General features: G+C 49.0%; 4 protein-coding genes across 9 annotated transcripts; 2 read left to right on the top strand and 2 right to left on the bottom strand.

Annotated features, from left to right (window-relative positions):
* The first annotated feature begins 8,323 nt into the window (after positions 1–8,323).
* LOC140402421 (synapse differentiation-inducing gene protein 1-like) lies at positions 8,324–27,567 on the top strand. The gene is made up of 4 exons (XM_072490193.1): positions 8,324–8,494; positions 11,525–12,057; positions 25,124–25,276; positions 26,458–27,567. Exons 2-4 carry the CDS (start codon positions 11,608–11,610, stop codon positions 26,614–26,616), a joined length of 762 nt encoding a protein of 253 aa, XP_072346294.1. The 5' UTR covers positions 8,324–8,494; positions 11,525–11,607; the 3' UTR covers positions 26,617–27,567.
* Positions 27,568–29,250: 1,683 nt separating this feature from the next.
* On the bottom strand, positions 29,251–65,474 carry LOC140402420 (exosome complex component RRP46-like). Of its 6 annotated transcripts, none has more exons than XM_072490187.1 (8): positions 65,304–65,474; positions 63,548–63,661; positions 53,646–53,767; positions 48,865–49,005; positions 39,087–39,180; positions 38,268–38,398; positions 38,057–38,146; positions 29,251–29,661 (listed from the first exon to the last, which is right to left on the bottom strand). In XM_072490187.1, the coding sequence occupies exons 1-8, from the start codon at positions 65,401–65,403 to the stop codon at positions 29,563–29,565; spliced, it is 891 nt and encodes a 296-aa protein (XP_072346288.1). In that variant the 5' UTR covers positions 65,404–65,474; the 3' UTR covers positions 29,251–29,562. The 6 variants fall into 6 exon arrangements, with proteins under 6 accessions (XP_072346288.1, XP_072346289.1, XP_072346290.1 ...); XM_072490188.1 differs by having other exon boundaries at positions 38,268–38,362; XM_072490189.1 differs by lacking the exon at positions 65,304–65,474 and adding an exon at positions 63,848–64,307.
* Positions 65,475–65,585: 111 nt separating this feature from the next.
* Positions 65,586–135,477, top strand: LOC140402418 (2-oxoisovalerate dehydrogenase subunit alpha, mitochondrial-like). Its single transcript, XM_072490185.1, has 9 exons — positions 65,586–65,883; positions 72,989–73,165; positions 77,824–77,910; positions 80,317–80,425; positions 87,048–87,209; positions 88,322–88,528; positions 89,156–89,297; positions 122,909–123,080; positions 129,493–135,477. Exons 1-9 carry the CDS (start codon positions 65,779–65,781, stop codon positions 129,661–129,663), a joined length of 1,332 nt encoding a protein of 443 aa, XP_072346286.1. The 5' UTR covers positions 65,586–65,778; the 3' UTR covers positions 129,664–135,477.
* A 1,974-nt stretch (positions 135,478–137,451) lies between these two features.
* LOC140402419 (N-acetyllactosaminide beta-1,3-N-acetylglucosaminyltransferase 2-like) lies at positions 137,452–139,968 on the bottom strand. The gene has a single exon (XM_072490186.1). The coding sequence runs from the start codon at positions 139,914–139,916 to the stop codon at positions 138,693–138,695; it is 1,224 nt and encodes a 407-aa protein (XP_072346287.1). The 5' UTR covers positions 139,917–139,968; the 3' UTR covers positions 137,452–138,692.
* Between the last annotated feature and the right edge of the window lie 3,050 nt (positions 139,969–143,018).

The raw sequence follows: 143,018 nt of genomic DNA, 5'->3' as shown, positions 1-143,018 counted from the left end.
GGAGGATCTTGCTCATGTGGAAGGACGTGAAGCCCCCCCCCCAGTGTGGAAGCCTGGATAAATGACATGGCAGGGTTCAATAAGCTGGAGAGGATAAAGTTTGCCTTGCGAGGGTCTGTGCAGGGGTTCCTCAGGCGGTGGCAACCGTTCCTAGACTATCTCGCATAAGCGTTAGGAGGAGGTCGGTCAGCAGCAACAGCAACCCAGGGATGGGGGGGGGGGGGGGGGGGGAGGGGGGGTCTCCTTCGGGGGGGGGGGGGGGTATTTGGGTGGGCGGGGGAGGGAGTTTTCCTCGGGGTACTTGTAAAAAAAAAAGCATATGGGAGGGTTAATACGTGCGGAAGAAACCCATTGTATAAGTTCTGTATTATGTTTGATTGATATGTTTATGTTCTGTTCTGTTCTTTTCTCTTTTTCTTTTCTGTTACGGCGGGGGGGGGGGGGGGTGGGGGGGGGTTTAATTGGTTGAAAATTTTTGTTGGAAAAACTTTGAATAAACATATTTTTTTTAAAAAAAGGAATGGGCAATTAGTGCTGATCCTGCCAGCGACGCACACATCTGATAAATGAATTTTTTTTTAAATGTTGAATCGTACTTGAAGCATGCATGTTGTATTTTCGTTTTGTTAGATGTTGGCATCAGCCCAGGCCTCACTCTGCAGGAGGCCGAACGATGACAGCTCACTCTGCTACAGACAAGAGGACATTATTTATGACACAAAGCACAGTGGCTACATGGAAAGTCTAAATATCTCCTTCAGGGGGAAATTGAAGTGTTGGACCGTTCCTGGCGGAGGTCCCATTCTTTCGAATGCAGCGACGAGTGTGTGAGAGAGACACTGATTGCCTCCAATTGGGGCTACTTTAAAGCGCTTGCCTCCCAAGTGCCAGTGAATCAAGCTGGAGCCCCATAGCCTTTGAAGAACCGTGCTTTACAGAAAATTACAAACCGCAGTGGAATTCAAATTATCCCTGTGGGTGGGAGGGAAAAACATTTTGGATAATGTGCTCAGTAATTTAGCGGCCAGGGCGACATCAGAATCAAAATGCAGTCAGATTCAATCGAGAGAGTTAAGGTTATACAAGGATGTGCTTGGACCGGAACATGGTGACAGGAGGAGGCCATTCAGCCCCCTCAAGCCTGTTCTGCCATTCAACAAGATCATGGTTGTTTGGTACCTTAACTCCATCTAACCACCTTGGTTCAGTCACCCTTAAAACCCCCGTCTTTCAAAAAAATCAATCAATCTCACTTTTGACAATTCCGGCCTCCACGGATTTTTGGTTTCCACTACCCTTCGACCGAAGGGTAAGGGTGACACGGTGGCACAGTGGTTAGCACTGCTGCCTCACAGCGTCAGGGACCCGGGTTCGATTCCGGCCTCAGGTGACCGCCTGTGTGGAGTTTGCACGTTCTCCCCGTGTGTGCGTGGGTTTCCTCCGGGTGCTCCGGTTTCCACCCACAGTCCAAAGATGGGCAGGTCAGGTGGATTGGTCATGCTAAATTTCCCCATAGTGTCCAAGGATGTGTAGGTTAGGTGGGGTTATGGGGAAATGGGAACCTGAGGAAATGGGTTCTCTTTATCTCCCTTGCCTTTAATCACCTAAAACGTCCCAATCTGATCTTTAATTTTTGATACTCAAGGAAAACGTGTCTGATCCGTGCAACTTGGGTCCTTTGGAGGCACTTTATAAATTCAAGTTGTTGTTGATGAGGTCAATTGTGAACAGCCGCTCTCTGGAGAGCCGTTACTGAAGCGTGTTACCAGAGAGTAGAAGCCATGTTCGTGTTAAACTGACATTGTGAAGCGAGTGTTCAGCTCCTTAGATTATAGGGAGGCTTGGCTACGATTTGGGAATTACAAACAAGTTAATGTTCGCGTAAGAAAACATACTACATGTGGTAATACCAGGTATTGCAGTACCTGAGAGGTGAATGACCATGGGCTAGACCTAGGGGTCTACCATTGGCTAATGTACATAGCCCCGTCCTGAGAGGCGGGGTATAAGAACCAATGCCATCCCAGCAGCCTTCACTTTCTGTATCGTAGCTGCTGGGTACAGTTCTAGCTGATTAAAGCCGATTAGATATGACTCCCCTTTGTCGCGAGAGTTATTGATTGTGCATCACTACACTAATTACGGAGAGACCACTGTTGAGATTTAGTAAGGCTGAGGGAATGATCCTCAACCTGGGCCTTGTGCCATTCATCTCACTACAATGCAATTCAGTGCTGTTAATTGCTCCCATTCTGATTCACACACATTATACCCTGCAGAACGCAGCTCGCACCACAACACACGTCTGATTATAGGCAGATGCAGTGCAAACAGGGGTTCAGCAAAAAGGGAGGAACAGCGGAGGGTGAAAAGGAAATGGGAAGAAAAGGGAAGAGGAGAGGAATGAGGGATGGAGGGAGGGAGAGATCGAGTGAGGTGTGCACGCAGTCAGAGGAAGGGTGGAGGGCAGGGCAGAGAGGGATGGTGAGAGAAGGAAAATGAAGGGGCAAGGTAGAAAAAAAAAAGAAGGTAGCAGGAAGTGATAGGGAGATAGAGAGAGGCAGGGAAACGAGAGGAATGGAGAGGGAAAGGGGGGAGGTGAGGAGCCAAGGGGAAGGAGGAAGGGAGAGTGAGAGAGGGATGGCATAAAAAATTCCATGTCAGAGATAGCATCCCTGGAATTCGGATGGCCTCCTACATCCAGAGGCAGGCTGATGCACGATCAATGACCACTAAAGCGAGGTTGTAGTCCAACTGAAGGCTTTAATAAACTAGATGTTTCCCCCAGCAGCTCAGGTACAGAATGAGGGCTGCTGGGACGGCACGGGTTCTTATACCCCGCCTATCAGGGCGGAGCTATTATACTCTCGAGCCAATAGCAAGCATACAGGTTTTACCTATGGTACTTTAGCCTCTCAGGTACCGTAATACCTATAATACCACATTCACCCCCTGTTAAAAAAAAGTCCGGCGGGGGTGGTGGCCTGATACTACAAAACATAACAACATGGTATAATTAGTTATGGAGGTACCGTAATACCTCCGTACAGTGTTTAGTAACTATTTACAAGTCTGATAGCTATGTACATTTGGTGTTTTATATTTACAGATTACAGTTAAAATGAAGCAATCAGTCGATCGAGGGCCCTGGTCGTCCTCTGTGATCGTCGGAGCCTCGGTGGTGACTCCGGTGGAGGCTCGGGCGTCTGTGTCACCGGGAGCGTGGCTTCGATCTCCATGGCAGCTTCGTCACCCCTAGACGGCGCTAGTGGGGAAAACGGCTGACCTGGGAAGGGAGCGCCTGCGGGGGGCGTCGGTGGCTGGGGGGGGGGCCTAGACAGGGGCGGCGGAAGGACCAATCCTCCTGTAAGGTGTTGCGGTGGAGGGGAGGGTGGGACTGGTGGCTGGAATGTGCGTGGGGTTCCAGCGGGCGCCAAGTCCTGTAGGGAGACCGTATCTTGTCGGCCGTCAGGGTACGCCACGTAGGCGTACTGGAGGTTAGCATGGAGCAGATGGACCCTCTCGACCAACGGGTCCGACTTGTGCGCCCACACCTGTTTTCGGAGCAGGATGGGTCCGGGTGCTGCCAGCCAGGTCGGGAGCGAGGTCCCAGAGGAGGACTTCCTAGGGAAGACAAGGAGTCGTTCGTGAGGTGTCTGATTGGTGGTTGTACAAAGTAGTGACCGGATGGAGTGGAGGGCATCCGGGAGGACCTCTTGCCAGCGGGAGACCGGGAGATTCCTGGACCGTAGGGCCAGTAGGACGGTCTTCCAGACCGTTCCGTTCTCCCTCTCTACCTGTCCGTTACCCCAGGGGTTGTAACTGGTCGTCCTGCTCGAGGCGATGCCCTTGCTGAGCAGGAATTGACGCAGTTCGTCGCTCATAAAGGAGGACCCCCTATCACTATGTATGTAAGCGGGGAACCCGAACAGTGCAAAGATGCTATGGAGGGCCTTGATGACGGTGGATGCGGTCATGTCGGGGCAGGGGATGGCGAATGGGAACCGGGAGTACTCGTCAATCACATTCAGGAAGTACATGTTGCGGTCGGAGGAGGGGAGGGGCCCTTTGAAGTCCATGCTGAGGCGTTCAAAGGGACGGGAAGCCTTTATCAGGTGCGCTCTCTCTGGCCGGTAGAAGTGCGCTTTGCACTCCGCGCAGATTTGGCAGTCCCTGGTAGCTGGCCTGACCTCCTCGATGGAGTAGGGCAGGTTGCGGGTCTTGACAAAATGGAAAAAGCGAGTGACCCCTGGATGGCAGAGGTCCTCGTGGAGGGCTCGGAGGCGGTCCACTTGTGCGGTGGCACATGTGCCGCGGGACAGGGCGTCAGGATGCTCATTTAGCTTCCCGGGACAATACAAGATCTCGTAGTTGTAGGTGGAGAGTTCGATCCTCCACCGCAAGATCTTGTCGTTTTTTATCTTTCCCCGCTGTGCATTATCGAACATGAAGGCAACCGACCGTTGGTCCGTGAGGAGAGTGAATCTCCTGCCGGCCAGGTAATGCCTCCAATGTCGCACAGCTTCTACTATGGCCTGGGCCTCCTTTTCGAGTGAGGAGTGGTGGATTTCGGAAGCATGGAGGGTACGGGAGAAGAAGGCCCCGGGTCTGCCCACTTGGTCGATGGTTGCCGCCAGAGCTACGTCGGACGCATCGCTCTTGACCTGGAAGGGGAGGGACTCGTCGATGGCGTGCATCGTGGCCTTTGCCATGTCTGCTTTGATGCGGCTGAAGGCCTGGCGGGCCTCTATCGACAGAGGAAAAACTGTGGATTGGATCAGGGGACGGGCCTTGTCCGCATAGTTGGGGACCCACTGGGCATAGTAGCTAAAAAAACCCTAGGCAGCGTTTTAGGGCCTTGGAGCAGTGAGGGAGGGGGAACTCCATAAGGTGGCGCATGCGTTCAGGGTCGGGGCCTATAACTCCATTTCGCACTACGTAGCCGAGAATGGCTAGACGGTCGGTGCTAAACACACATTTATCCTTATTGTATGTTAGGTTAAGGATTTTAGCGGTCTGGAGAAGTTTTCGGAGGTTGGTGTCGTGGTACTGCTGGTCGTAGCCGCAGATGGTGATATTATCGAGATACGGGAATATTGCCCGTAAACCGTACTGGTCAACCATTCGGTCCATCTCGCGCTGGAAGACCGATACCCCGTTAGTGACACCAAAGGGAACCCTTAAGAAGTGATAGAGCCGCCCGTCTGGTTCGAAGGCAGTGTATTTGCGGTCAGTAGTGCGGATGGGGAGCTGGTGGTAGGCAGACTTGAGATCCACCGTGGAAAAGACCTTATAATGCGTGATCCTGTTTACCAGGTCAGATATCAGGGGGAGAGGATACGCGTCCACCTGCGTAAACTGTAGTCGATGACCATCCTATGCTTCTCCCCGGTCTTTACCACCACTACTTGAGCTCTCCAGGGGCTGTTACTGGCTTCAATGACCCCTTCCCTCAGTAGCCTTTGGACCTCTGACCTAATAAAGATCCGGTCCTGGGCACTGTAGCGTCTGCTCCTGGTGGCGACGTGTTTGCAATCCGGGGTGAGGTTCGCAAACAGGGAAGGCGGGTCGACCTTAAGGGTCGCGAGGCCGCAGACAGTGAGGGGGGTTATAGGGCCGCCGAATTGGAAGGTCAGACTTTGAAGGTTACACTGGAAGTCTAAACCCAGGAGTGTAGCCGCGCAGAGGTGGGGAAGGACGTAGAGACGGAAATTTTTGAACTCCCTTCCTTGGACTGTGAGGTTTGCTACACAAAACCCCTTTATCTCCACTGAGTGGGAACCGGAGGCCAGTGAGATTTTTTGATTAACAGGGTGGATGAGGAGGAAACACCGCGTCGGGGTGTATGAAGCTATCCGTGCTCCCAGAGTCAATTAAGCAGGACGTCTTGTGCCCGTTGATGAAAACGGTCGTCGTAGTGGTTGAGAGTGTTCGAGGTCGAGACTGATCCAGAGTCACCGTGGCCAATCGCAGTCGTTGGGAATTCTGTTCAGGCAGTGTGTGGCTGGCCGAGCTGGGGTCCTGGGGGTTCATCCAAGATGGCGTCTCCCATTGGTCGCACATGGCCGGGGGTGCACAAAATGGCGGCGCTCATCCCTCAAGCGTGGCGTCCGTGGAACAAGATGGCGGCGCCCGGGGTCCGCACGTGGCCCTGGGATATAGGGGTGGCGGCGACTGCTGGCCACACGGGGCCCGTGGAGAAGTTTGTGGTGGCGGTCCGGATTCGCCGCTGGAGACCGCGGCCACCGTTTGGGCCTGACATACCCCCACAAAATGGCCCTTTTTGCCGCATCCCCTGCGGGTGGATGCGCGGGCTGGGCAGCGCTGGCGGGAGTGCTTGGTCTGCCCGCAAAAGTAGCAGCGGTGCCCCTTGGAGTTGCCAGGCTGCCTTGCAGCGCAGGCCTGCGGGGGAACGGGGGAAGTCTCTGGGTCGGCTGCTGCGGGGTTCCACGCTTCCAGGGGGCTACCACGCGGTCGGGAACGTAGGCGCGGGCGTTCCTGGAGGCCACGTCCAGGGAGCCTGCAAGGGCCCGTGCCTCCCTAAGACCTAGGGTGTCTTTCTCGAACAGGCACTGGCGGATTTGTGATGAAAGCATACCTGCCACGAAAGCGTCCCGGACTAAGAGTTCTGTGTGTTCGCTCGCCGAAACTTGCGGGCAGCCGCAGCTTCTGCCCAGCACCAGGGGTGCGCGGTAGAATTCCTCCAACGATTCCCCAGGGTTTTTCCGTCTTGTTGCAAGCAAATGCCGGGCGTAGACCTGGTTTACCAGGCGAATATAGTGTCCTTTTTGCAGCTCGATTGCTGCATCGAAGTCTTCCGCTTCCTCGATGAGGGTGTAGATCTCTGGGCTCACCCTTGAGTGCAGGACGTGCAGTTTCTGCTCTCCCGTGAGTGCGTTTTCTGCCATCTCGAGATACCCTTTAAAACACGCCAGCCAGTGCTTAAAGATTGCCGCTGAGTTCGCCGCGTGGGGCTAAGTTGCAGACACTCCGGCTTGATTCGGAGCTCCATCCTTTCTTCTTAAAAATCTAGCTTATTAAATTGATGCACGATCAATGACCACTAAAACGAGGTTGTAGTCCAACTGAAGGCTTTAATAAGCTAGATGTTTCCCCCAGCAGCTCAGGTTCAGAATGAGGGCTGTTGGGACGGCACGGGTTCTTATACCCCGCCTATCAGGGCGGAGCTATTATACTCTCGAGCCAATAGCAAGCATACAGGTTCTACCAATGGTACTTTAGCCTCTCGGGTACCGTAATACCTATAATACCACACAGGCAAAGCACATGTTTGTTTTCTGTAGCCTGTTTCCCCTGGAACAGGGCTTAAAGCGACAGCTTGAGGGCAGCATTTAACACTAGGTGTCGATGACCAGGTGCCTCACCTGATCTTGCCACCCAGTTGACCTGTTTGGCTGCATTATGGATGCACCATCCTTGGCCATCAAGTGCTTGAGCGGGACTCGAACCCGGAGCCCCAAGCTCAGAAGCAGGGTAGAGACCCATTGTGCCACAAGACCTGCCTTCGCTCCTGGAGCTGCAACGCCCCCCCCCCCCCCCCCCCCCACCCCCCCCCCCCGGACAGGCAGCACCTTCCAGGGATGGGGGAAGGCAATTAAGCTCTGGTCCAATTGCAGATAGGGTAGCATAGTGGTTATCAATGACTTCACAGCTACAGGGTCCCGGGTTCGATCCCCACTTGGGTCACTGTCTGTGCGGAGTCTGCACGTTCTCCCCGTGTCTGCGTGGGTTTCCTCCGGGTGCTCCGGTTTCCTCCCACAAGTCCCGAAAGACGTGCTGTTAGGTGAATTGGCCATTCTGAATTCTCCCTCCGTGTACCCGAACAGGCGCCAGAATGTGGTGACTCGGGGATTTTCACAGTAACTTCATTGCAGTGTTGATGTAAGCCTACTTGTGTCACTAATAAAGATTATTATTAGGTTAACCTACGGTTCGCCTCTCGATCGTCCTCAGGGGCAGGAAGCGAAGATATCCAGCTGTCCAAGGAGCATGTTCCAGCTCTTAACTCCACCTAGCACCTGCCCTGCGTTGAGCTGCTTACTCAGCAGAGGGCAGCTAACCTTGGCTGGGTACCAGCTCCAGGGCAGACACCTAACGCAATCCACGACGCCAGGTTGGAGTGCGAGGGAGGGGGAAACCAGGCAAAGGCATCTGCAGGCAACGGATTGAACCCCACCGGCTCTGCACTGCCCTTGCAGCAGCAGGCTGGGCACTAGGACCGAGGAGGAGCCCTGCAGTCAGTGCCAATGATAGGACTGATTTGAGAGTTGGCTTGGAGATACAACGTTTGGTGAATGCCTGAATGAAGAGGTTTGTGTTTCAGAAAACTTTAACCGGGAAGTCTTATTACAGGGCTGGGCTGCTTCTCATGTGTGTGCAAGGCAGATCATTTCTGATGGGGGTTTTATACGACTGGAGGCGCTGATACCTTCTCATATTAAACTCGCTGCTTCATCCCTCACGGTTTCTCCTGGTAAGTTGCTTGCTCTGTGTTGCTGAACCGTCTCTTCCTCCATCCTCTCCATTCCTAATTGGTCAACCTGCCAATCCGGCGGCGTGTAAAGGTGAACACCTTGACATCTAAGTCAATTCCGAGAATTCACCAGCTCAGTGTAGTGTATGTACATGAACCCTTTGTGTGCTTACAGTGATGTATATCACCACAGGCTGCAGGATCGAAAATGAGAGGAGAGAATTCTGCAGTTACACCGTGGGTTTGTTTGTGCCTGTGTGAGAGAGACAACTGAGAGAGGTAGAGAGAGAGAAAAGAGAGAGAGAGAGAGAGAATGTAAAAAGCCTCTCGCAATTCCATCACTAGATTCGTCTCATCCAATTCAGATTGCATAACTCCCCGTAACGGCAGCTCAGCCCACTGGTTATTCTCTTGTTAATCCCCTCTTTCGATTCCACTCGCACTTTAATCTCTTTTCCAATTCTCGTTTGTTACTCTCTCTCTCTCTCTCTTTACTCCATCCCTCTGTTCCATCTCTTCATTCTCTCTTTGAACTTGCATTTATTTTGCACCTTCAATGTGAGAAAGCATCACGAGTGGTTCATAGGAGCTTTATGAAACAAAACATGCCATTGAACCCCAAAAGAGACATTAAGTCAGATGATCAAAGGATTGGTCAACGAAGTGGGGTTTAAAGAGTGTCTGAAAAAGAAGAAAAGGAGGTGGAGAGAGATGGTCAGGTTTAGGCAGAGGGCTCTACATTTGTGTTTTGGTATATGTAAGTCTGTGCCTGTATTTTTTATGTGTCTCTCTGTGTGTGGCGAGGTTGCATATCTGTCTCGCTGTGTGTGGGTGGGAGTAATTTATTTGCCGAACTATTTCAACGCTATCTCTGCCTGTCAACCGCTGCAGTCCTGTAAGGGATCTCATTATTCACTACAGCACTCGCTCCAGCTTTGTTGAACTATTCACCCTCAGGGCAGCACGGTGGTGCAGTGGGTTAGCCCTGCAGCCTCACGGCGCCGAGGTCCCGGGTTCGATCCCGGTTCTGGGTCACTGTCCGTGTGGAGTTTGCACGTTCTCCCCGTGTCTGCGTGGGTTTCGCCCCCACAATCTAAAGATGTGCAGGGTAGGTGGATTGGCCACGCTAAATTGCCCCTTAATTGGAAAAAATTGAATTGGGGACTCTGAATTTAAAAAGAAAACAATTCACTCTCTTTCCACTTTCTGCACTTTTTAGCTGAATTAGTCACTGGTGAGAGGCAGCATGGTAGCACAGTGGTTAGCACAATTGCTTCACAGCTCCAGGGTCCCAGGTTCGATTCCGGCTTGGGTCACTGTCTGTGCGGAGTCTGCACATCCTCCCCGTGTGTGCGTGGGTTTCCTCCGGGTGCTCCGGTTTCCATCCACAGTCCGAAGATGTGCAGGTTAGGTGGATTGGCCAATGATAAATTGCCCTTAGTGTCCAAAATTGCCCTTAGTGTTGGGTGGGGTTACTGGGTTATGGGGATAGGGTGGAGGTGTGGACCTTGGGTAGGGTGCTCTTTCCAAGAGCCGGTGCAGACTCGATGGGCCGAATGGCCTCCTTCTGCACTGTAAATTCTATGATAATCTATGATGTTGACAGGGGGGGGGTTTGTTTATTCTTTGATGGGGTGTGGGTATCGGGCCTTGCTGGCACGGCCGGCATCTGCTGACCATCCACAATTCCCTATGAATTGAGTGGTTTACTCGGCCATTTCGGAGTCAACCCTATCGCTGTGGGGCCTGGAGTCATATGTAGGCCAGACTGGGTAAGAGTGGCAGATTTCCTTCCCGAAAGGGGCATTGGAGAACCAGATGAGTTTTTGCGACAATCAATGAGTTTTATGGTCATCGTTACTGAGACTAGCTTTTGATTCCAACGTCCAATCCGCTGTGCCAATTGAATTTAAACCCATGTACTTCGGACATTAGCCTCGTGCTTTCTCACTCCACATTATCACTACATCACCGTCACCCCAAGATTCCAGTAACTGGTGGCTGAGCTTTTATCTTACTTACATCCAACTGTCTCCCAGGGGCAAGTGGTTAGCACTGCTGCCTCACAGCGTCAGGGACCCCCGAGTTCAATTCCGGCCTCGGGTCACTGTCTGTGTGGAGTCTGCACGTTCCCCCCGCGCCTGCGTGGGTTTCCTCCGGGTGCTCCGGTTTCCTCCCGCAGTCCAAAGGTGCGCAGGTTAGGTGGATTGGCCGTGTTAAATTGCCCCTTAGTGTCCAACGGTGTGCAGGTCAGGTGGGGTTATGGGAGATGGGGCGGGGGAGAGGTGCAGGGGGCTAGGTAGGATGCTCTTTCAGAGGGTAGTGCAAACTCGATGGGCCAAATGGCCTCCTTCTGCAGTGTAAGGATTCGATGAGTCTCCCATTTGAAAGGGGGGGGGAAGAAAATGTTTTTCTCAGAGGGGCGTGTCTGTGGTATTCTCTCGCCCTGAGAGTAGTGGAGGCTGGGCCATTGGATCATTTTAAGACTGAGTTAGACAGGTTAGTTGACAAGGGAGTCAAAGGGATCGGGTGGCAGAGTGTGGCCACAGGGGAGGGGGGGAGGTAAGGAAGGAGAATGGAGTTGGGGTTACAATCAGATCAGCCATGATCTTATCAAATTGCAGAGCAGGCTCGAGGGGCCTACTCCTAATTCATATGTTGACAACCTCTTGGATTTCCATTTAAATAAGATTCAGAGATACTGCCTTATATACCATATTGGTCACCTCCTCAAAATAAATTGTTGAGGTTTTTTAGCCATGGCCTACTCTTTACAAATTCATCCTGGTGTTCTTTGCAGAGGAAGAGAGTTCTTCCCGGTGTCCTGCGGTATCTACCCCTAAATCAACTTCACTAAAATGGGCAAACTGGTTATCAGACTGCTATTTTTGGGAGCTTCCTGTGGGCAAATTGGATGCCGTGTTTCCTACGTTACGCTTCCAAAAAGTAATTCTGTGACTCGAAAGTTGGGGAAAGGTTTGAGAAAACTTGAAGATTTTAATCACCGCCATTCATCCTTTTGTTTGACAGGTATCATAGATTATCATCGAATTTACAGTGCAGGTATGAAGCAGAGCATCTATTAACGTTGGGAAGAAGAGTCCTGGGAAGGGATGGAAAATCTGTGTGAGCTTCAGAGACCCCTGTTGGGAAAGGAGAGGTGCAGTAAAGCATTTAGTCATCTATCGCTGGGCCGCTGTTCGGCCCAGGAGGAACCGACTTCTCCCCATGACGGAGCCGACCTCACGCCCATCTGCAGCTACCTATTCCAGGGCGGTGCTCCCACCAGCGCGGCCTGTCAGCTGGCCCCGCAGCTCCTGGACACCTGCTCGCTGCAGGACACTGTGGAATCTCTGTACAGCCCAAGCCTGACACTGTGTGCAGACCCGCAGGGCTGGACGAGCCGGAAAGACTGCAAAGAGACCACGTTCACCGAGGACGGTACAGGGGACCAGGAGATCGTAAACCCCAAAGAGCCCAACGCCCTGAGATCAGAAATCAGCCAGGCGAAGGTTCCAACTGTCTCGATCGATGTGGAGGAACTTCCGTTTCTGGAGACACAGGTAAATTGGTTACCATGGACATAAAAATGGATGTCAGGCAGTATAAACAATCAGAATTTGCCTGTTACATTAGGGTCTCTTAAAGATTTCTTAGGGAAATACAGTGTTGCGACTGTGCAAATAGGCTATTTGAGTTAGAACCAAGAAACCCCCCTTTTGATTGGCAACCTCCCCCATCTACTCCGTGGGCAACGTGGTAGCACTGTGGTTAGCACTGTTGCTTCACAGCGCCAGGGTCCCAGGTTCGATTCCCGGCTTCAGTCACTGTCTGTGCGGAGTCTGCATGTTCTCCCCGTGTCTGCGTGGGTTTCCTCCGGGTGCTCCGGTTTCCTCCCACAAGTCCCGAAAGACGTGCTGTTCGGTGAATTGGACATTCTGAATTCTCCCTCCGTGTACCGAACAGGTGCCAGAGTGTGGTGACTAGGGGCTTTTCACAGTAACTTCACTGCAGTGTTAATGTAAGCCTACTTGTGACACTAATAAAGATTTTTAAAAAATGATTACTCTTTCACATATTCCCCGTGAGTATACCGAGTCACCTTTTCAACCCACTGATGTTCCTGGCCAACATTCCTCCCTTGCCCCAAAATACCGCAAACAGCCCATGTTTCCTTTCATTGCTATTTGTGGAATCTTTCTACGGGCAAAGTGGCTGATGTACTGGCTGCCATGACAACAGTGACTATACTATAAAGCAATTCATTGGACGTGAAACAGATTGAGGCATTTTCCAGGGATTGTGACGAGCTTTATACAAACACTGCCTTTTTGCCCAACAATGTATTCAGAATCTCTGTGATTAGCTAAATATAGCATGTGTTTTTTTAAACCTTTGTTAGTCTCAAAGCTTTGCTAGCGTTATCTGATCTATATCCGCTTCATAAGTTTTCACGGATCCAGGGGGATTTGTCTGACCCAAGGGACGAGTTGGCAATGGCCCAACCAGAGGTCAAACACGTGACTCATCTGTGGCTCCCAACTGGGCGGCGTCGATGAAGGATGTGGAAGCAGGGAAGGCAACGTATGATGAGGGGAACCAACTAAAGAAAGAGGCTTGAACGCAAGAATCCAATACTGAGGGAGTTGGTGATGCTGCCTTTCAGATCAGGCTTACACCAAGGCCTCCATCTGATCTCTGAGCTGGACATAAACGATCAAATAACTCTACTTGTGGAAGAGCGGGGAAGTCCGCTCTCAATCAACACCATAAACAGATGTAAGGTTGCCATAGACCCAGATGGCCATAGGCTTTGAGGGGGAGAGCGGACGGGTGGTGATTTAACCCGAGGGTCACCACACATCAGGCGAGGGGCGAGGTTGAGAAGGCGGGGCCTTCATGAATAACCTCAGCCGCTACGGGGAATTGAACTGTTGGCCTCGCTCTGCATCATAAAGCAGCTGTCCAACCAACTGAGCTAAAACCCCCCCCCCCGATTCATTGTCTTATTGCTGTGCAGCAGGGCCTCCAGCAGCAGGTAGCGACGGTGGGGGAGAGCACCAAACAGGGGAACTGGTCAACCCCAGTGGGCTGCACCCTGCAAGAAGCAGTGTCATTGGCAAGCTGAGGGAGCGTAGGGGGGGGGTGCAGAGTCAGGGGCTACAAGGCGAGGGAGAAAGCAGCAGGGGCAAGACTCGGAGTCATGAGTCATCAACCGGTGATGAGCCACGGCCATGATTGGGCAAAACTGGAGGCCGAGTCAGGGCAGCACGGCAGCATAGTGGTTAGCACAGTTGCTTCACAGCTCCAGGGTCCCAGGTTCGATTCCGGCTTGGGTCACTGTGCGGAGTCTGCACATCCTTCCCGTGTGTGCGTGGGTTTCCTCCGGGTGCTCCGGTTTCCTCCCACAGTCCAATGATGTGCAGGTTAGGTGGACTGGCCGTGCTGAATTGCCCTTAGTGTCCAAAAAAAAGGTTAGGTTGGGTTGGTGGTTTACTGGGTTACGGGGATAGGGTGGAGGTGTGGGCTTGAGTGGGGTGCTCTTTCCAAGGGCCAGTGCAGACACGATGGGCCGAATGGCCTCCTTCTGCACTGTAAATTGTATGATTCTATGAATGACTGGAGTCTGAGAAGCGTTGTGGAGAGGCAGGGAGAGAGGGAGCAGGGCAAATAGCAAGGGTCTGGCGCATCGGCCGTGAATATTTACTCTAAATAGTTTGTTCCTTGAAGTTAAACTTTCCCTTGAGAGTTTGTACAGCTTTGATGCCGGTGGAATAAAGGAACCCAGTTTTTTAACCTCCATGCAATCTGTGTGCTTAAATCACATTTTGGTGGCAGGCCAAAGATTCCACAACACAAACAGCGAATAATGGCAGAGGAAATGGAAGGGCGAGATGGAGCGGACAGTGAGAGAACCAAAACTAGCCTCGTCAACAAGGGAGGCTGCCGGCCCAACTCAAACAGAGGTACAGGCTTCACAGGATTAAGCTGTGGGTCAAAGTAAAATGGCCAAGAAGCTTCTTCCAGTGTTCCCTCTTCTAACATTGCAGGAAAGGGCAGAATATCCCATCACGGGTATCCCTACCTGTCGGCGGGCAGGACGCTGAACAGATTTGGGATAAGACCACAGACGTCCAACAAGCTGGTGGCTGAGGACTGAACCAAGGACATGACATCCAGGGGCCTCAACAAGAGGGAGCAGGCAACGTTCCTGATGGAATATCTGTGCGGAAACGCTCGCTGGGAAATACTGGGGAGTACTGGTCAAAGAGGTTCATGGTGGATCTTTGAGGTCCTGCCTTGGGTTCCTGGTGACGGTTGTGGCCTGCAACGGGAATTTTATGAGTACAACAAGGCAAAGGAGAGGACTTGGTCTCCGTATCCCTGGCGCTAGTGACGTTGGTCGACCGCGTTGTCCTCCTGGATCCCTCCTTCAAATCAACCAGAGGCGCAGAGCTGAAAGATAGCCTAGCTGAGGGGTGAGGGATCAGAACATCCGGAGAGAGTTGAGGAGACCTAACAGAGTTAAAACCCGACTGTCCTTCTTTGACAAACGAGATGATATCATCCAGGACATGGGGGAAGACTCGTAAGAGCAGGAGAGAAAGCTATCATCAGGCAGGTGACTGTTGGCAAGGATGGGGGTTTAGGCCTCAGGCTGAAGAGGCAAATGGATTGTGTCCTACCTCTACAGTAAGTCTTGGGACCAGGCAGGCCCAAGAGATACTCCGAAGAGGTAGCAGGGTTGGGCACTTCCAACAAAACTGCTCGTCAACAACCACAAACACCACAGATGTCGAGTTGGTCACCTGGCGAGCGCAACTCCATTCCTCGTCCCTCATCAGAGGCCCGGCAAAGGGAATGGGGAGGCTGAGACCCTCAGACGAAAGGCTGGACATGGAAGCCCACTTTTGCCAGTTAAGAGAGGTTTATGGCTCATGCTGTGTTCATGCCTCAAGCAAATGGCAACATTCACACTACAATCCCCTGTGGAATCTAGGCAGGGAGCCATCGGTGATTCAAACCCACGCCAGAGGGGTAGAGCCAAGTACAGTTTCATCTTTGCCATCCATCTCGAAAGAGGACCTCGGGCAGCTTCAACTGGTTGAAGAAGATATTGGTGGATTTCACTTCTGCTGGAAGATGAAATGTCCACTGACCCATCGCTGTCTACTGGAGGAGTCCAAACAGACATGTAATCGGCTGAGATGCTGGAAGAGGATGAGGGAGGAGCTCTCTGCCAGATGGCTCATGGGACAGGGGTGAAGCCCGGCAGGCTCAAGCATCTAGTGTTGATCGCGGTTCACGATCAGCTGGGACACCGAACCTCCGAGAAGACAGTAGCACTGACAAGAATATGGAGAGGATGTTTCCACAGGTAGGGGAAACTAGATCCCGAGGGCACAGCCTCAGACTGAAGGGATGATCCTTTAAAACAGAGACAAGGAGGAATTTCTTCAGCCAGAGGGTGAGGAATCTGTGGAACGTTTTGCCGCTGAAGGCTGTGGAGGCCAAATCACTGAGTCTCTTTAAGACAGAGATAGATAGGTTCTTGATTAATAAGATCAGGGGATATGGGGAGAAGGCAGGAGATCGGGGATGAGAAAATATCAGCCATGATTGAATGGCGGAGCAGACTCGATGGGCCGAGTGGCCTAATCCCGCTCCTATGGCCTAATCCTGCACCTAGGTACCGCATGGTAGGTTGTTGCAGAAGGTTAAAGCTCACGGGATCCAGGGTGAGGTTGCCAATTGGATTCAAAATTGGCTGGACGACAGAAGGCGGAGGGTGGTTGTAGAGGGTTGTTTTTCAAACTGGAGGCCTGTGACCAGTGGTGTGCCTCAGGGATCGGTGCTGGGTCCACTGTTATTTGTGATTTATATTAATGATTTGGATGAGAATTTAGGAGGCATGGTTAGTAAGTTTGCAGATGACACCAAGATTGGTGGCACAGTGGATAGTGAAGAAGGTTATCTAGGATTGCAACGGGACCTTGATCAATTAGGCCAGTGGGCCGACGAATGGCAGATGGAGTTTAATTTAGATAAATGTGAGGTGATGCATTTTGGCAGATCGAATCAGGCCAGGACCTACTCAGTTAATGGTATGGCGTTGGGGAGAGTTATAGAACAAAGAGATCTAGGAGTACAGGTTCATAGCTCCTTGAAGGTGGAGTCGCAGGTGGACAGGGTGGTGAAGAAGGCATTCGGCATGCTTGGTTTCATTGGTCAGAACATTGAATACAGGAGTTGGGACGTCTTGTTGAAGTTGTACAAGACACTGGTACGGCCACACTTGGAATACTGTGTGCAGTTCTGGTCACCCTATTATAGGAAGGATATTATTAAACTGGAAAGAGTGCAGAAAAGATTTACTAGGATGTTGCCGGGGCTTGATGGTTTGAGTTATAAGGAGAGGCTGGATAGACTGGGACTTTTTTCCTTGGAGCGTAGGAGGCTTAGGGGTGATCTTATAGAGGTCTATAAAATAATGAGGGGCATAGATAAGGTAGTCAACATCTTTTCCCAAAGGTAGGGGAGTCTAAAACTAGAGGGCATAGGTTTAAGGTGAGAGGGGAGAGATTCAGAAGGGCCCAGAGGGGCAATTTCTTCACTCAGAGGGTAGTGAGTGTCTGGAATGGGCTGCCAGAGGTAGTAGTAGAGGCGGGTACAATTGTGTCTTTTAAAAAATTTAGATAGTTACATGGGTAAGATGGGTATAGAGGGTTATGGGCCAAGTGCGGGCAACTGGGACTAGCTTAATGGTAAAAACTGGGCGGCATGGACTGGTTGGGCCGAAGGGCCTGTTTCCATGCTGTAAACTTCTATGATTCTATGTCTCATGGTCCTACTGGCTGCCGATATGGCTGGTTACTGCCGGAATTGTGAGGACCGTACTTTGGCCAAAGCAGTGAGGCGGCTCGACATGACCTGAGGCCGCTGGGTAACCTCAGACCTGCCTCTGAGGGGAGTTACCTGATGCCTGGGGTCTGGTGGATGATGTGGGGGTCAGGCCACCCATGTAACAGGGTAGCTGAACCTGAAGCGGCGGCCAGAGTGAAGAGGAGTGGGGTTGTGACTGGAAATCCTGTATTGTGTGTGTCAGTCATTCCGTTGCTGCATCCAATGTGAGGAGGCCATGTGCGGTGCGGGAAGGCGATATCAATATGTCAAGCAGGGAGGCTGCAACTGATGCAACCAATGCTGCTGATCATATAGTCCCTGGAAACAAGGTTGACCCAACACAGAGCCTGGTGCTATTGGAAGTGCCAATTTGGAAGAGGGGCTGAGGTCATTTTGAGAAAATGCTGAATATCTTCCTTGCAACATTTGCCCAGTTCTTTTTTAACTTAGAGTACCCAATTAAGGAGCAATTTAGCATGGCCAATTCACCCTCCAGGCACATCTTTGGGTTGTGGAGGTGAGACCCACGCAGAATCCTAGAATTTACAGTGAAGGAGGCCATTCAGCCCATCGGGTCTGCACCAGCCCTTGGAAAGAGCACCCTACTTAAGCCCACGCCTCCACACCATCCCAGTAACCCCACCTAACCTTTTGGACACTAAGGGGCAATTTAGCACGGCCAATCCACCTAACCTTACCATAGAATTTACAGTGCAGAAGGAGGCCATTCGGCCTATCGAGTCTGCACTGGCTCTTGGAAAGAGCACCCTACTTAATCCCACGCCTCCACCCTGTAACCCCAGCTAATCTTTTTTTGGACACTAAGGAGCAATTTATCATGGCCAATCTACCTAACCTGCACATCTTCGGTTGTGGGAGGAAACCGGAGCAAACCCACATAGACATAGGGGAGAATGTGAAAACTCCACACGGTGGAGAAGGCGCAAACTCCACACGGACAGTGACCCAGGGTCAGGATCAAATCCCCAGGGCCATGAGGCAGCAGTGCTAACCACTGCAGCACCCAAATATTTTTATTTTTGCATGTCTTTGTTGGGGCATTTAAGAATCAACATAAGCCATACATTGCTGTGGTGCTGTGTCACATGGCGGCCAGACCAGGATTGTAAGGATGGCAAATTTTACAACAATCAACAATGATTTCATGGCATTAGATGACTTTTAGTTCCAGATATTTATTCCATTCAACTTTTGCTATCTACCGTGGTGGGATTCGAACCTAGGTCCCCCAGAGCATTACTCTGGGTCTCTGGATTACTAGCCCAGTGACAATACCACTACACCACTGCCTCGGTGATGCACAAAGGCAATACTGCCACCAATGTGGATTTGAATATGCTAGCTGACGTTAACTCAATTGGACACGCTGCTCACAAGTTTGGTCAGTAAGTAGCCACCCGGGATGGCAACTCTCAAGCAGGAAAGTGTGTAGCAGGTCAGCAGGTGGCGATGGTGGGGGAGGTCACTGAGCAGGGGAACTGGTTGGTAGCCAGGACATGTCCAGATCTTGAGAGTTATGGGCCGGTGATGAGCAGAGGCCATGAATAGCGCAAAATTGGAGATTGAGTCAGGCACCAAACAGCGAGAGAAGGGCAGCAGCAAGGATCTGGTGCATCAGTTGCGAATATTCAAATAAATAGTTGGTTCCTTGAAGTTAAGCTTTCCCTTCGGAGTTTATACAGCTTTGATTCCAATGGAATAAAATTTTAACCTGGTTTTGTACCTTCGGGCAGTCATTGTGCTTAAATCACACGTTACTGATGTTTGTGGGAGCTTATTTTGTGCAAAGCGTTTGCTGCATTTCCCACATCACAGCAGTGACTACGTTTCAAAAGTACTTCACTGACTGGCAAGTGTTCTGGGACATCCTGGGTGCTGGAGAAATGTCTTCCTTCATGATTCTGTAATGAGGCAGAAAATGGTGGGAAAGTGATAAAAGTGGCCCATTGTTTCGCAAAGCGATGCACACATCTACCAATTCACCAACTCTGTAAACCTACCATACTCCAATAAACTAGGGGTTATCCACTTGACCCAATGACTAGTAAATTGTCTGCAACATTAACCGACGATTGGTTGATGATTAACAGTAAATTACACAGAGGGTGGTGCAGTGGTTAGCACTGCTGCTTCACGGCGCTGAGGACCTGGGTTCGATCCCGGCCCCGGGCCACTGTCCATGTGGAGTTTGCACATTCTCCCCGTGTCCGTGTGGGTCTCACCCCCACAACCCAAAAGATGTGCAGGGTAGATGGATTGGCCACGCTAAAATGCCCTTAATTGGAAACATTGAAAAAAGGGAAAAAGTGTACCCGAACAGTCGCCGGAGTTTCGCAACTAGGGGATTTTCACAACAACTTCATTGCAGTGTTAATGCAAGCCTACTTGTGACAATAAAGATTAGTATTATATCTCTCTGCATCTCCCCCCCCCCCCACACACACACACACACCGGGGCTTTCCATTTATCTCTGCCCTGGCCTGTTTCTCTTTATCTCTGCTCCTGCTCAATCTCTTTGCATCCCCCACTCTCCCATCTCCATTTGTCTCTTCCTCCCTCTGCTCGAAAGTGCTTAAAAGATTGTAATGGGTTTTGATGCTGTAAATTTCTGTCTAATGTTCTCCTCAGGGAACTAATTAAAATAAATCTCGGTTGTTTCAATTGTGTGAATTATTAATTTATTTCACAGAAGTGAATAATGAGGAAATGATTGGAAAAATCAACAGCATTGGAGAGATAAATTAATCAAAGTGAATTAAATGCTGAGTGAGTGCATTTTAATTCTCAAATCGTTTTAAGTTTCCAACGTGCCGTGAGTTACTTTGAAAGAAGATGGAGATCATGGCAGATGGAGTTTAACGCGGATAGGTGTGAGGTCATCCATTTTGGTCAGTAAAATGGGAAGGCAACTAATTATCTAAATGGGGAGAGACTTCTGGGAGCTCCGAGACCGAGGGATCTGTGCGTCCTTGTGCATGAGTTACAGAAAACGAGCCTGCAGGTGCAGCAGATAATAAGGAAAGCAAATGGAATGTTGGCATTCATAGCAAAAGGAATTGAGTATAAGGGTAAGGAAGTGTTGTTACAACTGTACAAGGCATTGGTGAGATCGCACCTGGAGTATTGTGCAGTTCTGGTCCCCTTATTTGAGGAAAGATGTAGTGGCATTGGAGGCAGTTCAGAGGAGGTTCACTGGGTTGATTCCAGAGATGAGGGGTTTGTCGTATGCGGAGAGATTGAGCAGTTTAGGCCGAGACTCTCGAGAGTTTAGAAGAATGAGGGATCAAATTGAGATATACAAGATGATAAAAGGTATGGACGAAGTAGATGTGGAGCGGATACTTCCTCTTGGGGGGTATTCTAGAACGAGAGGTCATAGTCTTAGGATAAGGGATAGAAAATTTTAAACAGAGTTGAGGAGAAACTACTTCACCCAAAGGGTGAATCTGTGGAATTCGCTACCCCAGAGTGCAGTGGATGCTGGGGCAGTGAGTAAATTTGAGGAGTTAGACAGATTTTTAGTTAGTAACGGGTTGAAGGGTTCCGGAGTACAGGCAGGATGGTGGAGTTGAGGCTGTGATGAGATTAGCCATGATTGTATTGAGCAGTGGAGCGGGCTCGAGAGGCTAAATTGTCTACTCCTGCTCCTAGTTCTTATGTTCTAAGGAAGAACTATTCTGTCTAATTCAACCTTCCAGCCCTGTAGGTAACACCTCAAGCACATATCTGGTGTTCTTTACTAATAAGGGGATTTCTTGATTAATAAGGGGATCAGGGGTTATGGGGAGAAGGCAGACGAATGGGATGAGGAACATATCAGCCATGATCGAATGGCGGAGCAGACTCGATGGGCCGAATGGCCTAATTCTGCTCCTATATCTGATATCAGGTGGACACAAGTGGTTCTTCCCTGGGTTTCAATGCAGCAAGTCAACTTCCGGAGACTCCTGGGCAACCCTGGAGGGTTTGCAACTCTACATCTTCGTCGGGTGGAATGTTAAACTTGTTGATTTAAGAGGTCCTGCAGCACGGAGAGTTGAAAGTTCTCCCTGTGGCCAACACTGTGCTCTCACCACACATCACTGGAAACAGCATCGCTGCTCATGAATCTCATTTGTTCAAACCACCCTCCTTGAATCAATGGAGGTTGAGGGGAAATCTGATGGCGGCGTCCAGGATCATGACGGGTTTACATTTGGTAGACAGAGGAAAGCTGTTCCCATCAGCTTGTGGTACGAGGGCTGGGGAAGAGAGATTTAAGGGCTTTAGCAAGAAATGCTGGGGAGGGGGTGAGGAAGAACGTTTTTTTTACGCATCAAGTGCCACTGGTTCTGTAACCCGCTGCCAACAAGGGTGGTCGACACGGAGACAATCGATGATTTCATCAGGGAACAGAACGTGATGGGCATTTGAGGGAAATAAAATTGCAGAAGCATGTAGCAATATGGGGGAAAGGGGGTTGACTGGTTTGCTCTAGGGAGCTAGGATTGACTCAATCGGACAAATGGCCTCCTTCTATGCTTTAATGACTCCATCACTTTATTTGCCCGTTGTGGGACCTTGCTGTGTACAAATTGCCTGTTGTCTTTGCCAACACAAGTACCTGCACGCTGATAAGAATTCAGTTGCTGCGGAGTGCTTTGAGGCTTGTTGAAGAGGCGCTGAGTTGCTGTGCAAATACCATACTTCCTTACAACTAACACTTTGAAACCAGTCCTCAAAATCATGCTGAGGTCATGCACTTCTCGGCTGCAAACAAGTTACATTCGTTCCACCCAAGTGCCAGGCAATGACCATCTCTTACAAGAGAGGATCTAACCACTGCCCCTTCACATTCAATGGCATTACCATCGCGGAATCCCCCCCCATAAAACCTGCACCATCTACAAGGCACATGTCAGGAGTGTAATGGAATACTCTCCACTTGCCTGGATGAGTGCAGCTCCAACAACATTCAAGAAGCTCGACACCATCCAGGACAAAGCAGCCCCGCTTGATTGCTGCCCCTTCCACAAACATTCACTCCCTCCACCACCGACGCACAGTGGCTGTTTAGGAGCTGTTTAGCACAGGGCTAAATCGCTGGCTTTGAAAGCAGACCAAGGCAGGCCAGCAGCACGGTTCAATTCCCGTAAGAGCCTCCCTGAACAGGCGCCGGAATGTGGCGACTAGGGGCTTTTCACAGTAACTTCATTTGAAGCCTATTTGTGACAATAAGCAATTTTCATTTTCATTTCATTTCACAGTGGCAGCCGTGTGTACCATCTACAAGATGCCCTGCAGCAACTCACCAAGGTTCCTTCCAAACCCACGACCACTACCATCTCGAAGGACAAGAGCAGCAGATACCCGGGAACACCACCACCTGGAGGTTCCCCTCCAAGTCACTCAGCACCCCGACTTGGAAATATATCTGCCGTTCTTTCACTGTCGCTGGGGCAAAATCCTGGAACTCCCTCCCTAACAGCACTGTGGGTGTATCTACACATCCGGGATTGCAGCGGTTCAAGAAGGCAACACACCACCACCTTCTGAAGGGCAACAAGGGATGGGCAATAAATGCTGGGCCTAACCAGCGACACCCACATTCCATAAATGAATAATAAAAAATAATAAAAATTCTTTCCCGCAACTTTGTCAACACTTATGATGGAGATTTTACAATCATGTAAATGCCGTCCCAGTCCCACAGGCTGTTCTCCCCTTTTGGAGCTGACTGCTGGTGATTTAACCCGAGGGTCACCACATCTCAGGCGAGGGCAAGGTTGAGAAGGCGGGACCTTCATGAATCACCTCAGCCGGTACGGGAATCGAACCCGCGCTACTGGCCTCGCTCCACATCACGAACCAGTATTCCAGCCCACTGAGCAAGATTGTTGAATCAAATCACTAAGTTTAGTCCGATGGAATGTTTCCTCTGATGCCGCACCATTGCCAACTCTGCAATATCCTCTTTAACCTTTCCACACCCACCCCTGTCTTTTCTTAAGATTATCCTTAAAACCCACCTCTTTGGTTAGCCCTTCCTATATCTCCTTCTTTAACCTGACAGCCGTCCTGGTTTGAATAAGCTCCGGCGAGAAACCTAGCGACACTTTCCTTAAATAAAGATGTTCAGCTGACCACACAAATGTGCAATGTGTTGTATGAACTTTGGTGCTGGTGCGATGAAAGGTACATAGGCTGTATAGTCCGCCGACTCCAGGATTGTATCACATAGCACTCCCCTTTGGCTGTTCAGCAGGCAAGAGCACTGATTGTTTTCAACCAACCCGTCCTGGCAAAACTCAGGACGAAGCGTCCCACATTAGATTTGATTCCACAATTAGGCAGCACTTGCTGACCAATCCCGAGTGCGCCACGAATTACACTAATTTGAGATTATCAGTTGGGCTCACAATATGGTTTAAGCTTGCTAGAAACTACATATAGTCATACATAGGGCCTGTTGTTTAAGCAGAAAGAACATGGCGAGGCATTTTTTGAATTAGACAAAGGCTTTCCAATTCTCTTCCCGCATCTAGTGGTGCACAGATGCACTTTGTTTTGTCTCCATAGCTAGTAAGTCCAGGTTGCTAGTCTGTGGCCAGGGGTTTATGGTTTGAGGGGTGCCACTCCACTCTCCTGCTCTTACCAGCAGCACATTTGGAAGGATTTGCAGGTCGACACTCAACCTATTTAACCGCATTATGAACGCACCTTCCTTGGCCCTCAAGCCAGAGGGTGGTACTGGAGCCCAGAGCTTCTGGCTCAGAGGCAGGGACGCTACCTACTGCGTCATAAGATCTCTAGACAAAAGCATGGAGAACCAATAGTTCACTGACCCATTCTCCATGGCAATGACCATAAGACGTAGAAGTAGGCCATTCAGCCCATCGAGTCTGCTCCACCATTCAATGAGATCATGATACGATAATTCTCGACTCCACTTTCCCCCCTTATCCCCACAACCCTCAGTTCCCCCTTACTGATTAAACATTTGTCTTTCTTAGCCTTGAACGACCCAGCCTCTGCGGTAAAGAATTCCACAGATTCACCACCCTCTGAGAGGAGAAATTCCTCCTCGTCCCTGTTTTAAATGGACCACCCCTTACTCTGTGATTACGCCCTGTGGCCCAGGACTCTCCCACAATGAGAAACAAGGGAATCTCTCGAGCAATCGAGAGTCGACTTGTCCAACAATTAGCATCCCTTTCTTGTGCTGCATGAATCGTTGCTCCCTTTGAATTGTGGCATTTTCACATCTGTCTCCATCTTCCCTTACTCTCAAGGTTGTAGCTAACTAGAAAAGTCAATTTCTATCAGTGCAGATCGGAAAACTTCAACAGAACGTCTCTATTTTCAGGAATACGCTTTTCGACGTTAATGGCACTGTAGACCCGAGATGACTACTTCTCGCAGGGGGGGGGGGGGGGTGAATTTGTGGAACTCGCTGCCCCATTGTGCGTGGAATCTGAGCCATTAAATAGTTTCAAGAAGGAGATACATACATTTCTAATAAAGAAAACCGGTTAAAGGGACATGGGCAACAAGTGGATTTGAGACCAGGAAATCAGCCATGATCTGATTGAATGGTGGAGCAGGCTCGAAGGGCTGAATTGCCAACTTCTGCTCCTAATTCGCACGTTCCTATATAAATCCAGGTTACTGTTTCAGTTTCTGCTAGATTAGAGGTGAAAGTGTTGATGTTGCTCTTTTCACAGGCTAATTATTACTACAGCGATGGTGACAGTAATAGTGACAGTGACAGCTCCATCTCCCTCAACATCCCTCAGGACTATCTGGGGCTTGCTGTCTTCTCTATGCTCTGCTGCTTCTGGCCAATGGGAATCGCTGCGTTTTACCTATCACAGAAGGTAAGATGTCATCTTCTGCACATTGCTGCGAGAATATTTTAGGATTCAATTGTGACAGCAGGTCCCTCTCAAACTTAGGTTTTGCTTCCTGGATTGAGGGTGATCTAACTGAGCTATTTAATATGATTAAGGGACTCAGTGGGGGAGATGCAGCGAAACTATTGCAGAACAAAGGACACAAGATTAAAATCAGAACTAAATGACGGCACGGTGGTTAGCACTGCTGCCTCGCGGTGCTGAGGACCCGGGTTCGATTCCAATCCTGGATCACTGACCTTGTGGGAGTTTGCACGCTCTCCCCGTGTTTGCGTGTGTCTCACTCCCACAACCCAAAAAGATGTGCAGGGTAGGTGAACTGGCCAAACTAAATTGCCCCTTAATTGGAAAAGAAATGAATTGGGTACTTTAAGTTTCTATTAAAAAATCAGAACTAAATGACTCCCGACTGAAATCAGGCAACATTTTACATGCACAAAATCCAATGGAAATCCCCAACTATCTCCCACAAATGTCTGTGGCGCTTTCCGATGATGATAAAACTGCTTCAAGGGGCTGAATGGCCTACTCCAATTTCTGTCTTCCCAGCTACCTGCTTCATCAAGGGGGCGAGAGCATTTGACGAGCCACTGGTTCAATAGTCTGTGGACAGTGGCAGTCACAGCCATTAAACGTCACCCCGCGTCTGCGTGGGTTTCCTCCGGGTACTCCGGTTTCCTCCTACAGTCCAAAGATGTGCAGGTTAGGTGGATTGGCCACGCTAAATTGCCCTTAGTGTCCACAAAATGTTAAGTGGGGGTTACTGGGATAGGGTAGATACGTGGGCTTCAGTAGGGTGCTCTTTGTAAGGGCCGGTGCAGACTCGATGGGCCGAATGGCCTCCTTCTGCACTGTACGTTTTATGACCTCCTCCAGCCATACAACACACGCCCCTCCAACCGTGCCATCACGTATCCCCAATTCTAATCTCTCCGCCACTGGCGGCTGAGCTATCAAGGCTTAAAAGCTCTGGAATTCCCTTCCTTAACCTCTCCACTTCTCTCCCTGACTTTGGGATGCGCCTCAAGGTGACCAAGTGTCTTAACCTCATCGTACGTTGTTCGGTATCAGGTTCTCTCTCCTGTGAAGCACCTCGGAATGTTTTAGTGTTAAAGCCATTAACCGTCTCATCTTGTGCCCTCTAGACCAGCAAAGCCACAGCCAAGGGGAATTATCGGCAGGCTAGCGCAGCCTCCAGGCAAACTCTGTGCACAGCCATCTGCTCAATTGCCCTTGGGGTCTGTACGTACGTCGGCGGCATGGTGGCTCTGGCTGTACACATGTCAAAGAATGGCCACTCATAGCAGCAGTCCCGAGCAGGTGCCAGCCTCCGCGGGCGTTGAGACGTTTGCCGGACTCCCTCTGGGTTGAGACAAAGGACCCCTCCAAAGGAAAACAGAGCAGCCATCTTGACTAAAGGTGACCAACACACTTGCCCGTCAGGCGGCTTCATCTGGGGTCAGACCGCTGTTTGCGGAATGATCTGTCGCTCGTCGTGTCACAGCCCAGTTCGCCGTTCTGACAATTACAATAAACGGAAGGGGCACCCGGACTCAAACAGGGACCAGAACTGCCACTCGCTCTGTAATCCTCAACGTAATTCGTCGTCTGCAACCGAGTTCCACGTCAGAGATTTGAGCACACACGCCACTCCCAGTGCAGCGCCCGAGGGAGTGCTGCATAGTCGGAGCTGCCTTCTTTCGGATCAGACGTGAAACCAAGACGTGAAACATCGTCCCTATCAGATGGACACAAATGTTACTATTGCATTATTTGAACAACAGGAGCGTTCACCCCGGGTGTCCTGGCTAACATTTATGCCTCAAGCACCATTGCAAAAAACAGATTATCCAGTCATTACGACATTGCTCTTTGCGGAAGCTTGCTGTGCAGAAATAGGCTGCCACAGTCATTACAGTGGCAAAGTGTTTTGCAATGCCCTCGTGAGATCATGAAAGGTGCCAAATAAATGTAAGTTTGTTTCAAGGAATAGGACGGCAGCACAGTTGCTTCACAGCGCCAGGGTCCCAGGTTCGATTCCCGGCTTGGGTCACTGTCTGTGCGGAGTCTGCACGTTCTCCCCGTGTGTGCGTGGGTTTCCTCCCACAAGTTCCCAAAGACGTGCTTGTTTGGTGAATTGGACATTCTGAATTCTCTCTCTGTGTACCCGAACAGGTGCCGGAATGTGGCGACTAGGGGATTCTCACAGTAACCCCATTGCAGTGTTAATGTAAGCCTACTTGTGACAATAAAGATTATTATTACGACTATTAGGAGCCATTGTAGATAGGAGAGGGAGGGGCCATGCCGATGAGGGCAAGGTTGGGGAGATGGAATTGGGAGGGACAGAGCAAGAGTGTTAAAAACACTCCAACCTTCCAAAAAAAACAACCTTTGCAGCCAAAGTAAACCATCACCGGTTGCCGAAGAATGCTGAATGCTGGTCCCACGGAGAGCTTGTGTCAAAACACTGCAGCACATAGAGAGCTGAAGCACTTTCTTCCCCTCAAGTGCCAGAAACCAGGCTCGTTAACTGCAGTGCAGATTAGAACACTTACTGGCCGTTGCTAATCACTTCACCAACCAAGATAAGTACGAGAGCTAAAAGCTCTGAACAGCAGGAAAGGGAATAAAGAACCAGGCAATTTCCAGCTGAATAAAAAACACCAAATGTTTTTCGCAAACTTGAGACAAGTGACAGCTAACACTCGCCAGCTTAACATTGCACACGTTTGTTTCTCCCAATTAGGGATGTTAAAGCATCTCGGGAATCGGCTACTTTAGAATGTGACCTTTCTCCTCCATCTTAGCCTTTTTAATATCCCAAACGTGTTTTGCTCCTATTCAAAAACACGCCCTCTCCCTCCCACATCGGGCCATCTTGTCACTTCTTCTTAGCTTTTGCGACATCGTTTTTTGCAATCTCTCCCAGCTCCCACTAATCACCTCCTCTTGTACAATATATAATCCAACACATTTTTACCTCTGTTCAGTTCTGAAGGGTCATGCGGACTCAAAAAAAATTAACTGTTTTCTCTCCCTCTGGGTGTGTTTTTCTTGCTTTATCGGTCTATGGTTTTTTTTAAAATTCATTCTCGGGGTGTGGGTGTCATCGGCAAGGCCAGCATTCATTGCCCACTCCTTGAGATGATGATGATGATGGTAGGCTTCCTTCCTGAACTGTCGCAGTCCGTTGTGGAGGCACAGCCCCGCAATGATGTTAAGTATGGATTTTGACCCGGCGACGAGGATGGTACGCAATGAAACCTGTCTAAGTCTTGGTGGTGAATGACTTGGAGGGGAATTTGAAGGCGGTGGTGATTCCACACACTTACTGACCTTGTCCTTCCAGGTGGTGGAGAATAAAGATTTGGAAGGTGAGAGCCGACACCTGGGGACAGCCTGCGCTATCTGTAGGGGAAGAAAATCATCACGGCTGCAATTTTATTGATGAAATACAGAAGCAGGAATAACTATGTTATAAAACAATGAGTTCCAACGAGTCAGATTTGACTCAAAGCGTTAACTCTGTTTCTCTCACTGCTACCTCACGCCGCTGAGGACCTGGGTTCGATCCCGTGTCACTGACCATGCGGAGTTTGCGCACTCTCCCAGTGTTTGCGTGGGTCTCACCCCCACAACCCAAAGATGTGCAGGGTAGGTGGATTGGCCATGCTAAATTGGCCCTTAATTGGGGGAAAAAAAATTGGGTACCCTAAATTTATAACAGGGAAGAAAAAAAAACTATGTTTCTCTCTCCACAGATATAGCAGATCTGCTGAGCTTTTCCAGGACTTCCCTGTTTTTATTTGATCCCGGGGCAGGCAATGGAACCGGAGTTACCAGTGATAGCAGAAGATAAATCAACCCGGATTTTTACAACCTGCCAGATTTGAAGGGATATTGCTGGAAAATGAGAAATTAGCACAAAACCAAACTGGAACGCGTGAGCGTTAAATTTTATTTAAAAAAAAGTTCCTTCTTCCCGACTCCCAGATATTCAGGTGTTTGGCACATTTCACGAGGTAAGTCAGAGTGCTGGGACAGGTGAGAACGTCCACTTCTCTCTCAGGCACTCACCAGCTCAGAATAACCACACATCTACAGGATCGGCCAACAGTTACCGTGGAGGGCTTAGGAACAAAGCGCGATCGCTGCTCCCCACCAGAGACTTTGTCCATTGGCCTCGTTCTGAATGCGAGGGGGGTTTGACTTTGCTGAAGGTCCTTTGGCACACTGTTGCCCCATCTCTATTCGCTCTGTTTCGAGTATGTCCTGCTCACCGAGTCCCTGTAGAATTGGAAGATTTTCTCTGCAGCTTTCTGGCACATTGCAACACACTGCTGAAGCTACGTGAGGAGACAAGAGCATTAGCAATAGCATGAAGAATGCCTGATCTCCGCGCCAGAACTTTAGAACATAGAACAATACAGCGCAGTACAGGCCCTTCGGCCCACGATGTTGCACCGAAACAAAAGCCATCTAACCTACACTATGCCATTATCATCCATATGTTTATCCAATAAACTTTTAAATGCCCTCAATGTTGGCGAGTTCACTACTGTAGCAGGTAGGGCATTCCACGGCCTCACTACTCTTTGCGTAAAGAACCTACCTCTGACCTCTGTCCTATATCTATTACCCCTCAGTTTAAAGTTATGTCCCCTCGTGCCAGCCATATCCATCCGCGGGAGAAGGCTCTCACTGTCCACCCTATCCAACCCCCTGATCATTTTGTATGCCTCTATTAAGTCTCCTCTTAACCTTCTTCTCTCCAACGAAAACAACCTCAAGTCCATCAGCCTTTCCTCATAAGATTTTCCCTCCATACCAGGCAACATCCTGGTAAATCTCCTCTGCACCCGCTCCAAAGCCTCCACGTCCTTCCTATAATGCGGTGACCAGAACTGTACGCAATACTCCAAATGCGGCCGTACCAGAGTTCTGTACAGCTGCAACATGACCTCCCGACACCGGAACTCAATCCCTCTACCAATAAAGGCCAACACTCCATAGGCCTTCTTCACAACCCTATCAACCTGGGTGGCAACTTTCAGGGATCTATGTACATGGACACCTAGATCCCTCTGCTCATCCACACTTTCAAGAACTTTACCATTAGCCAAATATTCCGCATTCCTGTTATTCCTTCCAAAGTGAATCACCTCACACTTCTCTACATTAAACTCCATTTGCCACCTCTCAGCCCAGCTCTGCAGCTTATCTATATCCCTCTGTAACCTGCTACATCCTTCCACACTATCGACAACACCACCGACTTTAGTATCGTCTGCAAATTTACTCACCCACCCTTCTGCGCCTTCCTCTAGGTCATTGATAAAAATGACAAACAGCAACGGCCCCAGAACAGATCCTTGTGGTACTCCACTTGTGACTGTACTCCATTCTGAACATTTCCCATCAACCACCACCCTCTGTCTTCTTTCAGCTAGCCAATTTCTGATCCACATCACTAAATCACCCTCAATCCCCAGCCTCCGTATTTTTTGCAATAGCCTACCGTGGGGAACCTTATCAAACGCTTTGCTGAAATCCATATACACCACATCAACTGCTCTACCCTCGTCTACCTGTTCAGTCACCTTCTCAAAGAACTCAATAAGGTTTGTAAGGCATGATCTACCCTTCACAAAGCCATGCTGACTATCCCTGATCATATTATTCCTATCTAGATGATTATAAATCTTGTCTCTTATAATCCCCTCCAAGACTTTACCCACTACAGACGTGAGGCTCACCGGTCTATAGTTGCCGGGGTTGTCTCTGCTCCCCTTTTTGAACAAAGGGACCACATTTGCTGTCCTCCAGTCCTCTGGCACTATTCCTGTAGCCAATAATGACATAAAAATCAAAGCCAAAGGTCCAGCAATCTCTTCCCTGGCCTCCCATAGAATCCTAGGATAAATCCCATCAGGTCCCGGGGACTTATCTATTTTCAGCCTGTCCAGAATTGCCAACACCTCTTCCCTACGTACCTCAATGCCATCTATTCTATTAGCCTGGGGCTCAGCATTCTCCTCCACAACATTATCTTTTTCCTGAGTGAATACTGACGAAAAATATTCATTTAGTATCTCGCCTATCTCTTCAGACTCCACACACAATTTCCCATCCCTGTCCTTGACTGGTCCTACTCTTTCCCTAGTCATTCGCTTATTCCTGACATACCTATAGAAAGCTTTTGGGTTTTCCTTGATCCTTCCTGCCAAATACTTCTCATGTCCCCTCCTTGCTCGTCTTAGCTCTCTCTTTAGATCCTTCCTCGCTACCTTGTAACTATCCATCGCCCCAACCGAAACTTCACACTTCATCTTCACATAGGCCTCCTTCTTCCTCTTAACAAGAGATTCCACTTCCTTGGTAAACCACGGTTCCCTCGCTCGACACCTTCCTCCCTGTCTGACCGGTACATACTTATCAAGAACACGCAGTAGCTGATCCTTGAACAAGCCCCACTTATCCAGTGTGCCCAACACTTGCAGCCTACTTCTCCACCTTATCCCCCCCAAGTCATGTCTAATGGCATCATAATTGCCCTTCCCCCAGCTATAACTCTTGCCCTGCGGTGTATACTTATCCCTTTCCATCATTAACGTAAACGTCACCGAATTGTGGTCACTGACCCCAAAGTGCTCTCCTACCTCCAAATCCAACACCTGGCCTGGTTCATTACCCAAAACCAAATCCAACGTGGCCTCGCCTCTTGTTGGCCTGTCAACATATTGTTTCAGGAAACCCTCCTGCACACACTGTACAAAAAACGACCCATCTATTGTACTCGAACTATATCTTTTCCAGTCAATATTTGGAAAGTTAAAGTCTCCCATAATAACTACCCTGTTACTTTCGCTCATATCCAGAATCATCTTCGCCATCCTTTCCTCTACATCCCTAGAACTATTAGGAGGCCTATAAAAAACTCCCAACAGGGTGACCTCTCCTTTCCTGTTTCTAACTTCAGCCAATACTACCTCGGAAGAAGAGTCCCCATCTAGCATCCTCTCCGCCACCGTAATACTGCTCTTGACTAGCAGCGCCACACCTCCCCCTCTTTTGCCTCCTTCTCTGAGCTTACTAAAACACCTAAACCCCGGAACCTGCAACATCCATTCCTGTCCCTGCTCTATCCATGTCTCCGAAATGGCCACAACATCGAAGTCCCAGGTACCAACCCACGCTGCCAGTTCCCCTACCTTGTTTCGTATACTCCTGGCATTGAAGTAGACACACTTCAAACCACCTACCTGAACGCTGGCCCCCTCCTGCGACGTCAAATCTGTGCTCCTGACCTCTATACTCTCATTCTCCCTTACCCTAAAACTACAATCCAGGTTCCCATGCCCCTGCTGCATTAGTTAAACCCCCACAAAGAGCACTAACAAATCTCCCCCCCAGGATATTTGTGCCCCTCAGGTTCAGATGTAGACCATCCTGTCTGTAGAGGTCCCACCTTCCCCAGAAAGAGCCCCAGTTATCCAAAAATCTGAATCCCTCCCGCCTGCACCATCCCTGTAGCCACGTGTTTAAATGCTCTCTCTCCCTATTCCTCATCTCACTATCACGTGGCACGGGCAACAACCCAGAGATAACAACTCTGTTTGTTCTAGTTCTGAGCTTCCATCCTAGCTCCCTGAAAGCCTGCCTGACATCCTTGTCCCCTTTCCTACCTATGTCGTTGGTGCCAAAGTGGACCACGACTTGGGGCTGCTCCCCCTCCCCCCTAAGGACCCGGAAAACACGATCCGAGACATCACGTACCCTTGCACCTGGGAGGCAACATACCAAACGTGAGTCTCTCACGCTCCCACAAAATCTCCTATCTGTGCCCCTGACTATAGAGTCCCCAATTACTAATGCTCTGCTCCTCTCCCCCCTTCCCTTCTGAGCAACAGGGACAGACTCCGTGCCAGAGGCCCGTACCCCATGGCTTACCCCTGGTAAGTCGTCCCCCCCACAAGTATCCAAAGCGGTATACTTGTTTCTCAGGGGAACGACCGCAGGGGATCCCTGCACTGACTGTTTTTTCCCAGTCCCTCTTACAGTTACCCACCTATCTCCAATCTTTGGTGTAACTAATTCCCTGAAGCTGCTATCTATGACCCCTTCTGCCTCCCGAATGATCCGAAGTTCTTCCAACTCCAGCTCCAGTTCCCTAACTCGGTCTTGGAGGAGCTGGAGACGGCAGCACTTCCTGCAGGTAAAATCAGCAGGGACACTAACTGCATCCCTCACCTCAAACATCCTGCAGGAGGAACATTGCACTCCCTTCCCTGCCATTCCTCTAACTTTCTACCAAGATCTGGCTAACAACTAAATTAAATTTTTATAAAAAATAATAATAATATAATAAAATATGGTACTTACCTCAGACCAGAGAGGAGGGGCCCCGAGCTTTTAAATACTGAATGTTGAGGAAGGAAATTTTACCAATATATATCATCAGCATTATATACAGCTTCTAAGATTAGGAGAAAGGTGAACCTCGAGAGGAGGTGGGAAAGCATGGACTAACTACCCCAAGCCATTACACAAATTCTAAGTGCAGAAATGGCCATTCATCAGCACAGGTCCATTCCTGCCCAGCCTTCATCTCTGAAGCCTTCTCTATCCCTTTGGCTAATGTTCCTCGGAACAGGCCAAGTGCCTTTAAGTTACTGCACCTGCAGCTGCAGAAAAAGCTTTAAAAGAGCTCATGCGCTTCAATGAGGAAGTAGTGCAAAATAAAAATAAAGTAGCAGGAATGTTGCCACCTGAAATCTCTGCTCCTTCAATTTTGACCTCTTCTACTTTCCCGATTTTAGACTCTGTACCGTTGGAAGCTATGCCTCGAGCTGCCTAGGCCCCAAGCTCTGGAATCCCCCCCCCCCCCTCCCCCCGACTAAAGCTCTGACTCCCTTTCCTACTTTACGACTCTCTTTAAAGCCTACCTCTTTGACCAAGCTTTTGGTCACCTCCCAACGATGTGAAGGTTGGGTGGACGATCAATGCGCGGGGTTACGGGGATGGGGCCAGGGAACGGGCCTGGGTTGGGCCGCTCTCCACGTATCTGCGTGGGTTTCCTCCGGGTGCTCCGGTTTCCTCCCACAGTCCAAAGACGTGCAGGTTATGTGGATTGGCCAATGATAAATTGCCCGTAATGACCAAAAAGGTTAGGAGGGGCTATTGGGTTACGGTGGCAGTGAGGGCTTAAGTGGGTCGGTGCAGACTCGATGGGCCGAATGGCCTGCTTCTGCCCTGTATGTTCTATGTTTCCGAGGGTCGGTGCAGGCTCGATGGGCCGAATGGCCTCCTTCTGCACTGTCAGGATTCTACATGGCTCAGTGTCAAATGTTTGGGAATGTTCCTGTCGGAGTTTGAGTACATTCAAGGCACTTTAGAAATGCAGGCCAGCATTATTGTTGAAGTGTATGCTCCACACTACGCCCAGCTTGTCATCATCCAACACCAACAACATATCATTCTATTCCCTTTTCACTCATGTGTTTACCTAGCTTAACTTTGCAGGCCTCACTCCAAGAGACAAAAGTTCCACATTCCAACCATTCTCTGGCTAAAGAGGTTTGGTCCCGAATTCTTTATTGAAATTATTAGTGACCGTCTTATATTTGTGGCCTCTAAGCTTTAGACTCTCTACAAGTGGGAACAGCTTCTCTACAGCTACCCCATCAAACTAGTCAGAATTATCGAGGTCGCTATTCAGTCCCCCCTCCACTTGCTCTTTCCGGGAGAATAGAGCCAGAGCCGGTTCAATCTTTCCTGACGGTTATAACTCCCGAGTTCACGTAGCCGCCTTGTAAATTTATTTTTACACATTCGCCATGAATCAACCGGAACAATGACATGCTCACATCTGCCATGCACAGCGAGTAACGAGTTCACCACCTGTGGCCGAGCTAGTTACTGACCATTTCAATTCACACCCCGAGACCATCTATTCTGGAAAAAGCTCCTACACAGTTCAATGGGGCCAGGCAGCAACAAGCCTGCACACTTGCTAACGAAGCACTAGGCCACACTGCAGCAGAGCTTGCTGGCAGCAAGAGATGGAACTGCACACTGTGCCCAATCTCAGGGAGCAGGTGTCAGAATCCTACCCTGCAGCACTCCCCGAATGATCCAGATTGTGAAGCAGCCCACGTAGGTGTAGGTTATTAAAGAGTAATTAGAACTGACAAGATACTGGCTGGGAGAGAGAGACTCACTGCAACGATAGGGAGTCAAGCAAAGGTCACGAAAGAAATGGATTTGAAGCCGTTTGGAATAGATTTGCCCCCTGTGGGTAAAGGCGTTGCAGCAATGAGTCACACGGGCGTTCGGTGCCGTCACTGGCCTGTACCAGCTGGTCAATCTCAGCTAGAGTAACAGCTTCACTACAAAGAAATGTTGTAATCTTGTAATAATCAGCCTCAGCTAATTTGAGTTTCAGCCATGGCTCAGTAGTTCGCGCTCTCAATTCAGAGTCAAATCCGACTCAAGGCTGGTGGTAGTTTAAAATTTACTGAGGGTGTGCGGCAGTGTTCGGAGGCGCCATCTTAATGGGAATGAGGGCCCGCCTGCCTCCTCGGGTGGATGCAAAAAATATTGAGGGGGAGGGGACATGGAAAGAGGGTCATATATATATATATATATATATATATAAACACAGATTCTCGAGCAGGTTGCTAACTAGGTTTTTAGCACTTAGTAAAAGTACTCACTTAGCTTTTCAATTCTTGTTGGACCTTTGATCAGGAAATGTAGAATGATCTGCAAGAACTCGGCGAATATTGCAATGGTCAGGAGAAGGGTAGTGGGGGAGGGGTCGGTATGGGAGCGGATGGAGGAGGCCTCATGTAGGGGCACGGGTTTGGGGGCACTGTTAACGGCGCCTCTGCGTTACCGCCGGCCAGGTACTCCACAAGCCCGGTAGTGGTGGCGGCCCTGCGGATGTGGGGATAGTGGCAGCAGCACCTGGGGTTGGAGGGGGCATCAATTTGGACACCGTTATGTGGCAACCACCGGTTTTGCTCCGGGGGGGGGGTTCAGGGGTGGCAGTGTGCAGGGGATAAGCAGTTTGGGGATCTGTTTATAGACGGGGGCTGGAAGTTTGGAAGAGCTGGAGGAGGGTTTGAGCTGCCCGGTGGTAATGGGTTCCGGTACCTGCAGGTGAGCGACTTTGTGCGGAGGCAGGTATCGACCTCCCCGCACCTGCTGCCCCAGAGGCTGCATGGTGTAGTGTCGAAAACGGGAGTGGGGGAGGGGAAGATATCGGAAATCTATAAAGAGCTTATGGATTGGGAGGGAGCCCCAATTAGGGAGGTGAAGCGGAAGTGTTGGGTTGGGTGGTGGAGGCTGGGTTGTGGGAGGACGCCCTGTGGCGAGTCAATGCATCTTCATTGTGTGCCAGGCTTAGCATGATACAATTTAAGGTGGTCCACAGGGAGCACGTGACTGAGGCCCGGATGAGCAGATTCTTCGAAGGGGTGGAGGATAGGTGTGGACAGTTTGTGGGTGGGCCTGTGAATTATGTCCGTATGTTTTGTGCATGTCCGAGGCTTAGGGGATTCTGGCAGGGGTTTGCAGACGTCATGTCGGAGGTACTGAAGGCAAGGGTGGCTCCGCATCCAGAGGCGGCGATTTTTGGTGTGTCAGAAGACCCGAGAGTCCAGGGGGAGCGAGAGGCTGATGTCTTGGCCTTTGCCTCCCTGATAGCCCATAGATGGATTTTGTTGACATGGAGGGACTTGGAGCCCCTGAAGTCAGGGGTGCGGGTCAGTGACATGGCTGGGTTTCTCAGATTCGAGAAGATTAGGTTCGCCCTGAGGGGATCGATGCTGGGGTTCGCCCAGAGGTGGCAACCGTTTAGCAACTGCTTTGGGGAAAATTAAGCTGTTAGTGGTTTGGGGGTGGGGGGGTTAAAAAGGGGAGGCATGGGGAGTTGGGTACGGTGGGGAAGGTTGGTGGGGAATTGTTTTTGGGGTGTTGTTTATGTAAACCATGTTGGCTGGGTTTTGTCATTTTTGATGTGTTGTTCCTTATTCTGTTAAAATTTATAATGTAAATGCCTCAATAAAATATATATTTTTTTAATAATCTGCAAGAACTCACCGACTGTGCCCTGTCCCCCTAACACATCCAGCGGTTTTCTCGGACAATCAATCTCCTCAGTCCTGCAGTTGATTAAATGCAGTGGCAATCTGGTACTCGGCCAAGGCAGACTGGGGCGGGAGATACCAGGTTGTTTAAGACGCCGATCAAGCAGAACCCCCGCTTTTGCCCGGAATGCTGTCGAGCTTCTCGAGTGTTGCTGAAGCTGCACTCATCAACGCACTTGCGTCCTAAGTGCTGGGGGCGCTCTGGGGAAGAGTTACGCGGGCACCCCAATCACTGCCACGTGACACAGACTCGGATGGCACTGGTGAGGTTGTCAGTTCCCCTTAACGTGTCTGCTTTATCGCGGTGACAGAGACTTGTGCTGTGACCCAGGCATTGCCGTCAGTGTCTAGGTACAATCTGAAGTGCTATTGATAAACAAACAACCATAATCTATGTGGGTCATTGCTCATTAAACGAACGTAGCTCTGTCCTTTTATTACACATGCCTGTACCCTGTGTGTCGCTAACCCTCTTGTATGGAGCCTATGGCCATCCAGCTGAGGTGGGAAGAGGATGCGGCCGGCACCAGGTTATGTCAGAACCTCCTGGAATGAAATGAAACGGCTGCGCGGGTTTCGTATAACATACCTCTTCAACAGAATAAGCCCCTTTTGTGGACGACATCAGCAGTTGCTTCTCAACACTGTCGATGGAGAACGTGAGAACAGCAGCCGCCTCCTGAAACAAAGGTACCCGGGGTGAGACAGCGGTTTTCACTGCCAGGGAAGCCAGTAGCATTCAGGATTAGCCACTTCCAATGGTGCGGATTAAACCGACTGCGCTACAGGGAAACTCTTACTTCGGTGGGACAGAAGAGCCTGCTTGGTTCAGTTGGCAGCAACGTCGCCCGAGCCAGAGGTTGTGGGTTTGGGTGGCACCAACGTTCCCTCGAAGCTGCAAGGATACAGTCGCACAGCAATCCAGAACATACTGCACAGTGCAACAAACATGTCACATGCAGCCAGCTGGGCCGAGATAGCGGGAGTATTTGCTGGAGTGGTTGGGGAGGGTTTAAACTAAAATGGCAGGGGAAGGGGAAACCTATGCAAGGAGCTAGAGGCGGGGCAATCACGGACAAGAAAAGACAGAAAGGGGAATAAGGAAAGTGATAGGCAGAGAAACCAAGGGCTAGATGCAAACAGGGCCATAGTGAAATATAATGGGACCAGAGCAAGCAATGTTAAAAAGACAAGCTTAAGGCTTTGTGCCTGAACGCACAAAGCATTCACAATAAAGTGGATGAGTCAGTCGCACAAATAGATGCAAATGGATATGGTATCGGCGGGAGTTCGGAGAGATGGCTGCAGGGTGACCAAGGTTGGGAACTGAACATCCAGGGGTATTCAGTATTTAGGAATAGGAAAAGGCAGTGGAGTTGCATTGCTGGTTAAAGAGGAAATTAACTCAATAGTGAGGAAAAATATGTATGGGTAGAGCGGAGAAACACTATGGGGCAAGGAATATTAGTGGATGTCGTATATAGACCCCCAAACTGTAGCGGTGATGATGGGAATGGCAATAAACAGGATATTAAAGATGCATGAGATAAAGGAACATCTGTAATTATGGATGACTTTAATCTGCATATAGATTGGGAAAATCAAATTCAGCACAATACCATAGAGGAGGAATTTCTGGAGTGCATATACGATGGTTTTCTGGATGAATATGTTGAGGAACCAACAAGAGAACAGGCCATCCTCGACTGGGTACTGTGCAAAGAGAAAGGAATAATTGGCAATCTAGTCATGTGAGGGCCCTCGGGGATGAGTGACCATAATATGATAGAATTCTTCATAAAAGGTGGAGAGTGACATGGTTGATTCTGAGACTGGGTCCTGAATCTTAATACAGGAACGATGATGGTATGAGGCACAAGTTGGCTATGACAGATTGGGAAATATTACTTGAAGAGATACTGGTAGATAGGCAATGGCAAAGATGCAAATAGTTTGTGGGTGAACTTCAATAATTGTTTATTCCTGTCTGGCACAAAAATTAAAATGGGAAAGGTGGCCTACCCTTTGCTTACAAGGGAAATTAGAGACGGTATTAGCTCCAAAGAGGCATGCAAATTGGCCAAGGAAAACAACAGACCTGAGGATTGGGAGCAATTTAGAATTCAGCAAAGGAGGACCAAGGGATGTTTAAGGCGGTGAAAATAGAGTACGAGAGTAAGTTTGCGGGGAACATAAAAACTGACTGTAAAAGTTTCTATAGATACGTGAAGAGAAAAAGATTGGTACGTACAGTCAGAAACAGGGGAATTTATAATGGGGAACAAAGAAATGGCTGACCAACTAAATACATAATTTGGTTCGGTCTTCACAAAGAACATACCAGAAATGTTGGTGAACACGGGACTTAGTGAGAGGGAAGAAATCAATATTAGTAGGGAGATGGTGTTGGGGAAATTAATGGGATTGAAGGCCAATAAATCCATTGGGTCTGAATCTACATCCCAGAGTACTTAAGTGGCCTGAGAAATAGTGGATGCATTGGTGGTCATCTTCACAGATTCTATAGACTCTGGGACAGTTCCTAAAGATTGGGAGGGTAGCCAATGTAACCCCACTATTTAAAAAGGGAGGTACAGAGAAAACAGGGAATCATAGACCAGTCAGCCTGATGTTGGTAGTGAGGAGAATTCTAGAGTCCATTGTAAAAGACTTAATAGCTGAGCACTTGGAAAACAGTGGCAGGATCGGACAGAATCAGCATGGATTTACGAAAGGGAAATCATGCTTGACAAATTTACTGCAATTCTTCGAGGATGCAACTAATAGAGTTGGTGAGCAGGAGCCAGTTCATGTGGTTTATTTGGACTAGGCCTTTACTAAGGTCCCACTTAAGAGATTAGCGTGTAAATTTAATGCGCATGGGATTGGGGGTAGCGTATTGAGATGGATAGAAAACTGGTTGGCAGACAGGAAATAGAGAGTAGGAATAAAACTGGTCTTTTTCCGAATGGCAGACAGTGACTAGTGGGGTATCGTAGGAATCGGTGCTGGGACTCCAGCTATTTACAATATATATATTAATGATTTAGATGAGGGAGCTAAGGGACGGCACGGTGGCCCAGTGGTTAGCACTGCTACCTACAGCGCTGAGGACCCAGGTTCGATCCCGGCCCCGGGTCACTGGCCGTGTGGAGTTTTCACATTCTCCCAGTGTCTGCGTGGGTTCCACCCCCACAACCCAAAGATGTGCAGGTTAGGGGGATGGCCACACAAAATTGCCCCTTAATTGGAAAAAAAAAAATTGGGTACTCCAAATTATTTTTAAAAAAAGATGAGGGAGCTAAATGTAATATCTCCAAATATTGCAGGTGGCACAAAGCTGGGAGGGAGGGTGAGCTGTGAGAAGGATGTAGAGATGCTTCAATGTGATTTGGACAAGCTGAGTGAGTGGGCAAATGAATAGTGGATGCAGTATAATGTGGATAAATGTGAAGTTATCCAGTTCGTCTGAAAAAACAGACAAGTTAAAGGCACATTATCTGAATGGCTATAAATTGAGAGAGAGGGGGATAGGAAGGATGTTCTTGAGAGGTAGGTGTTCTTGCTATCGAGGAGGTGCAGCGAAGGTTTACCAAACTGATTCCTGGGATGGCAGGACTGACAGATGAGGAGAGATTGAGTCAGTTACGATTATATTTGCTGGAGTTTAGAAAAATGATTAGGGATCTCGTAGAAACCTGCAAAGTTCTAACAGCATTAGACAGGGTAGGTGAATCATAAAATCATAGAATTTACAGTTCAGAAGGAGGCCATTCGGCCCATCGAGTCTGCACCGGCTCTTGGAAAGAGCACCCCACCCAAGCCCACACCTCCACCCTATCCCCATAACCCAGTAACCCCACCCAACACTAAGGGAAATTTTGGAACCCAAGGGCAATTTAGCCTGGCCAATCCACCTAACCTGCACATCTTTGGACTGTGGGAGGAGACCGGAGCACCCAGAGGAAACCCACGCACACACGGGGAGGATGTGTAGACTCCGCACAGACAGTGACCCAAGCCGGGAATCGAACCTGGGACCCTGGAGCTGTGAAGCAATTGTGCTAACCACTATGCTACCGTGCTGCCCACTGTGCTACCGTGCTGAAAGAAGGATGTTTCTGATGGTGGGGAATCTAGAACCAGGGGTCACAGTCTGAGGATACCGGGTAGACCATTTTGGACCGAGATGAGGAGAGATTTATTCACCCAGAGAGTGGTGAGCCTGTGGAATTCGCAACCACAGAAAGTAGCTAAAGCCAAAACATTGTATATTTTCAAGAGGGAGTTAGGATTTGGTCTTGGGGTGGGAAAAGGATCAAAGGATTTTTAAAAATAAATTTAGAGTATCCAATTATTTTTTTTCCAATTAAGGGGCAATTTAGCGTGGCCAATTTACCGACCCTGCCCATCTTTGGGTTGTGGGGGTGAAACCCACGCAGACACGAGGAGAAATCCACACAGACAGTGACCTGGGGCCGGAACAAACCCGGATCCTCAGTGCCGTTGGCAGCAGTGCTAACCACTGCACCACCGTGCTGCCCGAAAAGGATCAAAAGGATATCGGGAGAAAGTGGGACGAGCCTATTGAGTTGGATGATCAGCCATGGTCATAATGAATGGCGGAGCGGGACTTCCGGGTGCGGCGATGACCAGCTGAGTCGCACGTTTCGGCAGCTCCCTGTGAAACGGACTTTTGGGCTCTTGATAGGAGCCCCAACGGCAATTTTGACGGCTAAAAACACTGTGCGGTAAACCAGAAGGGAATCCCCCCTGGATACGGATGGAAAAAGGAGGAGAGAGTGGCCAGATTGCAGTGGATCCTTTTGAACAGCGGCAAGGAAGGCAAGCAAAAACCAAGATGGCGTCGGAAGGTGGCAGTTTAACATGGGGCCCTGAACAACAAGAGTTCTTGAAATGCTGTGTGGAAGAGATCAAAAAGGAAATGAAGAAAGAGCTGTTGGCCCCGATACTACAGGCGATCGAAGGGCTAAAGGAGGAACAAAAGACCCAGGAGCGGGAGCTTCGGGTCGTGAAGGCAAAGGCAGCCGAGAATGAGGACGATATACAGGGCCTGGTGGTGAAGACGGAGACGCAGGAGGCACATCAGAAACGATGTGTGGAAAGGTTGGAGGCACTGGAAAACAACGCAAGGAGGAACAACCTGAGGATTCTTGGTCTTCCTGAAGGTGTGGAGGGAGCGGACGTCGGGGCATATGTGAGCACGATGCTGCACTCGTTAATGGGAGCGGAGGCCCCGGCGGGTCCGTTGGAGGTGGAGGGAGCATACCGAGTGATGGCGCGAGGACCGAGAGCAGGAGAAATTCCCAGAGCCATAGTGGTGAGATTCCTCCGTTTTAAGGATAGAGAAATGGTCCTTAGATGGGCGAAGAAAACTCGGAGCAGTAAATGGGAGAACGCGGTAATCCGCGTTTACCAAGACTGGAGTGCGGAGGTGGCGAGAAGGAGGGCGAGCTTTAATCGGGCCAAGGCGGTGCTTCATAAAAAGAAGATAAAATTTGGAATGCTGCAACCGGCAAGACTGTGGGTCGCATATCGAGGGAGGCACCATTACTTTGAGACGGCGGATGAAGCGTGGACTTTTATTGTGGAAGAAAAACTGGAATGAGCGGGTTATTAAAAAGAACGTTCGAACAAAGTGGTGGGGCGAATGTGGGGGGCAAAGAGGGGTTTTATGTACTAATCCTGCGATGTGGTAACTTTTCTCTCTCCCACAGGTGGTGATGGGGGGGAGGAGGGGAGGTGGAGGAGATGGGGCGTTGGCCATTGGGGGCGGGGCCAAGGGAGAAGCGCGGGCTTGGTTCCCGCGCTATGATAATCATGGCGGGAATAGAGAAGCAGGAAGGAGGGGGCGTCGCACGGTGCGTGCCGAGGTCACGGGGGGAAGCCGAGGTCAGCCAGAGTTTGCTGACTTCTGGGAGCAACATGGGGGGAGTAATTACATGGGGCAGCACGGTAGCATGGTGGTTAGCACAAATGCTTCACAGCTCCAGGGTCCCAGGTTCGATTCCGGCTTGGGTCACTGTCTGTGCGGAGTCTGCACATCCTCCCCGTGTGTGCGTGGGTTTCCTCCGGGTGCTCCGGTTTCCTCCCACAGTCCAAAGATGTGCGGGTTAGGTGGATTGGCCATGCTAAATTGCCCATAGTGTCCAAAATTGCCCTTAGTGTCCAAAATTGCCCTTAGTGTTGGGAGGGGTTACTGGGTTATGGGAATAGGTGGAGGTGTTGACCTTGGGTAGGGTGCTCTTTCCAAGAGCCGGTGCAGACTCGATGGGCCGAATGGCCTCCTTCTGCACTGTAAATTCTATGATAATCTATGATAATTACGCTAGCGGGGGATCTAGCGGGGGGGTGGGAGGGGGGAATTACTGGGTTGCTGCTGCTGGGGAGAGGGGGGAGCTGGTATGAGAGAGGATGGGCGGGGGGGCACCGCCTGGGGGAGATACAGCTGCGTGGGAACCGGGTGAGGAGCTGGAAAAAGGTGATGGCTAATCGACAGGGGGGGGGGGGGGGGGGGGTAGGAAGCCCCCCAACTCGGCTGATCACGTGGAACGTGAGAGGGCTGAACGGGCCGCTAAAGAGGGCACGGGTACTCGCACACCTTAAGAAACTTAAGGCAGATGTGGTTATGTTACAGGAAACGCACCTGAAACTGATAGACCAGGTTAGGCTACGCAAAGGATGGGTGGGGCAAGTGTTCCATTCGGGGCTAGATGCGAAAAACAGGGGGGTGGCTATATTAGTGGGGAAGCGGGTAATGTTCGAGGCAAAGACTATAGTGGCGGATAACGGGGGCAGATACGTGATGGTGAGTGGCAAACTACAGGGGGAGACGGTGGTTTTGGTAAACGTATATGCCCCGAACTGGGATGATGCCAATTTTATGAGGCGGATGCTAGGACGCATTCCGGACCTAGAGATGGGAAAGCTGATAATGGGGGGAGATTTTAATACGGTGTTGGAACCAGGGCTGGATAGGTCGAAGTCCAGGACTGGAAGGAGGCCGGCAGCAGCCAAGGTACTTTAAGATTTTATGGAGCAGATGGGAGGTGTAGACCCGTGGAGATTTAGCAGACCTAGGAGTAAGGAGTTCTCGTTTTTCTCCTATGTCCATAAAGTCTACTCGCGAATAGACTTTTTTGTGCTGGGTAGGGCATTGATCCCGAAGGTGAGGGGAACGGAGTATACGGCTATAGCCATTTCGGATCACGCTCCACACTGGGTGGACTTGGAGATAGGGGAGGAAACAGGAGGGCGCCCACCCTGGAGAATGGACATGGGACTAATGGCAGATGAGGGGGTGTGCCTAAGGGTGAGGGGGTGCATTGAAAAGTACTTGGAACTCAATGATAATGGGGAGGTCCAGGTGGGAGTGGTCTGGGAGGCGTTGAAGGCGGTGGTTAGAGGGGAGCTGATATCAATAAGGGCACATAAAGGGAAGCAGGAGAGTAAGGAACGGGAGCGGTTGCTGCAAGAACTTTTGAGGGTGGACAGACAATATGCGGAAGCACCGGAGGAGGGACTGTACAGGGAAAGGCAAAGGCTACATGTAGAATTTGACTTGCTGACTACAGGCACTGCAGAGGCACAATGGAGGAAGGCACAGGGTGTACAGTACGAATATGGGGAGAAGGCGAGCAGGTTGCTGGCACACCAATTGAGGAAAAGGGGAGCAGCGAGGGAAATAGGGGGAGTGAGGGATGAGGAAGGAGAGATGGAGCGGGGAGCGGAGAGAGTGAATGGAGTGTTCAAGACATTTTATAAAAAATTATATGAAGCTCAACCCCCGGATGGGAGGGAGAGAATGATGGGCTTCTTGGATCGGCTGGAATTTCCCAAGGTGGAAGAGCAGGAAAGGGTGGGACTGGGAGCACAGATCGAGGTAGAAGAAGTGGTGAAAGGAATTAGGAGCATGCAGGCGGGAAAGGCCCTGGGACCGGATGGATTCCCAGTCGAATTCTATAGAAAATATGTGGACTTGCTCGCCCCGGTACTGACGAGGACCTTTAATGAGGCAAAGGAAAGGGGACAACTGCCCCCGACTATGTCTGAAGCAACGATATCGCTTCTCTTAAAGAAGGAAAAGGACCCGCTACAATGCGGGTCCTATAGACCCATTTCCCTCCTAAATGTAGATGCCAAGGTCCTGGCCAAGGTAATGGCAATGAGAATAGAGGAATGTGTCCCGGGGGTGGTCCACGAGGACCAAACTGGGTTTGTGAAGGGGAGACAGCTGAACACGAATATACGGAGGTTGTTAGGGGTAATGATGATGGCCCCACCAGAGGGAGAAACGGAGATAGTAGTGGCGATGGATGCCGAGAAAGCATTTGATAGAGTGGAGTGGGATTATTTGTGGGAGGTGTTGAGGAGATTTGGTTTTGGAGAGGGGTATGTTAGATGGGTGCAGCTGTTGTATAGGGCCCCAGTGGCGTGGTCACGAATGGACGGGGATCTGCATATTTCCGGCTCCATAGAGGGACAAGGCAGGGATGCCCTCTGTCCCCATTATTGTTTGCACTGGCGATTGAGCCCTTGGCGATAGCGTTGAGGGGTTCCAAGAAGTGGAGGGGAGTACTTAGGGGAGGAGAAGAGCACCGGGTATCTTTGTATGCAGACGATTTGCTACTATACGTGGCGGACCCGGCGGAGGGGATGCCAGAAATAATGCGGATACTTGGGGAGTTTGGGGATTTTTCAGGGTATAAATTGAACATGGGGAAAAGTGAGTTGTTTGTGGTGCATCCAGGGGAGCAGAGTAGAGAAATAGAGGACCTACCGTTGAGGAAGGTAACAAGGGACTTTCGTTACCTGGGGATCCAGATAGCTAAGAATTGGGGCACATTGCATAGGTTAAATTTAACGCGGTTGGTGGAACAGATGGAGGAGGATTTCAAGAGATGGGATATGGTATCCCTGTCACTGGCAGGGAGAGTGCAGGCGGTTAAGATGGTGGTCCTCCCGAGATTCCTCTTTGTGTTTCATTGCCTCCCGGTGGTGATCACGAAGGCTTTTTTTTAAAAAGGATTGAAAAGAGCATCATGGGTTTTGTGTGGGCCGGGAAGACCCCGAGAGTGAGGAAGAGATTCTTACAGCGTAGCAGGGATAGGGGGGGGCTGGCACTACCGAGCCTAAGTGAGTATTATTGGGCCGCTAATATTTCAATGGTGAGTAAGTGGATGGGAGAGGAGGAGGGAGCGGCGTGGAAGAGATTAGAGAGGGCGTCCTGTAGGGGGACTAGCCTACAGGCTATGGTGACAGCCCCATTGCCGTTCTCACCGAGGAACTACACCACAAGCCCGGTGGTGGTGGCTACACTGAAGATTTGGGGACAGTGGAGACGGCATAGGGGAAAGACTGGAGCCTTGGGGGGGTCCCCGATAAGAAACAACCATAGGTTTGCCCCAGGGGGAATGGATGGGGGATATGGAATGTGGCAAAGAGCAGGAATAACGCAACTGAAAGATCTGTTTGTGGATGGGAAGTTCGCGAGTCTGGGAGCGCTGACCGAGAAATATGGGTTGCCCCAAGGGAATGCATTCAGGTATATGCAACTGAGGGCTTTTGCGAGGCAACAGGTGAGGGAATTCCCGCAGCTCCCGACACAAGAGGTGCAGGACAGAGTGATCTCAAAGACATGGGTGGGGGATGGTAAGGTGTCAGATATATATAGGGAAATGAGGGACGAAGGGGAGACTATGGTAGATGAACTAAAAGGGAAATGGGAAGAAGAGCTGGGGGAGGAGATCGAGGAGGGGCTGTGGGCAGATGCCCTAAGCAGGGTAAACTCGTCGTTCTCGTGTGCCAGGCTAAGCCTGATTCAGTTTAAGGTATTACACAGGGCACATATGACTGGAGCACGGCTCAGTAAATTTTTTGGGGTGGAGGATAGGTGTGCGAGGTGCTCGAGAAGCCCAGCGAATCATACCCATATGTTTTGGTCATGCCTGGCACTACAGGGGTTTTGGATGGGGGTGACAAAGGTGCTTTCAAAAGTAGTAGGAGTCCGGGTCGAACCAAGCTGGGGGTTGGCTATATTTGGGGTTGCACAAGAGCCGGGAGTGCAGGAGGCGAGAGAGGCCGATGTTTTGGCCTTTGCGTCCCTAGTAGCCCGGCGCAGGATATTGCTAATGTGGAAAGAAGCCAAGCCCCCGGGGGTGGAAACCTGGATAAATGACATGGCGGGGTTTATAAAGCTAGAGCGGATTAAGTTCGTCCTAAGGGGGTCGGCTCAAGGGTTCACCAGGCGGTGGCAACCGTTCGTCGAATACCTCGCAGAAAGATAGACGGAATGGGAAAAAGAAGGCAGCAGCAGCAGCCCAGGATCGGGGGGGGGGGGGGGGGGGGGGGGGAGAGGAGAGGAGGAACCAGAAGCACTCTCAGGGTTGTTAATATATACTGTATAGTATGTATAGGTCGTTGCTATAGATAATTATATATTGGACTGTTAAATTATATTTTTGGAGAGTGTTACTTGTGACAAGGCAGTTGCCAATTAGGGCTAGTTTTCATTTTTGTTATTTATTATTTATTCATTTTTTGTTTATAAAATAGGTCATTGTTATTTGTGTTGTTATAATATTGTGTAAAGGATGCACAATGTACTGTGTTGGTTGACCAAAAATTTTCAATAAAATATTTAATTAAAAAAAAATGAATGGCGGAGCGGGCTCGAAGGGCCGAATGGCCACCTCCTGCTCCTATTTTTTTCCCATTTCCCTTTAAGGTGCACACGTGTGCAACCTTAAAAGACCACCCAATGTAGCAAACCGGCCACACACAAGGACGAATTGGTGGTACCTAATGTTTCCTCTAAACTGTACATGTGCACAGTCTGCACAGGAAAGGCATGCAGTGAGCAGGCAAGTTGTCCCCTTTAGGATGTGGCTACGCTCGACCATACAAATTTGCACATTGAGATGAACAGCCCACGCACTCCAAAAATGACATGTAGAGGGGCCATTGGGTATCACGACTGATTTAAGCCAGTGATTTAGGCTGCCACTTAAATGCAGTACCGAGGAAGTGCTGCAATGTCAAGAGGTACCATTTTACAGATTAAAGCCAGGTTCTGTTAAAGATTCTATGGCAGGGAATGTTCTGGCCAGCATTTCCTCCTCGATCAATACCTTGTAAACAGATGGCCTGGCTACTCAGCCAGTTGCAGGTGGCTGGGCCTTGCTCTGCACAAATTGTGTTTGCCACATTACAAAAGGAATTAATTAACAGTAAAGCGCTCTGAAATGCCCCGAGGGCACGATATAAATGAAAATTCCTAAATGTAACGTGGACGCATTATTTTCCAGCGCTTCAAGCAGATTTTAAATCAGATGTTGCCTGCTGAGATTTTAATGCCCTGCGTTTCACTTCACTAACCTTCTCGATCTTGGTTGTTGGGTCTAAAAGGATTTCTCCGTTAGAGTCAATCACACACGTGACTCCGCAGAAAACGCTTCTCATGGGCAGCCCGGCATCCATCAATGCCATGCAGGCTGCATTCAGGCAGCATGACAGCAGCTAGTCCAGTCAGTTAAGGATCTCCCGGGTGATGGAAACTTCAACACAAACTCGCGCAACATAATTCGTCACGTAGGGGCAACAAAAAAGACAGCAAATGCACGGACGGAATTGTTAAACACCGTAGACCGGCTTTGCTCTCGCGTAGTTGCCTTTCACGGAATCATAGAATCTCGGCAGTGCAAGAGGCAGCCATTCATCCCATCGACGCCGCACCGACCCTCCTCACCCTGCACCTCACAAACTGGGTCAGAGAGACAATTTGTCACATTTTTGTCCAGACGTCGAATGAGACAAGCTGCAGAAGTAAAGCTGTGCAGATATGTCAGCTGTTCCTCAGTTGGCAGCAGGCTAGCCTGCATCACAAAGCTGTGGGTTTAAGTCACAAGCTGGAGACTCGAGCACAAAACCTAACTGATAGTGAGCGAGCTTGGCCCGGTCTTTAGGATAGGACATTAAAGCAAGGTCTTCCAATTGGACATTCTGAATTCTCCCTCAGTGTACCCGAACAGGCGCCGGAGTGTGGCGACTAGGGGCTTTTCACAGTAACTTCATTGCAGTGTTAATATAATCCTACTTGTGACACTAATAAAGATGATATTATTGTAAAAGATCCCACTGCACGATTTCAAAGATGCTCTCCCTGGTGTCCTGGCCACCATTTATCTCTCAGTGGGGCCACAATAAAACAGATCACCTGGTTATCACATCGCTGATGGAGGGACAACAGGAACAACATTTCAAAGAGGACTGTGAGCATTGCTGAAAAAGAGAGAAGTTTTTTGTCTTGTACTCATCAGGGCACTTTGCAAGAGTACCAGTAGAAGGGGAAAACAACAATTTATACTATACAAGAATTGGTTGGCAAGTGGACTCTGTTTGATAGAGGGTTGCCATGGAGAATGCGCCAGTCGTGGTGACTGACAAATAATTGTCAAGCACTGTTTGAAATTTAAAACAGGCTGCTTGACCCTGATTGATCAAGACATTAACGGGGGGAATTAATCAGGAATGGCTGCACTTATTTGTTTAGCTGAAACAGGTGCAATGTATGTACATGTTCTATCTGCAAGGATAACTCCCCTGACCTTCTTAAAAATAGTGCCATTTAAATTTTTTTTTTTTAAATTTAGAGTACCCAAATCATTTTTTCCAATTAAGGGGCAATTTAGCATGGTCAATCCACCTAGCCTGCACATTTTTTGTTGTTGTTGTGGGGGCAAAACCCACGCAAACACGGGGAGAATGTGCAAACTCCACACGGACAGTGACCCAGAGCCGGCATCAAACCTGGGACCTCGGCGCTGTGAGGCTGCAGGGCTAACCCACTGCGCCACCGTGCTGCCCTAAAATAGTGCCCTTTTACATCCACCTGAGAGGGCAGACATGGCATCGAATTAACATCCTTTTTAAAGATGACACCCCTGACAGTGCATTTGATACTGGAGTACCAGGCCTGATTTTTGTGCTCTTATCCTGGAGTGAGACTTGAAACCACAGGGTTATCAGCACTGGCTGATAAACTGTACCATCGCTTTAGGACAAGATGTCCACATTCAGAGGTTCACAAATAGCGATCCCGCTTTGTGACTCTCCTTGGCTGCCATCAAGGCTCACACACAGCATGCACGTACACCTCCTGCTCGGCAGGCTGCACCGGGAGGGGGAGGCCGCACGGTAGGACAGAGGTCAGCACTGCTGCCTCACAACTCCGGGGTCCCGGGTTCAGTTCCACTGTCGGGTGACTGTGTGAAGTATGCACCTTCTCCCCGTGTCGGCGTGGGTTTCCTCCCAAAGTCCAAAGATGTGCAGGTTAGGTGGATTGGCCATGCTTAATTGCCCTCAGTGTCCAAAAAAAGGTTAGGTGGGGTTACTGGGATAGGGTGGAAGCCTGCGCTTAAGTAGGGTGCTCCTTCCAAGGGCCGGTGCAGACTTGATAGTCCGAATGGCCTCCTTCTGCACTGTAAATTATATGATGTCTAACCGCACATTGCAGTCAGTCTGTTGCAGCTCTTCGCATCTCCTAAGCTCCACTGTCACGGGACACAGCAAGTAACGCTGTACCACATCAGCATCAAATATTGGCAGAGGCAATGTGGGCGAAGAGACATTTGGTTGTGAGTCTGTCGCCTCGCCAGACAAGAACATCCACACCATATAAACCTCAGCTCATTTGAAATCTGCTCTTTGTATCTTGTTCATCCAACACCTGGGTTTAGTGACCTACATTGGATGTAAAATTCTCATCTTGGTGTTCAAATCCTTGCCCCTCCCCATCGGTCCACTCTTCTCTGAGATCTCTGCGTGCCTCTAGTTCTGGCCTATTGTTCAGCCGATTTCCTTTGTCCATGGGGAATTGCACTTTCGGCTGCCTACGCCCTAAATGCTGGAATTCCCCCTTCCCCGCTCTCCACCTTTGCCATGACCCAATCCTGTCCGAACATCTCCTTACCTGCCGTCAGATTTTGTCTGATCGCACCCCTGTCAAGCGCCTTGTAACATTAAAGGCACTACATAATGAAATGAAATGAAAATCGCTTATTGTCACAAGTAGGCTTCAATGAAGTTACTGTGAAAAGCCCCTAGTCGCCACATTCCGGCGCCTGTTCGGGGAGGCTGGTACGGGAATTGAACCGTGCTACTGGCCTGCTTGAAAAGCCAGCTATTTAGCCCAGTGTGCTAAACCAGCCCCTAAATTCAAGTTGCTGCTGTCTATATTGGTGCTTGCAACACGAGGCTGGGTTCAGTAAACAAGCAGCAAAGCCCTTTTCAAGTAGTTTGTTTGCTACGCTTCTACCAAAAATACCACAATCCTGAATCATTTTGTTGAGGACCGTTTCAATCTAAATGGGATTATTTAAAGCAGATAATGGGGCCAGGAATAAAAAGCACTTACGCCTCCTTCTTTCATGAGTCACACGCTACCAAAGTAGTACAGCAGGTGAATCAATAGGAAACGAAAAGCAGATATATATGCAATCATGCACAAGACTTTGCAGTTGATACAAACGTCAGGAGAAGCAACGTCCACACTATTTAGAACATAAGAACAAGGAGCAGTTTAGCCACTCAATACGATCACAGCTGATCTCCTCTCAGCCTCAATCTACTTTCCTGCCCGTTCTCCATAACCCTTCACCCCAAATCTGTCCATCTTCCCCTTAAATTTACTCAATGTCCCGGCACCCACTGCACTCTGGGTAGCGAGCTCCATAGATTCGTCACCCGTTTGAGAGAAGTAACTTCTCATCTCGGTTATAAATCTGCTACTCCTTCTCCTAAAACTATGACCTCTAGTTCTAGAAGGCCCGAGGAAACATCTGCTCTACGTCTACTTTGTCAATACCTTTTATCGTCTTTATATACCTCACCCAGTTCTTCTCTCATTCTTCTAAACCCGAGAGAACATGCCTAAACTGCTCAATCTCTCTTCATAAGACAAACCCTTCACATCTGGAATCAATCTGGTGAACCTCCTCTGAACTGACTCCAATGCAACTACATCCCTCCTCAAGTCAGGGGACCAAAACTGTACACAGTACGCCAGGTGTGGTCTCACCAATGCCTTGTACAGTTGCAGCAACTCCAGGGAGCTCCTTCAGAAGAGACCTGCCATTTGACGCCTAATTATCAAGACTTCAGGGAGAACTTCCCTGCTCCTCATCGAAAGAATGGGCACGGGATCTTTTGCATCTGCCCGATGCAACATCCCGAAACCAACGTCACTAAAATAGGACGTTTGTGGGACCTGCTGCACGCTGGATCTTACTATGAGCTTTTGGCAGCCACTGTTTAGCACAGGGCTAAATCGCTGGCTTTGAAAGCAGACGAAGGCAGGCCAGCAGCACGGTTCAATTCCCGTACCAGCCTCCCCGAACGGGCGCTGGAATGTGGCTTTTCACAGTAACTTCATTTACAGCCTACTTGTGACAATAAGTGATTTCCATTCATTTCATTTCACTGTCTACATTACAACACGTAGCACAGTTGCTTCACAGCGCCAGGATCCCGGGTTCGATTCCCAGCTTGGGTCACCTGTCTGTGCGGAGTCTGCATGTTCGCCCCATGTCTGCGTGGGTTTCCTCCCACAAGTCCCAAAAGACGTGCTGTTAGGTGGATTGGACATTCTGAATTCTCCCTCTCTGTACCCGAACAGGCGCCGGAGTGTGGCGATGAGGGGCTTGTCACAGAAACTTCATTGCAGTGTTAATGTAAGCCTACTTGTGACAATAAAGATTATTATTTTTAGTTTCCACATGTCAAGAAGTACTTCGCTACCGACAAAGCGCTTCAGGGTGCCATGAGGTTGGACACGTGTGTTTTTTAAAAAATAAATTTAAAGTACCCAATTCTTTTTTTCCCAATTAAGGTGCAATTTAGCGCGGCCAATTCACCTACCCTGCTCATCTTTTTGGGTTGCGGGGCTGAGACCCACGCAGACACGGGGAGAATGTGCCAACTCCACACGGACAGTGACCCGGGGCCGGGATCGAACCCGGGTCCTCGGCGCTGTGTGGCAACAGTGCTAACCACTGCGCCGCGCCCCCATGACGTTGGACACTGTTTAAAGGTAATGGGGAACATTTCAAAGTTGGAGATTGCCAGGCCAGCAGACCTGTCACTACTGCTGAAAAGGATACAGATCCAGAGTCATGGATGACTTGCAACACGATGGTGATGGATGAGCGGGGGTGGAGCGCAGTCAGGATGGTGGCTTCGCACGTGTTTCGAATCATCTGCTCCTTGCTCTTCTCGGCGACACCTTTCAGCAAACAAAGAAAATAGTCCGAGCGAATAGTGTGGTTGCAAAAGACATCAAAAACAATCGGTAAAATCAAACAACCATGCCTCACAAACAAGCTCACAGCTTAAGGACAGCATCAGGAAGGTGAATACCAACAAGATTGAATTCATTGCCAGGGCAGAGGTTGACATGCCAAAACTTGATTCATCTTTCTGGGCCGAGCAGGAAAACATCAGCCCTCTTATTAGTCAGTTATAGTAACCCCACTTCACGAAACAAAAAACTGTATTGCTGAAAAAATATTGCGGAAAATTGCAAAAATACCAACATCGGGGGTAAAAACCCTATACTGTATGAGAATAGAGTGTTGTTTGGGAGGCAGATAGACTCTGATTGGTAGAGATGTTGCCACGGAGAATGCACCATTTAATGGTGACTGCCAAGGGTTGCTCGAAAATTTAAATCAGGCAGCTTGATTCTGATTGGTCAAGGCATTACCCAGAGGCATGAACCAGTGAATGGCTATCACTTATTTTGTTTAGCTGAAACAGAAGCAACATGTTCTATCTGTCTGCAAAGAACGGGGCCCTATGTATTAATAGATGTAGATTCCACACAAATGCGCCACACTGCGAGCCCGACTGATTAATCAAACAAAATGGTCGACCTCAAATCCCTGTGCTGAGTTTCAAACCCGATGTTTCACCCAGTACTAAAGCATTTCGCCTGCATCTGTAACTTTGCCAGCGCCACCTACCTCCCACGTCACCAGAGTGCTGTTGATATCCTTAATGTCAAATGTCGAATCCTCAAGGCGATTTACAAATAATTTCACACATTCCTTGAAGACTCCATGAGAGGGAAAGGGAATTTAGGTCTGGGGAACATTTGGCCGAAGCCCTCACTGCATTATAAGCAAAGTTTGTAACACAGAGGCAAAAGCTGAAAAGGTTATAAGCTGCAGCCGCAGTTAAACATGCAAACCACGCATGACAAAGCACAGGCCACCGTGGTATTATAGCAGAAGAATGGAGCCAGGTCCTCTTTGTTTTTACAATTAAGGGGCAATTTAGCATAGCCAATCTACCTACCCTGCACATCTTTTGGGTTGTGGGGGGTGTGACCCACGCAGACACAGGGAGAATGTGCAAACCCCACACGGACAGTGGCCCGGGGCCGGGATCGAACCCGGGCCCTCGGCGCCGTGCGGCAGCAGTCCTATACCAGGTTCTCTCTTAACCTTGGGATCAGTCGACGGCCAGAAGCACTGAGCAATGTGGACGGCCTGAAGGCCGGGAGTTGGTCACTGCAGGATTTGTGCTATTCTCCGAAATCAGGGAGTGATCCTTACATACATGTGGCATCTTTCCCCAATTCTGTAGCCTCTTCTTCCTGACTGTCTTCCGACTTCCAATCTCTCATGCCTCTCTTCCAGCTGTTCAGCAATCTCAAGTCTCGCTGTCTGGAACTTCCTCCCTAATCTCTTTTTCCTCATTCTCCCCCCACCCCACCCCCCCAAAAAACTTGCCCAACACAATTTCATTTTGAAAGCATTGCCTGCCGGCTCCCCCAGCTGTTCAGCGTCCCCCCGACCTATCGCGCACCCCTTTAAAAGCCAGTATGCTTCACACGTTCCACTCTTAACCAGGACCGAGATGCTGCCAGTGAACCTCAGGTCTCTGCTGCCACCATGTGTTGTTCTTTATGCACTGCAGCAAAATGACCTGCAGGAGGCGGGTTAACAGCAGAGAACGATTCCCAATTCAGAAATGGTCTAATAAAGGAGCTTGACTTTAATTTCAGTACTAAAAAAATCAACATGCCGTAGATTGCTCATGGAAAGTGCCCCCCCCCACACCATTAGGAGAAAATTACTCCTCACTACACCACCATCACCCCCGCCAACACTATTGTAACTCACCCAGTCCTCACGTCACAATCTCCAACACCCTTCCTTATAACAACCCCAGACGTCAACAATCCTCTCCATCCTCTCAACCCCAATGGTCTCCAACTCCCTGGAATGAATTGGAGGTGATCTCATTGAAACATAAAAGAATCCGAGCAGGCTTGACAGGGTAGGTACTGAGAGGCTGCTTTTCCCTGTGAGGTACCATCAATTCACTACAAGACGATGAGAGCGAGTGAACATAGGCTTTATTATTCAAGAACTTGCCTGCCTGTGACTGCTGTAACAATGAGCGCCACCCACAGGCGGCAGGTCTATATACTGCCCCGGGGGACGGAGCCAGAGGCAGAGCGCACCAGGGTTCTAGTACAATACATGGAAGGAGATCATATTACCATTCCCTGGCCATAGTAATATACAGACAACTTATATTATGGTGAATACATTCACCACATTCACCCCCTGTTAAAAATGAAGTCCATCGGCAGGGGTGAAGTGGGGTCATCATACGTTCAGTCTGTCTGGAGGCCAGATTGTTCTTTTGGACCTCCTCAACTCTGGCGGGTACGAACGTTGTAGTTGCTGACTCTGAGCGTATTGTCTGGAGCTTCGGTCCGGCATGTCAGCGACGATTGAGGGGTGGGGGTAGGCAGGGGGGTGATGGATGGCTGCAGTGTAGGTGCGGGACAGTACAGGAGCATCAGGGGGAGCGTTAGGGATTTGGGGGTGGCGGTAGGCGGTGGGTAAGGGGGCGCGTTGACATGGGAACCAGCGGGCGCCAGGTCCCGGAGGGAGACCATATCTTGCCGTCCGTCTTGGTGCGCGACGTTGGCCTGTTGGTGGTTGGCGTGCAGCAGCTGGACTCTCTCGACCAGGGGGTCGGTCTTATGGCTCCTCGTTTGCTTCCGGAGAAGGAAAGGTTCCGGGGTTGTCAGCCAGGATGGAAGCGAGACCCCGGAGATGGACTCCTGCCAATGGGGAATCTGGAGACGTCTAGACCGAAGGGCAAGACGAATGGCCTTCCATACCGTCGCGTTCTCCCTTTCCACCTGCCCGTTTCCCTGTGGTTGTAGCTCGTAGTCCTGCTCGAGGCGATGCCCTTACTGAGCAGGTACTGACGCAGCTCATCGCTCATGAAAGAGGTGCCCCGGTCACTGTGGACGTATGCAGGGAAACCGAACAGGGTGAAAATGCTGTGCAGTGCCTTTATAACAGTGGCCGAGGTCATGTCGGGACATGGGATAGCGAAGGGAAAGTGGGAGTACTCGTCAATGACGGTCAGGAAGTATATATTGCGGTTGGTGGAAGGGATGGGCCCTTTGAAGTCGATACTGAGGTGCTCAAAGGGCCAGGAGGCCTTTACCAGGTGGGCCTTGTCTGGCCGGTAGAAGTGCGGTTTGCACTCTGCGCAAACCTGGCAATCCCTGGTCATGGCCCTGACCTCCTCGGTGGAGTAGGGCAAATTGCGGGCCTTAATAAAGTGGATAAGCCGAGTGACCCCCGGGTGACAGAGATCATTGTGGACAGCCCGAAGTCAGTCATCTTGCGCGCTGGCGTATGTGCCATTGGACAGGGCATCTTGAGGGCTCGTTGAGCTCCCCAGGACGATACTTGACACCGTAAGTATAGGTGGAGAGTTCGATCCTCCACCTCAAGATTTTGTCGTTTTTAATTTTGCCCCGTTGTGCGTTGTCAAACATAAAGGTTACTGACCGTTGGTCGGTGACGAGGGTGAACCTCCTACCAGCTAGGTGGTGCCTCCAATGCCGCACAGCTTCCACAATGGCTTGCGCTTCCGTCTCGACAGAGGAGAGTTGAATCTCGGAGGCGTGGAGGGTTCTAGAAAAGGTTACTGGCCTGCCCGCCTGGTTGAGGGTGGCGGCCAGGGCAACGTCTGATGCATTGTTCTCTACCTGGAAGGGGACGGACTCGTCCACAGCGTGCATCGTGGCCATAGTGATATTGGCCTTGATGCGGCTGAAGGCCGAGCGGGCCTCAGCCGTCAGGGGGAATATAGTGGATTTGATAAGTGGGCGGGCTTTGTCCGCATAGTTGGAGAATAGCCCCAGGCAGCGTTTGAGGGCCTTGAGGCTGTGGGGAAGGGGAAGTACCATGAGGGGGTGCATGCGGTCGGGGTCGGCCCTCGGACCCCGTTTTCCACGACATAGCCGAGGATGGCTAGCCGGGTTGTGCGGAAACCGCACTTCTCCTTGTTATATGTGAGGTTGAGGGATTGGGCGGTCTGGAGGAACCTCTGAAGGTTGGCGTTGTGGTCCTGCTGATCATGGCCGCAGATGGCAACATTGTCCAAGTACGGGTATGTAGCCTGCAGCCTGTACTGGTCCACCATTCGGTCCATCGCTCTCTGGAAGACCGAGACCCCATTAGTGACGCCGAAAGGGACCCTGAGGAAGTGGAAGAGTCGGCCGGCTGCTTCAAAAGCAGTGTAGGGGCGATCTTACGGGCGGATTGGGAGCTGGTGGTCGGCAGACATCAGATCTACCGTGGAGAACACCCGGTACTGTGCGATCTGATTGACCATCTCCGCTATGCGGCGGAGGGGGTACGCATCAAGTTGCATGAACCGGTTTATAGTCTGGCTGTAGTTCACAACCACCCGATTCTTTTCCCCGGTCCTGACAACCACCACTTGTGCTCTCCAGGGGCTGTTGCTGGCCTCGATGACCCCCTCCCTCAAGAGTCGCTGGACCTCCGACTTGATAAAAATCATGTCTTGTGCACTGTACCGCCTGCTCCTGGTGGCGACGGGCTTACAGTCAGGGTGAGGTTCGCAAAGAGCGAGGGGGGGGGGGGGGATCTTAAGGGTCGCGAGGGGGGGGGGGGGGGGGAGGGGAAGGGAAAGTCAGGGAATCAAGAGGTGAAGTAATCAGTGGGAAACGTAGCTGCTTAGGAATACAAAAAAGCACGAAAAGACAGAACTCAGGAGAGGTTACAATAGTCCCCATCCCACAAAATATGGCAGTGTGTATGGAAAGGCTCAGTAAACCAAGGTCCACCACACTAAGAAAACAAAAAGGGACGGTCAATAGAGAATTAAAGGTGCTATATTTAAATGCGCGCAGGGAACGGAACAAGGTAGATGAGCTTGTGGCCCAGATTGTGACTGGCAGGTATGATGTGTTAGGCATCACAGAGACATGGTTGCAGGGGGTTCAGGACTGGCATTTAAACATCCAGGGATTCACAACCTATCGAAAAGACAGAGAGGTGGGCAGAGGGGGCGGGGTTGCCTTGTTAATTAGGAATGAAATTAAATCAATAGCACTAAACGACATGGGGTCGGATGATGTGGAGTCTGTGTGGGTAGAGTTGAGGAACCACAAAGGCAAAAAAACCATAATGGGAGTTATGTACCGGCCTCCTAACAGTGGTCAGGACCAGGGACACAAGATGCACCACGAAATAGAAAGTGCATGTCAGAAAGGCAAGGTCACAGCGATCATGGGGGACTTTAATATGCAGGTGGACTGGGTAAATAATACTGCCAGTGGACCCAAGGAAAGGGAATTCATTGAATGTTTACAGGAGGGCTTTTTGGAACAGCTTGTGATGGAGCCCATGAGGGAACAGGCCATTCTGGACTTAGTGTTATGTAATGAGCCAGACTTGATTAAAGATCTTAAAGTAAGGGAGCACTTAGGAGGCAGTGATCATAATATAGTCGAATTCAATCTCCAATTTGAAAGAAAGAAGGTAGAATCAGATGTAAAGGTGTTACAGTTAAATAAAGGTAACTACAGGGGCATGAGGGAGGAGCTGACGAAAATCGACTGGGAGCAGACCCTAGGAAAGACAGTAGAACAGCAATGGCAGGAGTTTCTGGGAGTAATTGAGGACACAGTACAGAGGTTCATCCCAAAGAAAAGAAAGGTTATCAGAGGGGGGATTAGGCAGCCATGGCTGACAAAGGAAGTTAGGGAATGCATCAAAGCAAAAGAGAAAGCCTATAATGTGGCAAAGAGTAGTGGGAAGTCAGAAGATTGGGATAACAGAGGATAACAAAGAGAGAGATAAGGAAAGAGAGGATCAAATTTGAAGGTAGGCTAGCCAGTAACATTAGGAATGATAGTAAAAGTTTCTTTAAATACATTAAAAACAAACGGGAGGCAAAAGTTGACATTGGGCCGCTCCAAAATGACACTGGTAATTTTGTGATGGGAGACAAGGAAATAGCCGAGGAACTGAATAAGTACTTTGCGTCAGTCTTCACAGTAGAAGACGAGTAATATCCCAACAATTCCGGAGAGTCAGGGGTCAGAGTTGAATATGGTAGCCATCATAAAGGAGAAAGTGCTAGAGAAACTAAGAGGTCTAAAAATTGACAAATCTCCGGGCCCAGATGGGCTACATCCTAGAGTTCTAAAGGAGATAGCTGAAGAAATAGTGGAGGCGTTGGTGATGATGTTTCAATAGTCACTGGAGTCAGGGAAAGTACCAGAGGATTGGAAAATCGCTGTTGTAACCCCCCTGTTCAAGAAGGGAACAAGGAAAAAGATGGAAAATTATAGGCCAATTAGCCTAACCTCGGTTGTTGGCAAGATTCTAGAATCCATTGTTAAGGATGAGATTTCTAAATTCTTGGAAGTGCAGGGTCGGATTAGGACAAGTCAGCATGGATTTAGTAAGGGGAGGTCGTGCCTGACAAACCTGTTAGAGTTCTTTGAAGAGATAACAAATAGGTTAGACCAAGGAGAGCCAATGGATGTTATATATCTTGACTTCCAAAAGGCCTTTGATAAGGTGCCTCACGGGAGACTGCTGACTAAAATAAGGGCCCATGGTATTCGAGGCAAGGTACTAACATGGATTGACGATTGGCTGTCAGGCAGAAGGCAGAGAGTTGGGATAAAAGGTTCTTTTTCGGAATGGCAACCGGTGACGAGTGGTGTCCCGCAGGGTTCAGTGTTGGGGCCACAGCTGTTCTCTTTATATATTAACGATCTAGATGACGGGACTGAGGGCATTCTGGCTAAGTTTGCCGATGATACGAAGATAGGTGGAGGGGCAGGTAGTATGGAGGAGGTGGGGAGGCTTCAGAAAGATTTAGACAGTTTAGGAGAGTGGTCCAAGAAATGGCTGATGAAATTCAACGTGGGCAAGTGCGAGGTCTTGCACTTTGGAAAAAAGAATAGAGGCGTGGACTATTTTCTAAACGGTGACAAAATTCATAATGCTGAAGTGCAAAGGGACTTGGGAGTCCTAGTCCAGGATTCTCTAAAGGTAAACTTGCAGGTTGAGTCCGTAATTAAGAAAGCAAATGCAATGTTGTCATTCATCTCAAGAGGCTTGGAATATAAAAGCAGGGATGTACTTCTGAAGCTTTATAAAGCATTAGTTAGGCCCCATTTAGAATACTGTCAGCAATTTTGGGCCCCACACCTCAGGAAGGACATACTGGCACTGGAGCGGGTCCAGCGGAGGTTCACACGGATGATCCCAGGAATGGTAGGCCTAACATACGATGAACGTCTGAGGATCCTGGGATTATATTCATTGGAGTTTAGGAGGTTGAGGGGAGATCTAATAGAAACTTACAAGATAATGAATAGCTTAGATAGGGTGGATGTAGGGAAGTTGTTTCCATTAACAGGGGAGACTAGGACCCGGGGGCACAGAGATGAGGAGAAATTTCTTCAGCCAGAGAGTGGTGGGTCTGTGGAATTCATTGCCACAGAGGGCGGTGGAGGCCGGGACGTTGAGTGTCTTTAAGAGCGGGTAAATGTAGTTGAAATCAGCCATGATTGAATGGTGGAGTGGACTCGATGGGCCGAATGGCCTTACTTCCACTCCTATGTCTTATGGTCTTATGGAGGCTACGTATAGTGACAGGGGGTCGGGATCCGCCGACCTTTAGGGTCAGGCTTCGGTGACTGCATTGAAGTTGAGTCCAAGCAGTAGGGGGGCGCAGAGGTGAGGGAGGACATACAGTTTAAAATAGGCGTAATCAGCGTCCTGTATCGAGAGGTTCGCGACACAGTACCCCCGGATCTATACCGAATGAGATCCCGAGACAAGGGAGATTGTCCGGGATGCGGGGTAGGTGTGGAGGGAGCAGCGCTTTACCGTGCCGGGATGGACGAAGCTCTCTGTGCTCCCGGAGTCGAAAAGACAGGGTGGCTCGCGCCCACTGACCCGGACGGCCATCATCGAATTCTTCGGATGTTTTGGCCGCGACTGGTCGAGGGTGACTGCGCCGAGTTGCGGGTAGTCTGCGTGGTCGGAGGTATTGGGGTCACAAGATGGCAGCCCCCACGAATCGCACGTGTCGGGCTGAGTTGAAGATGGCGACCAAGATGGCAGCCCCCACGAATCGCACGTGTCGGGCTGAGTTGAAGATGGCGACCAAGATGGCCGCCCCCATGGGTCGCACGTGTCGGGCTGAGTTAAAGGTGGCGCCCCCCACGAGCTGCACGAGGCAGATGATGCGTCCGAAGGGGGCGGTACCGGCAGGCACGCAAGCACATTGTGGGGTCTGTGGGCCTGTGAGTCCGTGGATCGGGCCTGGTAAGCTTTTGACATCGGGGCTTTGGATTGGGCCAGACACTCTTTCAAAATGTCCCTTTTTGCCGCTGTTGCTGCACGTCGCGGTGCGGGTTGGGCAACGCTGCCGGGGGTGTTGGCCCTGACCGCAGAAGTAGCAAGACGGTCCCCCGGGCTGAACGGGCAGCCGCGCGGCACAGGCCTGGAACGTAGCCAGGTCTGGTGAAGGCCGCGTCTGTGGTGCCCACGAGGGTTTCGCTGGGTCTGCCGGGAACACGCTGAGGCTCTGGTAGGCCACCTCTAACAAGGTGGCTAGTTTTACCGAGTCCTGTAGATCAGTGGCCCCGTTTTCCAGCAGTCGCTGCCGGACGTAGTTAGACCAGACCCAGCCACGTAGGTGTCCCGGATCATCAGCTTCATGTGCTCATCGGCCTTCACATCCCTGTAGTTGCAGGCGAGTAGTGTCAGGTTCTCTAGATGCTCGTCCAGCGATTCCCTGGCGCGCATTGACGACGGGTAGTGAGGAGGTGCTGCGCGAACACTTCGTTCACGGGCTTCACGAACTGTCTTTAGAATCACGACCGCCGCTTTGTGCGTGACTGCGTCCTCAATCAGACCCGAGATTCGGTGACTCACCCGGGCGTGGAGGAGGCACAGCTTGAGGGCATCGGAGGGAGGCGTTTCAGAGGAGTCAAGGTAGGCCTCAAAACAGTGGAGCCAGTGGGAGAAGATTTCCTGAGCTTCTGCTGCTCCTGCGTCGAGTTCCAGTTTATCAGGCTTTAGAGCGGCTTCCATCGTGATGTCTTTGGATAATAAATTGAGGTTCCATCAATTCACTACAAGACGATGAGAACGAGTGAACAAAGGCTTTATTATCCAAGAACTTGCCTGCCTGTGACTGCTGTAACAATGAGCGCCGCCCACAGGCGACAGTTCTATATACCGGGGGGGGGGGGGGGGGGGGAAGCCCACCAGGGTTCCAGTACAATACATGGAAGGAGATCATATTACCATTCGCTGGCCATAGGCCACAGTACTATACGGACAACTTATATTATGGTGAATACATTCACCGCAAGATCAAAGATCAGCCATCTTATTAAATGGCAGAGCAGGCCGGAGAGGTGAGATGGCCTCGTCCTGTTTATAATGTTCTTAACCGGTGATATGCTCCTTGCATCCTTCCTATTTTAAAAAATTAATTTAAGGGACGTGACATCTCTAATCATGCATAATCCTCACATAACCTTCCTGCAAGCTGCCCATACTTCATCAACGCTCCTTTATCTCCCTGCAACTCCACCAAGCCTTCACCCAATTACCTTACTGCAACTCTTCCCCCCCCCCCCCCCCCCAACAACACAGTCACCCTGAAACGCATCACTTACTTGGTAACCCAACCTTGGGCTTCAGGAGGACATCCAGCGTGGCCTTATCGAAGATCTCTTTGCTGACTTTCACCTCCGCCGGCCCGTACACAGCAGCCAGGACTGTTGTATCCCCTGAGGTTTGGAAAGAAAAATGCCAAAGAGGTTGCTTCGTGGGAAGCATCGTGACAGGGACAACACTTTTTTTTATAAACTGCTTCACCAAATCGTCAGAACGTCAGAATTTTGATGAACAAAATGAGTTCAGCTTTTTAATTAAGCCACTGAGAAAAATTCTGGAGATAAAACATGTAAATCCACCTTTCATGACCAGACAGAGCTTTCCCAAAAGCATTTTACAGTCATTTTCGAAGAGCTGCCACTGTTATAATGTTGAAGGCACGGCAGTCACAAATTGTGCATAGCAGGCTGGCACAGAGAAGGAATAAACAGGCTGGCAGACTGTGACGAAGGGAGCATGGTTTGGGTCAGTGCTGGGGCCCTGGCTGTTCACAATCTCTATCAATGATTTGGATGTGGGTACCAAATGCAATATTTCCCAAGTTTGCTGATGGCACTAAACTAGGTGGGAATGCAAGCTGTGAGGAGGATGCAAAGAGGCTTCAAGGGGATTCAGACAAGCCATTTGATTAGGCCAGGACATGGCATATGGAACATAGAATCCCTACAGTGCAGGAGGAAACCATTCGGCCCATTGAGTCTGCACCAGCCCCCTGGAAGAGCACCCTACCAGGCTCAATTCCCCACCCTATCTCCGTAACCCCACCGAGGGGCAATTTAGCATAGCCAATCCACTTAACCTGCACATCTTTGGACTGTGGGAGCAAACTGAAGCAGCCAGAGGAAACCCACGCCGTCACTGGGAGAACTGGCAAACTCCACAGTCCCCCAAGGCCAGAATCGAACCCAGCTCCCTGGTGCTGTGAGGAAACAGTGCTTACCCGTGCCACCACGCAACATAATGTGAAAAAATGTGACGTTATCCACTTTGGTAGGGGAAAACAGAAAGGCAGAATATTTCTTCAATACTGAGAGATTGGGAAGCAATTTGGATAGCAAATCATAGAATCCCTACAGTGCAGAAGGCCATTTGGCCCATCGAGTCTGCATCAACCCTCATGAAAGAGCTAGCTAGGCCCAAGTCCCCACCTTATCCCCGCAACCCCACATAACCTTTTTGACCCTCACACACCAGGCCATCTGTCGCTTGTTCGTACGGTTACAATCTCTCCCAGCTACAGTTAAAACCCAACACGTGATCCCCCTCTTTATTTATTTCTGATGAGTCAAACGGATGCGAAGCATTAACTCTGTCTCCTCTCCTTATAGATGCTGCCAGCCAGACCTACGGAGTCTCTATCCTCATTGTCAAGAAAAATATTAAAAACGGTACGGTTGAGTAGTTAGCGCTGCTGCCTCACAGCCCCGGGGACCCGGGTTCGATTCCCGGCTTGGGTCACTGTCTCTGCGGAGTCTGCACGTTCTCCTCATGTCTGCGTGTTTTCTCCGGGTGCTCCGGTTTCCTCCCACAATACAAAGATGTGCAGGTTAGGTGGATTGGCCATGATAAATTGCCCCTTAGTGTCCATCAGTTAGGTGGGGTGTTGGGTTACAGGGATGGGTGTAATGGGCCTGGGTTAGGGGCTCAGTGCAGACTGGACGGGCTGAATGGCCTCCTCCTGCACTGGGACTGGCTCTGAGGTGAACGGGAGCCACCAGTCGGCTCCTTGGCCCAAAGGGGGAGGCTCGCACCCACCTTGCGTGAAGCAGGCCGAGCCATCGGGCCTAGAGAGGAGGCTGTGCTCGCAACAGAACGGCCTCAGTTGCTGCGGAGCCTCGGCGCCGGCCTGGTCCATCCCTCCGCAAGTGGGCAGCTGCGGGGCAGCCGGGGAGGCCAGGCCAAGGACCTCCCGCTGACTGACAGGCAACCTCCACCAATCCGGTGCAGGCCCGTCGCCACCTCCGCCAATCAGCATCGAGTGGAAGGGAGAGGTCGGGTCACCATCGCGTCTCTCCTCTGCCCCTCACGAAGGACCCCTTTCCAAAGACGCCTTACTCGGCGCCTTTGCTCAATAATAGCAACGGAAGCGTGACCCGTTTGAGCGTGGCATTTTTTGTTTTGTTGCTTTACCGCCGTCCGCTCTGAGAAGCGGCGAAGCGGAGGTTCGCGTCGGGCTCCGAATCCGAGGGCGGCAAGGCGGGGCAGGCGGCGGGCTGGACACACAGCAAAGATGGCGGCGGTTATCAGGCGGCTGGGCGGGAAATGGAGTGGCTGCGTCGTTCGGGCCCAGCTCCGGCTGCCCCTGGCCGCGGCTCGGCGGGCCCTCGCCACCGGCGTGAGTACCTTCCCGGGGACAGAGCGGCCGGGGAGGGCAATGTTCCTATCCCGGGGGTGGGTGGTGCAGAAACCGCGGCAACTGATTTGTCAGGAGAGAGGGGCCCGGCTCATTCTGATTACTACATCAGAATTCACTCCATCACAAATCATAGCTTTGCACCGTTCACTGCTTCATAACCTCACTGAACTTGCAAATCACAACTTTACTGATTGCTTCATAACTTTAAATGTACAATTTTACTCCTTACTGCTCCACAACACCATGTGTCAGAACTTTATTATGCCTTTTGGTGACTTCATCGCTATCAAAATTCTTTTTTGTTCCCAATTAAGGGGCATTTTAATCATCCTTATTAGTGTCACAAGTCGGCTTGCATTAACGCTCCGAAGACGTTACTGTGAAAATCTCCTCGTCGCCACACTCTGGCGCCTGTTCGGGTACACGGAGGGAAAATTCAGAATGTCCAAATCACCCAACAAGCACGTCTTTTAGGGCAGCACGGTTGCCTCACGGCGCCGAGGTCCCGGGTTCAATCCCGTCCCCTCCATGTGGAGTTTGAATATTCTCCCCGTGTCTGCGTGGGTTTCACCCCCACAAGCCAAAGATGTGCAGGTTAGGTGGATTGGTCATGCTAAATTGCCCCTTAATTGGAAAAAATTAATTGGGTACTCTAAATTTATAAAATACAGTAATGATAATTGGGGGGGGGGGGGGGGAGGTGGGATCGGGGTATTGACCTTGTTGATCAGCCATGATCATTCGGCCCTTCGAGCCTGCTCCGCCATTCATTATGATCATGGCAGATCATCCAACCTGATCCTGCCTTCCCCCATAACCTTTGATCCCCTTCGCCCCAAGTGCTATATCGAACTGCTTCTTGAAAGCATTTTGCCCTCAATTACTTTCTGTGGTAGTGAATTCCATAGGCTCACCACTCTGTGGGTGAAGAAATTTCTCCTCATCTCAGTCCTAAATGGTCCACCCTGAATACTCAGACTGTGACCCCTGATTCTGGACACCTCCACCATCGGGAAAATCCTTCTTGCATCTACCCTACCTAGTACTGTTAGAAATTCATAGGTTACTTTGGGACCCCCCCTGCCCCATTCTTCTGAATTACAGCCAAGACAATCCTAACCAACTCAATTCTTCCTCATAGAGAGAGAGAGAGTGGTTAATAACGCATATAGGATCCTGGGCTTTATAAATAGGGGCATGGAGCACAAAGACACGCCAGTTACGATAAACCTGCAAAAATTACTGGTTCAGCCTCAACTGGAATATTGCATTGAGTTCTGGGCACCACACTTTAAGAAGGCATTAGAGAGGGTGTAAAAAGGATTCACAAGAAAAGCTCCCGGGATGAGGAACTTCAGTTATTATTGAAAGATTGAAGAAGCTGGGGCTGTTCTACTTGGAGAAGAAGAGGAAGTTGAGAGGAGATTTGATTGAGGTAGTCAAATTCATGAGTGATGTAAGCATAGTAGACGGGGAGAGACTGTTCCCATTGCTGGGAGGATGGCGAACCAGAGGACAGAGATTTACGGTGATTGGCTAAAAGAACAATGGTGATAGGCGGAAATGTTTTTTCATCGAACAAGCCCAAAGATGTGCAGGTTAGGTGGATTGGCCATTCTAAAATAGCCCCTTAGTGTCCAGAAATGTGACGGTTGGGTGGGGGTACGGGGATAGGGCCTGGGTAGGGTGCTCTTTCAGAGGGTCAGTGCTGACTCGATGGGCTGAATGGCCTTCTGCACTGTAGGAATTCTATGGAGTGGTTGGGATCTGGAACACACTGCCTGAGAGTGTGGTGGAGGCAGATTCAGCGGTGGCATTTAAAAGGGAATTGGATCATTATGTGAAGAGATAGTTACAGGTCTATACGGGAAAGGCAGGTGAGTGGCACTCGATGAATTACTCTTGTAGGTGGCTGGCATGGACATAATGGGCCGAATGGCTTCTTGTGTTGTAACCATTCTATGATTCTTGTAGAATGAGATGTAACTGCGCTTTCAAGAATGTTCATAATTACAACGGACAATCTCACTAGCCAAATGTCAAATTTCTCCATTGGAATAAAAACATTCCAGATTTTAAAAATAATTTTTTGAAACAAATTGGTTATTATTTCCACATCTATCTTAGTCCCGTGTAAATGTCCCAATCTTTATTTCGCTGTCTGTAAAATAGACAGAAGTGAAGGATAATCACTTTTAACTTCCTGACTTCTTGTCGGTGAGAATACGTCAATGTGATTGGCCGCTTACCCTTCTTGATGACATAGCTGTTGGTAGATGCCCAGTGATCGCCTTAACTTGACGCTACATTCAAATGGGCATCAGGAATGGGGACATCCACGGTAGCCCGATTGCCCGGGCTTTGTGGCAGCTTTATTTGGGGTCAGCCAGCGGATGCCATCATTTCGCTGCTGACTAGAAAATCTGGGCCATTATCTGGTATTGTATCTACCTCGCTGCTGTTTATGGGGCCTATAAATGCGCAAATGTTGCCCTATTATGTATTTTCTTTTATTCCCTTTTCTTCTCACGTACTTAATGATCTGTTGAGCTGCTCGCAGAAAAATACTTTTCACTGTACCTCGGTACACGTGACAATAAACAAATCCAATCCAATCCAAATTGGCTGCTGTGCTGTCCTTGACTCTAAATCAACATATAAAACAAAATTAATTCAAATTTTACTGTATTACTTCAGTGGCTGGAAACACCCTTTGGGGAGTCCTGAAGATGTGAGTGGGGCTGTATAAATGTATTGTTTGTTTCTTGATTTGCTTCACATATATTAATTTTCTCTGTTTATCACATCGGAGAAGTATTCAGGATGATGTTAAAATCAGGATTATCCACAAATCTATTTAACACTTGGAGCTCTGGTTATCTGTTCCAGTTTTGTACATTGATCATTCATTCCTTTTTGAGTGACTTTTACCTGCTATGATTTAAGAGTTGTTATGAGCCTAGATCAAATCACTAAGCTGTTGGCAAGAGGGCAGCATGGTGGAGCAGTGGATTAGCCCTGCTGCCTCACGGGGCCGAGGTCCCAGGTTCGATCCCGGCCCTGGGTCACTGTCCGTGTGGAGTTTGCATATTCTCCCTGTGTCTGCGTGGGTTTCACCCCCACAACTCAAAGATGTGCAGGCTAGGTGGATTGGCCACGCTAAATTGCCCCTGAATTGGGAAAAATGAATTGGGCGCTCTAAATTTATTTTTTAAAAGTTGTTGGAAAGATCCTGTTAGGGACCAATAACATTTTGTTTAAAATAGACAAAGGTTGAGATAATAGCTCAGTGAATGAAGCAACAAGATTCCAAGGGCTTTCAACAATTTGCAATGTCTAACTCATACTCCCTACATTCAGGTTAATAAGGGACATGTGAATTAACAAGCCAACTGCAGTCAAAAACACCACAATACACAAATGCAGATGCAACCAAGGCAGAATCCATGGATTTCTCAAAGACCCACCCAGACGCCACTAACATTGTGAGTCAACCAATTTCACTGGATCTTTGACTCTCTCACAAGGAATTCCAGTCTTCACCTTCGAAGATCTAATCTTGGAATTCTCTCCAAATATCACTGCAACTCGGCTGACATTACAATGGCCCACTTCACAGAGCTTAAATCACGTCCCCTGAGATTCCGTTCCCTGGATTCCTGAGCTTGCACTCACTCACAAGGACAGTTTCAAATCTTCAGCCATGCCGAGCAGAACACGAGTGCTACAAATGGGCAACCTTGACCGAATGGCCCAAACCTGTCTTCTTGGATCTTCAGGAGTTATTCTGAGCCCCCTTCGCATACCAGGGCTTCCTTTGAGACCCCTTCACTTAAATGTCTGCTGCCCACAGCTCTTCTCCCATTTGGAGCCCGTTTATCTGCTCCTCTCTTTTTAACTGAACTGGGATCTCATCCCGTCCCTGCCCCCTCTCCGGGACTCTTCGTTTGGGATCTCTTCCTGTGCCCTCACCCGTTTGCAGCTTCCCCTCTCCCTGGGCCTTCCGTGGTGGTCCGCTCTCGGTCACCTGATCTGGGTTTCCGCGCCTTTTAAGTTTCCCATTTTGCGCAGACACACTGTGCCTGTTCTGGACCTAAAGAATTTGCGCTGCAGAAATATGTGTGCAGCCTGTTCCCGGCCTGCGCACGTGGGAACAGGTCAGAGGTCCGTGCAAAGTTGCTTTTCCTGACCTCTGGTCTCAACGTTGAGATAAGTTTGGCTTTCATAACAGAGTGTGACCCTATTTGTTGTGTCTGACAAGTCACTATGTTTAAATGAGTTTGCTCTTTCAATCTATTCTGGAAGAAAGAATTTGCCACTATATAGCACTTTTTGATCTCGGGATGTTCTGAAACACTTACAGACCATGAAGTATTATTGAAGTGTAGTCACTTGTAATCCTGGAACCTTGGCAGCCAAATTGCAATGTGGTAATGACCAGATAATAATCTTTATTATTGTCACAAGTAGGCTTACATTAACACTCAATGAAGTTACTGTGAAAATCCCTGAGTTGCCACATTCCGGCGCCTGTTCGGGTACACAGAGGGAGAATTCAGAATGCCCAATTCACCTAACAAGCACGTCTTTCGGGACTTGTGGGAGGAAACCGGAGCACCCGGGGGAAACCCACGCAGACTTGGGAAGAAAATGCAGACTCCGCACAGACAGTGGCCCAAGCCGGGAATTGGACCTGGGACCCTGGCGTTGTGAAGCACAGTGCTAACCACTGTGCTACCGTGCCACCCCAGACAGATAGATCATCTGTCTTTTATCATGTTGGTTGTGGGATAAATATAAGCCACGAGATGGGGAGAATTCTCCTGCCCCTCTTCAGAATAGTGCAGCAGAATCTTTTGTATCCACCTGAAGGGGCAGATAGTGCCTCAGTTCAGTATTTCATCTGAAAAGCAACATTCCTGACCGTGCAGCACTCCCTCAGTACAGTACCGGGGTGTCAGCCTGGTTTTTCATTTTGCACTGGGGCTGACTCCATAGTTTGTTGACTTGAATGTTGCAGCGTTACTGGCTGATCCAAGGTGACATTCAGAAAAGGGGCTGGAGGGACCAGGAATAATCCTAACCTTGAGCAAGGGCAGAGTAGTTAGTGCGACCTCCGATTACCAGGTACAAATCCATCTCTGATCAGTTGGCACAGATTGAAATCCTGTTGCCTTGAATAGTTTTGCCAGTTTTTGATTCACGTGAAGTGACGGTGTCAGCAGCTCTGATGCAAACTGCTGGTATTATTGAGTTTATATGCACGGATTCATCGGAATTCAAATGTCACTATCTGCAGTGGTGGGATTCAAACCCGGGACCCCAGAGCATTACGCTGCGTCTCTGGATTACGAGTCCAGTGACAATACCACACTACATCACCGCCTCCCCTCCATCAAGCCTGCTCCAGCTTCCGAAAGAGCAACCTACCCTGTTCCACGGTCCCCTGGAGTAGTGCATCGAGTTCTGGGTGCCGCAGTTTAGGAGAAAAGGTGATGGTATGAAGAGAATGCAGAAAAGATTGAGAATGGTTCCAGGGAACTTCAGTTAAGATAGTTTGGAGAAGTTGGAACTTTTTCCTTGTGGAAGAGAAGCTTGAGAGGAGGTTGGGTAGAGGTGTTCAAAATCATGAGGGGGTCTGGAGAGAATAAGCGGGGAGAAACTGTTCCCATTGGTGGAAGGATCGAGGACCAGAGGACACAGGTTGAAGCAATAGAAACCTGAGGAGAAACGTTTCATAGAATCGTAGAATCCCTGCAGTGCAGAAGAAGGCCATTCAGCCCATTGATTCTGCATGGACCCTCTGAAAGAGCACTCTATCCAGCCCCACTCCCCCATCCTATCCCTGTAACCTCACCTCACCTAACCTTCACATCTTTGGACACTTTGGGGCAGTTTAGCACGGCCAATCCACCCATCCTGCACAGAGGAAACCCGGGGGAAATCCACGCAGACACACGGAGAAAGCGCAAACTCCGCACAGACAGTTGCCCGAGTCGTAATCTAATCCTGGTCCCTGACGCTGAGAGGCAGCAGTGCTAACCACTGTGCGACCATGCCGCCCACAGAATTAAGTGTTTCGGATCTGAACTTCATGGCCTTAAGTGTTATGGAGGCAAATTCAATCGAGGCATCCAAGTGGGAATTGGATCATTATCTGATAAGGAACAATGTTATGATGAGGGGAAGGTGGGAGCTGTTAGCACAGTGTTGTCACTGGACTAATAGTGCAGAGATGCAGGGTGATGCTCTGTGGACCCGGGTTCGAATCCCACCACGGCAGATGGTGAAATTTGAATTCAATTAAAATCTGTTTTTTAAACAAGTCTAACGATGACCATGAAACCATTGCCGATTGTGGCCAAAACCCACCTGGTTCACTAATGTCCTTTAGGGAAGGAAATCTGCTGTCCTTACCCTGTCTGGCCTACATGTGATTCCAGACTCTCAGCAATGTGATTGACTCTTAAAATGCCCCCTGAAATGGTCGAGCGAGCTACTCAATTCAAGGATAAGTAGGGATGGGTCACAAATTCTGGCCTTGCCAGTGACCCCCAAGTCTCATGAAATAATATTTTTAAATTCCTGTCCATTCGGTGATAAATCTTACTACTTGCTTCGAGACTCACCAGCTTCTCTTCTGTTGTCACTTATGTGCAGGCAGGTTAATTGAAAAGCTTTTCAAACACCTTAAAAGCACTCCTCCCAGTCTGCCTCACAGTGATCCTGAACCTGCTTCACGCTCCTCCCGGTTATTCCACGTGTGGAGGTTTACTCTGCGTCTCTAAACATACCGGCCGGGATTCTCCACTGCCATTCCGCCCAGCTACCGCTGCTGGTGAGGACAGGTCATTTGGCGCTCGGCCAAACTGCAGCAGGACCGGAGGATCCTGCTGCTCTAACCTGATGGAGAATCCCACCCACTGTCCCACTTCCTCTGACTACTAAATGTTACACGTTTTTGAATGTAATCTTTCGTATGTAAACGTATTTATTTGCAATCATTTATTTTGCCCCAGTAAGTCTGCTATGGTTATCCATCAGTGCGTATGACAGTCTTCTCCTCCCCCCTCTCTGTCTCCAGCATGCAGTTCACCAGCAGCAGTTCACGTCCCTGGATGAGAAGCCCCAGTTCCCAGGCGCCTCCGCAGAGTTCGTGGACAGGCTGGAGTTCATTCAGCCCAACGTCATATCTGGTATCCCCATCTATCGGGTAATGGACCGACAAGGGCAGATCATGAACCCAGACGAAGACCCTAAGGTATGCTGTCGCAGTGCACGCTGTGTGGGATCAAAGCTTAATGGCTGCTATTTGGTGCTCTTCAGGGGCAAAAGGGTTTCTCGGTGTATGTTTACTTGGAACTGACCCGTGGGTAGCTGCACCACCTGGCGTTGGCACTGAACTGCCATGGGTGGGCAGCATCCATCAGGATTGTTGTGACTTGAGCTGTGAACTGATCTCAGGATGAAGTAAGTTATAATGTCTGTCGGCTTCGGCATTCCTGGGCTGAGGACGGGTCCCTGCCCCAGTAACACCTATTGGAAGAATGTGCACGTGCGAAGAGAAGCAGTTTGAGTTGCACCACTATGCCCGCTGTGGTTAAATAGCAGCTTAGTGCAAACTCGCTGCAGGCTCTCGCATGGAAAATGGCCACTTTGGTGAGGTATCAGAGGGTTGGACGCACAGAGGAACCATAAAGGAAAGAGGAAAGACAGTCGCGTGGAGATTATTAAGTCACCTCATTCTAGTTCCAATGGTCAGGGTTTGGTGCCCTGGCTGGATTCTAATGCCACTGCTTGAATTTTTTCATTCAGATAGTGCAGCTTGCCAGTCTTGCTCGGATATTACTCTGCACACTTGAAGCCCCAATTAATGCTTTGAAATGAATGATTTATTGCACTGGGAAGTGGCATCTGGCCACTAGATGGCACAAGTGTCTTGGCCTATGGTCTGATGTACCCCACGGCCAAAATGTCATGGCCACCCTCCCCAAACATTGGATTTGAAAATATTGAATAAAGTGATCCCCCATTTTCCCAGTCGATTTGATGCAGTTATCCATAAATACGTATTGGCCTAGATCTCCTGGCTAGCATAGTTTGGTTCAAGGGGTAGTTGGGTTGGGCAGTGGGTGGTTGGGTGAGGAGATGGTTGGGGTCGGATCAGGGCCAATCCACCTGACCCGCACATCTTTGGACTGTGGGAGGAAACCGGACCACCCGGAGGAAACCCACGCGCACACGGGGAGAACGTGCAGACTCCGCACAGACACTGACCCAAGCCAAGACTCAAACCTGGGACCCTGGAGCTGTGAAGCAACAGTGCTAACCACTGTGTTGTTTGTGGTGTTCAGTTGCGCTGGTTAATCACTAAATTACATCAAGAGTTTAAACCTTGTAACAATTCCAAGTAAGGCCCAAGTGTCTGACTCTGTGGTCAGTGCCGCAGAATTTAACGGAGTGTTCCAGGCCAAGCATCGGAAGTTAAAATTTCCTGGGCAATTGAAGCATCCGGGCGCACAACACAGAATTTTTTTTTTTTAATTCTTTTTTTTTTGAGTGTGGGATTTACTCACTCTCTGACACCGCGTGTGAGTGTGGGATTTACTCACTCTCTGATACAGTGTGAGAGTGTCGGATTTACTCACTCTCTGATACAGTGTGTGAGTGTGGGATTTACTCACTCTCTGATACAGTGTGTGAGTGTGGGATTTACTCACTCTCTGATACAGTGTGTGAGTGTGGGATTTACTCACTCTCTGATACAGTGTGTGAGTGTGGGATTTACTCACTCTCTGATACAGTGTGAGAGTGTCGGATTTACTCACTCTCTGATACAGTGTGTGAGTGTGGGATTTACTCACTCTCTGATACAGTGTGTGAGTGTGGGATTTACTCACTCTCTGATACAGTGTGTGAGTGTGGGATTTACTCACTCTCTGATACAGTTTGTGAGTGTGGGATTTACTCTCTCTGATACAGTGTGTGAGTGTGGGATTTACTCACTCTCTGATACAGTGTGTGAGTGGGATTTACTCACTCTCTGATACAGTGTGTGAGTGTGGGATTTACTCACTCTCTGATACAGTGTGTGAGTGTGGGATTTACTCACTCTCTGATACAGTTTGTGAGTGTGGGATTTACTCACTCTCTGATACAGTGTGTGAGTGTGGGATTTACTCACTCTCTGATACAGTGTGAGAGTGTCGGATTTACTCACTCTCTGATACAGTTTGTGAGTGTGGGATTTACTCACGCTCTGATACAGTGTGTGAGTGTGTGATTTATTCACTCTCTGATACAGTGTGTGAGTGTGGGATTCACTCACTCTCTGATACAGTGTGTGAGTGTGATTTATTCACTCTCTGATACAGTGTGTGAGTGTGGGATTTATTCACTCTCTGATACAGTGTGTGTGTGGTATTTACTCACTCTCAGTTCCAGTGTGTGAGTGTGGGATTCACTCACTCTCTGATACAGTGTGTGAGTGTGATTTATTCACCCTCTGATACAGTGTGTGAGTGTGGGATTTATTCACTCTCTGATACAGTGTGTGTGTGGTATTTACTCACTCTCAGTTCCAGTGTGTGAGTGTGTGATTTATTCACTCTCTGATACAGTGTGTGAGTGTGGGATTTACTCACTCTCTGATACAGTGTGGGATTTACTCACTCTGATATAGTGTGTGAGTGTGGGATTCACTCACTCTGTGATACAGTGTGTGAGTGTGGGATTTACTCACTCTGATATAGTGTGTGAGTATGGGATTTACTCACTCTCTGATACAGTGTGTGAGCGTGGGATTTACTCACTCTGATACAGTGTGAGAGTGTGGGATTTACTCACTCTCTGATACAGTTTGTGAGTGTGGGATTCACTCACTCTCTGATACAGTGTGTGAGTGTGGGATTTACTCACTCTCTGATACAGTGTGTGAGTGTGGGATTTACTCACTCTCTGATACAGTGTACAAGTTCACAACACAGAATTAAGACAAGATTTCATTGCCAGGACCCTATCACCACCTGTTGCCCGGCAGAGCACGGCCTTTTGGCCAATTCGTTGGCCATCAGCCAACCAGTCGATCCGAGTCCCTCCAATCTCTCAGGTGCCATAAAGTCTGAGTTCTGCTGTTTGAAAGCTACCACATTTTTATAAACGTTTGAGTTGCTCACTTTGCTGCTCGACTTAATGGAATGTGTCCATTGACCATCCATGGGTCAAAACTGATAATGGCAAAATAAAAGAAATGGGAAATAAGGGAATCGCCAGGAAGGACCGTACAATATTGATGTGAGGTGTTGTGCCACAGACCAGACGATCCCTGATCCCTACACCCAGCCCCAAAGGAAATTTCCAATCTCGGCCTGAGAGAAGTCATTTGTAGAATCAGAGTTTTACAGCACAGGAGACCATTCGGCCCATCGTGTCTACACCTAGCCAATCCGATTCCCCAACCCTGTCTCCGGAGTCCTCTAAATTCATCGCTTTTTAAAAATAAATTTAAAGTGCCCAATTCTTTTTTTTTTCCAATTAAGGGGCAATTTAGCGTGGGGCCAATCCACCTACCCTGCACATCTTTAGGTCGTGGGGGTGAAACCCGCGCAGACAGGGGAGAAAGTACAAATTCCACACGGACAGTGATCCAGGGCCAGGATCGAACCTCGGCGCTGTGAGGCAGCAGTGCTAACCACTGCGCCAGCGTGCTGCCCCTAAAGTCACCATTTTTAATATATATGCAGCTCTCTTTTGAAACCTATGGAATTCGCCTCCACCACTTTCTCAGGCAGCACATTCCAAATTCCGACAACTCTCTGAGTAAAGAAGTTTCTCCTCATATCACTCCCAGCTCTCCTGTTGACCATCTTGAAATTGTGACCCGTAGTCACTGACTTACCAACTAGTGGAAAAAGAATATCCTTCTTTACCTTGTCAAAATTGTTCAAAATTTTGAACACTTCAACAATTCACCGCTTAATCTTCTCTGCTCTGAAGAGAACAGGCCCAATTTCTCTAAGCTTTCTTTGTATATAAAATTCCTTATTCCTTGTATCATTCTAGTAAATCTCCTCTGCACTCTCTCTCGGACTTTAACATCCTTCCTTAAATAATTTCTCCTCGTCTCTGGTTTAAATCTGCTGCACCTTATCCTAAAACTATGACCTCTTGTTCCAGATTGCCCCACAAGAGGAAACATCCGCTCTACATCTACTTTGTCAATACCTTTTATCATCTTGTATAGATCAATTAGATCTCTCATTCTTCTAAACTCAAAAGAGTATACTAAACTGCTCAATCTCTCTTCATAAGGCAAACCCCATATCTCTGGAATCAATCTAGTGAACCTCCTCTGAACTGACTCTAATGCAATTACATCTTTCCTCAAATAAGGGGCCCAAAACTGTACACCGTGCTCCATGTGTGAGTAGGAGGAGGCCATTGTGTTCATCCAGTCTTTGTCCTTAGCCCCATTTTGTGTTCATTCAGGCCAGGATTCTCCACTGCGAGTGTGCCCCGCTACCGCTGCTAGCGAGGACGGAGAATTTGGCACTGAGCCAGATCGCCCAATCACGGTAGTGGGACCGGATAATCCCGCTGCCGTGAACAGATTAAGTGTGTTCCCCCGCCCCCTTCTCCTGCTCTTTCCCTGCAGCCCTGTATAAAATGTATGTGTTTTTTTTTCAATGACTTTGCATCGACACAGTGCGTCTTGAAAACATTTTAGTCCCTTAGGCCTAGTTTAGTTGTGTCCGTTTCTTGTGTGGCAACCCCCTTTTCCCCCTGGAGGGGTCTGTGAACTCGCAACACTCTAATGTTATACCAGAGCTTGAATTGCTGTTCTTACTGTTGACCGTTCTGTTCACCAGCCTGTTTTCACTTGTCCCACTTGTTGTTTTTTCTCTCTTGTTCTTCCTGTAGTTGCCTAAGGAAATGGTACTGAAGTTCTATCAGAAAATGACGCTGCTGAATACAATGGACCGTATTTTATATGAGTCTCAGCGACAGGTAAAACATTGTGCGATCGTGAGAGGGGCCGGATGTTTACTCTGCCTTTGTCACTGAGGCACTAATTATGTTTACCTTGAGTAGAATAATCTAGGCTGACTCTGGTGCACTACTGAGGGAAGGCTGCACTGTTGGAGGTCTCATCTTTAGGATGAGCAGTTAAACCAAAGCTCTGTCTACCCTCTCCGGGGGGGGGGGGGGGGGGGGGGGGGGGGGGGGGGGGTATAACTGACCCCATAATACGATCAGTCATTTTCAGCCTAACATGGGATATATCTACTTCCCATACTAGTTCTGGACAAAAGAGCACACAACTTAGCTTGCAGCTACTGGTCTTCATTCTCTGGCTTCTCGCTCTCCCCCTCTCTCTTTCTCTCTCTCTCTCTCTCTCTCTCTCTCTCTCTCTCTCTCTCACACACTCACACACTCAACATCACTCACACTCTGGTCCTCGGCCTCGAGTTTCTTTCTCTCTCCATCGCGTTTTCTCAATCGTACACTTTCTCCCTCACAATCTCCCTTTCCCGCACGCACGCCCGCACACACACTCACTCTTTCTTTCATTTTCTCCCTCACACCAGGACTTCCCCCCTCTGCCTCTCCCTACTCCCACGCACATCCTCCTTTTCTAACTCCCAGGCACACCCTCTTCCTCCTTTTCTAACTCTCACGCACATTCGATTTCTACTTCTCTAACTCACACGCACACTGTTTTTCTCTGCCACACACTTTCTCGCACGCTTTCTCTAACTCTCGCTCTCACTCTCTCTCTCTCTCTCTCTCTCTCTCTCTCTCATTCTCTCACAGACACACATTCTCACTTTCTTTCACTCGCCCTCGCTCTCACCTGTGCTCTCCCTCTTGCTCTCTCCATCTCGCCCTATCGCGCTCTCGCCATTTCCCACCCTCTGTCGCCCTCTCCCATCCTCTCTCGCTCTCACTCTTTTTTAATATAAACTTAGAGTACCCAATTCAGTTTTTCCAATTACGGGACAATTTAGCGTGGCCAATCCACCTACCCGGCACATCTTTGGGTTGTGGGGTTGAAACCCACACAAACACGGGGAGAATGTGCAAACTCCACACGGACAGTGATCCAGAGACGGGATCGAACCTGGGACCTCGGCGTCGTGAGGCAGCAGTGCTAACCCATTGCGCTACCGTGCCGCTTACACTCTCACTCTTATTACTGTATTGAGCTCTAGATATTTTTCCTCCACATTGTCTTGGGAATACGGATCAGGTTAATTTTATCCTGGCCCTTATCCAATTCACCCCCATCATATCTAATCATACTCACTAGTGGCCATGATGCCATGAGGATACTTTTCTTAACCAACTACGTGTAATTCCTGCAAACACACTAGCTCTATGTAATGTTTTCCTGCACTCACCATCGTCTTACTTGCCCCTCCATCTCAAAACCTGATGTGACTGTTTGCACAGGCTTCAACATTCCTGCTCTTCTGGTCTACGCAAACTGCCTTCAAGATATCAGCTTCTAGTTGCTGCAAGAGTTTGTAAAACAGAAGATATTTTTTACCATAACCTTTCTGCTTTGGTATCAATTTATATTGTTCCCCAGTTCAACATTTCCTATCTCGCGATACAGCAAATGGCAAATTAATTGGGTTCCTTGTTAATAATCTTACATCCTCGGCCAGCATTTGTCTCTCAACCAAAGCCTAAAAATTGAATGTCGTGTCATTATCTCATTGTTGTTTGTGGGAGGTTGACGTGCGCAAAATGGTGGCCCTATATTCAATGTTATTTTTTAAAATATAAATTTAGAATACCCAATTTTTTTTTCTCATGAAGGGCAACTTGGCAGTGGGGTGGCGCAGTGGGTTAGCACTGCTGCCTCGCGGCGCCGAGGTCCCGGGTTCGATCCCAGCTCTGGGTCACTGTCCGTGTGGAGTTTGCACATTCTCCCCGTGTTTGTGTGGGTCTCACCCCCACAACCCAAAGATGTGCAGGGTAGGTGGCTTGGTCACGCTAAATTGCCCCTTAATTTAAAAAACGAAGGGGCAACTTAGCGTGGCCAATCCACCTACCCTGCACATCTTTTGGGTTGTGGGGGTGAGACCCACACAGACACGGGGAGAATGTGCAAACTCCACACAGACAGTGACCCGGGATCGAACCCAGATCCTCGGTGCAGTGAGCCAGCAGTGCTAACCACTGCGCAGCCGTGCCACCCAATACTATAATTCAATATTATAACAGTGATTACACGTCAAAGACTAGCACCTTGAACCTTCCTGAGGTTTGTTCGGGCCTCTGTATAAATTCAAGACTTTTATTTGGCCATTCAGTGTGACTTGTTCTTGATAAGACCTGTCCTGCTACTGGCGATGTACTCTTCATTGACCCGTGCCACATTTAGACACCTTCCATGTATTGCAGGGCCGAATATCCTTTTATATGACCAACTATGGCGAAGAGGGCACGCATATTGGCAGTGCTGCTGCGCTGGAACCCAATGACTTGGTGTTTGGGCAGTACAGAGAAGCGGGTAAGTGAAATGCAGCATTTGTAATCTGGGTAACATAGAACGGCAGAACTGATGTGACGTGCTGGCTCCTCGCTCAGCGGGTTCCCACTTGCCATTGGCTCCGGAGGAAGGAACAACATTTGAGGAGCTTGCCAGCATCTCAGCTCAGTCCTTTAATAAAACACTGGGGAGGCATTGGCTGCCATGTTGCGTTGCATTCTAGGCACCGCACTTTAGTAAGGATGGGGAGGCCTTGAAGAGTTACGAGCCTGGTAACAGGGGCCCCCATTCACGAGGGGAAGCTGGGGTTGCCTCTTTCTTCAAGCAGGGACAGTCAAGGGGAGATTTAATAGAGCCGTTCTAGACCACAAAGGATTTGGATAGAATAACTAAAGAGAAAATGTTTTCTCCTGGCAGGAGGATTGATAAGCTGAGGACATGGATTGAAATTAATTCACAAAATAGCCAGGGGAGAGATGGGAATCATTTTTTTTTTTTTACATCGAGTTGTATTGACCTGGAATGTGTGGATGAGAGAAGGAACTTCAGTACTAACTTTCAAAAGGGAATTGGGAAAAAAATTCAGGACAATGGGGAAAGAGCAGAAAGGTTGAGCCGACTGGATAACTCTTTCAATGGGACAGCACAGGCAGGTGATGGGCCAACTGGCCTCCTTCTGCACTGTATGATTGGCTTCCCCAATCAGACATTTGATGCACAGTGCTGGTCAGAGGAAGGCTTCCAAGGCCATCCGCTCTGTAGTGCCACAACATGAGGATGACCCAGCAGCCTGTTACAACACCCTGGGCTACCGCGCTGTCAATTCCAGCCCATTAGACCCAGAGTTGCGCCATAATTGAAATTAACTATTAATTCTTGGAAAATACCCAAAGTCTTTGGCTGCCCAATAAGTACAGTCACCCGGTTTGTAAATTTAAACAATTAATTTTTATTAATAACAATAACTCTTAATAAGTAGGCGGCAAGTACAACTGGTTAACTATTATCTAATTCCTAAACCCCCCCCTCTTTAACTCACCCCACCCTCTTGACACAAGACAGACAAACACAGAGGGGAAAGAGGAGTGTTAGAAAAAAAGAATAATACAAGAACAAAAGGATAAAAGTCTTTGTTTCAGATGGACATCTTCCAGTTTGATTCTTTTTAGTCTCTGCCGTCGGTTAGGTGTTCTTGCTTTCAGTCTGTGATGGTTTTCACTGTAGATTCATCAGGATCTCAAGACTTCTCTGCAGATTCAGAAACAGTAAGCAGGAAACCTTTTTGGAGAAAGAAAGAAAGAAAACTCGCTCTCGGCCTCCAGGTGCATTCTGTTTCCTGAGTCCTCTGAAAACATCCCAGCTGGCAGGACCCAATCACTGTCTGTTGCCGGGCAGAATACGGTCTTTGGCCAATCCATTGGCCACCAGCCAACCAATCGAACCAAATCCCTCCGATCTCTCGGATGCCAGAAAGTCTTGAGTTCTTCTGTTCCAAAATATAACTCTTCATAGCACAGTGTACTATTTTGCAACTTTTGAGTTCCTCACTTCCTCCACTCGACTTGAAAGGCGAATGTCACTAAATATCCATGTAAAAAAAGTGGGACATCGGGGAACCAACAGGAAGGCTCCTTACAAAGCTGCTGGCTCTGTGGGTGGCAGGGGTAGAGAGTACCCACCCATTGGCTCCGTGAGTGGCAGGGGGACTCCTCCCCCTGTTGCTTCCTTGACAGTACACTGACATCCCTCATCTTCTGTTCCAAAGAATGGAAATTGATGCTTGTTAATTCCTCTCTGGCTCTCTTCCATTCTGTGTGTGCGCAAGCCATACTTTGTTCACTGTCTACTTTTAGGATTTGTTTACTGTCACGTGTACTGAGGTACAGTGAATAATATTTTTCTACGAGCGGCTCAACAGATCATGAAGTACATGAAAAGAAAAGGAAAGAAAAGAAAATACATAATAGGGCAACAAAAGGTACACAATGTAACAACACAACACCGGCATCGGATGAAGCATACAGGGTGTACTGTTAATCAGTCAGCCTAGAAGAGTGTCGTTTAGGAGTCTGGTAACAGTGGGGAAGAAGCTGTTTTTGAGTCAGTTCGTGCGTGTTCTCAGACTTTTGTATCTCCTGCCCGATGGAAGAAGTTGGAAGAGCGAGTAAGCCGGGTGGGAGGGGTCTTTGATTATGCTGCCCGCTTTCCCCAGGCAGCAGAAGGTGTAGATGGAGTCAATGGATGGGAGGCAGGTTCTTGTGATGGACTGTTTAGGGATTTCATGTCCGAATTGTCAGCTTAATTTAATAGGTAGGCTTCTCGCTTATTTCAATGGTTCAGGTGAGTGAAAGATTTCACAGCACAGTTTGAGGACGAGGAGACAGCTCTCCCAGCTTCCTGGCCAACATTCTAACTTCAGTAAAGACCGCCCAAAGCAATAGATTATCTTGTTATTCAACTCCTGTGCTGTTTGTGGGATCTTACTTTGCACACTTTGGCTACCACTCAACAGCAATGACTACTTCAAGGCTATCCACTGGGGTCACTGGAGCACCTGCGAGGCGGAGAATGTTGTGGATAGCATGTATAGAGAGGTAGTCAAACCGCAGGCTCAGACTCTGCAGGCAGGAAGGGAATGGGTGACCACCAGGCAGAGCAAGAGAGCTAGGCAGGCAGAGCAGGAACTTCCTGTGGCCATTCCCGTGTAAAACCACTTTGGATACTGTTGAGGGGAATGACCTCTCGGGAAAGCAGCAACAGCCAAATTCATTGCCCCACAGTTGGTTCTGCTGCAGAGGGAAGAAGTAAAAAGTGTGGGAATGCGATAGGTATGGGGGATTCAATTATAAGGGGAATAGATAGGTTTCTGTGGCCACAAACAAGACTTCAGAATGGTATGTTGCCTCCCTGGTGCTAGGGTAGGGTCATGGACGTCTCTGAGCGGTTGCAGGACATTGCGGAGGGGGAGTGTGAACAGCCAGTGGCCGTGGTACACATCAGTAACAACGACATAGCTACAAAAAGGGATGAAGCCCTTAAAGCAGAATATAGGGAGTTAGGAAGAAAGTTGAGAAGTCGGACCTCAAAGGACCTCAGGATTATTACCAGTGCCACACGCTAGTCAGAGTAGAAATTGCAGGGTATAAATTTTAGGGTATATCGGTTGGATACGTGACTGAAGAGATGGTGTGAGGGGGAAGAGTTTCAGATTTCTGGGACATTGGGACCGGTTCTGGGGGAGTTGGACCAATACAAACCGGATGGGTTACACCTGGGAAGGTCTGGGACTGGTGTCCTCCGGGGGCTATTTGCTAGAGTGGTTGGGGGCGGTTCAAACTAAAATGGCAGGTGGATGGGAACCTATGCAAAGAATCAGAGGAGGAGGAAACAAGATCAAAAACAAAAGACAGAAAGAGGAATGAGGAAAGTGATAGGCAGAGAAACCAAGGGCCAGATTCTGCCAGGGCCATAGTGAAAAATATTGAGAGTGAGACAAATAATGTTAAAAAGACCAGCTTAAAGGCTTTGTGCCTTACATGTGGAGCATTCGCAATAAAGTGGATGAACTAAGCGTTTATTTCGTGAACGGGTATGATATAATCGGGATTATGGAGACATGGCTGCAGGGTGACCAGGGATGGGAACTGAATGTCCAGGGTTACTCAGTATTTAGGAAGGGCAGACAAAAAGGGGCTGTTTAGCATAGGGCTAAATCACTGGTTTTGAAAGCAGGCCAGCAGCACGGTTCAATTCCCGTAACAGCCTCCCCGAACAGGCGCCGGAATGTGGCGACTAGGGACTTTTCACAGTAACTTCATTTGAAGCCTACTTGTGACAATAAGCGATTTTCATTTCATTTCATTTCTAAAGGAAAAAGCGGTGCAGTGGCAGTGCTGGTTAAAGAGGAAATTAATGCAATAACGAGGAAGGATATTAGCTCTTGACAATGTGGAATCCATGATGTGGAAATGTTGTTGTAACCTGCTGTTGTAAGACTTCTTGATGTGGAATGTGTATGGGTAGAGCTGAGGAACACCGAGGGTGTCGTATACAGGCCCCCCAACTGCAGTGGTGATGTTGGGAATGGCAATAAACAGGAAATTAGAGATGTATGCGATAAAGGAACATCTGTAATTATGGTGATTTTAATCTGCATATAGATTGGGCAAATCAAATCAGCCACAATACTGTAGACGAGGAATTCCTGGAGTGCGTACAGGATAGTTTTCTGGACCAATATGTTAAAGAACCAACTAGAGAGCAGGCCACTGTACAATGAGAACGGAATTATTGGCAATCTAGTCGTATGAGACCCCTTGATGTTGAGCGACCATAATATGATTTTTCATGAAGATGGAGAGTGATGTAGTTGATTCTGAGACTAGGGTCTTTAATAAATCTTAATGAAGAAAACTACGATGATATGAGGTGCAAGTTGGCTATGATAGATTAGGAAACGTTACTTAAAGGGACGTCAATGGATCGGCAATGGGAAACATTCAAGGAGCGCATGCGGGAGCTGCAACAATTGTTTATTCCTGTCTGGCACAAAAGTAAAACTGGAACGATGGCCAATCCATGGCTTACATGGGATTTTAGAGATAATATTCGATCCAAGGAAAAAGCATAAAAATTGGCCAAGAAAAACAATAGGCCTGAGAATTGGGAGCAGTTTAGAATTCAGCAAAGGATGACCAAGGGATTGATTAAGAAGGGAAAATAGAGTACGGGAGTAAGCTTGCAAGGAACATAAACACTGACTGTACAGGTTTGCATAGATATGTGCAGAGGAAAAGATTGGCGAAGACAAATGTAGGTCCCTTACAGTCAGAAACCGGGGAATCTATAATAGGGAACAAGGAAATAACTGAGCAACTAAATACATACTCCACAAATGAGGACACAAATCAGATACCAGAAATGTTGGCGTTTAGTGAGAGGGAAGACCTGAAGAAGATCAATATTAGTAGAGAAATAGTGTTGGAGAAATAGATGGGGTTGAAGACTGATAAATCCCCAGGGCCTGATTATCTGCATCCCAGAGTATTTAAGGCAGTGGCTCTAGAAATAGTGGATGCATTTGTGGTCATCTTCCAGGACTCTGGAATAGTCCCTGCAGATTGGAGGGTAGCTAATGTAACGCCACTATTTAAAAAGGGAGGTAGAGAGAAGACAGTGAATTATAGTCCAGTAAGCCTGATATCAGTGGTGGGGAAAATTCTAGAATCCATTATTATCCATTTTATAGCAGAGCACTTGTAAAATAGTTACAGGATCGGACAGTCAGCATGGATTTATGATGGGGAATTCATGCGTGACAAATCTGAAATTCTTCGGGGATGTAATTAGTAGGGTTGACGAGGGGGAGCCAGTGGATGTATATTTGGACTTTCAGAAGGCTTTTGACTAAGTCCCGTATAAGAGAGTAGTGTGTAAATTTAAAGCACATGGGATTAGGGGTAGTGTATTGAGATGGATAGAAAAATGGTTGGCAGACAGGAAACAAAGAGTAGGAATTAACGGGCCTTTTTCAAAGTTAACGGTGACTAGTGGGGTACCACAGGGATCGGTGCTAGAACTCCAGCTATTCACAATATATATTAATGATTTAGATGAGGGAACACAATGGAATATTTCCAAATTTGCAGATGACAGCAAGTTGTGTGGGAGGGTGAGCTGCGAGGAGGATGCAGAGATCCTTCAGTGTGGTTTGGACAATTTGAGTGAGGGGGCAACTGAATGGCAGATGCAGTATAATGTGGAGAAATGCGAGGTTATCCACTTTGGCAGCAAAATGAGAAGACGGACAATTATCTGAATGGCCATAAATTAGGAGAGGGAATGTGCAACGAGACCTGGGTGTCCTCATACACCAGTCACTGAAGGTAAGCGTGCAGGTGCAGCAGGCGGTAAAGAAGGCAAATGGTATGTTGGCCTTCATTGCGAGAGGATTCGAGTACAGGAGCAGGGGTGTCTTGCTGCAATTATACAGGGCCTTGGTGAGGCCACCCCTGGAGTATTGTGGGCAGTTTTGGTCTCCTTATCTGAGGAAGGATGTTCTTGCTCTCGGGGGAGTGCAGCGAAGGTTTACCAGACTGATTCCTCAGATGGTAGGACTGATGTACAAGAAGTGACTGAGTCGGTTTGGATTGTATTCGCTGTAGTTCAGAGGAATGAGGGGGTCTCATAGAAACCTATAAAATTCTGACAGGACTGGACAGGGTAGATGCAGGAAGGATGTTCCTGATGGTGGGGGTGTCCAGAACCAGGGGGTCACAGTCTGAGGATACGGAGTAGACCATTTAGGACAGAGATGAGGAGAAATTTCTTCACCCAGAGATTGATCGGCCTGTGGAATTTGTTACCACAGGAAGTAGTTGAGGCCAAAACATTGCATGTTTTCAAGAAGTTAGATATAGCACTTGGGCGAAGGGGATGGGGGCAAAGTGGGATTAGGCTATATTGAATTGGATGATCAGCCAAGATCACAATGAATGACGGAGCAGGCTCGAAGGGCTGAATGGCCTCCTCCTGCTCCTATTTTCTATGTTTCTACTACAAGCAGGGCTCCGTGGCATCCTGGAGAGATGCATAATTGCCAGTTCTCTTTCTCTAACCTACTGCTACTTTGCCTCCTCCCTAGGTGTCTTAATGTACAGAGGCTTCCCCCTGGAGCTCTTCATGGCACAGTGCTATGCCAGTGCCAGAGATGTGGGTAAGGGGCGTCAGATGCCTGTTCACTACGGCAGCAGGGATCTTCATTTTGTCACAATCTCATCTCCCTTGGCAACACAAATGCCCCAGGGTAAGAATTTGCATTCTAAGCATGTGTTATCATCATTCTCTCTTAACCCCTCATTTACTCCTCTCCCCCCTCCCTCCCCTCGGTGGCGCTCCACCTCCTCCCTCCCCTCGGCGGCACTCCTCACCATCCCTCGCCTAGGCGGCGTTCTCCCTCCCCCCAAATGTGTGAGCAATCTAACATTGCCAGTTTCTCACTGAATGTGTTTGGTTAATATTTCCTCTTTGTTCTGGTACTTTGTTTAATCAGATGTTTCACAGTGGATTGACCACTGGATGCCAGCAGAGTGCTTTACAAACTGGAAGCTTCAAAATAGCCTGCAGAATATGCTCACAAAAGCCCTCCCAGGTTACAGTGTCTTTTCCCATTGAAATTATGCACACACCCCTTTTACACCAGGTACAGTGCCCCTCATTCCCCCACACCTCATTCCAGGCACAGCACCTCAATTGCCCCACAGTTTATCCTCTCCCCGGTACAGTGCCCCTTCGCCTGGATATTGTGCTCCCCTCACCCTAGATATCAATTACCCTCATCCAGCCCAGTATTAGTTGGTTGGTGAGCACGACGCTCTGTTTTTGGAGAGCCACTTGTTCTCCAGTGGGCGGCACGGTGGCACAGTGGTTAGCACTGCTGCCTGACGCTGCCAGGGACCCGGGTTCGATTCCGGCCTCGGGTGACTGTGTGGGGTTTGCACGTTCTCCCCGTGTCGGCGTGGGTGTCCTCCGGTTTCTTCCCGCAGTACAAAGATGTGCCGATTAGGTGGATTGGCCGTGATCCATTGCCCCTTATGGTGGGGATGCAGGAATAGGGTGAGGGATTGGGCCTGAGTAGGGTGCTCTTTCAGAAGCTTGGTGCAGCCCCCATGGGCCGAATGGTCTCCTGCTGCACTGTAGGGATACCAATCTGCAGTTGGACTTTCCTGCGCCTCGTCCCGTTGGCCGTTCCACCTGTCCGCTCCTTCGGCCATGCCAACGCTGTCCTGACTGGGGGTATGGGGTAGGAGTGCTCAGACATCCATCCCGAGGGATGATTGGTCCTCCTGTGCTGTTGTTTTCTATTCCACCTCCCCTGGTTGGATTCTCTCACGCACCCTTCCTGCTTTCTGCTTCCAGCTGTAGGGGCTGCATATGCCTACAAGGTGAGTCAGGAAGACCGTGCGGTCATCTGCTACTTCGGCGAAGGTGCTGCAAGTGAAGGGGACGCTCACGCTGGTTTCAACTTCTCAGCCACTCTGGAGTGCCCCATCATATTCTTCTGCAGGAACAATGGCTATGCAATTTCAACACCAACTCACGAGCAGTACAGAGGAGATGGCATCGGTATGTATAGAGAGCGCAGTAGAGAAGCAATGATATCAGCAGGTAGTCATAGAATCAAAGAATGATGCAGCAGACGACAGAGGCCATTTGGCCCAGCGAGCAAATGTTGGCTCTCTGAAAGATTGATCCAATCACACAAGCCCCTTGCCCCAGAGCCTGATTTATTTTTCACCTTTTCCGATGTTTGTTGAATTCCCTATTGCTATTGAATCTGCTCTCGCTATCTTTCAGGCAAATGCCCAGGTCAAAACAACTCATTGGGTCAACAACATTCGGTTCCGCCTGTTGCTTCTGGTTCTTTGCCAATTGCCTTAAATCTTTGTCCTCTGGTTAATGAGTAGTTCTCTGCCTGAAGGCACTTGCCACCCACAGCACCAACAATCTCCGCCGCTGGTAGGCCAAGCGGGCAGGTCAGTTGGTGTGGGTGGGATACCTGCTTTACACATTTATTGAAGTCAATGAAGAGTAATATTGAGTGGGGTGATAAAAGGCGTTTCCCGCAAACACCCCCACCCCCTCCTCAATGTGGCTCTTTACTGGCAGGTGGGTATGTTACAATTGCGGCTGAACTATTGGATCCCTGAGAGATTTTCCACATTGTTTAACACCTCCTCTCTGTCCCATTAGCTGCCCGAGGCCCTGGTTATGGGATAATATCGATCAGAGTGGATGGGAATGATGTCTTTGCTGTTTACAATGCCACCAAAGAGGCACGACGCAGAGCTGTGGCAGAAAACCAGCCATTCCTCATCGAGGCTATGACCTACAGGTGAATATACAGGAGGCTAGCTTGTGTATGGTGCCTGTTAATGGTTCGAGTTAGAAAATGCTGTCAACTTTATTTAACAGTTCCCACTGGTGAATTAATAGTCGATCCACCCTCACCTCCAATTGACAGGCAATCGCATCCCTGTTTTTACAACAGGATCACAGACAAAAGGTTGTTTGATGCTCCTTGTATATTATAGACCTGGTGTTGAAAGGGGTTCTGTCATTCTGTGTTCCAGTCGATCTGAATTGATCCGTTTCATAAGATTTATTGGAATGAAATTCCCCTCGTATACAAATGCCTACTGTCTCCCCATTGCAGCATCTATTAGTTACTAGAATGGGGTAGAGGAAAGGACCCGAGGGAGGGCGAGAGGGGGCGAACGGTGGGGCCAGGGAGATGGGCTGGTTTAGCTCAGTGGGCTAGACAGCTGGTTTGTGAGGCAGAACAAGGCCAGCAGCGTGGGTTCAATTCCCGTACCAGTTTACCCGGAACAGGTGCTGGAATGTGGCGACTCGGGGCTTTTGACAGTAACTTCATACTTGTGACAATGAAAGGTTATTATTTATTATTACTTTATGGGTGGGTCGGAGAGGGGCGAATGACAGGGACAGAGGGAGGGGGCGAATGGCGGGGACAGACAGAGGGGGTGAACCATGGGAGTCCATAACCTGACAGAGGCGACAGTTTAGTACAGTGAGACGAGGCTTTTCTGGTGAGGTGATTTTCCAGGAAGAGACAGAGATCAGTAAATGGAAGAGGTAGAGTGTGTTCAGCCACAGCCAGTCTTTAACTGCAGGTTATTGCAAGTAAATGGAAAAAAATATGACAGCAAATGCGTTGGTGGTTATTGCAAGGGGAAGGTATTGCTGCTGTTGTACAGCGTCTGAGTAAGACTGCATCTGAGGTACCGTGCACCTCTTACTGACTCCTTACTCATGAAGGGATGTAATTGCATTAGAAGCAGTTCAGAGAAGGTTCGCTCGACTGATTCCTGGGATGAAGGGGTTGTTTTATGAGGAAAGATTGAGCAGGTTGGGCCTATATACATTGGCGTTTAGAAGAATAAGAGGTGTTCTTATTGAAACATGTAAGAGTCTGAGGGGACTTGAACAGGGTGGATGATGGGATGTTTCCCCTTGTGGACTAAGGGGCAGAGTTTAAAAATTAGGAGTCTCCCATTTAATGGTGGCACGGTAGCACACCGCACACCAGGGGCTGGTTTAGCACACTAGGCTAAATCGCTGGCTTTGAAAGCAGACCAAGGCAGGCCAGCAGCACGGTTCGATTCCCGTACCAGCCTCCCCGAACAGGCGCCGGAATGTGGCGACTAGGGGCTTTTCACAGTAACTTCATTGAAGCCTACTCGTGACAATAAGCGATTTTCATTTCATTCAGTGGTTAGCACTGTGGCTTCACAGCGCCAGGGATCTGGGTTCGATTCCCGGCTTGGGTCACTGTCTGTGCGGAGTCTGCACCTTCGCCCCGTGTCTGCGTGGATTTCCTTCGGTGCTCAGATTTCCTCCCACAGGTCTCGAAAGACGTGCTGTTAGGCGAATTGGACATTATGAATTTTCCCCCCATGTATCCGAACAGGCTCCAGAGTGTGGCGACTAGGGAATTTTCACAGTAACTTCATTGCAGTGTTAATGTAAGCCTACTTGTGACACAAATAAAGATTATTAGCGTCATAGAGGTTTACAGCATGAAAACAGACCCTCCGGCCCAACTTGTCCATGCCGCCCAGTTTTTAACCACTAAGCTCGTCCCAATTGCCCGCATTTGCCCATATCTCTCTATAGCCAGCTTTCCCATATAACTGTTTAAATGCTTTTTAAAAGACAAAATTGTACCCGCCTCTACTACTGCCTCTGGCAGCTCGTTCCAGACACTCACCACCCTCTGTGTGAAAAAATTGCCCCTCTGGACCCTTTTGTATCTCTCCCCTCTCACCTTAAACATATGCCTTCTAGTTTTAGACTTCCATACCTTTGGGAAAAGATGTTGACTATCTACCTTATCTGTGCCCCTCATTACTTTATAGACCTCTAAAATGATATGAAATGAAATGAAAATGGCTTATTCCCGTACCAGCCTCCCCGAACAGGTGCCGGAATGTGGCGACTAGGGGCTTTTCACAGTAACTTCATTTGAAGCCTACTTGTGACAATAAGCGATTTTAATTTTTTCATTCATTTCATTATTGTCACAAGTAGGCTTCAAATGAAGTTACTGTGAAAAGCCCCTAGTCGTCACATTTTGGCGCCTGTTCGGGGAGGCTGGTACGGGAATTGAACCGTGCTGCTGGCCTGCCTTGGTCTGCTTTCAAAGCCAGTGATTTAGCCCTGTGCTAAACAGTTCACCCCTAAGCCTCCTAGGCTCCAGGGAAAAATGTCTGTCCAGCCTCTCCTTAAAACTCAAACCATCAAGTCCCGGTAGCATCCTAGTAAATCTTTTCTGCACTCTTTCTAGTTTAATAATATCCTTTCTATAATAGGGTGACCAGAACTGTACATAGTATTCCAAGTGTGGCCTTACTAATGTCTTGTACAACTTCAGCACGGTAAGGGCAGCACGGTAGCACAACTGGTTAGCACTGTGGCTTCACAGTGCCAGGGTCCCAGGTTCGATTCCCCGCTGGGTGACTGTGTGTGTGTGGAGTCTGCACGTTCTCCCCGTGTCTGCGTGGGTTTCCTCCAGGTGCTCCGGTTTCCTCCCACAGTCCAAAGACGTGCAGGTTAGGTGGATTGGCCATGATAAATTGCCCTTAGTGACCAAAAAGGTTAGGAGGGATTATTGGGTTACGGGGATAGGGTGGAAGTGAGGGCTTAAGTGGGTCGGTGCAGACTCGATGGGCCGAAATGGCCTCCTTCTGCACTGTATGTTCTATGTTTCAGCAAGACGTCCCAACTCCTGTATTCAGTGTTCTGACCAATGAAACATGCCGAATGCCTTCTTCACCACCCTGTCCACCTGTGACTCCACTTTCAAGGCGCTATGAACCAGTACTCCTAGATCTCTTTGTTCTATTACTCTCCCCAATACCCTTCCATTAACTGAGTAGGTCCTGTCCTGATTCGATCTACCAAAATGCATCACCTCACATTTATCTAAATTAAACTCCATCTGCTATTCATCGGTCCACTGGCCCAATTGATCAAGATCCCGTTTCAATCCTAGATAACCTTCTTCACTGTCCACTATGCCACCAATCTTGGTGTCATCTGCAAACTTACTAACCATGCCTCTTAAATTCTCATCCAAATCATTGATATAAATATCAAATAACAGTGGACCCAGCACTGATCCCTGGGGTACATCATTGGTCACAGGCCTCCTGTTTAAAAAACAACCCTCGTCAAGCCAGTGTTTTATCCAATTGGCTATCTCACCCTGGATCCCATGAGATTTAATCTTATGCAATAAGAAACCTTGTCAAAGGCCTTGCTAAAGTCCATGTAGACAATGTCGACTGCACTGCCTTCATCCAGCTTCTTGGTTACCCCTTCAAAAAACTCAATCAAATTCGGGAGACATGATTTTCCACTCTCAAAGCCATGCTGACTGCTCCTAATCAGTCCTTGCCTCTCTAAATACCTGTAGATCCTGTCTCCCAGAATACCGTCCAACAACTTACCCACCACAGACGTTAGGCTCACCGGTCTGTAGTTCCCAGGCATTTCCCTACAGCCTTCTTAAACAAAAGCACATTTGCTACCCTCCAATCTTCAGACACCTCACCTGTGGCTGTCCAAATCTCTCTGCCAGGAGATCCGCAATTTCCTCCCTAGCCTCCCAAAACATCCTGGGATACATTTCATCAGGTCCAAGGGATTTATCTACCTTGATGCGCTTTAAGACTTCCAGCACCTCCTTCTCTGTAATGTTTGTACTCCTCAAGACATCACCATTTATTTCCCCAAGTTCCCTGACATCCATGCCTCTCTCAACAGTAAATACCAATGAGAAATATTCATTTAGTATCTCGCCCATCTCTTGTGGATCTGCACATAGATGATCTTGTAGATTCTTAAGAGGCCCTACTCTCTCCGTAGTCACCCTTTTGCCCTTTATGCATTTGTAAAAGCTCTTTGGATTCTCCTTTGCGTTATCTGCGAAAGCAATCTCATGTCCCCTTTTTATCCTTCTGATTTCTCTCTTAACTCTACTCTGACAACCTCTATACTCTTCAAGGGATCCGCTTGATCTAGCTGCCTATGCATGTCATATGCCTCCTTCTTTTTGACCAGGGACTCAATAGTCTGAATCATCCAGGGTTCCCGACTTCGACCAGCCTTGCCCTTCACTCTAAAACGAATGTGCTTACCCTGAACCCTGGTTGACACACTTGTGATAGCCTCCCACTTACCAGCCGTCCCTTTGCTGCCAACAGACACCCCCAATCATCTTTTGAAAGTTTCTGTCTAATACCATCAAAATTGGCCTTGCCCCAATTTAGAATTTTAACTTTTGGGCCAGACCTATTATTCTCCATAGCTATCTTAAAACTAATGAATTATGGTCACTTCAAAGTGATCCTTCATTAGCACTTCTATCACCTGCCCTTCCTTATTTCCCAAGAGGGGGTTTTGCCCCCTCTCTAGTGAGCCATCCACATACTGAATGAGAAATTTCTCCTGAATACACTCAACAAATTTCTCTCCATCCAAGCCCCTAATGCTATGGCTGTCCCAGTCAATGTTGGGAAAGTTAAAGGGCGGGATTCTCTGGGAATTGGCAGGGTGGGCAGAAACGGTGCAGTGGAGTGGCGGGGACCACTTCGGCGTCGGACTGCCCCAAAGGTGCGGAATCCTCCGCACCTTCAGGGGCTAGGACGGCGCCGGAGTGGTTTGCGCCCCGCCGGCCGGCGTGGAAGGCCTTTGGCGCTGCCCCAGCCGGGGCCGAAGGGACTCCGCCGGCCGGCGCGGGCCCGCGCATGCACAGGAGCGTCAGCGTCTGCTGACGTCATCCCCGCGCAGGCGCAGGCCTACATGGCCAGCGCGTAGGAATAGAGTGCCCCCACGGCACAGGCCCGCCCGAGGATCGGTGGGCCCCAACCGTGGGCCAGGCCACCATTGGGGCACCCCCCGGGGCCAGATCGCCCCCGAGGACCCCAGAGGGTGGCCACGGAGCTGGGTCCGGGTCCTACCTTGTTTTATGCTTGCGGGACCCAACATAAACAGGCTGGGAACTCGGCCCATCGCATGCCGGAGAATTCGGGTGGCCCCAGGACCCATTGAGTCGCGCCAGTCCCCGCCATTCTCCGAGGCGGGCGGTGCGATTCACGCCTCGGCGACCTTTGGGGGGGTGGGAGAATTCGGAGGCCGACTGAGGCGGGATTCATGCCGACCCTTGTAGGAATCTTTAATTTGAAAGAATGTTAACTCCTGGCTGGCTCGCCAATGTTAGAATCTTGTATTTGAAAGAATGTTAACTCCTGGCTGGCTCGCCAATTGTTGAGAATCTTTAATTTGAAGGAATCTTAACTTGCCGAACTACGCCAAGTTGGGGGAAGCTTAGTTGATGAATCAAAGTCCTGGTGCAATGCGACAAGTTGTAAGATTTGTAATATTTCTGGACTATGCCAAGTTGTTGGATTCCTAGTATTATTCGACTGTGTAAAGTTGAAGGAATTTATATCATTTCCAGTATACGGTTACCAGTAGCACTTTGCGAATACTGGGACTCAGCAGAAATTTGCAGTTAAAACTTCTCAGGTGCCAAAAAGAATTGTTTTATTTGTAGTTGCTTGAATACAATTTGAAAGTCATTTAAAAGGCAATTCGTAGACAATTTGAAGCTTTCAGAGAATTACAGACATTATCTTTTTTGCTTCGGCAGACAGCTCAAAAGTAACTTCTAAAAGGTCAAAGTCTGGCAATGAAACATGAAGAGAGAGAGAGAGCTAATTTTCAGCGAAACTCAAAGTCAAAAGTACACTACATCACTGACACAGACTAACACAAAGACAGAACCCCCAAAAGACAACTCACATTAACAGACAGACTAAGAGAATTAAAGACAGCAATTAAGGACAGACAACACAACAACACAAAGACTCACTAACAGAAAGACTATTAAGGACAAAACTGACTAAACTAACAGAAAGACAACACAACTGTGCTGTTTTGATGTCACACTGACTTTGAAAATATGCATTTGCCAGAACAACGGACCTCAGTAAAAGTGAATTATGCTGTATAAGTGGGTATTTAAAACTGGGGCTTAATATTTATGCTTAAACAGCTATCTTTTACCTATACTAGTTGTATTCAAAATACCTGGCTTCTACAACCCCCGGCGATTATCCGACCCGGCGGGGGGGTCAGAGAATCCCGCCCAAAATCTCCAACTATTACCGCCCTATTTTTCTTGCAGCTATCTGTAATCTCCTTACGTATTTGCTCCTCAATTTCCCGCTGACTATTTGGAGGCCTGTAGTACAGTCCTATCAAAATGATCTCTCCCTTCTTATTTTTCAGTTCTACTTATGTAGACTCAATGGGTGAACCCTCGGATATATCCACTCTCAGCAATGCCGTGATAGTCTCCCGAATCAAAAATGCAATTTCCCCTCCTCTCTTACCTCTTGTTCCATCTTTCCTATAGCATCTGTACCCTGGAACATAGAGCTGCCAGTCCTGCCCCTCCCATAGCCATGTTTCAGTAATAGCTACAATATCCCAGTCCCATGTACCCATCCATGCCCTGAATTCATCTGCCTTGCCCGTCTGGCCTCTTGCATTGAAAGAAATGCAGTTTAGCGTAGACTTCCCTTGCTCTGCCCTGCTTCCTCAGACCATCGGTCTGGTCATATTTTGTACACTGTGTTTTATTTCCCTTAGCTTTACTGGACCCATTCACTGAGTTCTCCACAGTCTCTGTACCCACTGCTGTGGCCCTTTTTGACTTTGGTTTCTCTGCCTTTCACTTTTCCCCTTACAGCCTTTTTTTTCTGTCCCTACTTTAATTTCCTCTGACTTCCTGCATCAGTTCCCATCCCCCTGCCTCATTAGTTTAAACCCTCCCCAACAGCACTAGTAAACACTCCCCCTAGGACATTGGTTCCAGTCCTGCCCAGGTGCAGTCTGTCCGGTTTGTACTGGCCTCACCTCCCCCAGAACCGGTTCCAATGTCTCCGTTGAATCCCTCCCTCTTGCACCATCCCTCAAGCCATGTATTCATCTTATCTATCTTGACATTCCTACTCTGACTCGCACGTGGCACTGGTAGTAATCCTGAGATTACTACCTTTTGAGCTCCTACTTTTTAATTTAATTCCTAACTCTCTTAATTCAGATTGTATGACCACATTTTTTAACCTATATCGTTGGTGCCTATATGCACCACAACAGCTGGCTGTTCACCCTCCCCAGTTAGCAGTTTCTAATTCCATGGGGAAACATCTCCAAAAATCTATCCTGGTCCACCCACGACGCTACCACCAAGAAAGCACAACAGCACTTATACTTCCTCAGGAAACTAAAAAAATTCAGCATGTCCACATTAACTTTTTTTAAAATAAATTTCGTGTACCCAATTAATTTTTTCCAATTAACGGGTAATTTAGCGTGGCTAATCCACCTACCCTGCACATCTTTGGGTTGTGGGGGCGAAACCCACGCAAACACGGGGAGAATGTGCAAACTCTACACGGACAGAGAGCCAGAGCCAGGATCGAACCTGGGACCTCGGCGCCATGAGGCTGCAGGGCTAACTCACTGCGCCACCGTGCTGCCCCCACATTAGGTCTTACCAACTTTTACAGATGCACTATAGAAAGCATCCTATCTGTAGAAAGCCCTATTTGGGCAGCACGGTAGCATAGTAGTTAGCACAATTGCTTCACAGCTCCAGGGTCCCAGGTTCCATTCCCGGCTTGGGTCACTGTCTGTGCGGAGTCTGCATTTTCTCCCCGTGTCTGCCTGGGCTTCCTCCGGGTGGTCCAGTTTCCTAACACAGTCCAAAGATGTGCAGGTTAGTTGGATTGGCCATGCTAAATTGCCCTTAGTGTCCCAAATTGCCCTTAGTGTTTGGTGGGGTTACTGGGTTATGTAGACGGTGTGGGCTTGGATAGGGTGCTCTTTCCAAGAGCTGGTGCAACTCGATGGGCTGAATGGCCTCCTTCTGCACTGTAAATTCTATGATTCTATCTGGCCGCATCACACACTGGTGTGGCAACTGCTCGGCCCAAGACCGCAAGAAACTTCAGAGAGTCGTGAACACCGCCCAGTCCATCACACGAACCTGTCTCCCATCCATTGACTCCATCTACACATCCCGCTCCCTCGGGAAAGCGGGCAGCATAATCAAAGACCCCTCCCACCCGGCTTACTCACTCTTCCAACTTCTCCCCTCGGGCAGGAGATACAAATGTCTGAGAACATGCACGAACAGACTCAAAAACAGCTTCTTCCCCGCTGTTACCAGACTCCTAAACAATCCTCTTATGGACTGACCTCATTAACACTACACCCCTTCCTCACCCAATGCCGGTGTTATGTTACATTGTGTACCTTGTGTTGCCCTATTATGTATTTTCTTTTACTTCCTTTTCTTTTCATGTACTAAATGATCTGTTGAGCTGCTCGCAGAAAAATACGTTTCACTGTACCTCGGTACATGTGACAATAAACAAGTCCAATGCAATCTAATCCCCTCCAGAATGCCCTACAACCACTCTATTTTTAGGATGTTTTTTCTCTGAGAGCCATTGTGTGAAATTCTGGTCCCCGGGGAAGCTGTGGCGGCTGGGTCACTGAATATAAGATGGATTGGCCATGCTCAATTGTCCCTAAGTGTCCAAAATGTTAGGTGGGGTTAATGGGTATGGGAGTATGGTGGGGAGGGGGGTGCTTGTGGACCTACATAGCGTGCTCATTCCAAGGGGCGGTGCAGATTCAATGGGCCGAATGGCCTCCTTCTGCACTGTAAGGATTCTATGATGCTGAGTTAGACAGATTTCTGATCCAAAAAGGTTATGGGGGACTTCCGGGTGCGGCGATGACCAGCTAAGTCGCACGTTTCGGCAGCTCCCGGTGGAACGGACTTTTGGGCCCCAACGGCAATTTTAACGGCTAAAAGTACTGTGCGGTAAACCAGAAGGGAATCCCCCCTGGATACGGATGGAAAAAGGAGAGGAAAGTGGCCGGATTGCGGTGGATCCTCTAGAGCAGCGGCAAGGAAGGCAAGCAAAAACCAAGATGGCGTCGGAAGGTGGCAGTTTAATATGGGGCCCTGAACAACACGATTTTTTGAAACGCTGCGTGGAAGAGCTTAAAAAGGAGATGAAGAAGGAGCTGTTGGCCCCGATATTACAGGCGATTGAAGGGCTAAAAGATGAGCAAAAGACCCAGGAGCGGGAGCTTCGGGTCGTGAAGGCAAAGGCTGCCGAGAACGAGGACGATATACAGGGCCTGGTGGTGAAGACGGAGATGCACGAGGCACACCATAAACTATGTGTGGAAAGGCTGGAGGTGCTGGAGAATAATGCGAGGAGGAAGAATTTAAGGATTCTTGGTCTTCCTGAAGGTGCAGAAGGGGCGGACGTCGGGGCATATGTGAGCACGATGCTGCACTCGTTAATGGGAACGGAGGCCCCGACGGGTCCGTTGGAGGTGGAGGGAGCATACCGAGTGATGGTGCGAGGACCGAGAGCAGGAGAAATTCCCAGAGCCACAGTGGTGAGATTCCTCCGTTTTAAGGACAGAGAGATGGTCCTCAGATGGGCAAAGAAAACTCGGAGCAGTAGGTGGGAGAACGCGGTGATCCGCGTATATCAAGACTGGAGTGCGGAGGTGGCGAGAAGGAGGGCGAGCTTTAATCGGGCCAAGGCGGTGCTTCATAAAAAGAAGATTAAATTTGGAATGCTGCAGCCGGCAAGACTGTGGGTCACATATCAAGGGAAGCACCACTACTTTGAAACGGCGGATGAGGCGTGGACATTTATTGTTGAAGAGAAATTGGAATAAGCGGGTTATTAAAAAAGAACGTTTGAGACAAAGTGGTGGGGCGAATATGGGGGGCGAAGAGGGGGGAAAAAGGGGGGAGAGATGATTTTTATGTTGTTAATCCTGCGACCCGGTAACTTTTCTCTCTTCCACAGGTTGTGGGGGAGGGAGGAAGGGAGTTGGGGGCGTTGGCCATTGGGGGCGGGGCCAAAAGGGAAGCGCGGGCTTTGTTCCCGCGCTATGATAATTATGGCGGGAATAGGGAAGCAGGAAGGAGGGGGCGTCGCATGGTGCGAGCCGAGGTCACGGGGGGAAGCCGAGGTCGGCCAGAGTTTGCTGACTTCTGGGAGCAACATGGGGGGTGTAACTACGCTAGTGGGGGATCTAGCGGGGGGGGGGGGTGGGAGGGGGGATTTACTGGGTTGCTGCTGCTGGGGAGAAGGGGGAGCTGGGGTGGGGTGGGCGGGGCGGGAGGGCACCACCTGGGGGGGACACAGCTGCGTGGGAACCGGGTGAGGAGCTGGATAAAAGGGGATGGCTAATCGACAAAGGGCCCCCCAACCCGGCTGATCACGTGGAATGTGAGAGGGCTGAACGGGCCGATAAAGAGGGCACGGGTACTCGCACACCTTAAGAAACTTAAGACAGATGTGGTTATGTGACAGGAGACGCATTTGAAACTGATAGACCAGGTTAGACTGCGCAAAGGATGGGTGGGGCAGGTGTTTCATTCGGGGCTAGATGCGAAAAACAGGAGGGTGGCTATACTAGTGGGGAAGCGGGTAATGTTTGAGGCAAAGACCATAGTGGCGGATAGTGGGGGCAGATACGTGATGGTGAGTGGCAAATTACAGGGGGAGGCGGTGGTCTTGGTGAACGTATAGGCCCCGAACTGGGATGATGCCAACTTTATGAGGCGCATGTTAGGACGTATCCCGGACCTAGAGGTGGGGAAGTTGGTAATGGGTGGAGATTTTAACACGGTGCTTGGACCAGGGCTGGACAGATCGAGGTCCAGGACTGGAAGGAGGCCGGCAGCAGCCAAGGTGCTTAAAGACTTTATGGAGCAGATTGGAGGAGTAGACCCATGGAGATTTAGCAGACCTAGGAGCAAGGAGTTTTCGTTTTTCTCCTATGTCCACAAAGTTTATTCGCGAATAGACATTTTTGTTTTGGGAAGGGCGTTGATCCCGAAGGTGAGGGGGACGGAGTATACGGCGATAGCTATTTCGGATCACGCTCCACACTGGGTGGACTTGGAGATAGGGGAGGAAAAAGAACGGCGCCCACCCTGGAGAATGGACATGGGACTAATGGCGGATGAGGGTGTGTGTCTAAGGGTGAGGCGGTGTATTGAAAAGTACTTGGAACTCAATGATAATGGGGAGGTCCAGGTGGGAGTGGTCTGGGAGGCGCTGAAGGCAGTGGTTAGAGGGGAGCTGATATCAATCAGGGCACATAAAGGAAAGCAGGAGAGTAGGGAACGGGAGCGGTTGCTGCAAGAACTTCTGAGGGTGGACAGGCAATATGCGGAGGCACCGGAGGAGGGACTGTACAGGGAAAGACAAAGGCTACACGTAGAATTTGATTTGCTGACAACGGGTACTGCAGAGGCACAGTGGAGGAAGGCACAGGGTGTACAGTACGAATATGGGGAGAAGGCGAGCAGGTTGCTGGCCCACCAATTGAGGAAAAGGGGAGCAGCGAGGGAAATAGGGGGAGTGAGGGATGAGGAAGGAGAGATGGAGCGGGGAGCGGAGAGAGTGAATGGAGTGTTCAAGGCATTCTATGAAAGATTATATGAAGCTCAGCCCCCGGATGGGAAGGAGAGAATGATGTGTTTTCTGGACCAGCTGGAATTTCCTAAGGTGGAGGAGCAGGAGAGGGTGGGACTGGGAGCACAGATCGAAATGGAGGAAGTAGTGAAAGGAATTAGGAGCATGCAGGCGGGGAAGGCCCCGGGACCGGATGGATTCCCAGTTGAATTTTACAGGAAATATGTGGACTTGCTCGCCCCGCTACTGATGAGAACTTTTAATGAGGCGAGGGAAAGGGGACAGCTGCCCCCGACTATGTCAGAGGCAACGATATCGCTTCTCCTAAAGAAGGAAAAAGACCCGCTGCAATGCGGGTCCTATAGACCTATTTCCCTCCTGAATGTAGACGCTAAGATTCTGGCCACGGTAATGGCAATGAGGATAGAGGATTGTGTCCCGGGGGTGGTCCATGAGGACCAAACTGGGTTTGTGAAGGGGAGACAGCTGAATACGAATATACGGAGGCTGCTAGGGGTAATGATGATGCCCCCACCAGAGGGGGAAGCGGAGATAGTGGTGGCGATGGATGCCGAGAAAGCATTTGATAGAGTGGAGTGGGATTATTTGTGGGAGGTGTTGAAGAGATTTGGCTTTGGAGATGAGTATTTTAGATGGATACAGCTGCTGTAAAGGGCCCCGATGGCGAGCGTGGTCATGAATGGACGGGGGTCTGCGTATTTTCGGCTCCATAGAGGGACGAGGCAGGGTTGTCCTCTGTCCCCATTATTGTTTGCACTGGCGATAGAGCCCCTGGCAATAGCATTGAGGGGTTCCAGGAAGTGGAGGGGAGTACTCAGGGGAGGAGAAGAACACCGGGTATCTCTGCATGCGGACGATTTGTTGTTGTATGTGGCGGACCCGGCGGAGGGGATGCCAGAGATAATGTGGATACTTGGGGAGTTTGGAGAATTTTCAGGATATAAACTGAACATGGGGAAAAGTGAGTTGTTTGTGGTGCATCCAGGGGAGCAGAGCAGAGAAATAGAGGACTTACCGCTGAGGAAGGTAACAAGGGACTTTCGCTACTTGGGGATCCAGATAGCCAAGAATTGGTTGTACATTGCATAGGTTAAATTTAACGCGGTTGGTGGAACAGATGGAGGAGGACTTCAAGAGATGGGACATGGTATCCCTGTCACTGGCAGGGAGGGTGCAGGCGGTTAAAATGGTGGTCCTCCCGAGATTCCTCTTTGTGTTTCAGTGCCTCCCGGTGGTGATCACGAAGGCTTTTTTCAAAAGGATTGAGAAGAGTATCATGAGTTTTGTGTGGGCCGGGAAGACCCCGAGAGTGAGGAAGGGATTTTTGCAGCGTAGTAGGGATAGGGGGGGACTGGCACTACCGAGCCTAAGTGAGTACTACTGGGCCGCCAATATCTCAATGGTATGTAAGTGGATGGGAGAAGAGGAGGGAGCGGCGTGGAAGAGATTGGAGAGGGCGTCCTGCAGGGGGACTAGCCTACAAGCTATGGTGACGGCGCCGTTGCCGTTCTCACCGAAGAAATACACCACAAGCCCGGTGGTGGTGGCTACTCTGAAAATTTGGGGGCAGTGGAGACGGCATAGGGGAAAGACGGGAGCCTCGGTGTGGTCCCCGATAAGAAATAACCATAGGTTTGCTCCGGGGAGAATGGATGGGGGATTTGGAACATGGCAAAGAGCAGGAGTAACACAATTGAGAGATCTGTTTGTAGATGGGACGTTTGCAAGTCTGGGAGCGCTGACCGAAAAATATGGGTTGCCCCAGGGGAATGCATTCCGGTATAGGCAACTGAGGGCTTTTGCGAGGCAACAGGTGAGGGAATTCCCGCAGCTCCCGACGCAGGAGGTGCAGGACAGAGTGATCTCAAAGACATGGGTGGGGGACGGTAAGGTATCAGACATATATAGGGAAATGAGGGACGAGGGGGAGATTATGGTAGATGAGCTGAAAGGGAAATGGGAAGAAGAGCTGGGGGAGGAGATTGAGGAGGGGCTGTGGGCTGATGCCCTAAGTAGGGTAAACTCATCGTCCTCGTGTGCCAGGCTAAGCCTGATACAATTTAAGGTGTTACACAGGGCGCATATGACTGGAGCACGGCTCAGTAAATTTTTTGGAGTAGAGGATAGGTGTGCGAGATGCTCGAGAAGCCCAGCGAATCACACCCACATGTTCTGGTCATGTCCGGCACTACAGGAGTTTTGGGTGGGGGTGACAAAGGTGCTTTCGAAGGTGGTGGGGGTCCAGGTCGAACCAAGCTGGGGGTTGGCTATATTCGGGGTTGCAGAAGAGCCAGGAGTGCAGGAGGCGAAAGAGGCTGATGTTTTGGCCTTTGCGTCCCTAGTAGCCCGGCGCAGGATACTGTTGATGTGGAAGTAAGCCAAACCCCCAGGCGTGGAGACCTGGATAAATGACATGGCAGGGTTTATAAAGCTGGAACGGATTAAGTTCGTCCTAAGGGGATCGGCTCAAGGGTTCACCAGGCGGTGGCAACCGTTCGTCGAATACCTCACAGAAAGATAGAGGGAATGGAAAAGAAGAAGACAGCAGCAGCACCCAGGGGGGGTGGGGGGGAACCAGAAGGACTATCAGGGATGTTAGTGTATAAGTATAATATGTATAGGTTGTTGTTATAGGTAATTGTATACTGGACGGCTGAATTGTATTTTTTGGAGGGTATTTATTTGGGACAAGGCAGTTGCCATTTAGGTTTTTTTTTTTTAAATTTTGGTGTTGTTTATATATTATTTATTTCTTGTTTAAAAAACTGGCCATTGTTATTTATATTGTTATATTACTGTGTGAAAGATCACAATGTACTGTGATGGTTGGCCAAAAATTTTGAATAAAATATATTTTTTTTAAAAAAAGGTTATGGGGAGGGAGCCAGGGGATAGGGCAGCCAGAAATGTTAGTTGAGGCTGGAGATCAAACATGATCATATCATGTGCAGGGTAGGTGGATTGATGTTCAGGGTAGGTTGGTTGGCCACGCTAAATTGCCCCTTAATTGGAAAAATATGAATTGGGTACTCTAAAACAATTTTTAAAAATGATCACATTGAATGTTGGAGTGGGGACTGAATGGCCTATCCGTCCCCTTCATTCTTGCATTCGTCGTTTCTTTTTTTTAATATAAATTTAGATTACCCAATTATCTTTTCCAATTAAGGGGCAATTTTAGTGCGGCCAATCCACCTAGCCTGCACATTTTTGGGTTGTGGGGGCGAAACCCATGCAGACACGGGGAGAATGTGCAAACTCCACACGGACAGTGACCCAGGGCCGGGATCGAACCTGGGACCTCAGTGCCGTGAGGCAGCAGGGCTCACCACTAGGCCACCGTGCTGCCCTGTCGTTTCTTTTTTTTAATATAAATTTAGAGCACCCAATTCTTTTTTTTTCCCAATTAAGGGGCAATTTAGCGTGGCCAATCCACCTAGCCTGCACATCGTTGGGTTGTGGAGGGGGTGAAACCCACGCAGACACGGGGAGAATGTGCAAATTCCACATGGACAGTGACCCAGGGCCGGGATCGAACCTGGGACCTCGACGCCGTGAGGCAGCAGTGCCGTCCATCAGTTTCGCCACTTCAGACCATCTTGGTCATTAGTATAATATGTTAAGAATGATCCCATTGCGCTACACCCATCTTTCAGGACAATTCTGATCGATGGAGCCATTGAGATTAGGGTCAGACAAAGTGTTTGAGCCAAATGCGCTGAGGATGAGGACGGTTAAAAATTCTTAAAACTTATTTGTGTTTATTCCTGCAGCAACGATCCGCTTAAACGTAGCCGGAGTCATTGCTACACCAGGCTTATTAGTTCTGTTGTTGGCTAAAGAGCGGGTTGTAGTCGCTTGAGCAAAGGCTGATGCAGATGGCTTAAGGAAACTGCTCGGGGAGAAAGCTTTCACCGAGAGTGCAGTGTTTCACTTTCTTACAGCCAGTTGCCATACAGAAACTATTCTGAAAATGAAAGACCGTTCTCTATTCTGCCGTTTGTTATTTGAGTTTGCTCTGGGGCTTTGTTTGTCGAATGGTAGAACAGGCTCGAGAGAATGTACGGCCTTCTCCTATTTCTCATCTTTTTAGCAATTCGTATTCAGCCGTGTGTCTCACCAAGCATCTGTTCAATCTGCCATCATGGATACCAAAAAAAGCTCAGCATGAAGGAGACAACTGTTTAGCGCAGATCCAGAAGATGCTTTTGTTATGTCCCTAGGTTCCCCTGTTGCATACGTCGATGGCCATCTCCGCCACACCGCCCCCTGCAGTCCCTCCCCACAACTCCACATCCCCACCAAAACGTCATGCACCCTCTATAAACTCCAGCGTGCAAAGCACGGTTACCCATGCCCTGCCCAACACTTAAGTCCGACTTCTCCATCTTCTCTGTCTTCCCTGAATTACTGGCTAGGTATTTACATATCAAATCCATTTCCTCAACTGTGAATCTCTAGGGCAGCACGGTGGCGCAGTGGGTTAGCACTGCGGCCTCACGATGCCGAGGTCCCAGGTTCGATCCCGGTTCTGGGTCACTGTCCGTGTGGAGTTTGCACATTCTCTCCATGTTTGCGTGGGTCTCACCCCCACAACCCAAAGATGTGCCCCTTAATTGGAAAAAAACTATAATTGGCGACTCTAAATTTATTTTTAAAACTGTGAATCTCTCCGTGGCCTTACGCCAGAAGACGCAGAAACATCTTTTAAAAAGTCTTATTCAAATTCCATCTCTTTAACATAGGAACTCCTTCTAATCTCTACCACTCTGACTCCGCTTTTACCTCCTCCGACACACACACAAACACACGCACACACTCAGCTCCTATTTTAAGTCATTTTGCTTTAATGCAATGGGTCTGAAATAGGGCCGCGTGATCTGATTGGCACCATTTTGGCGCAACCTTTGCTGCTCCCTAACCCTTCCTCTCATTGCCGTCCCCCATGTTCCGCGGCCTGTGTGCCACTCCCTGGCCCACTCCCTGCTGCCTCTTCCTACTTTTCCCCACAGCGGGGAGAGAGAAGTGGGGGGGCAGGAATTCAGCAAGAGGAAGGGTCAGCGGCAACTGGGAGAACAGGGAGAGGGCAGAGGGTCCAGCGAGCAGGAGAGACAGTCAGCAGGAGGCAATGAATAAAGTTAGCCGCCTTCTTTTAGATTTTTAAAAGTACTTGAAAAGTTATTTCATTTACCAACATAGGAATTTAGCAATCTAAAGTATTTTAACTTGCAGAACCCAAGTATAGCTTTTACATTGGTTTTAATGAGATTTACTTCAAGTAATTTCACTTCAAGTTGCATTTTCATGAACTCCAAACGACAACTATTAACGGAGGGCATACTGTAGTACCTTGGAACCAATGTTTGTATTAAACACACAGAACTTTCTATTAAGTTTCCATGACTGTTTGTAAACTAGCTCACCTTAATCCGCTGCCCATATGGAACTGAGCCAACATCTGTGAACCTTACTAACAAACACAGGCAGTTCCTTCATAGACTCGGGGTTATTGTAGAATAGAGGTTATCCTACTAAACTGATAATTCCGATATTTAAACTAATGATTTGAAGACAAGAATCCTACCGAGGCAGCTGGGAATTAAATAAATCCAGAATGAAAAGCTAGTATCACCATTATAATTAATAATAATCTTTATTGTCACAAGTAGGCTTACATTAACACTGCAATGGAGTTACTGTGAAAAGCCCCCAGTCGCCACACTCCTGGGCCTGTTCGGGTACACAGGGAGAATTCAGAATGTCCAAATTACCGAACAGCGTCTTTCGGGACTTGTGGGAGAAAACCGGAGCACCCGGAGGAAACCCACGCAGACACGGGGAGAGCGTGCAGACGCCGCACAGACAGTGACCCAAGGCGGGATTCGAACCTGGGACCCTGGAGCTGTGAAGTAACAGTGCTAACCACTGTGCTACCGTGCTGCCCATGGACTAGTTCACTTACTGGCCTTTAGGGAAGGAAATCTGCCACCTTTACCTGGTCTGGTATGTTTGTGCCTCCAGACCCACACCAAATGACTGGGTATTAATTGCCGTCCACAATGGTCTATCAAGCCAATCAATTGGATTCAAGAAAGCAGCTCAACACCACCTTCTCAGGGGACAAAGGGGGACAGATAATAAATATACAAACCTCCCAGCTGCTGAGAGCAATTGTGGCAACCCCGCCTCCCCATATGAGACTTGCGAGCTCCAGATCTCCCCCATACCTGACATCGCCCAGGCTCTTCCCCCATGTTGTTTAAAGCCCTTCACAGGCAATGTTTATCTCGTCTCACAAGCGGCCTGGGCGGTGAGTCCGCTTTTCCAGCCAGAAAGACTCTGGGGTCAGATGCGTTAACCCCATTCTGACATGCTCACCAGGAAGTATCATTCTTTTTGAACTATTTGCTGGCAACACAATCACTAGTAGCATACCTCTTATCTGACTGCTTCTTAAATGAGACATGTAATCCTAGCATTATACAGCAAAGAGAGAGAGCACTTTGACCTCTGTTCTGGCTCCTTGGAAGACCTATACAATTAAACTCACTGCCCTGCTCTTGCCCCTGCCAATTTGTCTCTTATTTTCCTCCTTTCCAAATCCCTCCAAGGCCTCACCCTTTCCAACCTCCTCCGGCGTTCTGCCACAAATGCACTCCTCCAATTCTGGCCTCTTGTACACCCCTGATTTTAATCGGTCACATGAAATGTACTTCTATAAATTGAAGTTTTTATTCAGTATGTCTAATCCTTTTGTGAAAGTTAATCGTGTTTGTTTTGTTCCAGTCCCAGAACTGTAATAACATATGGGTAAAATGAAAGAGAGCCAGAGATGTGAGAGAATCATAGAATTTCAGTGCAAAAGGAGGCCATTCAGCCCATCGAGTCTGCACCAGCCCTTGGAAAGAGCACCCTACCCAAGCCCACACCTCCACCCTATCCCAGTAACTCCAGCTAACATGTATTTTGTTGACACTTAGGGCAATTTATCATGGCCAATCCACCTAACCTGCACATCTTTGGACTGTGGGAGGAAACCAGAGCACCCGGAGGAAACCCACGCAGACACGGGGAGGATGTGCAGACTCCGCACAGACAGTGACCCAAGCGGGAATCGAACCTGAGACCCTGGCGCTGTGAAGCCACAGTGCTAACCACTGTGCTGCCGTGAGAGACACGTTACTTCATTTCAGCGGTCGTTGGTTTCTCTGTCTCTGCTCTGATCACGGACTGCAAGTTCGAGGAACCTGAGCAGTGCACATCATGCAGAATCTGGCTCAAACCACTACTTGCAACTTGAAGAGATAGATGAACCAGCCACAGGCTACTTCTGGCTAGTTTCACAGGAACCCGATTTCTGAGGAGGCAGAATGCCTGTGCATGGGCAGAAAAAAGATTTTAAAAATAAATTCAGACTACCCAATTCTTTTTTTTCCAATTAAGGGGCAATTTAGCGTGGCCAATCCACCTACCCTGCACATCTTTTTGGGTTGTGGGAGTGAGACCCACCCAGACACGGGGAGAAAGTGCAAACTCCACACGGACAGTGATCGAGGGTCGGGGTTGATCCCAGGTCCTCGACGCCGTGAGAAGCAGTGCTAACCACTGTGCCGCCCCTTTGAGCAGAAAAAAGATGCTACATCATTATTATGGACATACGAATTAGGAGTAGGAGTAGGCCACTCGGCCCTTCAAGCCTGCTCTCCCATTCAATAAGATCATGGCTGATCTGTAACCTCAACCCCATATTCCTGCCCAACCTAATAACCTTCCACTTCCTTGTTAATCATAGAATCCCCACAGTGTAGAAGGCCATTCGGCCCATCGGGTCTACACCGGCCCTTGCTCTGATAGAGCACCTTACCTAGGCCAAATCCCCGTAACCCCCACCTAATCTTTTGGGCAATATTATGGCCAATCCACATCTCTGTTTTAATGAGCGACCCCTTATTTTTAAACAGTGACCTGGATTCTCCGACAAGAGGAACCCCCTCTCCACATCCATCCTGTCAATACCTTCAGGATCTTAAAGGTTTCGATCAAGATGCCTCTTACTTTTCTAAACTCCAGTGGATACACACCTATCCTCTCCAATCTATAATGGCAACACGGTAGCATTGTAGATAGCACAATTGCTTCACAGCTCCAAGGTCCCAGGTTTGATTCCCGCTTGGGTCACTGTCTGTGCGGAGTCTGCACATCCTCCCCGTGTCTGCGTGGGTTTCCTCCGGGTGCTCCGGTTTCCTCCCACAGTCCAAAGATGTGCAGGTTAGGTGGATTGGCCATGATAAATTCCCCTTAGTGTTGGGTGGGGTTACTGGGTTATGGGGATAGGGTGGAGAGGTGAACTTTGGGTAGGGTGCTCTTTCCAAGAGCCGGTGCAGACTCGATGGGCCGAATGGCCTCCTTCTGCACTGTAATGTCTATGAACCTTTCTTCATAAGACAACCTGCCTATTCCTGGTATTAGTCTAGTAAACCCTCTCTGAACTGCTTCCAACGCAATTATGTCTTTCCTTAAGTAAGGAGACCAATAACCGTACACAATACTCCAGATGTGGTCCCATTAGTGCCCTATACAACTGGTGCATAACCTCCCTACTTTTGTAATCAATTCTCCTCACAGTAAATGAGGAATTCTATTAGCATTCCAAATTATTTGCTGTACCTGTATTCTATTGTCACTGTCACCACCCTTAGCGCAAACCAAACAGATGTCAAGCCTCGCTTTGTGGCATTGCCCATCTCCAGGGTACAGAAGCTGAGGTTGGGTCTGAGCTAGTTGGCAAAGCTTGCTCATACCAGGTAACCAGAAGGCTGATGTCAGAATTTGTGCGTTGAGGAAAATAAGCCCCCCCCCCCCCCAAAAAAAAACCCTGGTGACATTTCCTTGTGAAGGCTTTGGAGGGCACGCAACAACAAAGAGCGGTCCTAGGGATTGAAGAGACATGGAATGGCTGGAGGAGCTGGTCCTTGGAGCAAATGAGAGGTGTTTAAATCACTTTACACCGAGTAAATAAAGTTTCCCATGACTGGAGGGTCAAAGATGAGGAGAAATGGATTTAAAACAATTGGCAAATGAGCCTGAGGCAACTTGAAGAAGGACATGTTACATACCAGTGAGTTAGTGTTTGGAATATGCTGTCTAGTCTTGTGGTGGAAACCGACTTAAAGTAGCTTTCAAAGGGGAATTGAATAAATACTTGAAAGAGCAAGAACTGCAGGGATACAAGTGAAGAATGGTGGCGTGGGACAAATTGGATAGCTCTTAGAAAGTACTGGTGGCGTAGGGAGGCGATAGGTTGCAAGGATGGATGTGTTGGCTGACTAATGGCTGGAGCAGGATCAAGTCACGTGTTTAAACCTCCAGAAAAACGTTTACTCATAGCTGGCCGTGCTGCCTCTTGTATCATAACCCTCCGTGATATTTGCTCGCCTCCAATTCAAGATTTTTAACTGTCCCACCATTGACAGCCATGTCTGCGACCACTTGAGCCCTAGTTTCTGGAAACCCCTCCCTAAATCTGGCTGCTTTTTAGTCTCCTCCTATGCCTTGGGGGGTCAGTTTATGGGTAATGTCTGGGGATGTAACTAGTTGTTCTGTTTGGTAGGTTGAATTGAAAGGTCTCAATCTCATGGTCTGGTCTAGCCCTGACCATTGAGGGGAGCCAGTCCGTAGACTAACATGATGTTGTGTATTGTTTGTTAACCAAGCCCACACGGTATTAACTGGCTGATGGGATCAGCTGTCTGGTTTACTTTCTGGAAGGCGATTGTTGATTTGATCGCACCAGTTTTCCGTGGGCCCGGAGAGGTTAAATTTGACCCCATCCAATTTGCAGTAATTTACCACGCTGTCATTCGAGCCAAGATGTTCACGGTGTGATATTGCTGAGTCTCAATGTCCTCTTTGTCTTTGTTGAATAAGTAGCTTGATCTACTCATCAAATATTCATTGAATACCATTCCCCAGGCTAGCCCGCTGTCCCCGTTTAGAAATGCCGCAGAGCATGCAATGTTAATAATGCACGATGTTGAACAGTCAAACGGAAATAATCACCCAGCAACCTGCTCCAAATTGCAACAAAGCACCGTAACCAGTCCGGGATGCAGCATTTAAACAATAGACTTTGGACGAGGTCTCCCGGCTATTCACACCGGCAGTTCCCCAACTGCGTACCCCCGCCTCGGGTTTCCCAGCTTTGTGAGGTGGGTTCACTGGGAAATCCCATTGACAAGTGGCGGCACCAGAATATCCTGCCGCCGGCCAGTAGCGTGCCACCTCCGCCACCGTGAAACACACCGCCGGGATGCCAGAAAATCTCGCCATTTGTATGTGTCAGAAGAAGCCAATTTGCTTGCAGACACAAAGCTCTGCTTGCACACGTATAGTAAAGAAACATGGCTGGACCTGTTTCACACATGCTCCCTGACCATTTCAAAGCTCTGTTCAGTATCATTCCTCACCAAGCGTCAGCAGATTGCTGCCTCTTCCACTTGCAGGGGCAATAACTGAGTCCAGTTATTGTGATTCATCAGTTGAGATCAGCTCACAACAACAGCATTGCTCAGGTGGTAACACCTTTGCACCTGAGGCTGGGGTTCTCACAGTGGAATAGTGGTTAGCACTGCTGCCTTACAGTGCGAGGGACATTCTTCCCGTGTCTGCCTGGGTTTCTCTGGGGGCTCAAGTTTCCTCCCACAGTCCAAAGATGTGCAGGTTAGGTGGATTGGCCATGCTAAATTATCTCAAGGTGGTGTTACAAGGATAGGGTGGGGGATTGGGTCTAGGTAGGGTGCTCTTTCAAAGGGTCGGTACAGACTTAATGGGCCGCATGGCTTCCTTCTGCACTGCAGGGTTTGTATTGTATTGTATGAGATCAAGCCCCATCCTAAGTATACAATCCAGGATATCACTCCAGTGCAGCGCTGAGGGAGTTCTGCATTGTCCAAGGTCTTCGATTGAGGTAAGAAATGAAGATGCAATCTGCCTGTTCAGGTGTTATAAATTAAAAGATTTTGACTTCCGGGTGCGGCGATGACCAGCTGAGTCGCACGTTTCGGCAGCTCCCTGTGAAACGGACTTTTGGGCTCTTGAAAGGAGCCCCAACGGCAATTTTAACGGCTAAAAACACCGTGCGGTAAACCAGGAGGGTGTTCCCCCTGGACACGGATGGAAAAAGGAGAGGAAAGTGGCCGGATTGCAGCGGATCCTTTGGAACAACGGCAAGGAAGGCAAGCAAAAACCAAGATGGCGTCGGAAGGTGGCAGTTTCACATGGGGCCCTGAACAACAAGAGTTCTTGAAATGCCGCGTGGAGGAGATAAAAAAGGAAATGAAGAAAGAGTTGTTGGCCCCGATACTACAGGCGATCGAAGGGCTAAAGGAGGAACAAAAGACCCAGGAGCAGGAGCTTCGGGTCGTGAAGGCGAAAGCAGCCGAGAATGAGAACGATATACAGGGCCTGGTGGTGAAGTCGGAGATACAGGAGGCACACCAGAAACGATGTGTGGAGAGGTTGGAGGCACTGGAAAACAACGCAAGGAGGAACAACCTGAGGATTCTTGGCCTTCCTGAAGGTGTGGAGGGGGCGGACGTCGGGGCATATGTGAGCACGATGCTGCATTCGTTAATGGGAGCGGAGGCCCCGACGGGTCCGTTGGAGGTGGAGGGAGCATACCGAGTGATGGCGCGAGGACCGAGAGTCGGAGAAACTCCCAGAGCCATAGTGGTGAGATTCCTCCGTTTTAAGGAGAGAGAAATGGTCCTCAGATGGGCGAAGAGAACTCGGTGCAGTAAATGGGAGAACGCGGTGATCCGCGTTTATCAAGACTGGAGTGCGGAGGTGGCGAGAAGGAGGGCGAGCTTTAATCGGGCCAAGGCGGTACTTCACAAAAGGAAGATAAAATTTGGAATGCTGCAACCGGCAAGACTGTGGGTCACATATCAAGGGAGGCACCACTACTTTGAGACGGCGGATGAAGCGTGGACTTTTATTGTAGAAGAAAAACTGGAATGAGTGGATTATGAAAAAGAACGTTTGGACAAAGTGGTGGGGCGAATGGGGGGGGCGAAGAGGGGTTTTATGTTCTAATGGTAACTTTTCTTTCTCCCACAGGTGGTGATGGGGGAGGTGGGGAGGGAGAGGAGATGGGGCGTTGGCCATGGGAGGCGGGGCCGAGGGAGAGGCGCGGGCTTGGCTCCCGCGCTATGATAATTATGGCGGGAATAGAGAAGCAGGAAGGAGGGGGCGTCGCACGGTGCGAGCCGTGGTCACGGGGGGAAGCCGAGGTCAGCCAGAGTTTGCTGACTTCTGGGAGCAACATGGGGGGAGTAATTACGCTAGCGGGGGGTCTAGCGGGGGGGGTGGGAGGGGGGAATTACTGGGTTGCTGCTGCTGGGGAAAGGGGGGAGTGGGTACGGGAGAGGATGGGCGGGGGGGCACCGCCTGGGGGAGATACAGCTGCGTGGGAACTGGGTGAGAAGCTGGAAAAAGATGATGGCTAACCGGCAAGGGGGGGGGGGGGGGGGGAAGCCCCCCAACTCGGCTGATCACGTGGAACGTGAGAGGGCTCAACGGGCCGATAAAGAGGGCACGAGTACTCGCACACCTTAAGAAACTTAAAGCAGATGTGGTTATGTTACAGGAAACGCACCTGAAACTGATAGACCAGGTTAGGCTGCGTAAAGGATGGGTGGGGCAGGTGTTCCATTCGGGGCTGGATGCGAAAAACAGGGGGGTGGCTATATTAGTGGGGAAGCGGGTAATGTTCGAGGCAAAGACTATAGTGGTGGATAACGGGGGCAGATACGTGATGGTGAGTGGCAAATTACAGGGAGAGATGGTGGTTTTGGTAAACGTGTATGCCCCGAACTGGGATGATGCCAACTTTATGAGGCGAATGCTAGGACGCATCCCGGACCTAGAGATGGGAAAGCTGATAATGGGGGGAGACTTTAACACGGTGTTGGAACCAAGGCTGGATAGGTCGAAGTCCAGGACTGGTAGGAGGCCGGCAGCAGCCAAGGTGCTTAAGGATTTTATGGAGCAGATGGGAGGTGTGGACCCGTGGAGATTCAGTAGACCTAGGAGTAAGGAGTTCTCGTTTTTCTCCTATGTCCATAAAGTCTATTCGCGCATAGACTTTTTTGTGTTGGGTAGGGCATTGATCCCGAAGGTGAGGGGAACGGAATATACGGCTATAGCCATTTCGGATCATGCCCCACACTGGGTAGACTTGGAGATAGGGGAGGAAACAGGAGGGCGCCCACCCTGGAGAATGGACATGGGACTAATGGCGGATGAGGGGGTGTGCCTAAGGGTGAGGGGATGTATTGAAAAGTACTTGGAACTCAATGACAATGGGGAGGTTCAGGTGGGAGTGGTCTGGGAGGCGTTGAAGGCGGTGGTTAGGGGGGAGCTGATATCAATAAGGGCACATAAAGGGAAGCAGGAGAGTAAGGAACGGGAGCGGTTGCTGCAAGAACTTTTGAGGGTGGACAGACAATATGCGGAAGCACCGGAGGAGGGACTGTACAGGGAAAGGCAAAGGCTGCATGTGGAATTTGACTTGCTGACTACAGGCACTGCAGAGGCACAATGGAGGAAGGCGCAGGGTGTACAGTATGAATATGGGGAGAAGGCGAGCAGATTGCTGGCACACCAATTGAGGAAAAGGGGAGCAGCGAGGGAAATAGGGGGAGTGAGGGATGAGGAAGGAGAGATGGAGCGGGGGGCGGAGAGAGTGAATGAAGTGTTCAAGACATTTTATAAAAAATTGTATGAAGCTCAACCCCCGGATGGGAGGGAGAGAATGATGGATTTTTTGGATCGGCTGGAAATTCCCAAGGTGGAAGAGCAGGAAAGGGTGGGACTGGGAGCACAGATCACGGTAGAAGAAGTGGTGAAAGGAATTAGGAACATGCAGACGGGAAAGGCCCCAGGACCGGACGGATTCCCAGTTGAATTTTACAGAAAGTATTTGGACTTGCTCGCCCCGGTACTGACGAGGACCTTTAACGAGGCAAAGGAAAGGGGACAACTGCCCCCGACTATGTCTGAAGCAACGATATCGCTTCTCTTAAAGAAGGAAAAGGATCCGCTACAATGCGGGTCCTACAGACCAATTTCCCTCCTAAATGTGGATGCCAAGGTCCTGGCCAAGGTAATGGCAATGAGAATAGAGGAATGTGTCCCGGGGGTGGTTCACGAGGACCAAACTGGGTTTGTGAAGGGGAGACAGCTGAACACGAATATACGGAGGCTGTTAGGGGTAATGATGATGGCCCCACCAGAGGGTGAAACGGAGATAGTAGTGGCGATGGATGCCGAGAAAGCATTTGATAGAGTGGAATGGGATTATCTGTGGGAGGTGTTGAGGAGATTTGGTTTTGGAGAGGGGTATGTTAGATGGGTGCAGCTGTTGTATAGGGCCCCAGTGGCGAGTGTGGTCACGAATGGACGGGGATCGGCATATTTTCGGCTCCATAGAGGGACAAGGCAGGGATGTCCTCTGTCCCCATTACTGTTTGCACTGGCGATTGAGCCCCTGGCGATAGCGCTGAGAGGTCCCAAGAGATGTAGGGGAATACTTAGGGGAGGAGAAGAACACCGGGTATCTTTATATGCGGATGATCTGCTACTATATGTGGCGGATCCGGCGGAGGGGATGCCAGAAATAATGCGGATACTTGGGGAGTTTGGGGATTTTTCAGGGTATAAATTGAGCATGGGGAAGAGTGAGCTGTTTGTGGTGCATCCAGGGGAGCAGAGTAGAGAAATAGAAGACCTACCGTTGAGGAAGGTAACAAGAGACTTTCGTTACCTGGGGATCCAGATAGCTAAGAATTGGGGCACATTGCACAGGCTAAATTTAACGCGGTTGGTGGAACAGATGGAGGAAGATTTCAAGAGATGGGATATGGTAGCACTGTCAATGGCAGGGAGGGTGCAGGCGGTTAAGATGGTGGTCCTCCCGAGATTCCTCTTTGTGTTTCAGTGCCTCCCGGTGGTGATCACGAAGGCTTTTTTTAAAAGGATAGAAAAGAGCATCATGGGTTTTGTTTGGGCCGGGAAGACTCCGAGAATGAGGAAGGGATTCTTACAGCGTAGTAGGGATAGGGGGGGGCTGGCATTACCGAGCCTAAGTGAGTATTATTGGGCCGCTAATATTTCAATGGTGAGTAAGTGGATGGGAGAGGAGGAGGGAGCGGCGTGGAAGAGATTAGAGAGGGCGTCCTGTAGGGGGACCAGCCTGCAGGCTATGGTGACAGCCCCATTGCCGTTCTCACCGAGGAACTACACCACGAGCCCGGTGGTGGTAGCTACACTGAAGATTTGGGGACAGTGGAGACGACATAGGGGAAAGACCGGAGCATTGGGGGGGTCCCCGATAAGAAACAACCATAGGTTTGCCCCGGGGGGAATGGATGGGGGATATGGAATGTGGCAAAGAGCAGGAATAACGCAACTGAAAGATCTATTTGTGGACGGGAAGTTCGCAAGTCTGGGAGCGCTGACCGAGAAATATGGGTTGCCCCAAGGGAATGCATTCAGGTACATGCAATTGAGGGCTTTTGCGAGGCAACAGGTGAGGGAATTCCCGCAGCTCCCGACACAAGAGGTGCAGGACAGAGTCATCTCAAAGAAATGGGTGGGGGATGGTAAGGTGTCGGATATATATAGGGAAATGAGGGACGAAGGGGAGACTATGGTGGACGAACTAAAAGGGAAATGGGAAGAAGAGCTAGGGGAGGAGATCGAGGAGGGGCTGTGGGCAGATGCCCTAAACAGGGTAAACTCGTCGTCCTCGTGCGCCAGGCTAAGCCTGATTCAGTTTAAGGTATTACACAGGGCACATATGACTGGAACACGGCTCAGTAAATTTTTTGGGGTGGAGGATAGGTGTGCGAGGTGCTCGAGAAGCCCAGCGAATCATACCCATATGTTTTGGTCATGCCCGGCACTACAGGGGTTTTGGGTGGGGGTGACAAAGGCGCTTTCAAAAGTAGTCGGAGTCCGGGTCGAACCAAGCTGGGGGTTGGCTATATTTGGGGTTGCACAAGAGCCGGGAGTGCAGGAGGCGAGAGAGGCCGATGTTTTGGCCTTTGCGTCCCTAGTAGCCCGGCGCAGGATATTGCTAATGTGGAAAGAAGCCAAGCCCCCGGGGGTGGAGACCTGGATAAATGATATGGCGGGGTTCATAAAGCTAGAGCGGATTAAGTTCGTCCTAAGGGGGTCGGCTCAAGGGTTCACCAGGCGGTGGCAACCGTTCGTCGAATATCTTGCGGAAAGATAGATGGGGGAAAAAAGAAGGCAGCAGCAGCAGCCCAGGACTTGGGGGGGGGGGGGGGGGGGGGTATAGCCTGTGACAAGGCAGTTGCCAATTAGGGCTAGTTTTCATTTTTGTTATTTAATATTTATTTATTTGTTGTTTTTTGTTTATAAAAAAAGGTCATTATTATCTGTATTGTTATAATGTTGTGTAAAGGATGCACAATGTACTGTGTTGGTTGACCAAAAATTTTCAATAAAATATTTATTAAAAAAAAAAATTAAAAGATTTTGTGGCATTATTTAAGAGCAAGCGTGAGTTCTCCTGGTGCCTTAGCCAATATTTCTTACTCAACATAACCATTAGATAACTGCAAATTCAGTTCACTGCTGTGAACTTCCTGTGTAGTGGCTGTGTCCCTACTTCATAGGAAGTTGCAACATGATAAAAACGTTGGGCAAGATCTTATGGCTGTTCATGCCGGCGGAATCTTCCGACCCCGTTGACAGCGCACCAACAGGATATCCGAACAAAACTCTGTCAACTGATTGTACAATGGCTTTCTATAACCTGTTCGCTTCTCAAAGCCCATTGCTATGGCAACATGAATCACATGGGCTGTGTATCCAGGTAGAAATGCCTATTAACTATCTTGTAAACCCCCAACTCCATTCTATCTTGGAACTAAATAGACAGTTTAAAATATAACCATCTACAAAACCTGACGTTCCAAGCACTTCTCTGTGATTTGGAGACTAAATGTCTATCCACCACTGGGACATCTGCCCTGCTCATTGCTTATGTGTATGAATATCTCGCGCTTTATTCCCAGTAATGCAAGCCGCAGCCCCCCCCCCCCTAACCTATAAGACCCACCCAAGTTTGTTGTCAGGCAGAATTAAGATCAGCTCACGTGACCCACCCGTGCATTCCTCCATTTTACCCCAAATATCTCTTTAATAGAGAGTTCCAAAACACAATAATTTTACGAAGTCAAGTAAAACCTTCTCTGAACTGCTTCTAATGAGGGGACCAAAGCTACACATTACTCCAGATATCGTCTCACCAAGGCGCCGTGTAGCTGTAGTAAAACCTCACTACTTTTGTATTCCATTCCCCTTGCAATAAACACTGACATTCCATTTGCCTTGCTGTACCTGCATACTGACATTTTGCGATTCAGGCACCAGGACATTGTTACTACCCCCTGGACTAGTGTGCAGTCAGTTCCAGCCCCATTGACCCGGAGTCGCAACACAATTGAAATTAACCAGTCTTTAATCTTAGGCTGCCCAATAATTACAGTTGCCAGGTTTGTAAATGTAAACAATTTTTATTAATAACAATAATTATAATTAAATAAGTAGCAAATACAATGTTCCCACCCTTGATGCGCACAAGACACAAATGGTTGTGGAAAAAAACGAATAATACGAAGAGTAAAAGCATAAAAGTCTCTTTCAGACGGACAGCTTCCAGTTTCATTTTTTAGTCTAGGCCTTCAGTTAGGTGTCCTTGCTTTCGGTCTGTAATGGTTTTCACTGTGAATTCATCAAGACCTCAAGACATCTCTGCAGATTCAGAAATGGCAAGCAGGAAACCTTTTTTAGGAGAAAGAGCAATCACAGGTTTTTCTCTCTGTGTCCCGGGCCACCTGTGTTCTCTGAAAACCCTCAACCTGGCTGAGCCCAATCACTGTCTGTTGCCGGATGGGATGTGGTCCTTAAACCGGTCCATTGGCTACCAGCCAACCAATCAAACCGAACCCCGCCACTCTCTTGGGTGCCATAAAGTCTGAGTTCTTCTATTCAAAATCGAAATCTTCCTAGCACAGTGTACTATTTTGCAACTTTTGAGTTCCTCAACTTAAAAGGTATATATGTCCATTAAATATCCATGGATCAAAAATGATAACATAACATAAAAGAAATGGAAAATAAGGAAATCAACAGGAAGGACCCTTACTGCACCCAGATCCCTCTGGGCCACTATGTTTTGCATTTCTCCATTTAAATAGTATACTTTTCTATTCTTCCTGCCAAAGTGGACAAGGTCACATTTTCTCACATTGTACTCCATCTGCCAGATTTGTGCCCACACGATTAAGCTGTTTATATCCCTGTGCAAACTCTCTACTGCCTCTTGATAACTTATTTCCTTACCTATCTTGGAGTCATTGGCAAATTTAGCTACCATTCATTGATCCCTTCACTGAAGCCTTTGATATAGATTGTAAATAGTCACGGCCCCGTTGCTGATTCCTGTAACTCATTAGTTACAGCTTGCCAATCCGAACATGACCCATATATTCCTACTCTGCTTCCTGTTGGCTAACCAAGCCTTTATCCATGCTGATATGTTACCCCTATACCAAGTACTCTTTTGTAGGAATGTGATATCTTGCCAAATACCTTCTGGAAATCCAAGTGAGCCACATCTATAGGTCTCTTTATCCACCTTGCTTGTTACTTCCTCTAAAAACTCATACACGATTTCCCACTCACAATCCCATGTTGACCTCTTTTTATTCCTTAATGGGATGTGGGCATCACTGGTTAGGGCAGTAATTTTGTGTACAGGACATACTGGGCAGGTTTCTACGTTCCGGGGTAGATGCCAGTGAACTGGAACAGCTTGGCTAATGACGCAGCTAGTTCTGCAGCACAAGTCTTTAGTACCCGGGTTCGATCGCGCCCCTGGGTCTGGAACTACATGCCGGTGAGCCTTACATCAGTGGTAGGGAAATTACTGGAGAGAATTCTTCGAGACAGGATCTACTCCCATTTGGAAGCAAGTGGACGTATTAGCGAGAGGCTGCACGGTTTTGTGAAGGGGAGGTCGTGTCTCACTAACTTGATAGAGTTTTTCGAGGAGGTCACAAAGATGATTGGTGCAGGTAGGGCAGTGGATGTTGTCTATATGGACTTCAGTAAGGCCTTTGACAAGGTCCCTCATGGCAGACTGGTCCAAAAGGTGAAGTCACACAGGATCAGAGGTGAGCTGGCAAGATGGATACAGAACTGGCTAGGTTATAGAAGGCAGAGAGTAGCAATGGAAGGGTGCTTTTCTGATTGGAGGGCTGTGACTAGTGGTGTTCCGCAGGGATCAGTGCTGGGACCTTTGCTGTTCGTAGTATATATAAATGATTTGGAAGAAAATGTAACTGGTCTGATTAGTAAGTTTGCGGACGACACAAAGATTGGTGGAATTGCGGATGGTGATGAGGACTGTCAGAGGGTACAGCAGGATTTAGATTGTTTGGAAACTTGGGTTGTGAGATGGAAGATGGAGTTTAATCTGGACAAATGTGAGGTAATGCATTTTGGAAGGTCTAATACAGGTAGGGAATATACAGTGAATGGTAGAACCCTCAAGAGTATTGACAGTCAGAGAGATCTTGGTGTACAGGTCCACAGGTCACTGAAAGGGGCAACACAGATGGAGAAGGTCGTCAAGAAGACATACGCCATGCTTGCCTTCATTGGCCCGGGCATTGAGTATAAAAATTGGCAAGTCGTGATGCAGCTGTATAGAACCTTAGTTAGGCCACACTTGGAGTATAGTGTTCAATTCTGGTCGCTACACGACCAGAAGAATGTGGAGGCTTTAGAGAGGGTGCAGAAGAGATTTACCAGGATGTTGCCTGGTATGGAGGGCATTAGCTATGAGGAGAGGTTGAATAAACTTGGTTTGTTCTCAATGGAACGACGGAGGTTGAGGGGGCGACCTGATAGAGGTCTACAAAATTATGAGGGGCATAGACAGTGGATAGTACTTTTTCCCAGGGTAGAGGGGTCAATTACTGGGGGCATAGGTTTAAGGTGCAAGGGGCAAGGTTTAGAGGAGATGTACGAGGCAAGTTTTTTATGCAGAGGGTAGTGGGTGCCTGGAACTCGCTACCGGAGGAGGTGGTGGAAGCAGGGATGATAGTGACATTTACGGGGCATCTTGACAAATACATGAATAGGATGGGAATAGAGGGATACGGACTCCGGAAGTGTAGACGATTTTAGTTTAGACGGGCAGCATGGTCGGCGCAGGCTTGGAGGGCCGAAGGGCCTGTTCCTGTGCTGTACTTTTCTTTGTTCTTTGGGTCACTGTCCGTGTGGAGTTTGCACATTCTCCCCATTTTCGTGCGGGTCTCACGCCCACAAATGGGCAGGCTAGGTGGATTGGCCACGCTAAATTGCCCCTTAATTGGAAAAAGAAAATTGGGTACTCTCTTAGGAAAATAAACAAGTCTTTTGCACTATGGTCAGGACCCATAACCGTTGCAGTATCCAATGCCTTCAACCACTTCTTTATATCATGTGGAGTGAATAAAATTAGCTGTGATGCTGGGCCTTCTAGAGGAAACCGAGATGTATCATCCACTTGGCAATGATGGCTTCCCCATCATTGAGGGTGGTATGTCCTTTAGAACTCGAGCAGCTCGGTCAGCAGTAGTGCTAACATCCAGAGTACATTTGGCACCCGTGCCAAGCTCACTGTTTCATCCGAGTGGTAAGAGTACTGATTCACAGGGTCTGGAATTGATGTTGAGGACTCCCAAGTCCGCTCCCTCCCGACCTTCATATCCATATGCTACCACTTCAGGCCAAGACAGATTCAAATTCCACCGCCTACCATGGTGGGGTTTGAAACAGGGTCCCCAGTGCATTACCTTGGGTCTCAGGATTATTACTCCAGCGACAATGCACTATATAACCACCTGATCAAATATGATGTATTGGGCTCTAACATTGGTGAAGTGGCAATGACAAAAAGACCAGTATGTATTTCTCCTCCCTACTCTCAGTAGAGGTTTGATGCAACCGAGTGGCTTGCTGGGCAACTTCAGAGGACATTTACGATTCAATCACAGGGCAGTACGGTGGCACAGTGGTTAGCACTGCTGCCTCACGGCGCTGAGGTCCCAGGTTCGATCCCGGCCCTGGGTCACTGTCCGTGTGGAGTTTGCACATTCTCCCTGTGTCTGCGTGGGTTTCGCCCCCACACCCCAAAGATGCGCAGGGTTAGGTGGATTGGCCACGCTAAATTGCCCCTTAATTGGAAACAAAAATGAATTGGGTACTCTAAATTTATATATTTTTTTAAAAATCACTCACATTGCTGTCTGTCCGTTGGACACTCTGCCACAGCTCACACAGTCACTTAGGGCAGCACAGTGATTAGCACCGCTGCCTCCTAGCGCCAGGGTCCTGGGTTGGATTCCGACCTTGGGTGTCTATGTGGTGTTTGCATATTCTCCCTGCATCTGCGTGGATTTCCTCCGGGTGCTCTGGTTTCCTCCCACACTCCAAAGATGTGCAGGTTAAGTGATTGGTCGCGCTAAATTGCCCCATAGTGTCCAAAAGGTTAGGTGGGGTTACGGGGATGGGGTGGGGGCGTGCGCCTAGGTAAGGAGCCCTTTCGGAGGGTTGGTACAGACACAATGGGCCAAATGGCCTCCTACGTTGTAGTGATTCTATATCATATGGGGATCTATGCCCGACTAAACACGCATTGAGTGCCTTCAGGAGGAGAAGAAGGAGTGCTGAGGGGGAGATTTTTCTGTAGCTAATAACTGCATTGTGTTCTGAATCTCTCCAGGATAGGCCATCACAGTACCAGTGATGACAGCTCAGCCTATCGCTCTGTGGATGAAGTGAACTACTGGGACAAGCAGGACCACCCCATCTCCAGGCTCAGACACTACATGGTGAATAAGGGCTGGTGGGACGAGGAGCAGGAGAAAGCTTGGAGGAAGCAGTCCAGGAAACGGGTAGGTATTACTGCAGACAGTGGGACAGCGTTGAAATAAGCCTTCTAAACCCTTCTGACAAAACTGTAACTACACTTCAATTTGTGCTTTGCTAACTGAAATCCTGAGGTTGAGAAATGCAAATATTTTGCAGCAAAGGCTGAAAATGAATCCGTTTTTGAAAACTCATATTTCTTTTCCAGTAACTCTGCAATTTGTTCTGTAGTTGCACAATACAGGCCAGGGGAATTCCCACTTATTTTTTTAGTCATTCATAAGATGTGTGCTTCACCGGCTGTTGTTGTCCAGCCCTTGCCCGGCACTTCGGAGCCTGGTCTCACAGGGCCAGACCAGTTAAGGATGACTGTCACGACACCCTGAGCTCGTGCGTGGTCAATTCCAGACCCACTTGACCTGAAATCGCAACACGGGTGAAATTAGATTTTATTTAAAATACCCCGAGGTCCTTGGTTGAGCCCCAATCAATTACAGTCACCCGGTTTGTAACTTTAAAACATAAGTAACCTTTTATTATGTATTGTATAATCGAAAGTGCAGAAAATATAGCTATCTAAAACCCCTTTCCCAACCCCCTTTCCCTACTTGCCCCACTATCCATACACACTCACAAACAATACAGAGGGGAAGGGTGGTGGAAAGGGAAAGAAAATATTAATAAAAGTAGAAGGATAAGGATCTTTGATGCACTGGGATGACGTGTCAATGTCTTCCAGCAATTCCAGTTTTCGTTTTGGTACTTCTTCCTTCTAGGCTCAAGATGGTTTTCTCTGGCAAGGTTGTCTACCTTCTGTGGAGACCCAGCATTAATTTTGGGTTCACCGCAAACGATTGTGCCAGGCACTCGCTGCTTTCAGAACAATAGAGCAGTTCATTCACTTCAGCAAGCAGGACCGAGAGTGAGTTCCTTTCACTTCCGAGGTCTAAACGCTTCTGCTAAGTTCTCTCAGAAAGCATCACACAGGAACCAATCACTGAGCGTCGTCATGCAGAACACAGTCCCTGGCAAACCCACCGGTTGCCAGTTAACCAGTCAAACTGACCCCTCCCAAACTGGTTCCAAAGATCCACAGAGTGCTGAGGAATTCTGTTTCTCCTCTCCAAGAAACAAAACCTAGGAACACTGTGTCCTGGCAAGCAGGCTGCTTCAACTTTGAATCTTCTGCTTAAAGGCACATTTTTCTTTATTCATTTACGTGATTGGGCAACGCTGGTTAGGCCACAATTTATTGCCCATCCCTAGTTGCCCTTCAGAAGGTGGTGGTAAGTTGCCTTCTTGAACCGCTGCAGTCTTTGGGATGTAAGTACACCTACTGTGCTGTTAGGGAGGGAGTTCCAGGGTTGCCCCAGTGACGGAGCGGCCGATATGTTTCCAAGTCATGGTGGTGAGTGACTTGGAGGGGAACCTCCAGGTGGTGAGGCTCCAGGTATCTACTGCTCTTGGCCTTCTAGATGGTAGTGGTCGTGGGTTTGGAAGGTGCTGCCTAAGGAGACTTGGTGAGTTACTACAGTGCATCTTGTAGATGGTACACACGGCTGCCATTGTGTGTCAGTGGTGGAGGATTTAGTTCGGATCCCGTGGGTCACTGTACGTGTAGAGTTTGCACGTTCTCCCCGTGTCTGCGTGGGTTTCACCCCCACAACCCAAAGATGTGCAGGCTAGGTGGACTGGCCACACTAAATTACCCCTTAATTGGAAAAAATAATTGGGTACACTAAATTTTTTTTTTAAAAAGTGGTGGAGGGTTTGAATGTTTGTGGAAGGGGGAGCAATCAAGCGGGGCTGTTTTGTCCTGGATGGTGTCGAGCTTCTTGAGTGTTGTTGGAGCTGCACTCATCCAGGCAAGTGGAGAGTATTCCATCACACTCCTGATTTGTGCCTTGTAGATGGTGGACAGGCTTTGGGGGGGCGGTCAGGAGGTGAGTTACTCGCTGTAGGATTCCCAGCCTTTGAACTGCCCTGGTAGCCACAGTTTTAATGTGGCTGGGTCCAGTTCAGTTTCTGATCCCGATTATGGGTCCTCAGACCACAATAATAAAATTTTTTTAAATGGGAACAATGGAAATACACAGGAAGGGCTCCTACATGACAAATGTCCTCCCCCGAAGGAGATTCGTAAACCAGATGGCTTTTTCGAACAATCGACAATGGTGTCATGGTCATCATTAGTCTTTTAATTTTATATAATTAAATTTTTTTTTTAAATTTAGAGTACCCAATTCTCTTTCCAATTAAAGGGCAATTTAGCGTGGCCAAACCCTGCACACCTTTGGGTTGTGGGGGTGAAACCCACGCTGACACGGGGAGAATGTGCAAACTCCACACGGACAGTGACCCGGGGCCGAGTTTGAACCTGGGCCCTCAACGTCGTGAGGCAGCAGTGCTAACCACTGCGCCACCATGCCGCCCCCTCAGAATTCAAATTTTACCATCTGCCATGGTGGGATTCGAATCCAGCTTCCCAGTGCCTTACCCTCTGTCTCTGGATTACTATAAGAAGTCTAACAGCACCAGGTTAAAGTCCAACAGGTTTGTTTCGAATCACTAGCTTTCGGAGCACAGCTCCTTCCTCAGGTGAATGAAGATTCGCATTCAAAGTATCGTCTTGCATCTTTGACTTTGTCTATATATATTATATATATATATATATATATATAATATATATATATGTTTCTGGAACCCACCTCTTCATTCACCTGAGGAAGGAGCAGTGGTCCGAAAGCTAGTGATTGGATACAAACCTGTTGGTCTTTAACCTGGTGTTGTAAAACTTCTTGCTGTGCTCACCCCAGTCCAACGCCGGCATCTCCACATCTGGATTACTAGTCCAGTGACAATAGCACTACACTCCCACCTCCCGCTTTGTAAAATAATGCTTGGTCTTAGTGATCTAAAATGGTTTTAATTACCTGAGGAAAATGGGGGAGGGTAGGGAAGGAAATCTCCAGAATATGCATTTATCCCCTTATTAAATGCGTGTTGTTTTTTTTCTATTTTTATTTTGTCTCAGAGCAGAAATCTGGTTAGTGGGTTAGAAGTGTCTAGTCATGCTCCCCTGACCACGGTGACGTGTGCGAGGCTCGATCCAGTATTTTCCTGCTCATCATTTTCATACCTCCAACCCTCGGGCAATGGTGAGCAGCTGACTGATGTCAGGAAGTGTGAGCTCATCCACTTCAGGTCCGGAAAAATACCCAAATGAGAGTATTTTTTTTGCATGTGATAATCTTTATTAGTGTCACAAGTAGGCTTACATTAACATTGCAATGAAGTTACTGTGAAAATCCGGCGCCTGTTCGGTACACCGAGGGAGAATTCAGAATGTCCAATTCGCCTAACAAGCACGTCTTTCGGGACGTGTGGGAGGAAACCGGAGCACCCGGAGGAAACCCACGCAGACACGGGGAGAACGTGCAGACCACACACAGACAGTGACCCAAGCCCTTGGGGAGGGGATCAAAAGGTTACGGGGGGGAAAGCAGGATTAGGCTATTGAGTTGGATGATCAGCCATGATCGTGATGAATGGCGGAGCAGGCGCGAAGGGACAAAAGGCCTTCTCCTGCTCCTATCAGTACCTATGTAAGGCAGGAATCGAACCAGGGATCCTGGCGCTGTGAAGCAACAGTGCCCCGTGTTGAGAATCTGTGAAGGAACAGAGTGTGCCGACAGCAAACATCCCTGTGGTGTGTCCGTGCGTGCGATTGCATGCCCAATTGCGGTTGCTATCTCCCAGATCTTTATTTAGATGCCAAGAATGCACGCAGCTGCGTGTGGATCCTCAGTCAGCCATATATGGTTAATGTGTTGGACAGTGCTGCTATAGAATCTTGATCAGGCTCCAACTGGGGCACTCCATTCAGTTCTGGGATTCATATTGCAGGAAGGATATATTGTTCCGGGAGGAGCTGCAAAGTGGATTTACCAGTGTGATATTGGGGCTAATGTGTTGGACAGACTTGGGTTGCCTGGAGGTCAGAAGGTGAGACGGTGAAATGTTTGAAATAATAAAAAGAGCCAATAGGGTAAACACGGAGGAACTTCTTTCCCTGTTGTAGGAACCTGGAAAAAAGGTTCCCGAAACTAGAGCTAGGATTCAACTTTTTACCCAAAGTATGATGGAAATCTAGAACTCTTTTCCCCTAAAGGCTGTGGTTACTGGGGGTCAAGTTAAATCTTCAAGACCGAGATGGGCAGGTCTTTGTTAGCTATGAGTATCAAGGGATATGGCACAAATGATACTGAGGGGTTACAAATCAGCTATGATCTGGTGGAAGCGTCTCAAAGTCTCTTCTGTGTTTCTAGGGCCTCAGGGTGGGGAGTTCCGCAGGCTGCTACAGTATTCCTTTCAGACATTCAGGAGAGGCAGGTATCGCTGGCACGGTCTCCATTTATTGCCCACCCCTCACTATTCCCGAGATGGTGGTGGGGAGCCACCTTCTGGAGTCACAGGAGATTAGGACTTGGGAGCAGGACTGAATCTTTTGGTCCTTCGGGCCTGCTCCATCATTCGATAAGATCAAGGCTGACCTGGTTGGGATCTCCGCTCTAATTTCCTGCCCATAGCCTTTGACTTCCTGGTCTTTCAAAAAGCTGTCGTGCCTCTGCCTTGGGCGCCACGGTAGCACAGTGGTTAGCACTGTTGCTTCACAGCCCCAGGGTCCCAGGTGCGATTCCTGGCTTGGGTCACTGTCTGTGCGGAGTCTGCACGTTCTCCCCGTGTCTGCGTGGGTTTCCTCCGGGTGCTCCGGTTTCCCCCCACAAGAGGTACTTTTTAGGTGAATTGGACATTCTCAATTCTCCCTCCGTGTACCTGAACAGGCGCCGGAATGTGGCGACGAGGGGCTTTTCACAGTAACTTCATTGCAGTGTTGATGTAGGCCTACTTATGACAATAAAGATTATTAAATTAATAAAGATATTCAATGACCCGGCCTCCGGGGCAGAGAATTTCATCGACTAACAACCCTTGGAGAGAAAAATATGTCTTCTCCACTCCACGTTATGTAGGTAGAACCACAGTGGGAGGGGGTTACTGAGTGGCTTGCTAAGCCATGTCATAGGACGGTTAAGAGTCAAACCATTTGCTGCAGGCCTGGAGCATGTGTAGGCCAGACCGGGTAAGGCTGGCGGATTGCCTTCAGTGCTGGTGGAGTGCAATCAGCTAGGATCCCTGCTGCTGATCAAAGTTGGCTTGGTATTAGATGAACTAGCCTCCTTTGTGGAGTAGCCAACCCATGAGCTTGCATTTGTGAACGATTAAGGATTAGAAGGGACTCTCTTGGCCATCAAAGCTGAAGCTTTTAAAACCTAATTTTGAAACATCAACCAAACTGGTCTAACCTCTAAATGGTTATGCGTGACTTCCCTATTCCATTTGATGCACGGTTGAGTGAATAACTTTATGTGATCCTGGAGCTGCCTGCAACAGTGTAACTCTAATGCAACGCGCCTCTGTGCCTCCAAAAGAGGCAGGACACGGCTGAGAAAGAAATGTTAAACAGGGAAAAGTGATGAGCAGGTGGATGGGTTGGTTACTATGGGCGTTGTAATATTCTGTAAGGTGGGCTGACAGCATGCACACTAACCTGCAGCAGTGTCTTGTGCTATACGGCACGATAAAGCCGTAGCGTGGAGCGATACCTTATGTTCCACTGTGGATGATTACCTGGCTTCAGCCCCCAGCACTCCCCTCACCCGGGGCTGAGATCAGGAGTTTGCTGAAACATTTGGTGGCGGAATGCCGGCAGTTGCTCTTCCCTTTCAATCTCCTCGTCACTCAGCTGCATGCTCCCTGTGTCGCACACAGCTCGGAATTCCCCAGATTGCACTTGCAGGCGGCTGACTGACAGAAACAATGCCACCCGTCAGTAAACTGGGCGCATCCACTGGGTGCTGACATTCCTTTCGGCCAGATTCAGACTGGAGATCCAATGTCATTGTTTCACATCTCACAGGGAGCCTGCTGCTGACAAGAAGGGATGAATAATAAATGCTTAGCCTAGCCAACGACACCCACGTCCATAAAATGAATTTTAGAAAAACAACTCCGCACCTGTCCTCAGCTAGAAGCACAGTAAAGAGTCAAATACAGACGGCAGCGTATCCAGTGGATCTTGGTTTCGACGTGTGGGTAATGCACGCGAGAGAGCGTGAGGGAGAGGAGGTGGATACGGTGCCAATATTACCTTTCCCTCAAATAGGGAGTGAAAGCTTGCGCACATTCTTTGTACATTATCAGGAGCTGGTTTCAGAGCAATGTTAGTTCATCCTTGGGTGCCCTCTGTCCCCAGGTGCTACAAGTCAACAAAGCGGCAGAAATATATTATACAGCCGAGAAAGGGGAGGTTCACTGAGCATGATGCAGATAGAATACCACTCGTTTGACTGACCGATTGTGCAATCTCTCCGCCAGGTCATGGAAGCCTTTGAGGAGGCCGAACGGGCACTGAAACCGAAACTGGACCACATGTTCTCCGATGTGTACGAAGAGACCCCAGTCAGGCTCCAGAAGCAGCAGGAGGGGCTGCAGCGGCACCTGAAGATGTACGGGGAGCATTATCCCACCGACCATTTCGAGAAGTAGGCGATCTTTAGAAAGTCTAGTTCCCTCCTTCTCCCTCCACCCCTGTCCCTCAATCTGCTTGGCATCCATCCGTTACAAAAATTAACTCTCGTTAAGTCGTTGTTTCCCTCGTGTCGAACCTCCTTAATGATTATGAATCTTCCCTCCATTCTCCTCCCCCCCCCCCCCCCCCCCCCCATACCGCTGTAGTCCGCGTTCTCTGGTTACTTGCAACTGGGAATTATAGGAATTTGATGTCACGGGGGTGAAGGGACGGGCTCTCGGTGAAAGCCTGCTTCTCCATGATCAACTCGTACAGCACCATGGGGATGATGCCACCAAGAGCAATAGCCTTTCACTCAAAAAGCCCGTATGTAATGACACCAGTTACCCAGAAGCCAGGAAAATGTTATGGAAATGCGGGAGAACTAAATTATCCAGCGCACACTGACTACAGATCAGGGAACAATGGAAGCAAAACACTCTTCTTGACTTCAGTGTCCTCCTGTGTTTGGGTAGGGGGCAGGTTGTGACTGGAGCTCCGTGGGCGCAGGGTTGGCAGTGGTCCGTTTTATTCTCTCCTGTGGAAATATCTTCTTACTCGTGTATATTCATCGGGGAAGGGTCTGCAATGGTGTTGTGTTAGCTTGTGATACATAACTAGGTCAGAGCAGTAATCCCTTTCGAACACTACATAACCGTACAGCTCGCTCTACGCACACTTCTTTGCAATATTAACAAAGAGGACCCCACCCTATTCTGCAGTAGCCTTGGGAGGAGTTGCCCTCTGCCCCTGAGCCGGAATTGAGGGAGGGGGGAGGGGGGGGGGGGGGCATCCCCACCCCAGGAATTCTTTTTGTGGCACTACACATGCACTCGAGGGATCACGAAAACCACTGCCTCTTCCACCCTGAATTGCTGCTATGACACTTGTGATGATGTGTGTCACCAAAGATCGGATTTTTCCCATTTTAAAAAAAAAACAACTTTGTTCTTGGTCATCTAAGATCAAAACCGGTACAACACTTAGTTATCAGTTGGAAAGTGTGTTGCGAAATGATGTCTGTCCAAAGGAGTACGATCGCTATGCAAAGGGTCTTCCGATCCACATCGCTATGCAAAGGGTCTTCCTCGGTGCAAGTTGCACCTACACAATCTCACTCGTGGCTATTTGGTGACAGAAAATAAATCCTGCTTACATCACATTACTTTGGGTCTGCAGAGATCTTTGAATTCGACACAGGCATGGGGGTTAGTTAGGAGGGAGGGAGTTTTGTCAGGGGCGGGGAAACACGGAGTTAACCAGTGTGCCTAGTCTGGAGTCCATTGACTCCTCTTGGGGAGAATCAACCTGACTTCCTGGGAGAGTTGAATGGGGTCCACACATTTATTAATACACCTGTACTCAAACTAGTGTTTGTTTACCGACAAGAGGATGATGCCGGTCGCTTCATCGGTGCTGCCGGTATAACAGTCACCTGTAAACAGTGGTTGACACCATTGTTGCCAGGAACCTGCAAAGCTGCAAGACGTGTGCACAAGGTGATAAAATGTCGCAGCAGGCACTGGGAGGGTTAAATGGCAGTCTGTGCAATTAGTTATACTCTGCCCAGAGACATCCCAGTACAGCTCCCTGTCAGATCCAATGTTTCATTTCTGGCTAACCAGGGCTACTGAAAGAGCCCCCACTGTCCAGTGATCAGGTGAGCCTACCACATAGTTAGGACTCTGGAGGAAGGCCAATAGAAGCTGCTGTATGCTGGGTGTCGGATCGGTGAGGGTGAAACTTTGGAGGTTATTCAGCCCACCCCCCTTTCTTCCACATTGTGTGTATATTTTGGCAATCCAATCTAATGTGGCCTTCCTTTCCCGACACTTCAAAGTCATTCACATTGTGAGGTGCTTCGAGACACTGAAATGCTATAGGGCAGGATGTAACAATGAAATGAAAGTCGCCATAATCCCCAAAGACCATAGGCTGCTTTCCCCTTTTAAGAGAGAGCTGGCTGGTGGTGATTTAACCTGAGGGCCACCATTCCTCGGGTGAGGGGCAAGGCTGAGAAGACGGGGCCTTCATGAATAACCTCCGCCAGTGCGGGAATTGAACCCGCGCTGTTTCCGTCACTCGCACCACGACCCAGCTGTCCAGCCGAGTGAGCTAACAGACGGACGGCACGGTGCCGCAGTGGTTAGCACTGCTGCCTCACGGCGCCGAGGTCCCAGGTTCGATCCCGGCTCTGGATCACTGTCCGTGTGGAGTTTGCACATTCTCCCTGTGTCTGCATGTGTTTCACCCCCACAACCCAAAGACGTGCAGGGTAGGTGGATTGGCCACGCTAAATTGCCCCTTAATTGGAAAATAAATAATTGGGTAGTCTGAATTTTTTTTTAAAACTGAGCTAACCGACTACCGATGCTCAGATTACAACAGTGAGCCTGGAATCACCATCACTCGTGATCCATATCCATAGAGGTACGAGACCTACTGGGGGCGAATTGGCATCCTGGGGCAGCACAAGCAAAGCGGCAGGAGTATGGCAGACATTTATCTTCGCCAATGGTTAGCCCATGGCCTGCCGCCTCCAGTAACAGGTACCACTCGCTAACAATCTGATATCACCAGTACAGGGAACAATCAAAGATTTTTTTTTTAAATTTAGAGCACCCAATTGTTTTTCATTTCCAATTAAGGGGCAATTTAGCGTGGCCAATCCATCTAACCTGCACATCTTTGGGTTATGGGAGTGAAACCCACACAGACATGGGGAGAATGTGCAAACCCCACATGGACAGTGACGCAGGGCTGGGATCGAACCTGGGACCTCGGCGCCATAGTCCCAGTGCTAACCACATGCCGCCCTGGGAACAATCACAGATTACATAGTGTAACTTGAGCTCCACGATAGTATTCTTGCCTCCAAGTCAGAAGAAGGCTTTTAACATCAAACTCCACTCCAGGCCAACACACTATAGTGCAGAGGGAATGCCGCACAGTTGAAGGTGCTGTCCTCCCGATGTGATGTCAAACCTGAGGTCCTGCCACCCACTCAGGAGAACTTAAAAGACCCCACGGAACTATTTAGAAGAAGAGCAGTGAACATCTCTCCAATGTCCTGGTCAGTATTTATCCCTGCGTTGACATGGCTTTAACAGCTGTTTGTACCAATCGAATGTTATTTATCGCACCACCATGTGTGACCTGGAAGGGACAATGGCTGTTTTATTGTCAAACCTGTAACACGGAAATGTCGAATCGGGCAGTTTATGCGAGATCCAATGCTATTCTCACAGAACGTAGACATTCACAGCTTCTCCAGCCCATCACCATGTGTTAATAAGCCTGACTCCAGCAACTTGAGCAAAAACACTGTCCTGGGCAGCATGGTGGCGCAGTGGGTTAGCCCTGCTGCCTCACGGCGCCGAGGTCCCAGGTTCGATCCCGGCTCTGGGTCACTGTCCGTGTGGAGTTTGCACATTCTCCCCGTGTCTGCGTGGGTTTTGCCCCCACAACCCAAAGATGTGGATTGGCCACACTAAATTGCCCCTTAATTGGAAAAAATGAATTGGATACTCTAGATTTATTTTTTTAAAACACTGTCCTGAGGTTGTGAAAGGCTTTCTCTTGTATGTGTATACACGCGTGTGTGTGTATGTGTATCTATCTATATACATTATGTGTGTGTGTGTATATATACTATGTGTATATAACGTTTCATTACACAGTGGATTTATTATGCAGCGTTACACAAGTGGACGGTTTCATCTCATGCTTGCTACTTAATGTAGCTCGGAGGGATTAGAACAAACTGGAGATTAACTCAGTTGTAGACAGAAGATTCAGCAGTCAGGGAGATCTGTTTGTGGTGTCAGAAGGCTGCCCAATGTGTTACTGATCTGCAGTGACTTCCAGACTGCACTTTATCCTGTAAGGCTCATCACTGAAGCAGTGTCGGCAGCTGTCGGGCCATTTGTTTGATTTTTCCGCCCACCTTACTGTCTCACCGCCGGACCGCTACAGTCAGTTACAGATGACACCGACTTTAAGTACAGCCTTTTTCCAGATGTGACAAGTATGACTTGGAACAAGTTTCTGCAAAAAAGTTTAATGACTGGTATCATAGATACTACAAAATGCATTGTCCCATCACCCCAACTTGTCTTCCACTTTCTGTTTGTGTATTATTTGTTCAAAGGTGTGGATATCCTCTTACTGAAATGTTCGATATGGTTCCTGTTCTGGATAAGGTTTGTTTTGACCAAACCAGGGAAATGTGGTAACATTTATCTGAGTTAGGAACTTGCGACATGTGGACACCCGAAACTGGTCAAAACATGCCCAAAATTGGTCAGAACATTTGCCAAGGGCAATCCTGGAGGGTTGGCAAACCCCCATCCACATCCGCTGCTAACTGTTGTGAATGGATTGAGCTGCAACTCCACCCTAACAAAAGAGCCACGAGATTACTCAACATTGTGGTGTATTCCCTTCCAGCCCATTACTTATGCCCCCCCCCAACCCCCACTCAAACCTATGTAAATGGTACTCCGTTTGTGTGCAGTACCTGACCTCCCCGATAACATAGTGGATGGACTCGGAGCTGTTAATTACTGATATCAAAACAGTTCGTACATTTTTCATTTCCATTTCCTCTATGTTAATTTGCCCAGTGACGTTGTAAGTGTTCTTTCAGGAAACCGCGGTCAACATGAAAGTTGGCCTGGATCCTGCCTTAATTCTTGGCATCCACAGTAAAAGCAATGTGGTCTGTTGCTGTTAAATGTGAGTCGAGTGATAACTAATAGCTTTTGCTGTAGAGTAAAGAGCTACATTGCTGGCGTGGGGCTCTTGAGGGAGCAAGAGTTTGATCACCAGCTAAAAGTTCGCCTTGGGCACTGAACTGGAAGCATCCCGAACAAGTCCTAATTCCATATTTATCCTAATATAAGCTATTATAGAAAATAAATGTTGAAAGTGGTTACAAGAAAAATGTTAAATCTGTGTGTATAATCATAGGTCAAAAAAGAATTTAGAAGAATGAAAATGGGACTGAGAAATTGTGCTTTCCAGCCTTGAGGGTGAATTGGTGGGTTGTTGATTTGAATTTGATTTATTGTCACATGTGCCGAGGTACAGTGAAAAGTATTGTTCTGCATACAGTCCAGACAGATCGTTCTGTCCACAAAGGGCACTGACGAAAGGTGTTGATAAACATGGATCCTCTCATGGGGATGTTGGACTATTATGCGTCATTCCTTCAGACTGGCAGACAGAAATGTTTGAACTGAGGGTGTCAACTTGCATACAATTCAATCCCAAAATTCCTGACGTGGGTTAAGAAGCCCTGGAATTGGGCAGCACGGCGGCGCAGTGGGTTAGCCCTGCAGCCTCACGGCGCCGAGGTCCCAGGTTCGATCCCGGCTCTGGGTCACTGTCCGTGTGGAGTTTGCACATTCTCCCCACGTTTGCGTGGGTTTCACCCCCCCCCCCCCCCCCCCACAACCCAAAGATATGCAGGGTAGCTGGATTGGCCATGCTAAATTGCCCCTTAATTGGAAAAAATGAATTGGGTACTCTAAATTTAACAAAAAAAAAGCCCTGGAATTTTGAATGTGTAGCACGAAGACTCCCTCGCATGCTGTGGTCCACAGACCTCTTGCACAATGTAAACGTGAAGGAGCACCGCATGAATCCGGAAGACATCCTCAAATAGAATGGGTGATGTGTCTGTGGAATACCTGATTGAACATAACTCACTTCGGCAGCATATGAAAGCCAATTGGTGCTCTGACAACGTGTGAAGATGTTGATAATAAAAGCTATATTTAAGTCTGAAATATTTAGCTGAGTGTCTTTGTTTTGGTTTTCATTCACAGTCCAAGCAACGTTATGGAATGTGATGGCAGAATAGTTACTGGATTAATGACCTGGAGGCAAAGAGTTCCACTTCCCTCTTGCGAATTGAGGAATGTTAATTAAACACAATCTGGAATAAAAATCTAGTCTCCGTAATGGTGACTGTGGAACTGCTCAATCATCAGTTTGAAAAACCCATCAAGTTCACTAATATCCTTCAAGGAAGGAATCTGCCATCCTTCAATCCTATGGCCGACATGCAACTTCAGATCCACAGCAATCTGGTTGAATCTGAAATGGCCCGGCAAGACGTGTCTGAGAAGATGGCGCATCATTGCCTTCTCGGGGGCAATTAGGGAGGGGCACATCTTGGAAATTATTTTTTTCCTTTTAAAGGTTCACATTCCTGGCTTTTGACGCTGTGGTGCCTTGCTAAACTTTATTGCAGTGTTGATGTGAGCCTACTTGTGACAATAATAAAGATTAGATTAGATAAACCACCTGAAATCCTACCCTCGGTTGGTCGATGTTGTGAGTTCCCAATCTTTTTTTTCTATAAATTTTACCCAATTCATTTTTTCCAATTGAGGGGCAATTTTAATGATGCCAATCCATCTACCCAGCACATAGAACATACAGTGCAGAAGGAGGGGATGGAGGCATAGCCAATCCACCTAACCTGCACATTTTTGGACTGTGGGAGGAAACCCATGCAGACACGGGGAGAACGTGCAGACTCCGCACAGCCAGTGACCCAGCGGGGAATTGAACTTGGGATCCTGGCGCTGTGAAGCCACAGTGCTAGCACCTTGTGCTACCGTGCTGCCCGAGTTCTCAATCTTAACGGAGAGAGTCCAGGGATAGGGTAGAGTTTGGTGTGAACAAAAGGGGGACATCGGGAGGTCAGGTCTTCACCAACCATTATAGTGTAGCAATTGGCTGAAAGAAGAATAGTGCGAGAGGGCTGAGGCAAAGTGCCCTATTGCTTCCACTTTAAACAATCATCAATAGGGTAATAGTTGATGAATTTTGGAGCTTGGGCCCTTTCTGTGAGGAGGATCGGAGGCAGCACGGTAGCACAGTGGTTAGCACAGTTGCTTCACAGCTCCAGGGTCCCAGGTTCGATTCCCGGCTTGGGTCACTGTCTAAGCGGAGTCTGCACGTTCTCCCTGTGGGTTTCCTCCATCCCTCAGTCCAAAGATGTGTGGGTTAGGTGGATTGGCTATGCTAAATTGCCCTTAAGTGACCAAAAAAATGTTAAGTGGGGGTTACGGGTATAGGTAGATATGTGGGCTTCAGTTAGGGTCTCTTTATAAGGGCCGGTGCAGACTCGATGGGCTGACTGGCCTCCTCCTGCACTGTAAATTCTATGTTAGCAAGGTAAACCAGGTTATAAAAGACATGGTAAACCCAATGTTCACTTTGCCCAACCTTTTTAAGCTTTTGTTAGCAGGCCAGATAACTAACAGCACATCCTAAATCCAGTGTTGGACATTGACCGGTACAGGTGTGGAGGGCCCAAGGGCCTGTTCCTGTGCTGTATTGTTCTTTGTCCCATTATTCCCTCAGCTTTCACTCCAGTCACATTGCAGCTCAGATTTTTGCGGAGGGGGGTAACGGGACGGGAAGGCAGTCTACCTCAAACAGGAAGGAGGTAGACTCTAACCCCATGCTGTTGGCATTGTCCCGAATCACACTCCAGCCAACAAGACTACCCGGCCTCCAAGAGGCAGCAACTCCCGCCCAGCCCCACGGCTTACATTGAAACTGGTACGGTTATTAAACGATGATGAAGATTAAAAAACACTCTATTAAGTCCAGTAATTAACTCCTCAAATGGAAAGCAGGTAGATAACTACGTGATCAGGTTGGCCTATAAAACATCAGCAGGTGCCAATCTTCCGGTGGAATATGGATAAACAGAACTGATTGGATATAAAACGCACAGACTCTCATGATGGAATTAATTTAATTTAACAATGTCACAACAGCAATAATAAAAACAAAACCTTCAGTAAGCTCTTGTTGCTTTTTATCATCATGTTCTACACAACCCCCTATTGTTAGTCACGCATAGAATAGAATCCCTACAGTGCAGAAGAAGGCCATTCGGCCCATCGAGTCTGCACCGACCTTCGGAAACATCCTAACAAGGCCCAAACCCCGTAACCCTCTCTAACCGATGGACACAAAGGGACAATTTAGCACGGCCAATCCACCCAAACTGCACATCCTGGACTGTGGATGGAAACCCACGCAGACATGGGAAGAATATACAAACTCCACGCAGACAGTCACCCAAGGTCGGAATCGAACCCGGGTCCCTGGCGCTGTGAGGCAACGGAGCTAACTAACCACTGTGCTGCCATTCTGCTTCATTTCTGTCCTCCCTCAGCAGATACCGGACTGATGATGAACATCCAAGCATTTCTTTCCCCCCCCCCCCCCCCCCCCATCGCCTCCTCGAACCCTAAGTTATTTATCCCTATAGCTTGATGGGGTGCAGGGCTGTGGCCTCTCTCTGGTACATTGACTGATGGAGTGCTGGGAAGAGAGGTGTTGAGATGGAAACATTTTGCGATTGGGGGGGGGGGGGGGGTGTCACACTTGAGGAACTGTTCTAGTGTCTGCCTCTCTGACCCAGTAGAACTGGTCACGTGCAGAGGACTTGAGCATCGGTGGCAAGGCCAATATTTATTGCCCATCCCTTGAGGAGGTGGGAGTCAGGCACCTTGAACCGCTGCAGTCCATTTGGTGCCTCCTGTCCTTGTCCATCTAGTGTGTGCTGCCCCTGAGCGTTGCCTAATATATATCCCTGTATCTCACCAACCACCAAATCTGTACCTCTAATTAACAGCAGAAACTGACGGAGGTACATGATAGGCAGCAACTGTGGAGAGATCAACAGATAATGTTTCAGAAGTACAACTTGGAGATTTTGCTAAACGCTCACATCCTGTTATCTCGCTACTGCTCAAGCTTCACCCCACTGTACCTTACTGGTATGCCCTTTATGCCTTGAACCTTAGAGATCCAAGTATGTTCCCATCCCAAGCTCTGATGCTTAGGGTAGCAAAGAGAGGGTCAGCAGGGAGCTTTGAAAACTACTTCATGACAGCATTTTTTTGGAGGGGCAATAGGAACTGCCCTTTAGCAGGTTTCCCCCCCCCCCCCATCTCGTGGTGGGGGAAAGCCACTAGCACTTGAGGTCGGAGCTTTGCAGAGCTCGCCAGAGGCGGGTTGTTTGCAGGGGGCTGCGCTGGTGGACGAGGATAAGCCCAGTGTGGGCGCAAGGGTTGTTCCGGTGTTTGGCCTGGATGTCAAATGTCTGGAAGCCTGCGTGATGCAGTGAGTTGATCCCAAGAGCACTGAAACACATCCCAGTGAAGACATCATCGATAGGGAAGAATGGGATGTAGTGGGAGACCACATAGAGCGATCTGACCAGGTTGCCCGAGTACAAGAACCCCCCACCTCCAGCATAAGCTGGGTAGGCACCATCGTAGAAGGACACGGGAATGCTGTACTTGCTTTTCTTGTCTCGTAGCGGGCTAGCATTTAAGATGGTTTGCCCAACATAAAGTTTGTTGCTTTGGTTGGCATCCAGCGACTTCAGGTACTTCACCAACACGGGCATGTTGAGGAACACGTCATCATCCCCTTTGAAGATGTACTGGGCGTGTGGGCAGCGCACTGTGGCCCACTTGAGGAACAGGTAGTCCTTCAGGGTGAGATTAAACAGAGTGTCTTTGAATTCCCACTGGAGGAGATCCCCGTACAAATGATCCTCAAAGTCCAGCAACCTCCAGAGATCAGGCCCCTGACCTGCGCCAGAGGCTGAGCCCAGGAGGAAGACCGTGCGGATCCGGAAGCCGCCCAGAGTCTTCTCCTGTCCCCAGGTCTCGCGAACGGCCTGCCTCCTCTCAAAGTTGGCAGCCAAGGACTTAATCGCAAGGAGTAAGAAGATCCCACCATCACACTTGTCCGGGTGGTCAATCTGCTGTGGGTAGTCCTTGCAGTTCATGTAACGCAGGAAGTCCCCATGCGACTCGGAGTACGAATAGGCATTGATGACCTCAGCCTCCATCATGGCCACCGTGCAGTTCTGGGAGGGGCTGTACAAGGAGGTACCATTGAGAAGAAGGCGGTCCAGAAGCTGGAACATTTGGTGCTGCCTGTGGTTCCAGAAGCTGTTCTTCACAGGGATAAATTTCTTGAAATTGGAAGAGATGTTAATCAGAGAGATCCCACTCTGATTGGTTGGCATGAAAGCGCTTGTAACATTCAGGCCATAGGTGGAATTCTGTGCTCTCTGCACAGGAACTTTCCTCCGTTCCTTGGAGTGCCAACTCAGGAGGATATGGAGCATACCGAGTCCCAACAGACCCAAAACAGCTCCCCGTAACTTGGAGAATCGCATTTCCTCCCTCTAGCCTGCCATGGGAAAGAGAGAAAGCATTAGAACAAGGTTCTCATCAACCAGTACAACAACAATTTGAACTTATATAGCACATTTAAGGTAGTAGTGCTTCACAGGAGGGTTTTCAAACTACATTTGGCTAACAGCAGTGTCAGAGGTGAGTAACTCACCTGACCCCCCCCCCCCCCCCCCCGAAAAAAATAGCCTATCCGCCATCTACAAGGCAGGAGTGTAATGGAATACTCTCTATTTGCCTGGATGAGCGCAGCTCCAACAACACTCAAGAAGCTCAACACCATCCAGGACAAAGCAGCCCCGCTTGATTGGCACCCCATCCACCACCTTCAACATTCACTCTTTCCACCACCGAAGCACAGTGTGTTCCATCTACAAGGTCCACCGCAGAAACTCACCAAGGTCCTTCAGGCAGCACCATCCAAACCCATGACTTCTTCCGTCTAGAAGGACAAGAGCAGCAGATACCTGGGAACCCCCCACCACCTGGAGGTTCCCCTCCAAGTCACTCACCATGCTGACTTGGAATTACATCAGTCATTCCTTCACTGTCGCTGGGTCAAAATCCTGGAACTCCCTCCCTAATAGCACAGCGGGGGTACCTACACCACAAGGAACTCCAGCGGTTCAAGAAAGCGGCTCACCACCTTCTCAAGGGCAATTAGGGATCAGCAACAAATGCTGGGGAGGTCTTGTGGCACAGTGAGTAAGCGTTCCTGTCTCTGAGTCAGAAACTTCAGGCTTCAGTCCCACCCCAGGACTTGGTGGCCAAGGAAGGTTTGTTCATTTATTTATTTATTTATTTATTTTAATTTCCAACGAAGGGGCAATTTAATGTGGCCAATCCACCTACCCTGCACATCTTTGGGTTGTGGAGGTGAGACCCACGCAGACACAGGGAGATTGTGCAAACTCCACACAGTCAGTGACCTGGGGCTGTGTTCGAACCCGTTTCCTCGGAGACGTGATGGAGCACTGCCACCTGGAAGGTACATTCATAATGCGGCCAAACAGGTTGTGTATCAACCTCCAAAACCTTTCCAAACATGCCAATGGCTAGCGGTAAGAGGAGGGCCTCCTGGTGAGGAACGCTTGACGTGGAGTGGGGCCCCTCGAGCCAGGTGGCAGAGTGGTTAGCACCGCTACCTCATAGCGCCAGGGACCTGGGTTCAATTCCAGCCTTGGCTGACTGTATGTGGAGTTTCCCCGTGTCTGCGTGGGTTTCCTCCCACAGTCCAAAGATATGCTGGTTAGGTGAATTGGCCAATGCTAAATTGCCCCATAATGTCCAAAAGGTTAGGTGGGGTTACAGCGATAGGGTGGGGGCTCTTTCCAGTGCAGACTCAATGGGCCTTCTGCAGTGTTGGGATTCTATGATTCTAAGCTATAAGCCCCTGGGGACAGATTTGCAACCTGTTCCAGGGAAAGAAATTTGCCGTGGGAGCAGATAAAAATCTGCTTTGCTTACCACTGCTTTGCTTATCGCTAAGTAATAATAAATGCCGGTCTAACCAGCAGTGCCCAAATGCGATTGAACAAATACAATAAGGAGACACTGGGACAGGCGAGCAAAACTTTGGTCAAAGCGGTGGGTTTTTTAAAGGACAGAATTGGAAGAGCAAGGGCAGCGCAGTGGTTAGCACTGGGCCTACCGCGCTGAGCACCCGGGTTCGAATCCCGGTCCGTGTGGAGTTTGCACATTCTCCCCGTGTCTGCGTGGGTTTCAACCCCCACAACCCAACAGATGCGCTGGGTAGGCGGACTGGCCACGCCATATTGCTCCTTAATTGGGAACAAAATGAATAGGGTACTCTAAATTTAAAAAAAAGAATTGGAAGAGCACAGAGATCTCAGAGGGCGAATGCTATGGAAGAGAGGTAGCCGGTGTCATTTCTACATCAGGTTTGTGCCATTTGTAACCGTATAGTTTACATTTCCTGCAATTTAGAAAAATAGGGAAATTATTTCGTCAAACATAGAAAATTCTTATGGGCCTTGACGGGGTAGATGGGGGGGGAGGGGGGAAGAAAGTTTCCCCTTGGCATAGAATCAAGACCTAAGAGGCCATTGTCTCATAACTGGAAGGTGGAGCCGAGGTAAAAGGTCGACCTTGATATTATCAAACAGTAGAGCAGGCTCTCTGCCCGCTTTCTTATCTTCCATTACAGATGCGAACTGAGGTTCAACGATGAGCTTTTACCAGCAGCAAGCTACAAAACGAGAACTGGGTACAGTTCCACAGCCTACGAATCAACCCCACCCTTCCTGCCCCTCTTCCCCCTGCTCCCCAGTGCGTGCGTTTAACTTCGATGCAGTTGTGGTATTTTCCTCATGAAAATAACATGAGACCCTTGCGTATCTCTCGAATAAAAAGGAGATTGTGAAATGCCGTCAGTGCATGTCACATGCTTAACGTTTCCTGATAGGAATTAGCAGAAGCCGGCAGTGATGCCCCAGGACTTGGCGATCAAGGAAGATTATATTTCGATAGCCACATCCCTTGAACGAATAAAAAAAGACCCCACCTCCCCCACATGGCCACTCTCCCTTCTTGTTCGGAGTTGCTCCCCCTGAGCACTGGCCTCTGTTCTCCTATAAACCCATTCTGCTTTCCTACCTTTGCCACTGTTAACCCTCTTCAATCCCTAACAGCACCATGAACAGCCCCTTGGTTTCATGTCCCAAGACATCTTTGTCAATCTCTCCTTAACGATCACTGACTTTCCATTCTTCCCCTTTCCAAGTGTACCACTCACCACGCTTCTATCCCTTTTCAGTTCTGTCGCAGGGTGAGATCGATTTGAAACGTTAGCTCTGTTTCTCTCTCCACATATGCGGCCAGATCTGCCGAGTTTATCCGGCATACTGTGTCATTTATTTCAGAATCCTTTTAGAGAGCTCTCCCGGAGAGCCAGCACCAATGTGGCAGGGCCAAATGGCCTCCCTCCTGTGTGCCACATGATGCTGTTTTTGCAGACAAAATTGGAGAACAGCAAGATCCCACAAACAATGAGCCAGACGATTGGGCGGTTTTAATCCGCCTTAGTCGGCCACTGAGAAATCTCTGCCCGTGTTCCTGTCGAAACT

The sequence above is a fragment of the Scyliorhinus torazame genome, chromosome 25 (assembly GCF_047496885.1).
Source record: "Scyliorhinus torazame isolate Kashiwa2021f chromosome 25, sScyTor2.1, whole genome shotgun sequence".
Taxonomy (NCBI): domain Eukaryota; kingdom Metazoa; phylum Chordata; class Chondrichthyes; order Carcharhiniformes; family Scyliorhinidae; genus Scyliorhinus; species Scyliorhinus torazame.
This window is presented reverse-complemented; position numbering and strand designations above follow the sequence as displayed.

Bases quoted from the DNA above. Each gene is read 5' to 3' on its own strand.
- LOC140402421 (XM_072490193.1), top strand. From the start codon at position 11,608: ATGGAAAATCTGTGTGAGCTTCAGAGACCCCTGTTGGGAAAGGAGAGG. The intron at 12,058-25,123 runs GTAAATTGGTTA...CTCTTTTCACAG, and splicing joins TTCCGTTTCTGGAGACACAG to GCTAATTATTACTACAGCGA. The intron at 25,277-26,457 runs GTAAGATGTCAT...TGTGCCCTCTAG, and splicing joins CGTTTTACCTATCACAGAAG to ACCAGCAAAGCCACAGCCAA.
- LOC140402418 (XM_072490185.1), top strand. From the start codon at position 65,779: ATGGCGGCGGTTATCAGGCGGCTGGGCGGGAAATGGAGTGGCTGCGTC. The intron at 65,884-72,988 runs GTGAGTACCTTC...CTCTGTCTCCAG, and splicing joins GGCGGGCCCTCGCCACCGGC to CATGCAGTTCACCAGCAGCA. The intron at 73,166-77,823 runs GTATGCTGTCGC...TTCTTCCTGTAG, and splicing joins ACCCAGACGAAGACCCTAAG to TTGCCTAAGGAAATGGTACT.
- LOC140402419 (XM_072490186.1), bottom strand. From the start codon at position 139,916: ATGCGATTCTCCAAGTTACGGGGAGCTGTTTTGGGTCTGTTGGGACTC.
- LOC140402420 (XM_072490187.1), bottom strand. From the start codon at position 65,403: ATGGACCAGGCCGGCGCCGAGGCTCCGCAGCAACTGAGGCCGTTCTGT. The intron at 38,399-39,086 runs GTATTGTGCTGA...TGCACTGTGCAG, and splicing joins CCAGAAATTCCTCCTCTATG to TATGTTCTGGATTGCTGTGC. The intron at 29,662-38,056 runs GTATGTTATACG...CTCCTCACGTAG, and splicing joins GGGCTTATTCTGTTGAAGAG to CTTCAGCAGTGTGTTGCAAT.